The sequence below is a fragment of the Myiozetetes cayanensis genome, unplaced genomic scaffold (assembly GCF_022539395.1).
Source record: "Myiozetetes cayanensis isolate MyiCay16 unplaced genomic scaffold, myiCay2020 scf5-8, whole genome shotgun sequence".
NCBI classification, from domain to species: Eukaryota; Metazoa; Chordata; class Aves; order Passeriformes; family Tyrannidae; genus Myiozetetes; species Myiozetetes cayanensis.
Window position 1 is genome coordinate 82,574,061 of NW_026087742.1, and position 144,179 is coordinate 82,718,239.

The 144,179-nt window shown below is 38.9% G+C and overlaps 5 protein-coding genes across 5 annotated transcripts; 3 read left to right on the forward strand and 2 right to left on the reverse strand.

The window, feature by feature from the left end:
• The first annotated feature begins 3,106 nt into the window (after window positions 1-3,106).
• Window positions 3,107-6,677, forward strand: SLC25A6 (solute carrier family 25 member 6). Its single transcript, XM_050331385.1, has 4 exons — window positions 3,107-3,283; window positions 4,239-4,725; window positions 5,453-5,593; window positions 6,033-6,677. Exons 1-4 carry the CDS (start codon window positions 3,173-3,175, stop codon window positions 6,188-6,190), a joined length of 897 nt encoding a protein of 298 aa, XP_050187342.1. The 5' UTR covers window positions 3,107-3,172; the 3' UTR covers window positions 6,191-6,677.
• Window positions 6,678-8,649: 1,972 nt separating this feature from the next.
• Window positions 8,650-22,728, reverse strand: LOC126648446 (granulocyte-macrophage colony-stimulating factor receptor subunit alpha-like). Its single transcript, XM_050331387.1, has 12 exons — window positions 22,302-22,728; window positions 19,764-19,852; window positions 19,461-19,597; window positions 18,492-18,612; window positions 17,084-17,213; window positions 16,817-16,992; window positions 15,873-16,012; window positions 13,554-13,580; window positions 12,779-12,908; window positions 12,100-12,193; window positions 11,371-11,452; window positions 8,650-9,369 (listed from the first exon to the last, which is right to left on the reverse strand). The coding sequence occupies exons 1-12, from the start codon at window positions 22,562-22,564 to the stop codon at window positions 9,277-9,279; spliced, it is 1,482 nt and encodes a 493-aa protein (XP_050187344.1). The 5' UTR covers window positions 22,565-22,728; the 3' UTR covers window positions 8,650-9,276.
• Window positions 22,729-27,446: 4,718 nt separating this feature from the next.
• Window positions 27,447-55,419, reverse strand: LOC126648445 (granulocyte-macrophage colony-stimulating factor receptor subunit alpha-like). Its single transcript, XM_050331386.1, has 14 exons — window positions 55,246-55,419; window positions 50,600-50,729; window positions 50,332-50,507; window positions 49,447-49,586; window positions 48,241-48,279; window positions 47,372-47,495; window positions 38,696-38,825; window positions 38,429-38,604; window positions 36,989-37,128; window positions 32,096-32,134; window positions 30,976-31,105; window positions 29,707-29,803; window positions 29,518-29,599; window positions 27,447-28,083 (listed from the first exon to the last, which is right to left on the reverse strand). The coding sequence occupies exons 2-14, from the start codon at window positions 50,725-50,727 to the stop codon at window positions 28,009-28,011; spliced, it is 1,476 nt and encodes a 491-aa protein (XP_050187343.1). The 5' UTR covers window positions 50,728-50,729; window positions 55,246-55,419; the 3' UTR covers window positions 27,447-28,008.
• An 18,867-nt stretch (window positions 55,420-74,286) lies between these two features.
• Window positions 74,287-89,209, forward strand: LOC126648442 (interleukin-5 receptor subunit alpha-like). The gene is made up of 10 exons (XM_050331383.1): window positions 74,287-74,389; window positions 74,734-74,888; window positions 75,024-75,171; window positions 75,738-75,846; window positions 75,933-76,120; window positions 78,085-78,221; window positions 81,509-81,653; window positions 85,338-85,425; window positions 86,576-86,663; window positions 89,075-89,209. The coding sequence occupies exons 1-10, from the start codon at window positions 74,287-74,289 to the stop codon at window positions 89,195-89,197; spliced, it is 1,284 nt and encodes a 427-aa protein (XP_050187340.1). The 3' UTR covers window positions 89,198-89,209.
• Window positions 89,210-116,608: 27,399 nt separating this feature from the next.
• On the forward strand, window positions 116,609-131,691 carry CRLF2 (cytokine receptor like factor 2). Its single transcript, XM_050331384.1, has 8 exons — window positions 116,609-116,776; window positions 123,280-123,391; window positions 124,148-124,320; window positions 125,851-125,990; window positions 126,717-126,879; window positions 128,871-128,985; window positions 130,027-130,111; window positions 131,319-131,691. Exons 1-8 carry the CDS (start codon window positions 116,701-116,703, stop codon window positions 131,589-131,591), a joined length of 1,137 nt encoding a protein of 378 aa, XP_050187341.1. The 5' UTR covers window positions 116,609-116,700; the 3' UTR covers window positions 131,592-131,691.
• Window positions 131,692-144,179: the final 12,488 nt, after the last annotated feature.

Below are 144,179 nucleotides of genomic sequence, written 5' to 3' on the forward strand. Positions count from 1 at the left end.
TTGAACTCTTATCAGGCTTGGTGCTGTGACCACTTCCCTGGGGAGCCTGTTCCAGTGCCCAACCACCCTCTGGGTAAAGAACTTTTTCCTAATATCCAACCTAAACCTCCCCTGACACAACTTCAGGCCATTCCCTTGGGTTCTGTCACTGGTCACTGCAGAGAAGAGATCAGTGCCTGGCCCTCCTCTTCCCCTCATGAGGAAGTTGTAACTGCAGTGAGGTCTCCCTTCAGTCTCCTCCAGGCTGAACAGACCAAGTGACCTCAGACAGACCTCAGCTTCCCCTCAAGGCCCTTCACCATCTTTGTTGCCCTCCTTTGGACACTCTCTAATAGCTTAATGTCTTTTTATATTGTGCCACCCAAAACTGCACACAATATTCAAAGTGAGGCTGCCCCAGTGCAGAGCAGAGCGGGACAATCCCCTACCTTGATCAGCTGGTGATGCTTTTCCTGATGCCCCCCCAGGACACGGTTGGCCCTCCTGGCTGCCAGGACACTGCTGACTCATATTCAACTTGCCATCAGCCAGGACCCCCAAGCACAAGTTTCACCTGTGATTGTAACAAGATTATATGTGGGGACACCACATTTGATTCAAGAACATAATCCTACTCCTTATAAAAGTGGATAGCAGAATATGAGATTAGGTAAAGAGGAAAAATGGAAAATCATGGCAATAGAAAAGGATTTTCCCCAGTCAGATGCAGATGTGCTCCCAAGGTGAACAGGAGAGGGCAGCTATTGACCAAACAGTTTCCTGTCACAAGGTACGTGCATTTTACTTTTGTTTTTCACATTGACAATACTCAAGAGTATGAAGTTCTTTTTTAATCAATAGAAAATTTTGTGGGGAAAAAATCCTAGCCTTGAAGACATTGTGTTGTGCAAAAAACGGTACTAACATTCAGTCATAAGCTTTTTTAAAAGGAAAAATACCACTCTTAAGATGTGGGTGCCTCTCTGAATATTTTCACCACAGCCTTTCATGAAGTACGTCCAAAATATGGTCCTGTAAATCCATATGTGCCTATCCCTGTGTGAGCACAGGAGTCACTTCACTCTGCCTGTATTATGATGTAGAATATAGAACAGCACACAATTTACTTTGGATGTTTTGTTGTGCAAAAATAAAAAAAGTATAGTGACACACACAGTATACTGCAGTAGACAAAGGCTATGCCTGGCACATCCTGTTCTCACAACATGCCCTCTGAGAGAGATGCTCATTTTGAAATCCTGCAAAGTACATACATGTGTAAGCAGTGGTTTCTGGCACCTCAGCTACTGCAGCTTTGTAGTTCACCAGTCATCTGTTTAAAGAAAAGGTTTGGCTTTATTTACTTTGGTAGGGAACAGCCATTAAAAGTGAAAGCAGTAACAAAATGTGTGTGTGAACTAATGCCCTCCAGCTAGAACAATTTCAATATTTTTAGAAAGAATAGGTATAATTTCAGACATGTTTGACCATTAGGTACAAAATATCACTTTCAGCATACAATAAAATTAGCAAAGTTACTGATGACAATACTGTCTTGGTAGGGGCTGGGACCCTGCCATGGGTGCTTACACTGTGAAAACCTGGAGCTTTTCACAGCATCTAGATTTGAAGAAGCTGGAACCACACTTAACCACAGTTTCCTAGAGGGACAATGGGAAAGTTCTTTGGCATTTCATTGTCTTGGATCAGTTCAGTGATGAACAGAAAAGCCCCATCGTGTGACATTTGGCACTGCAGTGGTAAGGAGGAGGTGGGAACAGAACTTGGAAATAAGGATATGCCATTGATCAGCACTACCCAGAGGGTGGTGAGCATGAAGTGAAACCCACTGGTGCCCTGGCAGTGCCCCAGATCTGCTCCCCCACACCTGAGAGCTCCTGCTGTCCCCTGGGACCCCATGCAGGCAGCTATGCCTCCATCCTACACTGGCTTCCAGCAGTTGCCACTGAAGGAGCCTCCTGGTTCACGTGGTTGTCTCACTCATTGACTACTATCTGGGCTCACAGACCCACTCCCCAAACCCAGTGCTCCACTGCCTCACTCAGGTTAGAAAAGACCTCCAAGATCATCAAGTCCAACCTATGACCAAACACCACCATGTTAACCAGACCAAGGCACTAAGTGCCACATCCAAACACCTCCGGGGACAGTGACTCCACCACCTCCTTGGGCAGTCAATTCAAATGTCTAATCACTCTTTCTGTGAAGAAATTCTTCCGAATGTTCTACCTAAAGCTCCCCTGGCACACCTTAAGACTCTGTCCTCTTGTCCTGTCTACTGTTCCCTGGGAGGAGGCCAACCCCCACCTGGCTACAACCTCATTTCAGGTAGTAGAGAGCAACTAGGTCACCCCTGAGCCTCCCTTTCTTCAGGCTAAACCACCTCAGCTCCCTCAGTACCTTCCTCATCAGACTTGTGCTCCAAACCCTTCACCAGCTTTGTTGCCCTTCTCTGGACACACTCCAGCACCTCAGTGTCTTTCCAGAACTGAACACAGGATTTGAGATGTGGCCTCACCAATACTGGAGTACCGGGGGAGAATCACTTCCCTGGTCCTGCTGGCCACACTATTTCTGACATAAGCCAGGATACCACTGGCCTTCTTGTCCACTTGGACACACTGCTGGCTCCTGTTCAGCCGCTGTCGACCAGCAGCCCCAGGTCCTTCTACACTGGGCCGCTTTCCAGCCCCTCTTCTCCAGATCCGTAGCACTGCATGAGGTGGTCGTGACCGAAGTGTAGGACCCAGCACTCGGTCTTGTTGAACCTCAGACTGCTGGTCTCGGCTTATCGATTCTGCCCGTCCAGATCCCTCAGCAGGGCCTTCGTGCCGGGCGCTGCGGAGCAGCACACCAGATGGGAGCCGCTGGGCGATTGGGAAAGTGTGGGCAGGAGCGTGAGCAGCGCTATGACCGCAGCAGTGCCCGGGGGGCCGGGCGGGGGCGGTGCCGGGGCGGGCCCCGCGCCTGACGCGGCGCTGCGACACTGGCGCGGCGGAGCCGGGGGGCGCGGGGCGGGCCCGCCCGCCGCAGGCCCCGCCCCCGGGCCGGGCTGGCCAATGGGGCGGCGCGGGGCGTGGCCGGCGGGCCCGGCATTAAGGCCACGCGCGCGGCGCTCCCGCCCTTTCGGCGCGAGGGACAGCGGCACTGACTCGCGGCTGCGCGCGCGAACATGGCGGACCAGGCCGTCTCCTTCCTCAAGGACTTCCTGGCGGGCGGCGTCGCCGCCGCCATCAGCAAGACCGCGGTGGCGCCCATCGAGCGGGTCAAGCTTTTGCTCCAGGTCAGCGGCGCGGGCGAAAGCGGCGAGCGCGGGCAGAGCGCGTCACCGTCCCCCGCAGGCGCCGGGCCCGGTGGGGACGCAGGGTCGGGCGGAGGGAGGGCGGGGGCCGCGGCCGCCGCGGGACAAAGGGCGCGGGCGAGGCGGCGGCTGGCGGGAACGTCACGTGGTCGGCGGCGGGGAAGCCGGAGCCGGTTTCGCCGTGCGGGGCCCGGCGCGGCGGGCGGGCCCGGCCGGGAGGGGGCGGCGGCCCTGCTGTCACTTCCTGCCGCCCTCGCTGCCGGCGCCGACGGCACGGCGGGGAGGGCAGGGCGGCCTCTCCCGCCGCCATCTTGGCGGCGCTCACGTGACGCGCGCCCGCGCAGCGCATTGGCCGGCGGGCGGGGCGCGGCCGGCGCGCGGGGCCCGGCGTGACCCGTCGGCGCCCAAGGTGACTGCGGTGACCTTCGCGGCACCGCCGGCCCAGCGCGGCTCCCCTGTCAGTACGGGCTCTCGCCTCTGGGCAGGCCTGTTCTGAGTGCCACGTCCAGTCTGACCTTAAAACACCTCCAGGGACGGTGACTCCACCACTTCCCTGGGCAGCCCATTCCAATGTTTAATCACCCCTTCTATGAAGAAATTATTCCATATGTCCAACCTAAATCTCTCCTGGTCCAGCTGGAGCCTGTATGCTCTTGTCCTGTCGCTAGTTGTCTGGGATAAGAGGCCGATCCCCACCTGGCTACAGCCTCCTGTCAGGTAGTTGTATTGGAGTTGCTCACAGCTGTCCCTATTTTGGCAAGTCCTGAGGTTTGAGGAAGTTAGGAAGCAATTTTAAGCTGTTTTCTTAACAATAATAAAACCCTAACCCATTCAGAATTAGCAGCTTTTTTTTTTTTTATAGTAGAAGCAGGCATAAGCCCAGCTATAGGATAGGCCAGTCGAGGCATTTGGTCAATATACGTACTTTTATTTGCAGGTGCAACATGCAAGCAAACAGATTGCTGCTGATAAGCAGTACAAGGGTATCATCGACTGTGTAGTGCGTATTCCAAAGGAACAAGGAATACTGTCTTTCTGGCGAGGAAACTTGGCTAATGTCATCAGATACTTCCCGACTCAAGCTCTCAACTTTGCCTTCAAGGATAAGTATAAGCAGGTGTTCTTGGGAGGTGTAGACAAGCACACTCAGTTCTGGAGATATTTTGCTGGTAACCTGGCATCTGGTGGTGCAGCTGGAGCCACTTCCCTCTGCTTTGTCTACCCCTTGGATTTTGCAAGAACCCGTTTGGCTGCTGATGTTGGAAAAGCTGGTGCAGACAGAGAATTCTCTGGTCTCGGGGACTGTCTAGTCAAAATTACCAAGTCTGATGGTGTGCGAGGCTTGTACCAAGGGTTCAATGTCTCTGTCCAAGGCATCATCATCTATAGAGCTGCCTACTTCGGGATCTATGATACAGCAAAAGGTAATACTTAGAAGAGATCCAGTAAACCTGTTTTCACTATTGTGTTGCCTGTTCTGGGATGTTACACTCTGTGTGAAGGTAGAAGGGGATATCGGTGCCAGGATCAGTGACACTGCAGTGTTAAAGGCCAAACTTGGGCATGTGTTGATGGCAGCAGCCCACTTTCAAGTGTTGGTTTTGTAAGGAGTTGCTCCTGATGCCAGCAAACTATGTTGGTAATGATACACAGTTAGAATAAGTTCTTTTCTGTTCAATGCATTCCTGTAGTTACATTGGACCAGTTCAGGAGTGTTTAGCAGAATGGGATTGAGCAGTGCTTTTGCAAAGCACTTGTTAAGCTTGACATTTGGGCACGTAGACCATTGCTGCTAGTTCGTAATAACGTAATCCACAGGGACAGTGACTTCATTTAGTGACGTTTCTTTTTAAAAAGAGTAGTGAATAGTCAAGACTTTTTCATGCCAATCTAAAAAGAATCCTTGTTCTTAAACGTTAAACTGTTTTGATAACTGAAGAATATCCTCTGAGTTTGTTAAGATGTTTTTTAGATTGCTTCAATGTGTTTAAAGTTTATGAAGTTGCAATTTAAGTATGGCTCTGTAATGTTTTGTAACTAGGCCATCTAGTTTCATACTAACGTATCTAGGAAAGTGGCTGACATGCAGTGAGTGTGAACTGGAGGAGAATGTGCAAGTTAAAAAGCTAATTACCTCTTTTTTTATTGCAGGCATGCTCCCAGATCCCAGAAATACTCACATTGTTATCAGCTGGATGATTGCCCAGACGGTGACTGCTGTGGCCGGTGTGGTATCCTATCCTTTTGATACAGTGCGGCGTAGAATGATGATGCAGTCAGGACGCAAAGGAGGTAGGCTGTAAATCTGTGTAGCTGTTCAGGCAGCATTAACAGGATGGAGTTATTTTTTACAAATAACCTTGACACACACATGAAAATGAGAAAATGCAGTAAGGCTTAACTTGTGTTTTGCATGAATTATACTGGGGACTTCATTTTTAATATGAAATAGGCAAATGGACTACCTATTTGTGTTGACAAATTAAATTACAGTAATTGGGGGATAGCACAATTGCCAAAAAGAAAGCTTAACATTTTTACATTGTGACAGCTTTTATTAACTAGGCAAGCAGATATGAAGCTTTGCTCTTGCCTGTGCTAAGAATTGTGTTACAGTCTTAAAATGTGGTTTGGGACATCACAAAGTAGTTAAGTGAAACAGGACAGTTGTTAAAAACATCTGAGATAAAATTACAGGAGTTGAGAATCACTCTTTGCTCTTTTCCTGCAGCTGATATCATGTACTCTGGAACGATTGACTGCTGGCGGAAGATTGCAAGGGATGAGGGAGGAAAGGCCTTCTTCAAGGGTGCATGGTCCAATGTTCTCAGAGGCATGGGGGGTGCTTTTGTGCTTGTGCTGTACGATGAATTCAAGAAAGTCATTTAAACAACCTAACTAGAATTGGAAATCAAGTTGAGCAGATCATGTAGAATAACTACCATTATGGACCATTGACCTTCAAGAAATTCCTGTGAGTCTTATTTATCGGAGCCAGATGATACTTGTAGATGGGGCTAGAAACTGACATAGGGGACTGATCCATTTCTCTGTAACATGCATGAAGACACTGAATCTGGCAATTCAGTGTGCTGACTTTTCTTTTCAGCAACGAGGAATGAGTTGTGTTGGTTCTGGGTCCAAAGTGGCTAGGTCCAGTTTAGGCAGAGAAAAACAGTTTTCCTGTGGATCAGTCTCCAGTTTCAAGTCCTGTCTTCTAGGACCATAAAATTGTATTTGAAAGCATTTGCTAACAAATCATGTTCTTTTCCACTTGTACTGAAGCACTATGTACCATTTTGCACAGCTGAACATCTAGCAATTTTGTTCTTAAATTGGGGCATTTTGCTGTAAAACAATAAACATACTTACTCTGTCTGTGTTGAAATTATTACATAAAAGCTTTGGGAAAGCCTCTTTTGTTTGAAAACTTGTTTCAGATAATCGTTCCTCTGATACATTTCCACTGCATTCTGTAATAGAATTAAGCTTTAAAAAAAATGGAATGTGGGAATCTTATGGGGAGGGTTGGGGAAGCATGGGTTGTACTGATAGAGATCAGTCCCATTCTTTGTGCTTGATGGTCTACAATGGGCTACTTCAAGTGGCTTTTTGCATGATTCTTGAGAAATTATTTGCATGACAAATTGATCTGCAGCTTCTCATATGATTTAAAATGATGGGTGAGGGGGGTGTTTCAATTGTGCTAGCAGAACCCAAAGACCCAAGAACTGTCAAAAAGTAATGCTCTTGCCCTTGGTTAAACAGCTTAAAATAATTTTTTTTTTAATTAAATTGACAATGCAAAGCAACATGGCATTCATGCAAAAACCCAGGAACCCAGTAAATGCCTTCAACTTCTGAGTGACCTATGTATTGTATTGCTGCTGTTTGGAAATGTTGATTGTGCCATTCAAGATACTGTTTGGCCTCATCTGTAGCCGTGGTCAGCTAGTACCTCTCTGGAAGGTTGAATTTAATCTGAAATGAGGTTCATTCTAAGAGATGACATTGATGGGGTGTGTGGGAGGGAACGTATCTGCTTCTATATTGCTGTAAAATAATAGATCAAGGTAGGTCAGCCTTCAGTATTAACTGATTGATGTCTTGGGATGGTCAGAAGACCAAAACCAGACAGTAATTTCTCATACTGCTATTCGAGGTAGTGTAATACCTGTGTGCTGTTCTCCATATGTATATAAATAATCTTTTATACTTTGTAATCTGCCAAAACAATAGGGGGACTAGTAAAGGAAAACAAGGTATTAATCTTTGTGGTTTAAGAACTCTCCCTATATCTGGAAAAAGCGTGTCACTGTATGAATCACTGAAGGCTGACTGAGCTGTCTTGAGTTCTTTCTGTGCCTTCTGAGGTTGCTATTCAAGATGAAGTATTTAAATTAACTACTTGGCTTTGGCTGGTTATTACTTTCCTCTCAAGAAGTACTTTACCTTTTTCCTTTCACTGTTGCATAAGTGCTGCTTTCAACATGTATGTGAATGTAAGGACATTAGGCAGCTCCTCTGTTCACAAGCCTAGTGCCAAACTTTATGTACCTCCTGCAAGTGGCTTTTTCATCTCCTTTGGTAATTGCAGCTCCCTGTGGTGCAGGCAGGTCATTTGATGTTGACCTTGCCAATCAACTTGCTGTTTCACTTATAATCATATTGATGGCGGGGGCAGGGAAAGACATTCTGTCCATATAACACGTTGCTTAGGTTTATTTTCTGTATCAGTGGCTTGAAATGGCAGATAATGGTGAGATGCCATTCACGGTGAGTGTTTCCTGGCCCAGACTTTAAGAGAGGAACCAAACATGGCAGTTACTTGAGCAGCCCCTGAAAAGGATAGGACTTTTCCACTCCCTCTCCTCTCGAGAACTAGGTTTTAACCACAAAAAATAGAAAAATAAATGCAAGTGTAGGTGGTTTTAACATGGAACTGTAATTTCCCTATGCTGTGCATTCAGCATGTACTAATTTGTGCTGTTTTGGTTTTTTTTTTAATATATGGCTTCCCTCAGTCATGCAGCAGCAATTTCCAATGCACGATGAAGTTTAGGAACATGAGGTGAACAGTAAATGAGTCTTTTAAAAAAAGCATTTGTTTTCTGCCTTATGGAAACACTGCAATGCAATTCATTTTGAGAAATGTTAACAGGAAAACAGCCAGAATGTGTAAAAGTTCTGGCATCTAAAGCTTATATTATTTTTAAAAGATGTTGGAAACTGAATGTGCACCCTTTGAAGGGATTCTAAAACGTGGCTATTAAATCTTTATTACAGATTTTCAGTCCTCACAGCTGTTGAAACTAGATGCTTTTGAAGGCTTTAAATGTTGTCTGTTATTTAAGCACATACTAGGCCTGTGCAGAAGATCGGAGTGTTGCAGAGGTCTGTATTTGCAGTGGCCGTACTGAGCTCATGAAATGGCTGACTGGCAGACCAGTATTAATAGTTACATTTGACAAGTGTAATTTTATTTCCCATTTTTGTCTTTGGTATCGCTGGTTGTAAGATTAAAGGGCAATTTTAAACACGTTTTGAATGGTTTCTGCTATAAAAAACCCTGAGCATATAAAAATTATAAGGTGATAAAATTACTGTGCCATTCTTAAGCAGGCCTGTCATCTTATAGGAAACCCTTAGAGGAAAGAAGTTTCATAGCAATGAAGACAGGAAATGAGTTTCTTCTGGATAAGAGGCCTTGTCTCAATTTGAGAAGAACATCCTAGCAAGGTTTAAGCATGTCTTCAAAGTAGGCACTTGCAGAAAAAGTGTGGCTGCCAGGCATTTTTTTTTCAAACAAAGGGCAAAGAACAAATTTCACAGATTTCTCTCTGCTTTTTTCACCTGCTCCATTTAAGTGGATTTTTATGGGACCAACATAGGTGGGTATAGGCGATTATATTCATTTATAGGCTGGTGTGAAGTGCTTTTGAGCAGGATCCATGATTTTCTTTTGTGCTGGGAAATCAGCGTGTTTTCTTCTTGGAAAGCTGTGTGATCTCTTCAACTATAGTTACTTCCTCGGTATGACTTTTTGATGGTAGATTTACATATCCTGTCTAAAGAGAAAAAAAATTCTGTAACACGCAGTAAGCTAGAGAGTTGCTGTCGATAATCAGAGAACATTTAGATACACCAGTACCAAAGGTGCCTCACCTTGCTCTTTTCATTACTTGAAGAGATGCTTGCAAAGCATGAGAAAATGGTGTTAAGGATTGTTTTAATATGTACAGTCAGTACTAGCTGTTTGTCATCAGAAGAACAATCAAATTTTATTTAAATGCTGGACCGCCTTAACTGAGACAATAGAAGGAATTTATTCGGTGAGTATTGCCTGAATCTTCCATATGTAAGCAGTAGCTAGACTTCTAGAGAAAATATTTGTTGCTATTACACATTTTTACGTTGATTAACCTGGAGTTCTAGGAGAGTGAATGTTGCCAGGTAAGATCATGGTACTGATACAGCACTCAGAGCTGAAAGTATTGAAAGGAGACAAGTATGATTGAAAAAAAAAAAAAAAGGTAGGAGGGATAGTACTGGGGTGATAAGTTAAAAGTTAAAGGAAAAGCAAGCCGGTGGTATGTGACAAGATCAAGCTGGGATGTCTTAGGATTTTTCTTCTAGGAAATCTGAGGGATTGGTTAAGCATTGCGGGACTTCATGATCATGGTGTTCTGTGCTACTTGGCTATGCACAAGGAAAACACACAAAGAGTGTATTTCAAGTCCTTGGAATGCGTTTGATCTGGGAAAAGAGGAAAACTTAAGTGTTAGACTTCTGAGTGAGGGTGAAGAAAGTATCTGGGGAGGGTGACTAAAATGTCATCAGACTTTGGTAGTAAGATGAGTAAAATGGATTAGAGGGATGCAAGGTGTCTGATGCACTGAGTGATTTAGTTGGTAGGAACTTACAGTATTGGCATTTTCTAACATGAGCATTTTAAGAATGCAAGTGCAAATTCAGTGCAGAAAAGTTGGGATTTTGTAAATAGAGATATTTCAGTAATCTAGGGAAAAGTATAGTAAAACAGGAAAAAAACCAAGAAAATGTCATTGAGTAAGTAGGGGCAAAGCAAAGAAATGCAAGCTTTAAAGAGGTGTGATTAGCAAGTTACACGTTTCAAAATAACTCATAAATCCATTAGCACTAAATGTCGGGGAGAGAGTGTTCTGGTGTTCGGTAGAGGAGAGATCTTGAAAATACCCTTTTTGTACTTTATTGTCTGTTTTGAAGAGTTACAGCATTCAATCAGTGTTAAAAAGATAACTGAGCATGGAAGGAAGAAGTATAATAAAATTAAGACTAGATCAAAATGGGCAATGAGGAGTCCAGAAGCTGTTTAAACGTGTCGAAATTGTATGAATTACCTTCATGGTGCCTGTTGGCAGGTATGAAGCAACCTGAGGGCTTCACTTTAACTCTGGCAACTGCTGCTGTTAACATGTTGCCTGCATGGAAGAGCCTGTGCCAGCATTTAGAAACCACATCCACAAAGGCCTCTGGGCTGTAATGGAGTGATTTGGTTAAGTCTGGTACTATATGCACAGAAATTTGGAAGCCCCTCAAGTTTAGGAAAAGCAAGCAATCTGGAGAGTCTGCAATTTTTGAAAGACTGCTTGCTACTGTACTAGCTCTTATTATTTTAATATGATGGACTGTGGACGGCTGCTGCTCTGGAAGCCTGGTAAGAAGTGAGATACCAGGTGTTTATGATTTTAAGTGTATGAGGAAACCTATCCATGTCACATTCCTACCTGCCCTCTGTGAAGCCAAAGGTGGTAGCACCAAAACCAAATAAATTAGGACAATGTGCTGGTATATAGTTACCAAAACTAGAGAGTTTTAGTAGTCAGAGCTTTGAGGATTCTTTGTAAACAATTGAAGGAAAATTTCTGTGCCACTTTTGAAAGCCTTATTGGAAACTGTGGAATACCCTGCGTGACAGGAATTGGTCTTCATTGGACCAAATGTAACACTTACTTTATGTGTCAGTTCTAGTCTTTGGCCTATTGTGGATTAGAGTTTACAAATTTGACTGAATTGAAAAGAAACCGTACCTGGATATCTTCATTGGTTAGTGCGTTAAATTTGTCTCTCGGTTGTGGTATAGGAGGAAGTATGTTCCTGAGACTGCAATACCTTTGGATAGAAGATGGGATTGTGGAAAGATTTAAAACACTGGTAATATAACTTACACAAACATTGTGTGTTATAATTTAAGGATATTCTTTACTTTCAGGATTGAATAGCTATTGCTCTACAAAGTAAGTGAAAAGAAAATATTTTGAGTGGGTTAACTAGTGGGTAACTGTTAGTACACTTACCACTTGGGTAACAACAATTTATTTTGTGATGAGACTCACAGCAAATACTTAATGTATCAATGGCTTTTAATAAATCACATGACATAACTATCTTTAACCACTGAGTGAGAAATTTTATCAAAATAACGACACATTAATTTGTCTGCATTCCCTCTTGCCTGGTACTGTATGCAGCCAGTGGCTTCATAGCAACCTGGATGTTCAATGCTTAAAAATAAGAACACAAAAGCTTTTGTAGGATCTGGTGGAATCCAGGATCCACTTAGTAACTTCAATACCCTTTCTCCCTTTTTCACTTGTAGTGATTTTGTGGGTGAAAAGGCTATCCAAAACAATACTGGTGATAACACATTTTGACATCAGTAATCAGATTGAGTTTGCAGGTAGGAAAGTAGGAGATTGAAGGAATGTGTTTCATAGAGATAATCTATCAATGTATCTAGGAAAAAAAGGTTGATTTACCTTTTGAAAAGACAATGCAGGAGCAGTGTCACTGAGATTGTTCCAAGTGCTATCAGAAATAAAACCACAAAAATAAAGTAATCTTTCCCTTGACCTGAAACATCCAAGAGAGAGAAATATCTTAGCATACCAAAAATCTGCCTGTGAGACTGTCAGTAATGAATGCAAATTTCATAGTTTTTTCCTAAATATTCAAAGGACTTCAACTTGACTTTCTTACAGAATTTTGGCAAAAATTCAGATTGACTTGATGCATTTTAAACCATTTCAAATATTAAAAATTTACAGAAAAAAAAATCCAGAAAAGAAGAAAAATAACCAGAGTTGCAGAACAAATAAGTGAACAAAATTAGTGGAAAGGGTAAAAAGAAAGAAGCAGAAGGAAGGGGATAATATTTATTGTAAAAACTTAAAGAACTGAGAGGCATCCTCATCACTTCAGACCAAAAGCAAGAATGGGTCTGTTTCCTGGAGCTCTGGCATCTGAGTAACTCACAATCCCAGCTAACCAAAGGCTCTGCTGCCAGAGAACTGGAGCTTCTCTTCCGTATTAATAACTTCCACCCAGTTCCTTCCACGTAAGGGTAAGAATTAAGATTTTATTCATTTCTTTGACTGTGAGGGAGAAAGGGAAGCAAACAAGGTAATACTGAAAAAAAAAAAAATTTCGTAATCTTACCAAACTCAATGGGTTCACTCCATTCCCCCCACTTTGAGCTTACGAGACATTCTGCTCCACGTGCTCTGATTTTCAGAATGTATCTTTTTTTCTCATTGTAATTTTGGAATTCATATCTGGCATTTCTTACCTAGAGGCAAAGTAATCAGACTGTGCATTTCGCCTCATATTAACAAAACATTAACAAAATTTGGGGTTTAATTTCATTATACAGTTTCTAGAAAAAAGTAATTTGTATGATTTTTTAGTTATGTACTAATTAAATATTTATCCTACCATCAAAACTTTCTGTTTTTTTAAGGTTAGATCTAGATTTTTGAAGTTTATTGGGTCTTTGATTTATTTTATTATACTTTAAGGACACTTTTTCCCCCTGTTCTGGTTTATGGATCCTAAAAAAATCAGAAAGACACAAAGCAGAAACTGCAGAAGTACCCTGTAAACTCCCCTTGCAGCCTTCTTGGGGATAAAACATGCAAATATTCCCTGGATGGTGTCTGTTTGTGCTAAAGACACAATTTGAGACAGTACAACACAGATACGTATTATCTGGCCTCGTGATAAAGTCTGGAATCTGTCAAGCCTTTCCAAGGCTCAGAGGACCACTCATTTCCCTGGGAAAGACTGACGGTTTTGAAGACTGTTATGCTCCCTTTGACTAGCTGTCCTTAGCTACAGATGCAAACTTTAGAGTTCTAGAAGTATATTTTCTGTAATTGTATGTATATGCTTAAGTGAGCAAACCCACAAATTTGTATGTGGCAAGAATACTTACAACCTTTTTCTCTTCTTTGGGCTCATCCTGCAAAACAAAGACAAATCTTCATTTTTATTATTTTCCTGTCAAATAATAAAATATTTCTTTCTGGTTCTCTTTTTCTTGCCTTTAAAGAACGTAAGTAATTTTAAAGTGAAAAATTAGATAGTCTTCTCAGCAATGTCCTGAATAACAGTATTTTATTCAGAATTTTGGCTTCCTACATTTCCTCTTAGAAAAAGAAGGAAACATGAACCAGTTATCGGTAGATGTGAGAAGCTGTATTTGCCACTAAGGCCATATTTAGACTTTACATTGTCATCTAGCAGTAGTATATCCAAATTACACAAGCAACCACACCGTCCTACACACGCAGCAGGCCTGGAAGCTGTGATTTCACAAGAGTTTGATAACATGGGGCAGAAAAATTATGTGAATAGCAAATTTAACCTCCTTCCAGTCTATGTTATCTGTGTTCAAGGGCTTTACCCCAAGTACAGTGAAGAGGAACTTACACAGCCTATACAATCAAAATTTAATTAACTGGAATCAAACATTGACCTGGATCAAAGAACCTGAAAATTTTGGGGAAAAAAAGGATAGGTTCAAAAATGAGTGAACAGTTTCAACAGCGGTGATTGTTAGCAATGATCCCAGAAAACACTGAAAGGCTGAGGTCCTGGAAAAAACTGTCACATGTAATATCAGGAGGATAGCTAACATTATGGAAAAGTCAGAAAGGTGTAACTGGAAGGAATGTCTCATTACAGAATATACACTCACTGCATTTCTTGAATTATAATGTAGACTAGTATTTCCTCATCATTCATTGTCAGCTGAGCTCTTTCAGCTGAGGACATGATGGAAGTCAATCAGCCTGTGCTGTGAATGGGTGCAGTGTAAATGAGTTAATTAAACTTTAATTTAGTGCCATTTACCTCTATCGGCCCCTCCTGAGAGGTGTGTGAGTTCTGTCTGCCATCTCCATGTAGATACCTCTGGTACCTTCAGTACCTCTAGTCCCTCAAGGACAATGATCCCCTCCGCAGCAGGGAGCCCTAGAAATGCATTGTCTCCTAGGGGATATTTGTACTCCTTTGCAGACACCTACATTAAGGTGTCTCAGTCTGCAAGATGAATTTCACACCCAAATGTAGCAATCGACACTGAACCCCACCCTTTCTGACTGTGGCACGGGAAAGAAGAGGTAATATGTATTTCTTTCAAATAAATTTTTTTATAATATTGCTTTCATATGTTGTGACCTATATATTTATGTAAAAAATTATAAGTATTTCACACAAGATCTTCCTGTCAAATTATACCTACCAAGCTGGAAAGCTATGTGTACTGCAATTGCTCCCTGAAAAAGCTACAGCCTGCAAGCTGTAGGCCTTGTTTTGAATGAATGAGATTTAATGGTGTATTGCTTTATTTCAGTTGTATATTTATGTTTAACCCTTAGCTGATCTTTCCTGTAATGGTCTTGTGCCTGAGGAATTGCCACGGCTGTAAGCTTATGAGCTGCAGCTGGGAAGTGGGATAGGTAGGGAGCACTCATTTGTCCCAACACAGGTGTCATCCATGTGTGGAAATCACGTAATGGTAAAACATCCAGCCTGGAGAAAAGCAATCTCAGGGGAGACCTTCTCTCTCTCTCTACAGCTGCTTGTGGCAGAGGGGGGATTGGTCTCTTCTCCCTGGTAACAAACATTAGGAGGAGAAGAAATGGCCTCAAGTTGCGCCAGGGAAGGTTTAGGTTGGATATGAGGAAATAATTCTTCACTGAAAGGGTGGTCAGGCGTTGGAGCAGGCTGCCCAGGGAAGCGGTTGAGTCACCATCCCTGGAAGTGTTCAAAAGGCATTGGCACTTGGGGATATGGTGTGGTGGTGATTATGGTGCTGTGTTAGCAACTGATGATCTTGAAGGTCTTTTCCAACCTTAATAATGATTTTATGAACCCGGGTGAGCATGAGGAGCTCAGGCTGGAGGCTGCCACCAAACCAGTGACCTTGTTGCAGGTCACACAGTCGTTCCTCCTGTGACATCTGCTTATGCAGGAAAGCATCACAGGTATTCTCAAGTCTTTCTCAAGTATTCTCAAGACAGACAGCCCTCATAACATTTCCCTGCTCTCCTCTGCTTTTCTACTTTGCATCTCTGGGGAGTCTGAAAAAAGACTGTGAGAGACAGGATGTGAGACTAGCAGAGTTGGAGCAGGAGGACACCACAGGTCATGAGAAAGAAGGTAATAAATAAAGGAATCAGAAGTTTGCACATTATAGATACTCATGTGTAGGTACAGTGACGCGGACAAACAAAGAAATTGTTTTTACCTTATTTTGTATGCTAATTTCATACTGAAAACACTCTACTTTTTTCACATGACTTGTAAGGGGTGGATGCCATGTAATTATGCAGCCTGCTGAATCTCCAGTACAATGGGCAGTGATATTTAATGGAGCAGTGAGTATTTCTGGTGGGAGAAAAAATATAAAAATTAATTAGGCATGGTCAGTAATCTGTTACCATTCATACCTTCATAGCAAAATACATGTCAGGGTGAGGCAACTGATGTACAACTGTGTGCTAGTGATTCTAACAAAAGTTATATGGTAAACAGCAGCAAAATACCGTACCAAAACCTGGGAATATATCACTGCAGTTGCTGGATATCTGAAGTAACTGAAGTTCATGCAAAAAACAGACCACACAAGACACTCAGAAGGACCCTGGTATCTCATAGGTCCTGGGTCACATCTGCAAGCCTGGTGGATACCTCAAGTATCTGAGTGTGTCTCAAATGGCACTAGAGGCATGTTTCTAGGCAACTAAATCCCACCCCAGATCTCTATTAGAGCTTAAGCACCTAGTTTGCACATATTTATCGGACACAGTCTTAATTTGCAAATTGAACCCTCACTCTGGTTTTAGGACATGTAGCTCTTGTGGGTCTCAAGGAGGTGTGGGATTAAGGGATGGCAAAATAAGCCCATCAGAAAGGTGGTCTTGAAAGTGTAACCATTGTGTTTCATTAATTGGAATCCATGGATATGTTCACACCACTTCTCCGAGTAGTTGTTTCATGCTGCCTCTGCCTTTGCTTGTTTTACTTAATTTTTGGAACTATATTCTGTAAGCTGTTGGGAGCAAAGTCTGTCCTGCAGTACAGGATCCTGCAATGGCCCACAGACTTTGTTTTAATCTTATTTGCAGAGAAAAATTCACCACTTCCTTATTTTTTAAACCAGTGATAAAATAAAAATGTTCAGTTACTTACCAATTCTATACAGTGCAATGTACTCATCATAGAACTGGATCAGGGAGTCTTTACTAGACCCATTCACCACGAAGTAAGCTTTATCAATCTCTATCCTCACATTTTGGAATCTACATCCTACGTTTCGACCATTTTCATCCTTAATGTAAAACTCACATTCCATCTCCCCATCATCTCTGTATAAATCAAGGTATTTTAATGAAACATGGGCAGTGTGATGTGTTGAATGAGAATTCATATGTCCCTGACTCGAGCAGACCTACTTACCTTGAGTTCTGCCAGTAGAGAAAATACTGTGTATCTGCTGGAGCAGCCCTTCCTGCCTGCCAAGTGCAGTTCATGAGGCAAATGTTATAAATCACACAGGAGAAATTTTCAATGGCTGACCCATTCATGCCTGCAAACAGAGGAATATCTGTGATGAGGAAAAATCCTATGCCTTCTCCAAGCTGAAGGATCATGACACATGCTTAGATATGTTAGACGCCTGCAAGTGCAGTTAGTTATTACTTGAGTCAGGAATGAAAACTGAGAGAAACTATCACTCCATTTTAGCTGCCTCTTAACTGTGAAACTTGTCAGTAAGGAAAGCATTCAGGCACAGAAAGGAAGGCACATTGTCTTTTATCACCAACTGTGCTGCTACAGAGAGAAGCATTTTTCCTTTTGCAATTAATGCTCAGGAATCCACTCCTGAAAGTGTTTACACAGAGGACTAAAAAAGCTGAGACTTTTAAAAGCAAATTTGGACTTCTTCCTGCTCTCCGATCAAGCAACTTCCTCCTTAGATCTTTCCACCCTCGTGTGTGCGACTTATTGATTCTGTTCCTCTTCTGGAGCACATTGAAGTGGGAACGTGTCTTTGGATGCTCCCTTGTGGCCAGGCTGTGTGAGCATGCTCAGCCTCCTTTTCTCTTCTCCTTCAACCAGTTTTCTGCTTCTTTCTGTGGTATTCCCCAAATTCAGTGAAAGGGTGGAGACTTCCTCTGCTACTGACTCCAACCCCCTCTGGTTCCCATTACCTAGGGCACCCTTGTGGAAGCACGGGGAAATCCTGAGGAGCCCAAACACTTTGGAAGGTAGGGCCACAAGTTTTGTGTGTCCTGGCTTGTATTTTGAGAGTCACTATTGGTGTTTCCTCTGTCAAGTCTAGAGGAAGAGATGAGCAGGGAGTATTTTCTCTGTTTAGACATGAGCAAGCTGCTAATCTCATCACCTCTGTCATGGCTGAAATAGCCTGGGTACACATAGTGTCAGGAACACTGCTGACAAGGAAATTTTAGTGGAGAACTCTGAGCTGAGAAGGAGGGGCACAATGGGTTGCAACAAATTCACCAACAGCCCAGCAAGCATTTAATAAACAAATGAGCACTAATATCTTAATTTGTAACAGCCAGAACAGTTATCTGAATCCACCCTTAAACCCCTCTTATTTATTGGCCTTTTGAAGCCTTAGTCAAAAAAAGAATAGTGCAATTGTGGATACACTTGTGGTAATGCATCTCTTGAGGAATGTTTGAGACATTCATTACAGAGCAAATAATTTTAACAAATCTGAAAAAAAAAAAAAGAAGAAAGAAAATATAGCAGCTACCTAAAGTGTGAGGAACTGTTTTCTAAGGCAATGTTTACCTTTAAAAGATTGCAAATGGAGAAAACTTTAGCCAGACATTACCTCCAGGGAGAAAGGTGCATTTTTTTGAGATGTTTGTGTTTGGCACTTCAATGATAAATAGTACCCCTTTGTGCATAGGCATGTATAGTTCCACTGGAAATCTGCATAGTGGACTATTCACCTGAAAAAGAACATGTTGATGTTTTATTTCTCTGCTTCTCCTCTTTTGGTGCTAGGTGATGCTGGCTGTGGAAGTGCAACTCAGGAACTCAATTCCATGTATATGATGTACGTTTTAGGCTCAAGAGCTAACTCTCTCCTTTAGCACTCCAGGGTGATGTAGAAAGGAACGGAGGGATCAAAAACATAACAAAACAAAAAGCTTTGCAGCTCAGGAGTTGGATACTACACTAGTGTGCAACTCTTATTGAAGGCTAATAGTACCCCAGTGGCATAACAGAAGATGATTAATGAATAAGGGAGCCACAAAGGAATTTAATCAAAGGATTAAGCAAAATAGAAATCTTCTCTCTTATTCTGTCAAGCTTCCTGTTTTTCTCCTTGGGTAATGTGGGTTTATAACATAACCTATTCTACAAGCATGATCCAGTTTACTGGGAAACAAGTGAAGAACTTGAGGTAATGAGAATCCATGGCAGTGTTAGCAGAATTAATTTTTTATCTGAAAGGTCTCTCACTCTGTCTCTCTAAATTTGCTAGAAGTCTCACTTAGTCTGACAGCCCTTTTTTTTTCAGCAGCAAGATCCCTACTCATGATTCAGTGTAGACACAGTCCAGGCTATCACTTCCTTTTCACTTGGGTGCCAGAACTTCAGCTCTGTCGTGTGCATAGGATGCTCCTCTCGCAGTAAATGCACCCTGACATTGCTGATGGCTTTCCACAGCCCCTGATATATCAAGCTGTAGAGTGCAGAACCCCACAGATATTATCTGCGACTGTTTCAAGTGAAATTGATAAACAGTAAAGAAAAAGGTGCAATTGTTTATCCCAATGAATAGCAAGTTTACCTCTTCCTCTCTGTCTTCCATGTGCCAGTCCATGATGGTACATTTATACGTGGAGAAATTCTTGCTGCTCTCCCAGGACAGTTCCATTTTTCTCCAGTCCACATTCACATTTGTAATAGGTGATTTCTGTGCTTCTGCTGGAAGTGATACAGCATAAGTTCTGTAAGGATAAGCTATTTCTTTTGTTGAATGCAGAGGATAGTTTCTGTCAGGTTTGGAGATGATAATTGCCATTTAATTTCAAATATCTCCGATAAATAAAGAATTAAAACTTATTTATTATGTTTGCAAAAACATACTTACACTCCATACACTGGATGTCAGCATGCAAGGGATGAATGAGAATCACAATCATGCAGATGAGTCCAAAACTATCAAACATATTTTCTTCTCTGGAAAGAGATAATAAAAACCTCAGGAAAAAAAAGAAAGAAAAAAGAAAGAAAGAAAATAAAGAAAATAAAAGAGACAAAAAGAGTCGAAGAGGAAAGAAAAGAAAAGAATAGAATATTAAAAAAAAAAGAATAAGAAAAGAGAAGAGAAAAAAAGAAACAAGAAGAGTGGAAAATACAGGAAAAGAGGAGAAGAGAAAAGAGAGGGGAGGAGAGGGGAGGAGGAGGGAGGGGAGGGGAGGAGGAGGGAGGGGAAAGGAGGAGGGGAAGGGAAGGGAGGAGGGAGGGGAGGGAGGGGAGGGAGGGGGAGGTTAAAACTCTTTGGAGAAGGTTTCTCCATTGACAGCATTTATTTTTCTGGTTTTGTTTTTTTTTTTGCATGCAGAAGAAACTCTGCATGAGTTGGAAATCTTGAGTATTTCCAGGAGGCACATCACATTTCCTGGAAATTGGCTTGATAGGACATGTCCATCGTGGTTTCCAGGATTCAAGCCAGGCCAGGACATCATGTTGGGGTTTCAACAGAGATAGACTCTTCATAGTAACCTCATTCTTCTTTGCTTATCTTTTGTGACATCAATATTTGTAAATCATTATGCTACAGTAAGGATGTGGCCATGGCTGCTGGGAACTGATACTGAAGAATCTTAAGTACAAACAGTATGGAGGACTGGCTGTGAAATGCTATGTGAGGTATTGGTCTCAGTAGTTATTTCCACTTTTCCATTCTCTCAGGAATCTCCCCACTAATTCCCATGGGAAACTCAAGACCTGTTGTCCTCCTAGTCTGCCCCTTAAGCATATTTTTCTCCGTTTTGGCTCATCTGTCAAATCACTCAACCTTTACTTTACAAATCAGCCAGGATAGGATTAGTGTTGGTTTGTGCCTATGTTCTCTCTGTCACTCCACCTGAATACACCAACACATAGCCAGGTCCTCTGGCTTTTCTGTGCCTGCAGGCAGGATAAGAGATACAAGAGCTGTGGTGAGCCCTAAGCCATTTACCTGACCAGTGCCATACCTTCTGCACAATAGCCAAGCAAGTGGCTCCAGCACCATATCTGTAGGAACTTTCTACCTCCGGAACCTCCACCCTCTCCCAGACTGATCTTCTGCAGATAGGAGTGGTAAAATTCTCTCTGCTACTGAATAGACCTTGGTATTGAAGGTGCTGGAAGGAGCACACGCTTATTTCAAACTGTGAGTGTTACGTGAAGGGTCAGACTAGAAGGAACGTATGTATTCTTGTGTAAGCATAATTTCCTCATATTTCATTAAAATAGGATGTAACATAGAATCTATTAGGATGAAAGCCCACAAACTGTATGCTTTTTTCTGCTTTGCTTCTTTCCTTTTTCTACCCTGGCCAGCCTCACAAGCATGTGTCTAACCTGCTACATGGGGAAGGGCCCCAGAGGAGACTCAAACACCTGGTTTCTCTACTTCTCAACCCTTAGCTCACTGCCTAGCTGTCTCCAAGAGAGGGGTTTGCTATAAACCTAATTCATCCACCTAATCAGTATGTCAGAAGGAAAATACAGTCACATAGTCTATAGTACAGAAAGCACCCGCTAAATACTGACTTAGCATTATCCGTTCTAACTCTCTTAGTCTGTACAGTTTATTGTCTTTGCTCTTAGGCTGTGAGTGCAGAATGCTACTGGCAAATGTTACCTGAGACAGTGACTAATTTGCTTGAGTGACTCTGGGAAAATTACTACTGTATGTTATCCCTGTATACAAATACCCAACTGTGGGGAATGATGAAGATGAAGCCAGACTCTGCTCAGCTGTGCCAAATGACAGGACAAGAGGCAATGGGCAGAAACTTAAATAATGCAAATTTGACTTAAACAGAAGAAAGCACTTTTTACTGTGAGCGTAGTCAACCACTGGAACAGGTTTTCCTGGGAAGCTGTGGAGTCTCCAGCATTGGAGATACTGATTGAACAAAGCCCTAAGCAACCTGCTGTATCTGACCCTGCTCTGAGTAAGGGTTGGGACAATCTCCAGAAATGCCTTCCAGCCTCAAACATCGCAAGGTTCTGTGATCTACTTTAATTTTTTTCACCAGGAAATATAAATCCACATATTTCTACTTAGTTTGATTTATAGAAGCGGTTCAGAAAATAGCATTTCTTTCCATTATTGAAAAATAGATGTGAGATGAAAAATGTCAAATAGCGCAACAGGCACCATAGACATTTCATAGTCTTCCTTGAATCTTGAAGAAATCTTTAGAAATTTTTTATATAGACATTTATATTTTTAATCAAGTAGGCTAAAGCATCCCCAAAATTTTCCCTAGCCTTTCTTAAGCAGGAAGGAAGTTAATCCAGATTTTGTGCTTGGGCTAATATGATTGTACCTAACTTAATCCTTTCACGAACACTTGCATAAAATCTTCTGTGGCACAAGAAATTCAATAGACAACAAAGAGAGACATACCTCCTCTTGAAAAAACTCTCCTTGTTTATCTTGTTTGATTTTGGTTCGCAGCAACAAGGATGCTTGAACCTGTAGTTGTAGTCATATGCAGGAATCGCTGAGTGTTTTGCTCTACCAGGTAATTTTCTTTTACTGTCTGGCAGTATTAAATAACAAATGCTGCAAGTTAGAAAGTGACTCAGTTTGTCATTTCCCTTACTACTTTTGAGCTTCCTTAAATTTCCTGATTTGCAGATGTTAACAATTTCACATATACTGGTCATGCAACAAACTTCCTTCCTGTTGTGTCAGATGTACTGAGCATGAATAGTCACAATGTGTAAACTCATTATGCAAAAATACATAAATTCTCAACAGAATCATACTATATGAATATGCTAATAGAAATACCACTTCTACAAATAAAGACATTTTCATAAATAATATCTTCTGGAAACAACAGCAGTGTTGTGTGTCTAGTCTGTGTTGAAAATGTTTATAACACAATCACTTATTTCTGTCAGGACCTTACTGTCTGTATATGTTGATTCTGGCCCCTGCACCAGCCCAGGTTCTTCTCTGAGGATGACCAATCCTTAGCATGTATATACAAACAGCCAAGAAAGTTCTGTCTTGCTTATTTATAGGCAAAGACATGGCAAGGAAAATTGACAAATTGCTGAACTTTCTCACTGCACGATTATGGGTTGCTTTCATCTTAGGCTACAATATCATGAATTAGGTGCAAAAGTGTCTGACTACAGAAATTAAAAGAAAATATCCAAAGCATTTACTCAATAATGTAATGTCAAGTTCACCAAAGACTTTACAGTCATATAAATACAGGAGTCTAAGCCACATTGCTTTGCTTTAACTTCCAGCAAGTTTAGATGTGGCTCTGGGTCATGCTGAGAGTTAGCCACTTCCCCATTTGTTTTACATGATATCTGATATCCAGTTAAGTAATCTTCATGTAATAGATTCTTTTTACTTCTTGCTGTTCTCAGATGCTCTCAGACGCAAGAGTGGTTTTAGTTAACCCTTCCACTCCCAACATAGGCACAATAAAAGGAAGATAAAGAATTCCCTAGGCTTTTAGGAGTGAGGCAGGGTCCTTAGTAGTTAGTCTGTAACAGGAAGAACTATTCTTAACCCTGCTATCCTTGAAACTAAAACTGTAGGAGTGGGGCTTTTTGCTAGTGTATGTGCTCAGATCCACCAATAGCAAACTACTTCACAGACTTTTCAGATTATAAACGTCTTTGCTTTTCAGTCCACACTACTCAGTCTTACCCAGTTTTACCCACTGATTCCCTCCAGAAGGCCATGTTGCTATTATTTTCTATTTTAAAACCTTGAGGTTATGGATGAAAAAAACTAGATACGTGAAATGAGTAACACTTTAGGCAGACCACAAGTAAGGCAGGTCTCAGCTGCAGAATTTTGTCTCTAGAACCACATACTGTCATTGACTCAATCCTTCCCACCTATTTAGTACCTTGGGAACAGGAAAGGTATGTTTCAAACCTTCTACTCATTAAAGGATTTAATTTACTTATTTTGTGTAGCCTAAAAAGAACACAGTTAGTACATGTGTAGTCACACTTCAGTGTGGTCTGAAATGGCTTATTCATCAATGCTCTACTTGGGTACCACCAGCCACCTCAGTGACTACTACCACCTTCAGCAACTTTTCTAAAGAACCATCCTTCTGTGCCACATATATTTGTGATGTAAATATGTCTGTATGCCTGATTAATTTTTCAGGAAGGGTTTGCATGCTGTTGTGGTGACATGTTTGGTGAGATTCTAGGTAGCATGAGGATGATATTGCAGTATCATCTCACTAGTACCTTCAGGCTGCCCAAACAGGGACTGAGTCAGTTTTAACTAATACATTTGTAAACCATATGAGGAGCAGCTGAGGGAGCTGAAGTTGTTTAACCTGGAAAAGGCTTAGAGGAGATCTTATTGCTCTCTACAACTACCTGAAAGGAGGTTGTAGCAGGATGGGGGTCAGCCTCTTCTCCTAGGCAACTTCAGGACAGAGGACATAGCCTCAAGCTGCACCAGGAAGGTTCAGGTTGGACATCAGGAAGAATTTCTTCAACTGAAAGGGTTGTCAAGCATTGGAATGGGCTACCTGCAGAAGTGGTGGAGTCACTATCCCTGGAAGTGTTCAAGAAATGACTGGATGTGGCACTTAGTGCCATGGTTTGGTTGACAAGGTGGAGTTTGGCCAAGGGTTGGACTAAGTGATCTTGGAGGTTTTTTTCACCTTAATCATTCTGTGATTCTATGATTTTGAACTCTAGCCTGGATGAATTCATCAGGGCTCTGTGTGCACTGAGACCCACTCTTTCTTTTTCAGGGTTTGGCTGCCTGTTCTCTCCCCCATGGGGTGGTGTGGATGGGCCCTGGTCAGGGACAGCACAGCCCTGCTGGGCCCGTGGCTGCCTTCAGGTCTTGGCTCTGACAGTCCTGGACACCAGCTTCCTTTGGATGTATGAAGTCTTTTGTGTTTCCCTTTAATAGGTCTCACCTTCTTCTGGGAAGAGTCATTTCAGAAGGATGTGAATGGCCACAGTCTACAGCCTGGTGTTTACGATGAACCAGCAATTATTTGGTTTTGTTTAATATAATGTTCTGTGTTTTATTCCAGTTCAGCATTGTCAATGTGACTGGTTGAGACTCACACTAGAACAGTTTTTAAGGGACAGACACCTTTCCAGTTCTCCAAGACAGTCCCTTTGAACATCAGAGGTCTTGGTCCAACAGCACAGAGTGGTCTGCTGGGACCTCTTGCAGATGGTGCTCCATGCTGCTGATGTAGATGTCGCTAGCCGATAGCTTGTCATGAGTGAAAGACAAAACATTTGCTCTACAGGCTCTGAAAAATCTCAGTTTAGCATTAGCATTTGCAACATTCAGAGGAAGTCCGAGAAAAACACCAGGGTAACAAAATCTTCAGAAATGTTACCAACATTTCATAAGAAAGCAGTATTTTGTGTGCATATTGTGCATATCCTTCAAGAAGTTGCCAAATGTTGTGTGAATATAGAAACAAGGACTGCTGTAAAGCACAGAGTTGTAGGCAATGTACAATTTTTTCAAAACCCAGGGGTTTTTTTATGTTTATATAAAATAATTTTTAAAAATTATTTATAAAATATTTTTTTAAAATTGATTTTTTAAACTTTTCTTCTTCCAGACAATGTAATTCAAGTGAGCAGTGAATGATTTCAAGGTTCCTTTTGGACTATTCCTTCAGCCTGTCTGTGTCTGTCTGGATTGCAGCCCTCATCCTGAGCAAATCAGCTGGTCACTTCATTTCATGTTATCTGCAAACATGATGGCAATGCACTCCATCACCTCCTCCAGCTCACTGATAAAGACATTAAACTGGATAGGCCCCAGGATAGACCCCTGTGGTAACTCAGTTTTTACAGGCATTTACCCTTGATAAAATCATACTGACTATTCCCAGACACCATCTACTTCTTAATGTTACAGAAATGTGCTCCAGGAGGACTCAAGCCATGAGTTTTCCAGGTCTATAGGCTTGCAGTTCTTTGGATTGATCTTCTGGCCTTTTTTTTTGACCGTGGGTGTAACACTTTTCCAAAATCAGTTAGGTATGTTATCCTTCCCAGGAGAAAACAGGAAACAAGTGAGCAGTTTGTTTAGATTCTATTTAACAACTTCATAACTCCATCTCCTGAGTGCCTCAATATTGTCTTTATTGTACTTTACTGTTCCCTTCCTTACAGGGAGCCAATGAACGGTCGTTTGTAGCTCACAGCTAGGTTTTGGTGGACTGGAGTCAAACTATGCCACGTTCTGGCAATTTTGCCCATGAGGAAAGACACTGGGAAAGGTTATATAAACTAGTGCAGTCTATTACAAACCCACAACTCTTTTAGCAAGTTATTGTGAACATTTCAACTCTGACCATTGCTGCATACTGAGAGAAATACAAAGCTGGTTTACAAGCGTGTCCAGCATGAATTCAACCTCTTTAAGAAATTTGCTTTGTTGTTCTGATCTGCTGCAAAAAGCTTCTCAGGTGAGTCTGACGAAAAGGTAATCATTAACTGTGTCAAAGGCAGTAGGTGTGCCAAGAGCTGTTTGCATTCAGCTACAGTATAAGCTGGAGAGAGTGCAGTCCTGGCTGCACTGGTATCTGGAAGGCTCCCCAGCACTGGAACATGTCCAGGAACAACTGTTCCCAGCATTAGTTTGGCCAGGATTTACAAGCAATGTCCTGAACAACTCCTGGACATAGTCCAGAGGTTAGCTCAGGCCAGGGCTAATTTCTAAAGGTAGTTTGTAAGTGTCCACCTTATTTAAAGGTTTAATAAAATGTATCTGGACTCTTATACGGCAATTGGCTTGTGTGCAAGAAAGTAGTTCTGGGAGTATTTAGTCTAATAATCAAATGTCAAGGTTCAAATGTACAGTGTAAAAATCTAAGCCTTTGATTCTCAAAGCATTTATATATCAAACCATAAAAATGATTGTCAGTGATTTCTCACCCAGTTATGAAAACGATGAGTCAGACAGGTTTCAGCATTATTCAACACCCAGAGCAGCATGACACCCCCTTCTCCTTTCACCATTGATAGCTTTGTAAATTAGGTCTTGTTCAAGTTGTTTTGCCCCATTCCAGGAAGAGTATCCTGGTACCGACCCTCAAAATCTGAATTTCAGCCTGAAAAAAGCATCAAAACCAGTGAGGCTACTCAGAGGATAAAGTTCTTTTTCTTGTGAATGAAAGTGCTCAAAGGTTAATTCATTTAAGGAGGTAAATCGCTGAGCATTTTCTCTTTGCATCTTAAGACATCCTTAGAAGTCATGGTGAGCTTCCAGCATTACCTCCTCAGGTAGGAACAAGTAGATGGTTCACCGAGCAACCACCCAAACTTGGGAGTCAAGCAATAAGGACTCTTTTGGTATAGCTCCAGATCAAGGGTGAGCCTTGTATGGAATTAGACTAACTGAAGCAGGAAATTCTGTCTGTACTCTGCTATTACATGCTCAGATTCTGAGTTCTTTGCTGGGATATGCTTCTTTCTCCAACAAAGAAACCCAGAAATCAAATATACCCATAAAATAGTTTATTGCTGTGCTTCTGATCTCTCTCAAGGGTATCAGGAGACAACCCAGGAAGTGAGAATATCTGCTTCTTGTCTTCTGCGCTGTAAGTAACACACTTAAGTTCTAGGAATACTCAGGGTTTTAGACAAATTCCTGTCCCTTGAGACTCCCATTGATTGCAGGCCACTACTCAATGTCTCAGCTTGTTTTTGCATTTTTCTAGTTGTCCATAATTTAAGAGTTCCAAGGAAACTTCAAGTCTGAACTGGGACATTTTTGACAGTAGAACAATGGCATTCAGGCACCAGAATTTTTTAAAATAGTATCCATCTCAATAAATTAATTCTTAATGCTTTTAATATGAGATAAACCAATTATTTTTCATATTCACAAAATGGAAGATATCCAATAAGGACAACTTACTTAAACAATAAAAGTTAGCTAAAATTAAAAGCAAATACAATGGCATTTAAAAAGATTGCATGTGAAGTATCATTCTCTCATGGCTGCATCTCTGTTTTCTACAAGAAAAAAGAAGAGAGTGAAGAAAACCTATATATATTATTCCAGACCTTCTACAGGAATATACAGTTGTTTAAGAAATGCAGTTTTAGATTCCTCTTTTTCTTTGTTATCTTACTATGTCAGAAACTAATATTATCTCTTCATTTTCAGATGTTGTTGATTGCATTTTGTTCTCCATCAACTGAAAGGAAAATAAAAACTTCCATCAGTTTTATACATATATGTATTTATACATATGGTTCGGTTAGCATGTACAATTCTGGGAGTATTTCAACTGTTGTTGCATAATGTTATAAAATATTTAACTTCTTTGTTTCTTAGGTGAAAAGCTCTCCTTAGATGGTCATAACATTGAAATTTCAGCAATTTTGTAATGCTGACACATGTTTTTTTTTGCTGGCCTAGGAGTGTATAGGAGAACACGCTTTTCTATGGTGCACCATACAGATTATCAACCTCAAACAAATTTGCTTTCCACAACAACCTGAAAAGAGTAGTGGAGTGGTGGCTGGTTTCTTCTTCCAAGTAACAAATAACAAGAGAGAGGAAAAGAACAAATGGCCATAAATTCCAGCAGGAGAGGTTTTCAGTGGATATTAGGGAAAAAATTATTCACTGAAAGAGTTGTCAAGCATTGCAACAGGCTCTCCAGGGTATTGGTGGAGTCATCCTCCCTGGAGGTATTTACAAGACAGTTAGATAACAGTTGGACTTGATGATCTTAAAGGTCTTTTCCAAGCTAAATGATCCTATGAATTTAAACAAAAGGATTAACTTCACTGAGGTGTGAAAATAGATAGGCACCCATGGCCCAAAGTTTAGCTAATCGAACAGAGCATGAGTAACATGATAAAATACTGGACAAAAAAAGGCACAAATGAACTGTGTCATGTGAGTGTGCTGGTGTGGTCAAGTGCTGTGTGTGGCCACCACAGCCTGCTGTTCCCTTATGAAACCCTGTTTTGAACTGCCTTCTTTGTCACCTTGCTTTCTATCCTGCATGTGTAACTTACTAGTGGTAAGTAGGAGAGATTCACAGCAACACCTGTTGACCAGGGAGGGGGAACACAGGGCTCAGACCCAGGGATCAGATGCGAGGAACTTGCAAATGCATGGTGCTTGTAAATGAAGAGAGTGAGGATGTATGCTCATCTCACTGGCAAACTTCAGTCCTGCTCTGCTGGAGAGTGGCAGGAGGACTGTGGTGTCTGGGCTCCTATTTATGAGACTGCCAGTGGTTGATGTGATGCTGGCAGAGGCTCCTGTGCTGGTTTTTGTGGCTGGCTGCATCCCTGTGTTCTGTTACGTCATTGTACATGTGTGTCCCTCGTGTTGGGAAAACACACAGCCCTTCCTGCTGCCTGAATCTACCAGTGGAAGCATCAGTCTCTGCACCTGTAAGACTGGAATGGGAGAAACTCCATAGTTCTGGAAGGGTACAACATTTATCTTCCCTCAACAAACTTGCCTGCTGATTTTGTCTTGTAATTCTTCAGAATACGGCAAGAAGAAGAGTTATCCTCTGTAATAAGTCCCTTACAATTTAAAAATTCATCCAGTAGAGTTTTGTCTGTATTTCACACATTAAATATAAAAATGGAAAGAGAAAACATACCTCTGGATTTGTATCAGGCAGTCCAAAAAAAGCTTGTTTTGGACCTGGGATTTGTGGAAATGCTGCTTTCCAACAGCCAGTCCTGGAAATCAAAGAGTATTGAAAAGAAAAGTGAAATAACCATATTTGTTTAAGAACTTCGGATGTTACACACACACACAATAAAATAAATCCATAAATTAAATTTACCTTTTGAAGAACAAAATTGCAATGATTGCCACTAAGGGTGTTACAAATGCTACAACAAGTAAAATCCATACCGAAGAAGAAATAATTTCCTCATTTCCTGAAGAAGAAACAGTCATAAATTATTATTACTAATAAAGAGGATTAGATCATAGAATCACAGAATAGTTTGGATTGGAAATGACCTTTAGAGATCATCAAATTTCAACTTTCCTGCCATGGGCAGGAACACCTTTCACTATAACAAGTTACTTAGAGCCCCATCCTGACCTTGAACACTTCCAAAGCTTCTCTGGGCGACCTTCTCCAGTGCCTCATCACCCTCATAGTGAAGAATTTCTTCCTAATATCTAATCTAAATCTACTCTCTTTCAGTTTGAAGCCATTCCCCCTTGAGCTATTGATACATGTCCTTGCACAAAGTCCCTCCCCAGGTTTCTCGTAGGCCCTTTAGATACTGGAAGGCTGCAACAAGTTCTCCCTGGAGCCTTCTGTTTTCCAGGCTGAACAGCCAGAACTCCCTCAAACTATGAAAGATGCTCCAGCCCCTCTGATCCTTCTTGTGACCGCCCTCTAGACTCACTTCAACAAGTTCCCATACTTCTTATGCTGAGGCTGCCAGAGCTGGATGCAGTGCTCCTGATGGGATCTCATGAGAGCAGAATACAGGGGCAGAATCCACTCCCCGACCTGCTGGCCACACTGCTTTTGATGCAGCCCAGGATACAATTGGCTTTCTGGGCTGCAAGTGCCCATTGCTGGCTCACATCTGGCTTTTAACCCACCAGCATCCCCAAGTCCTTCTCAGCAGGGCTGCTATCAATTCCTTCATCACCTAGTCTGTACTGATAGCAGGAGTTGCCTCGATCCAGGTCCAGCAAGTTATACTTGGTCTTATTGAACTTCTTGTTAAACATGTACTGTGGTGACTGGTGAATATCAGTCAAAGGGTTTGGCTTGGTATACAAATGAACTCTGTAATTTAACACAGCAGAAATGTCTACTGGGAGGGATTTACACTGAGCCTGTTTGTCCATCCCCTGCAGTAAGCAGGTATGCACTTCAACTGCATGTAACTTTTTTATATTATTTCCTATGTTAGAATGTGAAGAGATCTATTAAGTCTCTTCCTACTCTTCTCTGTAGTGTGGATTGAAGCAAAATGTTAGCCAGTCCTTTCCATATCTGTGTGTCTGCAGGTGCACAGCAATGGGTGAGGTAGACAGGATATCACTGGGGGAAAAGTAGCTCGGGGCTTGGATTTGTTCTTACCAAACTCAACAGGTGCACTCCATTCCCCCCAGGCTGGGTTTACAAGGCAGGCGCTGCCAGCTGTTCTCATTTTCAAGAGATACTTCTTTCTTGTGTTGGATCTTGGAAATGTGTGACTATTTCCCCCTTCCTAAAAACAAAACAAAACTGAGTTGCTTTTCTTTGTTCCATGCCTAAGTGTTGACAGTATGCACTTGCCATTTACCAGTGAAACTTAAAAGACTATGAGAGCATTGCATGTTAAAGTAGACTGCTGTTCCAGAGTAAAAAATAAATGTATTAATGTTTATTAGGTATATAGGTATGCAACTGTGTATCTCCAAAACAGCCTGACACTCACTGAACTTTTTACATTTAGAACCTTTATATCTTTTACACTGTAAAAGTATATCCTGTGATTTCTTATGACACAGTTTGATTTATTGATAACTTCCCTGAGCACATAGACAGAGGCAGAAAAACATCTTGAACTGTCATTCAATACTGCAACAATTGAGTGATTTGAGGAATAAACTGTCTGTGTGTACCTCACCTGTCTTGGTCTTTGCATTATGACTTTTCAGGTAAAGCACAACTTTCTTGCCAAACTCATAAATAAGTAGAAGACTGCACTACTTAGTGTTACTAGAATTTACTGAAACACTCCTACTCTTGGAGGCTTTCAGCATAGAGGTGGGATGTTAAAGCTGCACTGGTTAGCAGGAGGCTCAGTATACCTGCAGGACAGCCTCCACCCAAAGGGCTTTTGTGGTCTATGCTTTTCATAAACAAAATTAAATTCCTAGGAGCTGTTTTCTGTTTTCTCTGCTGTCAGTGATGTGTAACTTCAAATTCTGTTCTGAATATTTGAGAGGGAGAGTAGATAATATAATGTATAATAGAAGGTTTTTTGAAAATATTTAGAGAAAAACAATAAAGTTCTGCCCATGAATGTACAATAAATTATGTATATCACGATGATTGAGAAATTTGACACATTCATGGAATCTATAAATAAGGATCCCATAAAGCATAGGGCAATGAAGACATACTGATTTAAAGGCATTTGCATACTATTTAATTTTCACAGTTGACTATGAAACAAACATGTATTACTGATTAATAGAACAGGCAGACTTACTTGTTTAAAAGCATATTTGGGTTTTCCTTCCGCATTATCCTGTAAATTCAGAAAAAAAGGAAAAACATTATCTTTGCTTGTTTTGTGTTTTGATGATAAGTAATTTTTTATCTATGTCCTGTTTTTCTGCATTCTCTTTCTTGTCTACTTGACAATTTGTTCAGAACTAGTAATTTATCCAGCATTTAGTATCTAATATCTAATTAATCTACAATGCCAAGTTTATATAGTGAGTAATTCTGCTATGAAAAAATATTAATTTTCCTTGCCACTGTAGTTGAGATACAAATTTTGTTTCAGATTGGTGATTGAACTCAAACATAAGCAAATCAGACCTGAATGAAAACTGTAACTTTATTCTTACACACACCAGGAAGATAAAAATCTCTGAAATAAACTTTTTAGTTTGCATCTAATTTTTTAATTTCACAGTAAATGTCACTATACGTAATTGCAACTACTATGTAAATATTGTTTTCTTTTCTTTTAGATGAAAATATTTGGGTACTGACATGGACTCAGTTATTTTAGGCTGCCCTCCAACTACATTTTTGATAGGTAGAATAAAATATGCTCATTTTTTTCTGAATAGCTATAATAACTACCATGTAATGTAGTGACCACACACAATATAATCTCCATTAGACTACCAGAGTTATGTATTTTCATAATTATTTTGAAATAGTCCATTTTACAACAAGACTAAATTTATCCAGACTTGTTTTATGCATATAATAATTGCATGTATGCTCATGTGGCATCTGAGCATGAGGCTATTCAGCCTGAAGAAGAGAAGGCTCCAGGGAGACCTTACAGCCCTTTCCTGTACCTAAAGGGTCCCTCAGGAATCTGGAGAAGGACTTTTCACAGGGGTATGTAGTGACAGCACATGGAGGTTTGGCCTTAAGCTGAAGGACCATAGGTTTAGATTACATATTAGAAAGAAAGTCTTTACTGTGAGGGTGGTGAGACAGAAACAGGTTGCCCACAGAAGTTGTGGATGCCCCATCCCTGGAAGTGTTCAAGGCCAGCCTGGATGGAGCTCTGAGCAATCTGATCTAGTGGAAGGTGCCTCTGACCATGGCAGGGGGTTGAAACTAGATGATATTTAATGTCCCTTCCAACCCAAACAATTCTAAGATTTCATAAGGCAAACTGCTGTCCATGACAGCTTCTAGTACCTGCAAGCAAGCTAGCTTATATGCTCAGGGATCAGTCTAGGTGAAAGTATAACAAAATGGAGTTCCAGAATGACAATTGGTCTTTTGCAAACTTTAGAAAGAGAGGCACCACAATTAAAAAAAATAAAGAAAATATGTACAATAGTTAAAAAGCACTCTGACAGGGAATGATGCCACTGATCAACCAACCTGACCTGATGGCGGTTTATTGCTTGCCAGGGGCAAGAGGCCAGGATGCTGCATAAGGACAGGTGGACTTGTTTGGCCATTGAAGCCCTTGCTTCTCTTCTGTGTGGGTGTCAATGACAGGCCTAGGGGGAACCTGGAAGGTTTCAAGGGTGATTGCAGATCACTGGGGGGATGGTGAAGAGCAGAAAGTCCAGATGGTGTCTCCTCATCTCATCAGTGAGATGAAAAGGCTTGAGCAGAACTGCAGTTACACAGCAGGTCAAGAGGTGGCTGAGTAATTGGTGTTACAGGCAGGGCTTTGTCTTCTACAAGCTTGGCACCCTTTTTGAGAAACAGGGGCTACTGAGCAGGCACGGGACGCATCTCACCAGAGGGGGTGATAGTGTCCTTGAAAACAAGCTTGGTGACCTGGTCCTTCTGCTGTGTATAAAGGAGTGCCTTGTATGCATAGAGCTCTGTCTTGAGATGAATGAAGAACCAGTAAGATAACTTGAGAGTAGGTATCGGAGCACAGACCAGCACAAATGTTAATGTAGTAGATGTTTGTTCCAGAACTCCCAATTAAGAAAAGGAAGCAGATGAGACCCTCTTCAGGCAGCTTGAGGAAAATACAGCCACAGACCTTGGTACTCAAGGGAAAGTGCCTTGTAGGGCAAAGCTACTGCTTGATCTACAAGGACAACCTCATCAGAGCACAAGAACCATAGAATCTTAGAATAGTTTAGTTCTAAGATCATTCAGTACAACCATTAACCCAGCACTGCCATGTTCACCTCTAAACCAAGTCTACAAGTGCCACACTGTGTGGTTAAATGGGTAAGAATGGAGTGGAGATAGGCAACAGAAGTCAGTACAACAACCCAGGTATTGCTTATAATGAAACCCTTTATGCTTTATTAAGATCACAATTCTACATTGCAATATATTGTTATTTATGTTGCTTTTGGTTGGGTTTTCCCAAACTCTGTTATTATGCACCCTACCCTAATCAGCCATGTACTTTTCACGTGATAGCTCACAGGGTTATTCATCATGCTTGGTGCTCACATGCTATCTCATAAACTCTCACCCCCAACCACTGCCATGGGCTGTCTCTCCATGTGCCTGCTCCTTACCTCACTCAGGAAACTACTGAGGAACGCCTGCTGGCATGCTGAGATAATAAAAGTCTTCTGACAATTGCTGTGTATTTTGGGCTGTGTGTATTTTGACCCTGTTCAAGTCTGGGAAGGCGCCACAACTGGCAGAGGTCAGTTCTATCCTGCCACCCAGACCAAACATACAGCCACATGTTTTTTGAACACTTCCAGGGATGGTGAGTCCATCACTCCCCTGAACAGCCTCCTCAACTGCCTGACCACCCTTTAAGCTGAGAAATTTCCCTAATATCCACTTTAAACCTCCTCTACTGCAACTTGAGGCTATTTCCTCTTGTCCTGTTGCTTGTTCCTTGGCAGAACAGATCAACACCCACCTCGCTATAACATCTTTGCAGGCAGATGTGGAAGGCATTAAGGTCTTCCTCCTGAGCCTCCTTTTCTCCAGGCTAAACAACCCCAGTTTCCTCAGCTGCTCCTCATAAGAGTTGTGATTCAGACTCTAAACCAGCTTCATTGCCCTACTCTGGACACACCTGAATGGTCCATTCAGGTGTGCAGAAAATCAATCAGGTGTTCCAGGTGAGCATGGCAGGACACGAAGCTTGAGTCTGAGCTCAGAGACAAAAAGGAATTACACAAAAGGGAGAAGAATGGATTTGGGAGGAATACAAAGATATCATCCGCACATATAGGAATGGAGTCAAGAAAGACAAAGCTCAGCTGGAGTTGAGAGTAGTGAGGGAGGTGAACACAAGGAAGTTTTTTATGAGTTCATTGACATCAAGAAAGATTAAGAAGAAAGCAGGCCTGTATCTTACAGAGTTGGGGGAACCTAGTGACAAAGAACACGGGGGAGGTATTTAGTGCCTTTTTAGCTCAGTTCACTGGTGAGGTTTTCCTTTGGGTTTCCTGGATATCCTGATCTATAAAGCCTTAAAAAAACCCCATACTTGAAGAAGAAACATTTTTTCAGACATGAAAAAACATGACTGAAATTATGTTACTTGTAAATAATCCTTTTTTTTTTTCTGTGTGTGTTTGCTCCCAATGCAAATAACTTCAATTGTGAAAAATAAAGTTTAAAGGCTGACTGTAACACAACATTTGTTGGTCATAGTATTTTGGCAAAGAAATACAAGTTTAGACCAGGCAGTGGTAAAGCAATAAATATTGCAGAAGAATTTTTTATGGATAAATCCTCCAAAGACATGATTATAGCTGCATCTTATGTAATAAGTCTTAAGGAAGCCTGTGCTGCTTAGTTGCTGGAGTAATTGCTGGACCTTGACATAATTAATAAAGTGAAAACTGCTACATATTATTAAAAAAAGCTTGGAAGTTCAGACAAGGTATGAAACTCAATATTCTTTATAAAATGAATATGAGTCATATTAAAAGATGTTAAAAAGTATGTATTGCTTTTTTGCAATCAACTTTTATTCCAGTGCCGCATGGAGTTTTCAATAAGGTTTCTTTGTTGCAATAGCCAAGCAATTCACAGCAGTTAGTTGGGCTTGCAAGAAAACTCATCGTGAAATAGCAAGCTCAATTCAGACTAAGAAATTCCAAATATCAGAAATGTAGAGAACACCTGCAATAAGCCACTAAGTGACCAAATCCGCCAGTAGTTCAGGAAGGTTTTTCCTTTGTAGTCCCTATCTGCCACCCTGTGGTCTTTTGACGCAATTATGCCACAGTTACAGCTGTTTACATATACCCTAGCAGCGGAGCACAGCAAGATCATTCCTTCCCTATTGTTGCAAAAAGACTTGTAAGGTCAAGATCTTGACTTTCTGTAACTTAAACCATTCCCCCAGTAACCTTTACTTAATCACACTGCCTCTCTTCTTTCTCTCCCATTTATTTTCCTTTTATTTAGTATTATGAATCTTCAGCTTTTGGACCAACAGGTGTGATGCTTATATGTGGATAGGCTATTTGCATTTCCTATATAGAGAGATTCACCTCCATCAACTCAAACTTGTTAAGTGAATGCATGTTTCTCTTTTCAATATTTAAAGCCCAGCTCTGCCCTTTCACAGCTATGCAATCACCACTGGAAAGGCTCCAATCCAGGGCAATTCCAACAGGCTTTACTGAAAGAAGTGTTTTTCTCAGTGTTGTCACAGACAAAGCTGTGACGTTCAAATCTTGATTAACTATGCTTCTCCTCTGGGACTGTCCCCCTTACCTAGTATATCTTCAGCACTATCTCACTCAAGAGAGCAGGAATAAAAAAAAGAATAAAATGTGGTAGTATGGCATAACAGGATCCCTGAAAGGTACAACCACCAGGGAATATGGTGCTGCGGATGAGGAAGACTGCACCATACAAGAGAGATTGATTTTCTTTTCATCCATGTCTACTTGTAAATGGAAACATATGAATTAATGTTAAACAGAGGTGAAGAAATTCCTCTTACCTTATACTTTATACTGATTTCATATTCAAAACACTTGTCTTTGTTAGAATGACTTATTTGGGGTCGTTGCCATTGAATTATGCAATCATTTTTAATTTCATCACAGTCGACAGTGATATTTGAGGGAGGCATGAGCTTTTCTGAAATGATATAATCAAGAATCCAAATAATTAAAATTGCTTGACCCCTTTTTGCTTTGATGAGAATACAATTGCAAGTAACACTTCTATGAAGAAAGATACGTATTTGTATCTAGTTTTCTTTGGACTTGTTAGAAATAGTTGGAAGATCAATGTTTTCTAAACCATGTCCCGAGGATAAGAAAAAAAACCAAAAGAGATTAAGCCAGGGAAGATGATATAGGAGCATACAAAAATACAAACCTGCTTCATTTACTTTTCTAGATGAATAAATTAAAGTACTGTCTTTTTTTTGAAATAATGTTTATTACTACAGATGAACTAGCCCCTGTTAACCTAGAGTAAGTAAGAAGTAAGACATTCAATACACTTTTTTTTCTTTAAACCTCCTCACAACAATGCTTCTGTGGCATAATGGTGTTGGTTTCTTGGTGTTGTGAACTATACAGTTTACTCCCCCCTTGCAAAAGAAATAGTCATTAAAATTTAAGAAAGACACTTCAGTTTTAATAATTTAGGCAACTTTTTTCATGTATCTCCCCTAACTTCATAGATGTAAGCAAAAATGTGAATACCTTTATATTTTGATCATTGACAAGGACTTGATTATTGGAAAAGCAAAAGACAGTCACTCACAGCAGAAAGGGTGACAAAAGGCTGGTGCAGGAAAGCTTAATTTCAGCTAGATTACTACTTCACATCAATCTTTAGGGACAGGCCTGGCCTATTTGTGATGGGCTACTTGGTCAAAAATCAGTCTTGTTTCATTGGCCATGAGTGACACTACATTTTGCAGACAATACCAAAACGAGTGTGACATTGCCAGTGAGACTTTACCACAGTAGAAGTAATTGCACAGGATACTTTCAAGTAGAGCCCTACATGTGAAAGCTCAGTTGTATGTGTGTTAATTCATTTAATCGGGGGTATGGTGTCAATGTTATCCCCACTGGCAATGAAAAGCAAAAATCAGTGCTCAGATAAACTTCTAAAACGTCTCCTCTGTTGAAAAGTATTTGACCATCACTGAACGGACATCAGGGAAAGTACAGTTTTTTAAGTGTTATGAACCTTCCTGAGAAAAGATTGCTAAAGAACCTGAGGCAGATTGCAGCTGTGGAGCTTCCTTGCTTAATTTCCCTCATTGCTCTTTTGCTTGGGAAATAGGTTTTCTTGAATATGCCACAGTCTCTTACTTTCACTTATGGGTGAGGCAGGGTACACGGTTCCTTGTCAGGGATAAATGCTCTACTCTTCTCATGCAATATTGAAAATAAAGCCAAAAAAATTATTTACTTACCAATTTTATACAGTTCAATATACTCATCATAGAACTGGATCAGGGAGTCTTTACTAGACCCATTCACCATGAAGTGAGCTTTTTCAATCTCTATCCTCACATTTTGGAATCTACATCCCACGTTTTGACCATTTTCATCCTTAATGTAAAGCTCACATTCCATCTCCCCATCATCTCTGTATAAAGCAAGGTATTTTCATGAAACATGGGCAGTGTGATGTGTTGAATGAGAATTCATACATCCCTGACTCAAGCAGGCCTACTTACCTTGAGTTCTGCCAGTAGAGAAAATACTGTGTATCTGCTGGAGCAGCCCTTCCTGCCTGCCAAGTGCAGTTCATGAGGCAAATGTTATAAATCACACAGGAGAAATTTTCGATGGCTGACCCATTCATGCCTGCAAACAGAGGAATATCTGTGATGAGGAAAAATCCTATGCCTTCTCCAAGCTGAAGGATCATGACACATGCTTAGGTGTGTTAGACGCCTGCAAGTCCAGGTAGTTATTGCTTGGGTCAGGAATGACATGTTGCATTCTGGATAGTAACACCGAAGGATGTTTGCACTGACAGACTCAATGAAAATCTTTTTATTGAAAAATCCTCCAAAGATATGATTATAGCTGCAACAAAACAATTTGTGTGCTGGTTTGTAAAGCTGGTGATCTCAGCAGCGCTGCATAAACCTTTGGTGGATAATATATTAAGGTCTAACTATTGTTTATCTCTCTGCTTTATACAAAATTTAGGACAAACAGATGTCAGGCAGGTGGGTAAACAGCTGCAAAGAGAGAACATCAAAATGGGTCACAGCAGTATCATCCAACTCAAGTTACCCAGTGTTGAGTAAGTTTTCTGACGGTGTTAGTTCTTTGCTTTCAAGCATGCAGATTAGATACAAGGAAGAAAACCTTCACTGTGAGGGCAGTGAGGCACTGGAACTGGTTGCATGGAGATCTTGTTGCACCATCCTTGGAAGCATTCAAGGCCAGGTTGGTTGGTCTAGTGGAAGGTGTCTCTACCCATGGTGGGATTGGAACTAGATGATCTTCAAGGTCCTTTCCAACACAAATCATTCTGTGATCATAATTCTGTGATCTAGGAGCAATGTCTAACTTCTGCAAATCCAGTAAAAAAATAAAAATCATGTCTAGGACCTTTCTTAACAGGTAGTAGGTACTTTATTTGCAAAAAAAAACCCCTTCATTTGACTTAACTCCATATATTCCTCTCACAGCTTTTTCCATTTTTGCCTGGGATATTCTCTCCAGTCCTGGACTTCCTAAACACTCAGTGAATACCTCAGGAAACAGAACAGTTGGAAAGAAAAAAGGTAGACCTACCTTCTATTTCAAAATGTCTTTATTTCGTTTATCTTTCTGTCATAATCTTCAGGTTCAGAGAAGATGGAAAGGCTATATTTTTAAAGGCTGTGTAGCTATAAACAGGGCTGTTGCCCTCCCTTGTGTTTGGGGAACTGTCTTAGCATCGGAAGTGTTGCAAAATACAATGTTCATCACTTCCCTCCTGATTCATAGCAAATTTATGTAAATGCTCAACTCCTGATTGCATATAACACCAACAAGCAGTTAAATTTCCCTTTCTGTTTTACGGAGTATGCTGCTCCTTGGGAATCCAGTGAGTGCATAAAAATATTTTCTTTTAAATGTATTTCTCTCTAGCTTTAAGCAATACTGAGAAGTACAAAGCATCTCTCAATAAGAGACATCTCTGCAGGGTGGAGGGTGGGGGATGGGGGTTCTCCATGGAGGGTTTTGTTTTTTTCCCTCTCCTCTGTCCAATTGCAGAGGGGAGTGAGAGAGTAGCTTTAGTGGGTACCTGGCACAAGTCTACTCATATATAGAAACTTTTTGACTTAAAAACTATTTTCTACACAAAAAAAAAAAGTACCTGCTCACATGCAGTACTAAAAGAGCAAGGCATGTGCTAATAGAGCCAGGCATGAATCAAAAATCAATTAAATCTATTAAATTACACCCTATGATTGTGTTTGTGCATTTGATCATGTCTGTTAATAACTCAGTGTTGATTTAGGAGATGAACAACTTACTTTGAGCATCTAGAACTTCAAAAACTCTAGTCATCCGTAGAATCAATAATCATGAGAGAATCAGCAGAGCCTGACCTGGTCTTTTGTGGTTTCAGAGGTAAAAGTCTAAGGCAATGGTGGCTTTATAAGCCACCAATTCATGGATGTTCAGTCTCTTTGTGTGCTAGTAGAGAGTAAAAATGTGCTAAAGTTTTTCTGAAGCACAGTTGTGAAGCAAAGAGTGGGAATTAAGAGCAAATAAATATAGGTGGGTATTCTACCAGAAAGTAGATTTAGTCAAAGAAACAACTCTTTTTGGTAAGAATCACTATGACTACCCCTATCACATTATAGATGTCAACAGAGAAAGCAATTGAAAGTTAAGCTATCAGGTCTGGGCCCATGACAGCAATTCAGAGGAAAAAGCAGTCCATTGTCAGAAGTTTCACTTTATTTGCAGATTAAAGAAAATCCATACTTATCCATGTAGGTGTTTTTTGAACACTTACTGTGCTGTAAAGACAGAAGAAAGGGCTTCTGATCACAAAGAATGAAAACCCCTACAGTTTACTGTGTTCTTCTCTTTGGAAGAAAGCGCTCAATTTTGTGGTGGTAGCATAGCATTTTGTGTGTTCTCTCAGATTTTATATCTCTGCAACACAATGAAGAAGACTGAGGTTTAAGGTTTTGGGATTGAATACTTTGTTTTTAAACTGGAATATACTGCAGTATAACAATCCAGACAGCCCATAAGGACAGCGGTATTACTGCAGAAAAGGGAACTGTTTTATTTAGGGGATTTCTTTACTTGTCTATATTTAGGGCAAGTCCTTACCTGCAGCTTTCAAAAATGCAAACTAATTAAGAAAAATTAAAAATTCCCAAACAAAGCTGGCGTTACTGCTGGTGTTACCTAAGTCTATTGTCTTTCAGATGCCAGAAAATTAGTGTTGAATGGCTTCTCTGTGATCCAGGAGCTGGAAGCGAAATGAGAAGATAAAAAGGAAGAAGAAGAGAGAGGAGAAACCTAGGTGGAGACACTAGGGCTGTTTACAGTCTTCTGGCCCTACTGGAAGTAAAATCACTGCAAAAGCAGGATTAAACCCAACCTTTCTTAAACGTCACAAAAGCTTGAAGAATAATTTATTGTTTCAACAAAAGTAGGAGTGTTCAAAAGAACTACCTGGGTATTTTGTTATGCTGGTTACAGCTTGTGCATGTGTCACAAAAACATGAATGGTAGACAAGAGCTTCAGTTTAGTCCTTGCAGCAAGAACTTTCTAGTTTTTAGCAAATGTCTTTTTCCACAGAACAGAGGAATAGCAATAGGAGACCAGGAAAAAAAAAGACTTCTATGTGGGTCAACATTCAAACCTCTTGATTAAAAGGTTGTAAAATCTGACCATCCTTTCCAGATTTTTATATTGGGTCTTTGCCCAGGGATGGGAAAATGACACTTTATTCCCACATCTACTCCCACCTGCACTGTTTCATGGACATGATTTATGGTTTTCCCAGCAGGGTGCTGGCAGTGAACAAGTTTTCTTAATGGCTTTGAAGTGTCAGCAGCTTTCATACTGAAAGCAATGGGGATGTAAGGGGTGCATCAATGGCCATGATTGACACTGAGTGAAGTAGGATGGAGAAGATCCAGTACACTATATCTGCTTAATTGCCCTTAGATTAAAGTAAGCTTTGGCTTTAGTTTTCCACTTCTGATGCAGATGCTTTTATCTTTAGGCAGTTATAGCTTAAGTAGAAGGATCCTACTCTGGTTCTTCTTCAAAAGGATATTCAAAAGAAATTTTTATTGAAAACTTATTTAGAAATACAAAACCATAGAAAAAATTAGTTTCAAAGATGATCCCTTGAAGGTAACCCTATCCAGTGGAATTTTATCACTCTGAGAGGACTTTATTTACCATGAAAGTACTTCAGCTACTTGACATGACTTTAACCATCCTGAAACTTGATGGAATTGAAGAATCACAGAATATTATACACTTGGAAGGGACCCACAAGGATCATCGAGTCCAGCTCTTGATCCTGAAGAGGACAGCCCCTGGAATCACATCATGTGTCTGAGAGTGTTGTCCAAATGCTCCTTGATCTCTGATAGACTTGGTGCTGTGACCACTTCCCTGTGGAGCCTTTTCCAGTGCCCAACCACCCTCTGGGTAAAGAACCTTTTCCTAATATCCAACCTAAGCCTCCCCTGAGAGCTTCATGCAGTTCTTTGGGTCCTATGGCCGGTCTCCACAGAGAAGAGATCAGTGCCTGCCCCTCTATTTCCCCTCACGAGGAAGTTGTAGACTGCAATGAGGTCTCCCCTCAGTCTCCTTTTCTCCAGTCTGAACAGACCAAGTGACCTCAGCTGCTCCCAGTATGGCTTCCCCTCTAAGCCCTTCTACATCTCCATAGCCCTCCTTTGTGTGCTTTATAATAGCTTTATGTCTTTTTTATATTGTGATGCCTCAAGCTGCACCAAGGTGAGGCCACACCTGTGCATGGCAGAGTGGGACAATCCCCTCCCTCAGCTGGCTGGTGATGCTTTGCCTGATGCCCCCAGGACACAGCTGGCCCTCCTGGTTACCAGGGCACTGCTGACTCATATTCAACCTCATTCAAATGGAAGGTCAAAATTGATGGGTTTTTCTCACATCTCCTTACTAACTGGAGGATTCAGGATGTGATGCTTCTATTTCATCCAGGTGTTATAAACCCACTCAACTAGCCTGTATTATTTACAGCTAGCAAGTAGCAGGCTTCTGCTGGAGAGTTTGGAAGTTTCATTTCCAACATTTCCCAATCCACACATATACACATAGTTATCTGCTACTTGTTAGCAATCACATATTAAGTAATTTTTTCACCTAACACAGATGTGAAGGGATCAGGAATGGAAGGAAATTTTTGGTTTTGTAAATGGCAGTGAGCGACATGCTGTGCTGAGGGTGTAGTAGCATAGATTAAATGCAACAAATAGACTTAGAAAACTGTATCATTAACTCTTTAATAATACTCATATTGTATGAACAAATGGTCTTTCTTAAGAGGTTTAATCTTGGCTAGCTTTCGGTGGGTTTTTGTACAGTTGACAATTTTTTATTCCTGATCAGAGTGTCAATACAGCTGTACCTTTTTCAAGACACTGAACCTCTGGGAGACCCTGAATAAACCCCTTAAGTTTGGTTGTTCTTATTTTATTCTTTTGAATGGTGTTGAAAAGCAGTATAATAACTTCCAAGGCAATACTGAAATGTTTTTGCTGAAACACTGCAGTATGCATCATAAGAAGAAACAGAAGCAGTCCAAACAACTCAAAATATTTATGGAAAATGCAATCAAATACAAAGAGGCTTTTAAAGATAGGTTCTTTGGGCATTGCCTCTACAGGCAATGCTATTCTCATTGCTTGCAAGACAAAGAGAATATGAAAAGCCAGTTAATTTCTGCCAACAAGATATATATGCTTGAAAAATATCAAGTTGCACGTTTCACTTGCATTCCATCACTTCTTCAATCTTTATTATTTCTTCAGTTTCATGGTTTATTAACAGATTCTCGTATTCTTTCTAGTAAAGGAAGAATAAAACATTTCATTAGTGTTTCAGGCATGAGGTTAGCCACAAAGTCACGATTTACGAATCTCCTGTCATTCAAAGAGTTGCTATTATATAAAAGCTGTAGTAGGACTGTCAATGAGAAGATTGAACTAGACATGTCTAGGTCTTCCCTCCACGCTGAGCTCCGTAAAGAGGAACAAAAGACTTTTCAACTCTGTATTGGTTTAGTATTTTATGTGGCCAGGTTTTGGTAGCAGGGGGTCTACAGGGGTGGCTTCTGTGAGAAGCTACTAGAAGCTTCCCCCATGTCCAGTAGAGCCAAAGCCAGCTGGCTCACAAATGGACCCGCTGCTGCCCATGGCCAGGACAATCTGGAATGATAGTAATGCCCCTGTGATAACATTTTTAAGAAGGGAAAAAAGTTATTGCACAAATGAAATTTCAGCAAAAGAAGAGCAGAATGAGAACATGTGAACAACAATGCAGACACCAAGGTCAGTGGAGAAGGAGGGGGAGGAGGTGTTCCAGGCGCTGGAGCTGAGGTTCCCCTGCAGGCCGTTGTGCAGACCATGGTGAGATGGGGCTGTTCCCTTGTAGCCCATGAAGGACCATGGGGTGCAGAGATCCACCTGCAGCCCACAGAGGAGCCCACACCATAGCGGGTGGATGCCCTAAGGAGGGAGGCTGTGACCTCATGGGAGGTCAGTGCTGGCACAGGATCCTAGCAGGGACCTTCTGACCCATGGGGAGAGGAACCCATACAGGAGCAGGTTTTCCTGGTAGGACTTGTGGCCTTGTGGGGGACCTACACTGGAGCAACCTGTGCCTGAAGGACTGCAGCCTATGGAAAAGTGACACATGTTGCAGCTGTTTGTGAAGAACTGTTGCCCCTGGAATGGACTCTTGTTGAAGAAATTCATGAAGGACTGTCTCCTGAGGGAGAGACCCCATGCTGGAGCAGGGGAAGGACTCCTTTCCCTGAGCAGCAGCAGGAACAATCTGTGATGAACTGACCATAAGCCCCATTACTCATCTCCCCCCACCACTGTGGGAGGAGAAGGTAGAAATTGGGAAGGAGGTAGGGGTGGGGGAAAGGACTTTTTAAGATTTATTTTATTTCTCATTCTCTTGCTTTGATTCTGTTAGTAATAAATTTAATTAATATCCCCACTTTGGGTCTGTTTTGCCCATAATGGTAATCAATGAGTGACCTCTCCTGATCCTTCTCTCAGCTCATGAACACTACATCCCATTTTCTCTCCTCTCTCCAGTTGCAGAGGGGAGTGAGAGAGAGTGGCATTGGTAGGTACCTGGCGTCCAGCCAGCGTAAACCCACTACAAACGCAAAAGCCAGAAAACTCCTATTTTAAAACATAGAAGAGTCAACAGGATGAAGGAAAATAACTTAAAAGGTTTTATAAAGGCTCATGAGTGCTCCAGTGTGTCCCTGCAGACAAACTTCAGTTTCCAGACCTGTCAACTTAAAGCCAACTGGAACATGCTGTCTAGATGGGCAGTTCCTGCAATGTTGGTGTGTTTGTTCCTTCTCGTGGGTCCTTCCAGCTTTCTACCTAAGTAAGAACCTCTGAACTCTCTGCTTTACTTTCTTGCTAACCATACCTGAGAAACTTTTCCTCCTCTACCATCATTACCAAATACTGACATGGGGCTCAACACCTGCTATGGCAAAACTGTTGTAGAATTCTTTGTCCCTTCTCTCCCTGTCTGATTGTGCATTATTATTGTGCTGAGAAGCCTAGGCTCAGCACTGTTGAAGTGATAGCATATGGTTTATAGAGAGGGAAAGGTGAAACTATGTATTTTCTCCAATGTTCCACATAGACGACTGACAATTTTTTCATACTGAAAAAGGTAAAACAGAATATTTATTTGCATATGGACCTTCTCTTTCCATACCACAGGAACAAGAAGAAGAAAGAAAAATGATTCTTGCTTGTGTGCATCTTTCTGACACTTGGATCATACCTTTGAGACTGATCTTGACCTAAATTTTTAAGTTTCAGGCAAATGGAAAGAAAACATACCTGGAAATCCACTGGACAGGCCTCGTGGAATGGGTCTCTTGGCTGTGGTACTGTAGCAGATGTTTTTTTCAAGTAAACGCTTCTGCAGTGACAAAAAGTGTTGGTGAAGAAAGACTTAGTGTGCAAACTTATGAACACATATAGTATAATAATGCTCCTGAGGTATTATTTTACTCCTCTAAGACAAAAGTGGTGTTCTTCTAAGTCAAAAGTAGCTAAACATTACATAGGCTAAATACAATGTTATAATTTCATTGTTCAGAATTTGGATGACAATAATTTATTTTATGACTTACTAAAGCCTTGTAGGAAGTTGGTTTTTTTAAGTATATGGAAGGGTTATATCGTCAAAGCATGAAAACAATTTCATGTACCACACATCTACATTGCAGGGTCTGATGTCAGGAAAGTGACACTGAGGTAAAGCTTTGTCCTAATATTGGAAAGCATTGTCTTATATTAATCAAGTGGATAAGAATGTTGGGAATCAGAAGGATAAAGCCCACTTGAGGAACATCCAGCTGGTCATGATTCCTAGTACAGTTCAGTGTTGATTTCCCCCCTCCCTTGTTTCCTTTATAAAGAAGCCAGAAATTTTCCACTGGGGGAAAAGGTGTTATTTCAACTATAGAATAAAAATTTTGCACAAGAAATGAGGCTTACACTGTGCAGACAAAAAGTGCAAGACTTGCTGCCAGTCCCGTTGTCAGAAATAACATATATGATGAAGTAGATGTAAATTGTTGTTTTCCTGAAAGTCAAACAATCATCAAAGTGTTGGTTAGCATCACAGGACAGGAATGACTGCACAGCTATTTGCAATCTGCTTTGCATGAGAGTGTCAAACACTGTATGAAGAGACGACTTTAGCACCTCACTGCTCTGTAGTATGTGAAGGAACAGGATGGTTGACAGTATGTGGGCTATCTGCAGTAACGAGACCTGAGGAGCTGAGCCCTACAAAGTAATGAAATATCCAAGGAGACAGAGAGTAACAGGCAGAAAAATGAGTTTTCCTTTTTCCAGGATAAGAGATGGAAGAAGAGGTGGCAACAGACCCCAAAAAGGTCTGCTTTATTCACTAACCCCTTGCAAGAAGCACTGTCACACCAGAACGCTTGGAGAACTCCCTTATGCTAAGAGACATGCCAGTTCTCCACCTCTATTTGTCCTAGCAAATTAATGAGCAATTACCAATGTGTTTCCACCTGTAAGGGTGAAGTAATAAATGAGGCAGACAAGGAATAACTGAACTTGGTAAAGGAAGTGATTTTCATTCTTACCAAACTCCACCGGTGTACTCCACTCTCCCCAGCTCGGGCTCACTAAACAAGTGCCTATGTCAGTTGCTCGGATTTTGACGCTGTACCTTTTTTCTGCACTGAAGCTCTCGTACAGGTAGGAGTGCTATAATGCAAAACAACTAGACTGAGAATTTTTTATTATGTTTATATCATGACGAGAAAATTTTACCTATGCCTCTGTGGACAGACTAGAGTGAAACAACAAATAGAAAAATACGCCTTAATAAATTAGATTGTTTCATCCTGTTGTTTAAACATTTTTGTTGTTGGTAATATGAAGATGAAATTTGCTATGTGCTTCCCTGGCTCCCTAGACTATGCTAAACAATAGGACTTTAGGGAAAAAAATTTTAGAGATCTGACATTCCCTTACTGTGGATGTTTTCAAAACTGAAGTAGAGTTTGAAATCCAGATTATACAGATGTGAGAACCTGATATTTTTTTAAGTCCATCTTTATACTGGCTTAATCTTTCAGGTGATTTTTTTTGCCTCTATCATCTCAACCCCTTTCAGATACCATTAATAAAGAAGAAATTCACCACATTTTGTGTGTCTGTTACACAGAATCATGATCCATATTTATACATATATATCTGAATTTTCTAGGAAGTACAAAAATTGTAAAATAGAAGATCTTGTGAAGTAATATCAAGTTCCACATTTGCAGGTGTTTTTGTACCATGTTTTATAAACAACAGTTTAAAATTTTGGTTTTAGAAAACTTATCAATAAAGAACATATGTAGTACATTGAAACTGATAGTGTGAAACCATAATTTGTTTGAAGGATGTTCTGATATAGAAGAAATTTCAATAAAGTATAAATGTTAGATTAATATAGACTTACTGTTTCAGATGTGGTGTTGAAGATTTTCTTAGGATCAGCCTAGCAACAAGAGAAAAGTTTAATTTTTAAGATTATTTTTTTTTTGCTACCATATAATAATGAGCCCTCTCTCATGAATGTTTGATTTTCAGGAAAAAACTGTATATCTAACATTTTAAATGCCTTCTTTTAAAGACTGTGAAGTTAAACTATTCTTCCACTAAATGATTTTTCCTCATCACTGTTGCTTTGAAATATGGTACCACTTAAATTTGATTACAGAATTGATTATCAAAGCACTAAACAAAAAAGGCTCAGGTTTAGGAGCAATTAAACTTTTCTGTTTTACTTGTACAGAACAAAGTATCTAAAACTTACTAGTAAACTGAGACAATATTATTGCCATTAGTTTTTTTATCTGTGTAGCTTTTGTACTCTTAAACATTTAGTTTAGCTATGTTATGTCTCCTTTTTTAAAAAAAAACAACTTTTTTTAAATTTTATTTTTTTATTGTTGGAACAACAAACTCACAAGTATTTCCACAAATATTATGAATTTTTTTTTAAAGGATGTAATACTACCTTCCATATTATTCCAAGCCTTTAAAATACTTGCAGTTACTGAAATTTATAATAACAACCATATGCAGCTGAGACGTGGAAAACCATTTTGAGTTAAAAACCAAAGGACTCAGAATTTAATAAAACCCCACAATGAACATATGCTCTGGGATTGCCCCCTCCATCTGATTATGACAGCTGTGGTGCAACCATCCTGATTGTGCACGCTGCAGGTCTTCTCTAGAGAAACATAAACTCCTAAACTCCTTCAGCAACACAGGCTGCTGTCATAAAGGGAGGCAACAGGAGAAGAAGGCAAGGCTGGATATACAAAAGACAGAATGAAAAGTACAGGCGTCCAGGTGGAGATATCTAAGACTCCATCCTCTTTTTATGTGCTAGAATAGGTCTCTCCCTCAGTGTAGGGAGTCCCTTGCCCAGTTTCTTGAAGCACCAGCTGTGCAGTGGATTGAAAGCATTCCTTCAGTTTGCTGCCCCTCTTTGTGAGTGATCGATAGCAGTCCTCAGCTCATGTGCAAAAGAGGCATACATATCAAAAGGAAGAGGCTAGTTAAGTAGGTGAAGAGAACCAAGTAGTGGTTGTATGGTTGTGTGTGTGGGAATACAGACATACAGAGTGCTATTAAAAGTCATAATTATTCTTACCTTGTTTTCTATGACAATTTCATATTTGAAACAGCTCTTTCTTTTCACATGGCTTGTGTGAGGTGGTTGCCACTGAATATTACACGTATGAGAAGCTTCTGTGCAGTTCACAGTGACATTTAATGGAGGGGTGAGTTTTTCTACAATTATACGATCAGAAATACAATTGGTTAATAATAGCTCTCTTCACTTTGCCTTTTTAAAAATGTAGGTAGACGTTCAAGCAACTGGTCTAAATAGATATAATGAAGCTTTAGCAGAATTATTGTATTTTTCCCCATATTTTGAAGCATGACTCCCTGGTTTAGCACTCTAGTTGAGGAGCCTGGAGTATCAGCAGCAACAGTAAGTAAAATTGAAAAACACAAGCCATTTATTAGATTTTATTGAATTCAACATATAATCTGTATGTGTTTATTTTTCTTAGTCTTTTTTAATACTGTGTTCATATAAAATAGAAATACTATTTTTTTATTAACAACATCCTTCCATTTAAAAAATGAAGGTTTTTGCTCACAGTGTTAAGGTAATCGGTTCTTTTTTACTTGTGGATGCACAGAATTATGGAATTATAAGACCAACATCTAGATAGTCCCACTAAGGCAACCTTAGCTAGTTAATACCAAAAGATGATGCCTTTCTTTAACAGAATAAATATTTGACTGAAATGTTCACGATTCTGCAACCTCTGATTGTCTCTATACTCATTACTTTTTGTTCATTCTTGTACTTCAGACTTTTCAAGCATCAGGGCTGGAGAAAAGGAAAAAAACCCACCTGTTATGAGGAGCAGTATTTTATAAATATATGATTTTTCCCAAGGATGAATTCTTCATTCCTTTAGCATAAAACTAGAAATATAATAACAATAAAAAAAATCCTTACCAATTTTGTATAGCCTAATCTTCTCCTCATATGACTGAATCTTTTGTCCACTTCTAGATCCATTTACCAGGAAATAAGCATATTTATATGCTATTGTCACATTTTGGAATAGACATCCTGTGTTCCTTCCCCAGTTATCTTTGATGTAATTCTGGCACTCTGTGATATCTTCTTTCCTTTACATGAAATATTATATCAGTTAAACATTGACAATGTAACATATCAGACCAGAAATGAAAATTCCCTAGATTCAAACAGACCTACTTACTCTGAGGGCCTCCAGTACAGAAAATACTGGGTATCTCTTGTAGCAGTCCTTCCCACATGCCACGTGCAGTTCATGAAGGACACATTAAAAATGACACAGACAAAATTTTCAATAGCTGTCCCATTCATTCCTGCAAACACAGAAAGAATATCCCATGTTCACTTTGCAGAAAGGCTGTGTAAGTGCTCAAGTCACCCAGATCTCTGCAAACTCGTTTAATAATTTTTACCTACCTGCTTAGTAAATCTGAATGCATATTGTTTGGGTCTTGCAGTTTTGTACTTATTTGAAGATGGCAATGATTTTATTTGTGTTGAGCCACGAGGATTATCTACCATTGTTCCAGATGTGACTGGGATTTAATCAAGTCTTTAATAAACTCAAGCATTGTGATTTAGTGGAAGCTAATAACAAAGACAGACACCATGGTGTCCTTTGTTTAGATCCCCTGTTTAACTAAGGCTAAGTCTACTACAGCCGTGAGCAAGGCAAGTTCTCTCTCCTGTGCTTAAGTTCTCTGACTCTTGTTTGACTTACAAAGCACTACTGATTTAAAAAAAGATGTCCACTGCTTTCTTCTGTGTGACAGCTGGCTGATTACAACCTAACCCTGGGACTGCTTCCTGAAGGTAGTCCCTGAAGAAGTGTCACAGTTTTGAAGACAGAATGGCATATTTTTCAATCATGAATTGTAAATGATTGCTAATCTGCTCCAGTAGTTTGGATTCAAGACTAGGGTAAATTTTGTTTGCACTGAATTTGATAGAAGAAGGCATGAATATCCATTTAATTAGTTTAGAATCAAGGCAAAATTGAAGCAGAAGTTGATAGCTTGCTTAAGTTAAAAGACTATTCAGGTTGTCTACTCAAAATCTGAATGAATTTCTTGTGTGTTTCTTCCCTACCGAAAGGTGAGATCTCCAACAGGAAATGAGAATCATTTGTTACCTCTTCTTAACAACTATCAGTGTGAACTAAAGGACTGGATCACAGCTTTCTGAGTCTAATCACTATTTATTGAGTTTAAATGTACCACCTTTACATGCAGCTCTCCAGTTAGCCCTAAAATTCCACATCCGATTTTTACACCTTTGGAAATAAAGAGGAATTTTTCAAGAGACAAGAAAACTACCAGAGTCCTCCTGGATTTCCAGAAAACTTTCTGTCTTCCAAGAGGAAGGTCGAAACTTGGTTCAGCAACATTTCTTTCAACAGCAATGTTGGCCTAAGCATCTCCTGTCCTTATCTATCCTCCATGACTCCTTCCTGATTCCGTCCTGCCTCCTTAGCTGTGCTAGTGCCACTCCTTGTGGAGCCTTGTAGTGAGTAGTATTGAATAAGTGATCATCATTAAAACTAATGCTCCTCCCAGTTCTTTTTTTTTAATCTGGTTTAACATCCTTTACCACAAACAGTGGAGCAAGCTCATCTGAGATGACAGAATGGGTTAGCAATAAAAACCCAGAGAAGAGCTATCTATGCTATTTCTGCTGCCGCAAGAAATATTGACCCTTATCTAGTCACTAAATGTATCAAAACTCTCAGCATAGAGTTGTTTATATCCAGTTAATATGTAAGTTCATATACATAAGAAACTACTTTTGAGAATATAGTTATTGCAGTACTGCGGTGAGGTGATGGAGAGCTTTGGTCAGTTCTCTAGTTTGCCACAGATTCACTTTATGACCCTGGGTCAATCAAATCTGTGTACTTGACTTCCTCATTTACAAAACAAACAAAGAATTTCCTTTATATCAAGAAATTGCCAGGCAAATGCAGCACTCTTAAGTATGATTGCAGGTGCTGTGCAAGGGTCTTAGAGAGATGGGCTTCCTTAAGCCTTTAGCAGTGCTGCAAATCTAAAGAAAAAAGGATTATTCTGATTTCAGATCAGTTCACAACCTGGTTCATGTGTGGCCCAATAAGCAGTTGAGTTGGCCAGCAACAAAGAAATAGGGTGAAAGGAACTCTTAAAATGGCATTGTAGTCAAGGAAAAAGCAAATAAAACTACATCCTTGGACTCTTCAGCGACCACCTCAGGCTTTTATATCCGAGAAAAGCATATAGAGATATTCTCAGAAGTTCTTTAATTAGTCCAAGTTCTACAGCAAGAACATTACTCTGCCTACAAAACAGTCCCAATCATCTGCACAGTGCCATGTTCATACCAACATCAGGCACATACTGTGAAGATCACTCAGATATGTATGAGTATCTCTATACCATTTGCTGACAGGACATTTTTTCCAACCTTTGAAGGTATTTATTTTTAATTTTTTATTTATTCACATTTCTGTGGTTATGCCAAATAAAGTCTAGCAGAATAGATAAGTATGATTACCCTTCATGTAATCTTTACTTTTGAGCCTACTGTATTCACTCGCAGTGTCAGCACTACAGTTTTATTTTTAGCAACACCTGGAATAGAACTAAGTCTTCATGAGACATTTCTCTTGCATTATTTCCAGGAGACACTAACATTTTTCTCTTTCCAGCTTATACCTGAGGATTAGCTTAATTTATTTAGTGTTCTTTTGCTTAAAGACTCCTATTTGACAAAACTCATGTTTGTCACTTATTTGGCAGGATTGTACTTTTATTATCCTTTTCTGTTAGATGTGGTGCAAAGAGCAGTTTAGTTTCTCTGCATTGTACTTTTCTTTCTAAACTGCCTTCTATACTATTTGATGATGATAATAATTACATATGGAAATATGTTAATATCCTCAGTAGCATAATTTGTTTCATACATGAATAAATTATTTTCCCATATTTTACTATCTTTAGCTATATTTGAAATGTTTCTTGACATTTTTTCCATGAAACAGGTAAGCTACTCAACTGAGTGAGATGTGATGATTGCACTCAACTGCATAACAATCCACTGTTTCAAGCACACAGAATGCTTTTATTTATTTACACCTCTTGAGTCAATTTAGATTATCTCCATCACTTGTGCGGTTGTTAGAAAAAATGTAGGAGTATTAGCTTCAGAAAAATATCAGAGAAAAGAAAATTTGGCTCTGCAATCCTTTGTGGGAAACAAGATTATTAATAGGGCCTGAGGACAGGATCACACCTTTGGGTCTTGAGCACAAGAGAATTTCTACTTTTATTCAGCAATTCTTAAATAAAAAATGCATAAACTGCTCTTCACTCTTGGACATAATGGGTCAGATAATTTGTTATGGATTGAAAATAATATGCTTGCTATTGGAAATTAATAAAAGCAAATTAAAATACTTCAAGCTTTTAACACAGGTGGAATGGGGTGGAGCTCATCTTAGATAAACTTACCCAAAAGCTGTATAGATACATTCATGGGGGAGCCAGTAATTCCATATGACCTTAACACTGTCTGAAAAAAACAGCTACTTAAGACACAGTTTATTCAGTCTAGTCTAGGACAAGAGAAATTAAGGGTTCACTATATTTATTTTCTACCATTCCCTGAAAAGATAGCCCAGGGCAGTCTGCCCAGAGGAATCACTCTAACACTGAGCCATCCACTTGGGTCAGGTAAATCCAAGATGATTAATTCCTTTTCTTCTTTACATCATCTGGAATCCATATTTCTATGGAAATTGGCTAATGCTAGGCTCTGTGCAATAAGTCACTCTGTTATTTCTCAGAGAAACTTGAATTCTGACACACGGCCACAGGAAATAGTTGTGTTAGAAATTCACAAGCTGAAATCCTATTGCAGTGACTATTCTTATCCAGGTTGATTACAGAGGTGAATAAGAATATGAATAAGAATAAAAACAGAAGTCTAACAGACTTCTGATTATGAGTAATATATAACCATGTATTTTATAACATTTTGATACTGCTACAATTTTTGTAACTAATGAAAAGGAAGGTGTGCAACTGAAAAACCCCACAAAACTTACCTTTTTTTTTATATCACTATTTTTTGTTAAGGGAAAAAAATAATTTGTGTTGGGTATACTGATTAAGACTAGACCTCTGAGATTTATTTCCCAGCTTTGCCTCTGAAAGACTTCGAAAACTATTTTTATCAGTGGGAATATATGAAGTGGAATTACTGCTTACATGTTGGTTGTTCTATGAAGGTAAAATTATGCCTCCATGCCCGTGACATTTTCGGAGAACTGTGCTTATGTGAAATCTTCTACTTCAGTATTAAAATCGTAAAGGAGAAAGGGCACTGCCATGTTCCCATTCTGCTCTTGCCTAAATACACTACCCCTAAAAGGGATTCACTCTTGATAGTAATTTTACTCTATGGATGTAAAGTTCCAAAATCCAAACTTTTCCAGTTTGACTGTTTTCAAGAAAAAGTCACTTAGGCATTCTTCAACGCTGTAATGCAGGTCTTAACATAAGAAAAATACTGCTATGTGGATGAGGCCAGTAACACTGGGAACTACTAATTTTAAAATATATTTATACAATTATTTTCAGACTAGAAAAAACACACCACCAAAATATTGTCTAAGACATTCATCAGACAAAAGCATGCATTTGCAGGTAGTGTCTGTTCACACCTCATGGTTATTTTAACATTAAAACTAGCAGAAATAACAAAATTAGGTGTTTCTTTGCCAAGCTTCTTTGGAGGAAAAGAAAAACAGGAAAGAAAATAGAAAAGAAAAACAGAAAAAGGCAGAAGTAAACCTACCTTCTCCTTGAAAGCTTCTTTCCCGTGGCTGTTACAGTAACAGAGCACAAAAAAGGCAGAAACTATCAATTTGCCTGGTGGTATATTTTTGCATGCTTTGACAGTGTGATTTCGTTATCGAGTTCTTCTGAACTCATGTTACAGAGTGCAAAAATGCCGCCTACATCTTACTCATTTCCCTTTCCACGTGGTGTTACTTCTGTAATGCAATGGGGAGAAGAGCAGCTACAGGGAGACAAATAGGTCAGAACAGAAGGACTTTTCATGACTTCATTCACATCATTTTCACTCATTTCTGTCACACATTTTTCGTATAGATGCTTGTACAGGGCACCACCTGAAAAGCAGATGAGTTTACGAGTCTCCCTTATGCCTCAAGCATAGGTCAGGTACCACTGCTTAAAGCCGTGCCACCGTTTTCTGCTCTTTGTTTTGGATCACTGCCCTGCACAGGAGTAGAAGCCCAGCGTTTTGGCCTTCAAAACAGCTGTCCCCAGTTTTGCACTAGCCAGCCTCATTTCCTGTAGATGGGTAACAAGCCAATGTCACCAGTCTCAACAACTCTCCTACTCGACACATGTACACATTTTCCTGGGCTGGGTGAATTCAGTGCGCAGAACAGGAAAAGTTTCTTGATATGCAAATACCCTGAGTGACCAAACAAAGAGTGTTACTTGCCTGTGCTAGTGTCCTGGAACTGAGAAACATTGCTTCTATCTTTTCATGTACAGTCTGAGCATGGAATCCTCTGCCTTCCTCACCTTTAAATATTGTGAACAGGAAAATGAAGTTATTAGAGTAGACAACAGCATTTAAATCTGATTACTTATAGTGTTCACTGAGTGTATTAGTCTTGCCATATGTATTTGTTATTTCTCGTTGGAGGACTGGTAAATCAAATTAAATCTGTCCGTCTGTCTGTATCTTGTACAGCTTCATTCCCATCAGCCTTTATTCTTTTTGCTCTTCTGGGCAGAGAAGGAATATGTGGGGGATGGTTCTTGAGACATTTCCTCTTCTTCGGATCTCAATTCCTCAATTTTATTCACAGAGTAAACAGCAGGACACTACTGTATTCCCTGCTAAGACACTTCATTTCAGGACCTACAGAAGTAAGGCCTTTTGTTCTCTTTCTCACTTTCTGATGCAGACACTTCTATAAAATTGGAGTGAATTATGGTTTTGGGATAGATTTATTTCAGTGAACATGAAACCTCATTTTCCATAAGGTGTGCTCAGCGTGCCCAGCTAGTTGACAATAATGCTGTGTAGGTTCAAAGCTAAACAACTGACTTTCATATGCATCCATAAATGTATCAGAATGAAATGGGTCTTCTGTGGAAAGGCCTAAGTATGCAACCACAAAGATTTCCAGTATGTCAGGAAATATGAGTTGCTGTGTAGTAGACACACTGTAACCCTGTGATTCTTATTTTCTAGTTTAATAGATGAGAACTTCTCAGAACACTTACCATTGTTAGAGGGATGAATCCAGGAAAACAATTGTATTGATCCAGTGATGTCTTGGATTTTTTAATTATGTTCTTCAGTACATTGGCAGGCTTCCTGCTTTACAAAGTGTCAGTTAACTCTGCATTCACTTTTAATTGAACTATTGACAAAACACATTGCCATGATGTCCTCAAACCTGTTAAGGGCGGATTTCCTAGGAAAAAGGACAAGAAAAAAAAAAAGAAAAAAGAAAAGATAAAAAAATGGCAGGATTTAGAAAGGCCAGAGCAGAAAAGGATCTAAATCCCACCAGTGGTACATGAAATCTCCCAACCAACTGGACACTTGATATGTACTCTCTATATGCCAGTCAGGAGGAAAAATATAGGACCTGATTCAGAACTGTAGGCATCACTAGGTAATCGAACATTAAACACATAAACCTTCTGGTGAAGTCACTCATGAAAACAAGATCATGCAGAATAACACTACGGATGTTTTCTTTGTCGGTAGTGACAGAAAAAGAACTTGTCCCAAAATTTGGTTCACACCTTGGTATTTAATTTAGTTCCAAGATGTGGTAACTGGTGAACTTTCACATAAGTTGCCCTCACCATGTGTCCCCCGAAAAGGCACAAGAATTGTTTGCAACTGAAGCCCAAAAATTATAACTTAACCTCAGGAAATAAGTTAAATTGCAAAAATACAAACAAAATGAAATAAGTTAAATTGCAAAAATACAAATAAAATAGCCTTAATGATGAGAGTTCTAGATAAGGAACAATCTGGTATGTCTTTCAGACTAATGAGTAGGTCTTGCAGAAACCGAAATCTTCAGCACTGTTTCTCTTTCAGTGTTCTATAGTATACAGAAAGGGAACAGTCAAGTTGTGAAATGTCATTCTATATCATTATGTTCAGTTAGAACAAAAGCTAATTGCTGATCTTGGGACTAGCATGCATATTCCATTTGGGTCCCAAGAAAATCTCATTACTTATGAGATATTGCAATGACTAGAGAAAATTCAGTTAAACCAACTCTTCCTCTGTAGCACCTGTGGCAAAATGCCAAGCTGGCACCAGATAAGCTTTAACACTTTGTAAGACAAGCACTCTCCTGACAATCCAGCATGCAAGTTACTCAAATTGTATTTGCTAACGAGATAAAGAAAAAAACCAGCATCAGTGGTAGTCTAGTGCTGCAAGGCATAGCACCAATTTTATTACCTTTCTCTTTGATATCAGCGTTTTTACATCCTGAGCATGTGCACTGGAAGGGAATGCTTTGGCAAGTAAGTTCCTGGAATGGCTTCCCTCAAAACCTCTTGGAGGGTTCACAGAACAACACTATATCTCAATGGATGCAGCTGCTACAGGTATGTCTCATGTTTCTAGTGTTTCTCCCACAAACTAAGGAAGGCTTAGGATATGCTCACCTGTGATTCCCTGGAGCTCAGCATGAAGAGTTGGTTGCGCCTGTCAGTCTTTCAGAGAACTGCTGGGTTATTTGCCTACTTCAGGGAAGAACTAACCTTCATTCTCTCTCTAGGTTTGCAATAATTTTCCAAGTGAAATGATTGAAATCTGTCTTCTGTAAGTTTGTAAGGAGATAAGAAGTTTTAAAAATGTACTCCTCCACCCCACAGTGATTGTAAAGCTGCCTTGGATGTGACACTTTCCCTTCAATAATGAATGGCAAAGTGGTGAAAGTTCACTGTAAAAGGGAAACTTGGTTGGTGAAACAGATCAAAAAGTTTAGAACAGAGAGAAATAAAGGAAACAGAGCAAATTTTATAATCAGTAGCTACTCTACAGAGGAATGAGACTTAACCTAAATTTTTTTTTTTTTTCCTGATTTGCTTCCTGTACAACAAACAGAAAAGAGAGGTAGATGGATGATGTTCAAGCACATATTGTCATTAACAACAGCTGAACTAATGCTGTTTGAGTATGCACAGTCAGTAGTTTCTTCTTAGTTAAGAGAAAGTGTTGCACCTTGTTTATTCCCTTCCTTCTAAAGACTACCAGTTTGCATAAAAGACTATGAAAGGGACATTTCATTGGAGGCTTGTGGGAACAGATGCAAAACCACACACATAATATATACATAACACACTGTGAAAATATAACAGTGGAAAGAAGCCAAAGACAAAATAAAATATAGGCTTCACTTTCAGAGGTGCAAAGAACCATTCAGCAAACTGATTTCTGTGAGATTTAACGTGAACTTGACAGAGCAAATCAGCACTTCAAGTGCATGTTTGTCTTTTTGTAAAAGGTTTCCCCTGAGATGGATATCAGAAGAGTTTTATGGTTTAGGTTTTGTTTCTCCCTCACTGGTGGCTTCATGTTAGAACTGAATTTTGCATAAACGTTTCACAGGATAAAAATACAAAGAAAGGTTAATGTGATTTCAGATAGAAAAACAAGAGAGTCTCATTGAGCCTGATAGAAAACTAATCGGCTAAGAAAGCCAAGGAGTGTCAGTAAGAGAACACAGAATTTGCTTAGTCCTTCAAAACTGATGCTTACTAAGTCTTTCAAAAAGTCCCTTCAGCAAGGGAAACATTGTCCCGAAGGAAGTGAGGGGCTGAAGCACACACATGTGGAAGAATTGTGGCACTAATCTGAGAACAGCTATGCTATCTGGCTGTTTATAGTTCATAAAAGAATATTTGCATCAAGCATGTCCATAAACAGCAGGCAAATAACAGAAGTCCACAATTATAATAAAAGTTTGTTTTGACAAATCACATTACAGTTGGGAGGCTGAGAGACTTTGTGAATTATGGGCCAATGTATTTCTTCAGTACAAAGATTTTCTTCATAAAACAGGAAATGGGAGAAAAAACCCGATTTTTTGTTCTAGATGCTGGTCTGTAGAGGAATTGAAAGAGCCCTGCTACAGTACGCAGACAGTGCTGAGACTTTTGTGACTACTCAACTTCTCTAATTCTTGAAACTGGACCCTGTTCTGTTCTAAGAACAGAATTATTTTTGGAACCCTGAGTCCCAGCATTAGTGATAACTGACACAGTGAATTAGGATACAGGAAACTGAGCTGGGATAAAAACCTTAGTTTATTTTCATGCGATTTTCATTAATTAATAAAAATTTTCATATAGATTGGAAAAGTTGAAATCTTCAGTATTTACACAGAGTAAACAATATGTTATCAATTTCAGTTCAGGCAATTTGACTAACTGTATGGAGTGTAAGATTTCATGATAATTCACAAAAGGCCCAAGATCACCTCAGGAGAGGTTTTGGGATACTATATATGCATCCCAGTCTTGTCAATTAGAGTCTCATAATCAGTGTTTGACCTCAACATGGATGTTTTCACCAAACCAGACAACCAGATGATAAAGCTCTCCCTAGATGCTGTGCAGTGAGAAGGATGATTTGGTTTACTTAATGAAAGGGAAGGGAGTTGCATGCCAGAGTAGTCTAAAGGCATCCAAGATCAGCACATTTTATCACAGACCTTTTGGGTCAATCTGTATTCTTCTTAAAACCAGAAAAATTGTATAACCTTTATATGACTAGTGTATTTAGTCTTCTTCATAGATAATGATGAGTGAACACTGCAGTTACAGTAATGAAAAGATTATTAATCAAAAGAGAATCTTTCATTCTTTCATTTTTATTTTTTGTTTCTCCAGCTTAGTCTACTTTAACTTAGTCATCTTTTATGTGAGATATCAGAAGCAGAAAGCAAGTGATATATGGTTTAGGACTGGCTTTGCCTTTTTTTCCTTGTAATTTTTTTTTTACCCCTTTTTATTTTTTTTTCTTTAGTTCCACCAATAAATACTCAGATCTGTGTAGTATTTAAGCAAGCCCCAAGCTGGCTTCAGGCCAATTATGTTTTCTGTAGAATACAAACTCTGTCTTCACCTTTTTACGTAACCCAGCATGCACGTTACTCAAGTTGTATTCACTGAGATTAAAAAAAAAACCAAACCGCATCAGGTGGTAGTCTAGTGCTGTTTTCTGTAGATGATATTTTCTGTAGAATGTTGATGTTTTCTGTAGAATACAAACTCTGTCTTCATATTTTTACACAACCAAGCTATGCTTCAAATCTTACAAGTAGAGTTTACGCCCTTAGAAGGAACAGGGCTAAGAATCTATTGACTGAATTTTCAAATACCACCCGATCTTCTCAAATTATGGAACCAGCTGATTTTGTCCAAAACACTTCTTTTCCTTAATTTATAGCATACAGTCAAAGCTGTTTGTTTTTCTCTGATGAATAAGACACACTGAGACTATAGCAAGGAGATTTGTTTAAACCTTCTGTTTTGTACTTTAGAAGAAAAGGGGAACTTGTAGGAGACTGCAGTTGATGAGATACTGACCTCGCATGGAAGGGAAAGTGTAAGCAGAATATTGCTAGATATAAACTTTTCTGAAAGAGTGGAGAGCTTATAACACGTAGCAAATCTCATTATAGGGCTATGCAGTAGGTACACAAGGCAGTCCTACCCTGAATATTACAATACCTGGAAGCTGAAATATAGCTCAGTTCCTCACTGTGTGGTGGTGACATATCCAGACATACATTTTTTCAGTTTACAAGAAGAAGCATTTTTTCTCTTTATTTCCTTTCTCTTCATGATTAACTTGCTTGTCTCTGATCCTAGGCTACCACCATGTGGCCACTTTGAGAATCTTCCCAAGTAACAGAAGCAAAGGCTGATTACTGAGCCTGGAAAGCAGCAAGGTACTGCCTGTGTACAAGATGAAGGCCACATGAAAGCTTTAGAGGGCTAAATTTTGCTTCTTGATGGCACTCAGTCATTCATTATTTAGTCACCTAGTTCTTTGGTTTATATCTCTTCTGTTCTGCTTTAATTCTCACCCTACTCCCTCCCCTGCCAAAGACTGACAAAACACACTAATTCAGAAGGAAAATTTTTCTCTAAGTAGCAGCATTGGGTAACTCCATGCATTGTACTCTAAAGTACGTTTTCTCTATGCTGGGCATTTCTGCCCATACATTTCAAATTCTGTTTCAAATAATCCCTTTGTAGATCTCCTCTGTAAGACCTTTTTTTTAACCTCTTCAGTAATGTCATGGACAGTGGGATGCACCCTCAGCGAGCTTGTGGGTGATCCCAGTCTGAGTGGTGCAGCTGACGCCCTAGAGAGAAGGGATGCCATCCAGAGAGAGCTTGAAAGAGTTGAGGAGCGGGCTCATGCAAACTTCCTGGAGTTCAAAAAGGCCAAGTGCAAGATCCTGCAGCTGTGCTGGGGCTATGCCCAATCTCTGTGAACAGGTTGCCCAGAGAAGCTGTGGACTCTCCTTCATTGGCAGTGTTCAAGGCCAGGTTGGGTGGAACTCTGAGCAACCTTACGGCAGGGATGTTGGACTAGTTGATGTTTAAAGGTCCTTCCAACCCAAACTGTTCTGTGCTTTTGTGGTTCTACAAAATATGATTGCAGTAAACTCTCTCCAAAGCTCATGCTTCTGAGATATTACTTCAGACTGTGACTCATATATGGAAATATCTGGTTCTATATATTTGCAGCTGTCAGGGTAGGAGGAGACATCTCCAGGTCACACAAACCTATACTGGGGAGCAAAACTTTGCACCAAGTAAAGGCACTTTACTGGATTAATTTTTATTCATGCAGTGACAGAAATAATATTTTAAAAGAAACAACACACTTAATAGATTTATTACAGAATGGACTTGGATTTTTTGTTGGAGTACTTCATCAGGAAATAACCTACATTGGAGTTGGAGTCTACTACAATCTGAAACTTAAATCCAGTCTCCAACCAACAATGGGACATTTATTGTGGTGTAAACATCTCACCTTGACATTTTTGCTGAGTCAGAATCACAGAATATTGAGCTGGAAGGGATCATTGAGTCCAATTCTTAAGTGAATGGCCTATGTGGGGATGAAACCCATGACCTTGGGGTTGTTAAAACCATGCTCTAACCAACTGAGCTAATCTCAGTGTTTACTCCATATACAAAAAATTGGTTAAAAAAGTGGAAAATTAGAAATAGTTTAGATAAAGGTTTTTAGCTACAGACATTATTAAGTCTTAATCCTAGAATTTTTTTACTGATTTATTTTAATTTAATAGTCAATAATTTAATTTTATTTTTTCTGGAATTAAAGCTCTTGAATCTTTTTACTGAAACATAAGTTCCGTGAACAGAGTTTATATACTTACAAGATCAACCTTGAATTTGTAAGTCCATTGACCAATTAGACTAAATTATGCTTTTATTTACAGTAATTTTATTCATTATCTCTCCATACAGTGAATGTTAAAATAAACTTCAAGAATAGAATTATTTTCTGAAGTGTAGATTAAAACTGCATATCAGAGTCACCTGTAACTTAGTTGCATGACTCTGTGCTCATTTCAGAAATTGTGAAGAGAAATAGATACTTTCTGAGTGAAAATGAACAGCATGAGGGGGGAGTTGTTTTGTCAGTGTATTTCTCTTCATTGAAAATAATGATACTTAAACCTGATTTGTGTACATAAAAATATCCGTACTGAAAAGACTGAAAATTCTTTATTTCAGAATTCCTTTACCTTTTAAGTTGCAATGACAATTACCTGATTATTCCTAGAAATTCCTAGAAAGGTGATACATGTCAGTCTGAAACTGTGATTATACAGCAGTAACATAAGTACTTAATTTCTTTCCCATGCACTCAACATTATGCTCTCACTCACATAGAATTTTGCCAAGACATTTCCAGTCTAAGTTACTCTGAGTATTGTGTGAGGAAATATTAGAGAAGTAAAGTAATGATGTGCTTCCTCTGCCTTTCAGTATTTCTTAGCAAACTTGGGCATATTGTGTTCTAATAGTGCCGTTTTGCATTCGAGTAATTTTATTCTTAGATGTACTTCATTCTTTGATCTGCTGTCCAAGTTTGTATCCAATTAAGTTCTGCTTTTTTTTTTCTTTCCCTTTCAAGCCTTTTTAACAACTATTTGCCTTGTATTTTTCAAGTTTGTGTAATTTTTCCTATCAGATATTCAAGAAGAACATGGTAATTTTTAAACTCTAAATATCAAATAGTTGTTAGTATGCTTTCTGCCCACATTGAGAATAATCACTCTGTTAAATCAACTCTGGTTTTAGCTGAAAAGAAAGCTGAAAAGATCACACGCCTAGCTGCAGTCATCTTTATCACACTGCTGTATCCTTCTCAGATTTAGCAGCCTTCTCTACTGACCTGTTGATCACAAACTTTCCTGGTTTGGCTAATCTTTTTGCTCAAAGGACATGTCTAAATCTCAGCCATGTTATCAGAGGTCTATTCTAATAGGAGTACTGGTAACTCCAATAGTTTATTGGTAAGAGATGAGATAGGGTATACATGAGATAAGGTAATGGCTTTAAATTGAAAGACAGTAGATTCAGATTGGAAGTATTTGAAGAAATTCTTTACTGTGATGGTAGTGAAGCACTGGAACAGGTTACCTAGAGGGACTGTGGATTCCCATCTCTGAAAGTGTTCAAAGCTATCTTGAATAGGGCCCTCAGCAATCTGATCAAGGTGGGTGGCATCCCTGCCCATGGCATGGCATTGGAACGAGATGATCTTTGAGGTCCCTTCCAGCCTTAACCATTTTATGGTTCTATGGTTCTTCAGAAATAAACCTTTGTTAAACTAAGGAACAGCTGCTTAAAAGAAGAAAAACATTTAGCCACATCCACTTACCAGACAAAATGAAATGGAAGTGGCTAAATTAATGTGACAGCCTAAGGCATGGAGCAGCCTAACAGAGTGATGACAACCCTGACTCAGTTTGGTAAACGTGTATTTGTGGGTCGAGAGAGCTGGTACTGATTGCATGATCCAGTGCACTAATAAGGATTCAAAAAAAAAGTATCTCCTGTCATCAAACACGTATCTGACGGATTTTCTGATCTGACTGGACTCAAGGAGGTGAATAAGCTGATCTACGGTAAAAGGGAAGTAACAATGGACAGCATGTGGGAAAGGACTTGAAAATGTTTCAAATTTTAAGTTTCAAATTTTTGTTTCAAAATTCAAAGGCAAGTTTGATCCATAGTGGAAGCCACAGCTTTGAGAAATCACCTCAGAATGAGGAGTATGTCTCACTGGGACTTCCCTGCATGCTAAATGGGGAATTATCTAAGCTTTGCAGTTGAAATAACACCATAGAGGGCTCTATTCTCTCATCTTCCATCATCAGAAAAGCATGCATTCTTGTTGTGGGACTGAGGAGTGAATGGACTGCAACAGCTGTGAACCTCTGCCAAAGGTAAATCCTAGCAACATTCCTTTTTAAACTTCAGGAAAGGTTCATTCCATTCTCTCAAATTCTTCCCAGAGGCAGGAACCCTCCCCTCCTCTGTCAAGAAGGACAGGGCTGAGCTAGAGAAGCCCTCCTTTGACTGACAGATTTAAACCCATCTTTTCCTCCACCTTCATTTTTTTCTATCAATTCTCAAGGAAAAAAAATATTTTTTAATCAGGAAAATCAAGTACCCTCCACTGGGAAACTGAAAAAAAACCTCACCCTGAACTCTCAAATTATTTTTAGGCAAAGTTGTAGAGTTCAGTAGGATCTTCTTACAAAACTTTCTGAAATTGATAACATATCAGTTTTATTAAATATCGAGCATTTTAAGATTTTATCAAAATATTTCCTGGTTTATTTTTTTTTAGCAATGAGAAATAACAATGTCTGTAATGTTTTCTTCATACCACTTGGGAAGGAAAATAAAATGCTCCATTCTGAGGGACATTCTTAAATCAATTGTATAGAGGAAAGATGGAGAGAAATTAAAAGTACCCCATGAAAGGAATGGAGTGGAAAAGAAGGTTTTTTATTTAGCACCCTTTTTTTCCCCCCCAGTTTGTTAATTTTTAGAGTTTTAAAGGTTTCATCCAAACAGAGGGAGCAGATACTTCATTTGTAACAATTTTAGGGGTCTGAAATTAATTTATGTGCGCATTTAATCAAAACAATTTACAGTGTGATTTATCAGATTTATTGTATGGGTCTAGCTGAAGGTGAGGTGAGTCTCCTCTCTTCCCTTTCTCCTTGTCTCTCTTTTTAGTTGATTGCTTGTTTTAGCTGGATCTCCATTAGCTGTAATGGAAAACTGAACAACAAACTCCTTGTAGATGTCAGTTTTCAGATATCTGAATCCTAGTCCTAGACTGCACAAACACAAACAGGATTAATCCTATTCCAAGACTTGTGACTGAGAAAAAACTGAGCATATATCTTAAAGTCTTTTCTGTTTGACTCCTCAGGGTTTGTTTGCTCGTTCTCTGACCATACACTATGCCCTCCAGTAGCTAAAGTGCTGCAAGTACAGGTCTAGTGGGAAGATGCTCTATAGACTAACGTGGTGCTTTAATAGCACTGTTTAATTCTGGTAACTGGGAAAACTGAGTTATAAGAAGACTTACACAGGTGTCATTGAGGTCTCTGCCTCCTTGAGATATACAATGAGATATACACAGCTTTTAGTAGTTCCAATACAGAAACAGACACATCACACACCTCTGACCAAGCAGAGTTGCTGTTTGCAGCACAACAGCCATCAAACTGGCTCTAAGAGCTAAGCATGAATTAAGGTGAACAGGACATGCTTTGTTAGTCTCCTATTTGATTCCAGGAGTTTTTAGCTGATGAAGTGTATATATATATATATAAAGTATTCTGTTGTCAGTGCTCGAATATCTGATCAGGAATAGTTGCAAAAGTTAACAATCAGATGTTGATACATATGCTCTTAAGTGTCTAGGAATTTTCTCTGTGTTAGGCTATGTTTCACCAGTTCCCTTCAAACAATAGAGAAGGATCTCTTCCTAGAAATAATTAGGATGCATATCTATTGTTTTCATGGTAAAAGATGAATCACTCTTTCAAGCCTTAGTCTCTTAGGCTGCTTATTGTCACAACTATTGTGATTCATCAGTAATCTCACCATCACCTCAGAGGGAATATGTGTGCACAATGAGACATCAGCTTCTGACCAGTGCTCTGAGTTTTTTTATGTAGTGTGTTAAGTTTAAAATGGAAAGTTCAGAATAGTAGCAATTAGCTATTTCAGATATTTCTGGTGATTTGGAAAACTTGTATAATGTCTCTGTGCCGCAATTCTTCACTCAGAAAATATTAGGGTTCTGGTTTATTCCATTCAACCCACCACCACTGTCCTTCTCTTCCTCATTAAAAGTAGTGTGTATCCTAAGGTGTTAAATGGGTCTGATTTAGTCTAACGGTGTTGTAATCATAATACTATCAACACTATTTTTATAATTGAAGCCTTTCACTGATTCCTCCCTATTAGGCGAGACCGAGTACACCTACATAGTATTGCACTCCTTTATAGGGCTCATTCCCACTCCTGATGCAAAGTCAGCATACCCTACAGTGTAGCCCAAACCTTCACATTACTGTCTCATAAATCTCTGCCTGTAGGATTTGACTGTAATTGATATTAACCTTTACAGGTGGAGCAAAACGGAGAAACTAGATCAGAGGCATTGTATCTAAAGTTGACTTTCACTGTCAAGAGATGTATATTTGCTGTAGCTGAAAAGTTTTGGAAAGCCAAGAGACATCATCTCCAAGAAATTACTTTCTCTGTCAAGCCTTGAACTAATGTATGTACATATACATCCATCTAGTTTGAAAAGTGTTACAATAGTAATTCACGACAAAAGGAATGTTACATTTTGAGGCTGCATATGTGGAGTAGAAGGTTGCATGGATATCTGCCATCCCTATTATGTGAAGCAGAAAAATTATCTGAGATCAATTTTAAAACAGGATTAACAGCCCCAAATGGTGGCAGTTTAGTTATAGCAGTAGAAAACTGTGATGTTAAAATTCGCTTCTGCTAACAAGCATATATCACTACCAGGAAACTTTCTTTACCTTACTGCTCTCCTTCAAGCCTGCCTCACTACCCTTTTGCAGTGAAACATTTCATTAACAGCCCAAATCTCTGAAACTTCATTTTCACATCAGTGCAAAGCAAAACATGAGATTTCCCCCTCTTCCTCTCTTGGTATAAACAGACCTGAAACTAAAGAGCACCCCAAATTCCCTCAGAAGATGATTACAAACACTAGTCTGTTAACACCACAAACTAGACTGTGAGGGCCTGTGGGAAGGGAAAGCCCATGCCCTTTAGTCATATGCATGGGACTTCACTGGAACTAGCTCCACACAGGGTTCAAACAATTGTGGAAAAAATGGCTGTCGAGTACTAAACATTGCTAACTCCATAAATCCTGCGCTCTAAGCACTCATTCCTTTTCACAGGCACCTAAACCCTGGGTGGAGTATTTGCAGAGTGCTCTGGCTTTATGGATATTCTTAATTATGTCACGCTGTTTTGATTAGCTCAGATCCACATGTGGTTCCAACACATCACTTTGATGGACTGGAACCATTAGTTCAGTGTGAGGGTCTATTAAGGATGGGAAAAGTGTCGGATTCCTACCATTCTTGCTTTTCTGAATAAATTAACAACATGGGAAAATTAAAAAAATCAAATAAAAACTCTGTAATTATTTTACATGATTATAAAACTCCAGAAAATATACTGCCAGGTATAAAATTGCTTTTCTCTGAAATCTGCAATGGCACTGTGCTATTGGTGTAAGAAAAGAGGAAGAAACATGCTGCAATTGCTAATGTGCTACCATCAATTCCATGTACAAACCACACCTTTACCAGAGAAAATTTACATGTTTTTCTAGTAAGCAGAAGATACAATGGGAAAATAAGTATTCTACATTTTAAAAATTAAGTACTGGGTTTGTGATCAGGTTTGCCACTATTACCATTGGATCTGAGATTCCAAGTCACACTCTTCTCACTTAAATACAACAGACTTCTATATACAGTCAAAGTTCTCAAGAAGCATTTACCTTCCTTTATTGAGTTCATTCTTAGAAAAGTGTGGTTTTGTACATCCCCACCTTAAGATCATGTCTGATAAACACCAGAACAAGGAAGCAATTGGATTCAAGATATCAGAGACAAAGGCTACTGGTTTAGCCTTGCCTTGATTAATTGTATTATTTAGTTTTAACAGAAACCCCCCCAAACCCACATGAACCTAAATGCATTCTCTTATGATCTCAAGTCAAGATTAACTTATTGAATCTATGTATAGGAGAAATCTAGATACAAAATAGTCACAGTAATCACAGCCAGAAATACTTTTTTGAAAGAAAGAGACACCCAAAAGATGAAGTTGTAGTTTTTAAGGCTTTAATATTAATAGGCTGAAACATTCTATTGAGCCTCTATATGACATTTCTTTGGTTGGATTTTTTTGTTTGTTTGTTTGTTTGTGTTTTTTAAAACCTGTATTTTTAACTTACGTACTGGAAGCATAAAGCTATTTCCGTACATAACTCTAACAACTGTTGCCTGGGATGCGAGTGAAGATCTTTAGGTCTCTACCAGTTCACTGAATGAGCCGTCAAAGCAAGGGGAGTGCATGGGATCCTTCCCTTGTCAGCATTTCTCTGCTGTGTGCCCAGTATTTAAAAACGGGGGAAAACAAAGCAGAAGAGCCAGGTTCTGTGCTCTGGAGAGGATCAAACCAGTTAGCAAATGATAGAAAATATAATCTTTGATCTCGTCAGCCCTGTATAGCAGTGCTTATGACACCTAAGAGGATAATATTTTGTCCTAATTTGGCAATATTTGAAAAGGTAGTAAATAATGTATTCTTGGCACCTTATGTTTCAGATGAGTCAGATTCTCAGTGATTAAACTTTTTAATATGAAAAAAGAGGTATATCTGTTCCAAACCACAGTACCAGAAATAAAAATGAACAATTTTTATCCATTATTGCCCATCCAAATTCCACTTAAGGTGGAAACCTGGAATGCAAAGTATAATTGTGTATGATTAAAGTGGTAAGTTGATTTCAAACCCACTTATTATCAAGTCAGTCAACTCTCTCCTGAATTACATTCATAACTTGCTGGTATGACTTGCAATCTGACATCTCATAGCTGCAAACTAACTTCATTTATAAGGCAAACCAGGTAGAAGGACAATTTCAGAGGTTAGGCTGGGCAAAGCTTCAGATATGAAGGGTTTAAGTCATACCTGTTCAAAACATGAGATTTATTTGTTCTTTTTCCTTATTAGTTCTGTAACTTTTGGTTTTCTTTCCATTTTGTGTTTGTTTGTTTTAATTTGATGTGCGCTGAAAGATGCATATTAGCCACTGAAAAATGAGGAGAGCAATGGTGACTAGGGTAGGACCTTTCTGGGATTTTAATTCCATAAGCACGCTAGAACTATGGGATTTTATTTCTTCTTTAATCTGACTTTTTCTTAGAAGATAAAAGCTCATTGCAATATGTAAAAAGTTTTTAAACCATTTCTCTTCCATATAGAAAAACAAAGAAAACATGAACATCTCTGACTTCTGAGTTAGTCAGGCAGAGGTGTGCCTCTTTCAAGGCATTTCAAAGAACTTGGGTGAGGTTCTAGTTAATGTTTGCATATTCAGAGGTGTGCTTCAGTCCCTCAGTGGGAAGTGGCCCTGGTAATGGGCTTTTCTGAGGCAGTGTCTTGTGAAAAGGGAAGTCTTTTGAATCAATTTCTCATTATACTCCAGAATCAAGACACGTTCCAGTGCTGATCTGTGATGCTTCTCAGCCCAAATGATGCACAGGTACACAGGATCCAAGGAACATTAAAATTAAGGTAAGTTTTGGAAAAAAAAAAAAAGTAAATGGTAGTCCTGCTTCAACTCTTCATCCACCCAGAGATTTAAAATTTCTTTGACCTTGAATTTATCATTCATTGATAAATTTCTACCTTTTCTACTATCAAATATGGGATAGGAGGGGTGGGGAGTGTTGAAAAATATGAATCAACAACCTTGAATGAAGCATAAGTTTTAGGTAGTCTTAATCAAACAAACAGTCTGAGTGATTCCCCTTATATCTAAGGCTGTGCATTAGAACCATGAATAAGAGATTTCTTTCTTTATTCTTTGAATTTAGTCTCCAAATTAGGAACAACATTATTTACAAGAGCACTTGAAATTGTCTTTTTTGAGAATTTTACTGGGTTTTTTTTTTTAATGAAAATATATGGATGTAAGAGATATTTCTTAAATCATTAACTTTTGTATTTAGGAAGATATAATAATCATCCCTGCAAAATTTTTCAAAAATAACCTTATTCAGACACAAAGGCAGTGTGGATTTACACTTCAGCAAACTCTCTGGTCTCCTGAGTTTTTAAAATTAAAGAGTTTATTTTTCTGCCACTCTAAGTAAGAGCTCTTAAATCTTGTGAAACCTGTTTCTGCGACTTTCATTTTTCTTTCTCTGACTGTCTGCTTCCCAGATTCACCAGGTGGACTTTGCACAGACAATTGCAATCTCTGCAGCTGCAGTGGTGGGGGGGCTGGCAGCTCCTCTTAGTTCTCTTCCCTTTCCCTTAATCCAACAATGCACTGCTGTAAACCAGACATTGCTGGTTTACAGCAATACCAACAGGTGTTGACTGCAGGTGAAGCTCAGAAATGAAAGAAGGGGGATAAACAAAAGAAAAAAGTAAAATATGTGTAGTACTTTTTAAAATCAAAAAAAAAAGGCATTTTGGACAGTGCACTGCTTGGAAAGTAAGTTTTTAATTTGTTTTTTTTTAATTTTTGCTTTATTTTTTTGTTTTTAGGTGATTTAGATTGTTGAGATAATTTCTATTCCATTAGGTTAACTGGACTGTCTGTAAGTTAATTTGCCTAGTGTGCATTTCTACAGAGACAAAAGAACCAGAGAGTCTTTAAAAAAAATTATCAGGCAGTGAATTTTATTTTGCACCTCATGGACTGAATTTCAGCACCATATACTAAGTCAAAGCTCTTTGTAGCAGAGGATGAGGACTCCAAAGCCCTGTCTGTAGTTGTCTGAGAGGAAATGTTCTGTTTTTCAGCTCATCTATGCTGGCATAAATGAAAATATGTATTCTTTGACAAGTTGTGAATTAAAGGTTTTTTTGTATGGACAACTTTTTGCTCCCTTGGTCATCTTGGGTGTTCTTACGCTTCAGTGCTTTCACTTTACTCTTTTCTGTGAACCAATTCACTTTAAATACCCATAAGAAATAGCCTTTGGGGTCAGCCTAGTCATCCTTTTGCTATTGTGCCTGCAGCAGTGGCATCAGACGTTACTCAGATATAATCCACAACTCTGGCAGCTCCTGCAGACCATTCTTCAAGTATTTCCCCAGCATCAAGAGCTGTTGAATTAGGGATATTAGAGGGTTCATCCATCTCCGATGCTTTTTAGTAGCTTTTCAGGTACCCGACTTCCACATATTTGCCTGGTCCTGTTCAGAGCCTGCAGACACTGCCCACCATCACAGCGCCCTTGGGAGAAAGTGCAAGAATTCATTGCACACTGAGTGGAGAAGTGCCTCTCAGTCCTGTACACAGGGTGCTTCTTGGAATAGCTCACCTCTGGGAAACAGCAATGGTCTCACATGAAATGTCTTTCTCTGACTCAAGTTGGTTAACTTTTTTCTAAGTTTATTCAGAATTACTTTAAAAATCTTCCTTCTCTGTTCCTGTGTGTCCTCTCTCCAAACGAATTAATTTATATTGCCTAGCAGATTATTTCCATTTTTGTTTCTAACACCAAAAGCTGTTGCTACTGTAAGATTTATTTTGTTCCTTTTCCTGTTCCACATCCTCTTTTGATTTTGTTTTCAAAAAAAGTAATGTTAATATTAGCCACAAATATTTTAACTTGCTTAGTGTTTTCCATCCTTATTTTTCATTTTCTTCTAATTTAAATAATGTGCATACATGCTCCTAGGACTGTTTTTGATTGCTTCATATCATGGGAAGTGATGAGCCAGTACATGTTGAAATAATAAACCCTTGAAAACTCTTTGTTTTCATTTTATATTGTTGGTGACTTTTTGTCTTACCACACACTATATTATTCCAGGAGCACCATTCATGGCCCAGATCACACCTTTCCTCACCAGACAATTGAACTGGTTTCTCACCCAGGTACACTAAGCAGGAGAATTTACTCTTTTTTTTGACCATATGCATACTGTGACATGCATACTATAGCTGCTGGTGGTGCTAGAGCTGAGATCACTCCCAGAATGAACCAGATGGGGAAAACTCTGCCTTAAAGCTTTTTGTTATGACTTTTTCCACTGCACTTCATAAACATCATTCATTAAGTGATCTCTTTTTCACTGCATTGTGCCAAAATTGCATTATAAATTAATCTGTATATGTATGTATGTGTATTTTTTTCCTGGAAATATCATTACAGATTTTTTTGGATATGCTGAACATTCACACATTTTTCTCTACAAGACCAGTGCCACTTGTCAGTCCTTGGTGAACATTTTGATATGGCTCCAGGTGCTGATCCCTGGATAGAATGTGTCTGAGGATTTAAAACTGAAAACAATCAGAGCCAAGACAAATTAGTTAGCGAGTGAAAGATTCTGAATACAGAGGCATATGAATTCTGTGGAGAACTCAGAAGATCTCAGAAGCTGTTTTGCATTAAAACAACCTTGGAATGAATATTCACCCATCAGAGGAACTGCAATGCTGTCTTCCTGAAACCAACTTTGATCAGTCTGGAATCTACTTGCTCACTGCATCTCGAATTTACCAAATACCTGAAGTACTCTTGCTTGCACTCACTTTTTCAAATGGCAGGATTCATCTCTCCTTATGGTTCATAACCTCCTGAAACAACTAACACGAATCACAGTCTAGAAATGACCACAGTCACTGGAGGCTAGATAACTGATACAAATAGAGCTACTGGGTTTGTATCTAGTCAGAATTATGTCAGTTGACTCCTACCTAAACTGTCTGTTTTCAGTATCAGTAGTGTCATATCTGTGATCTTGGCTTGCAATCTAAGCAGTGCTGTGATTCAAAAGCAGTGCAGTATGGCACACATCTCCTCCTTGGTCCTGGCACACAGTTAAAGAGTGGGCTTGAATACAAACACCCTGAGGACGGAAGACATCAATCAACAAGACCCCTTAAACATATGTTAGACATATGTTAAACATCCTCATGGGGTAAAGCTGAGGGGCAAGTACTGATCTCTTCACTCCTATAACCAGTAACAGGACTTGAGGAAATGTCAAGAAGTCGAGCCAGTGGAGGTTTAGGTTGGATATCACGAAAAGGTTTTACACCCAAAGGGTGGCTGAGCCCTGGAACAGGCTCCCCAGGGAAGTGGTCATAGCATCAAGGCTGTCTGATTTAAGAAGTGTTTCAACAATGCTCTCAGGCTCATGGTGTAATTCTTGGGGTGTCCTGTGCAGGTTCAAGAGTTGGACTTGATGATCCTGATGGGTCCCTTCCAACTCAGCATATTCTATGATTCTATGTTTCTATGTAATTTCATATTTACTTTATATAATTTAGACATCTCTTAAGTGGTTATGTGACCCTTGTATATTATTTCACAGATGCAAAATGGAAACGTCATGTTATAACTGCTTTTTCAACCAAACTCAGAACTAAAGAGTCTCCGTTTCTTCAGACCTGTGGCCCAAAGCACTAGCTATGGCACGTGTTACAGTTGTTCCTGTCATGCTGATATTAAGCTTTTACCAGTTTAAGACACAGTTTTCCACAACTCTGGCAAGTGGACAACACAAAGTAATGGGTAAGTAAAGTATTAAGTAACAGTCCATCCTGCACTGGCCATCCCAGGTGTCTCATCTGAACTTGTTGTCAAGGCACTTCCACAGCCCATGGAGAGAAACGAGGACCTGCAGTAGAAGAGGTGTCCAAGACAGGTAAAACTGAACAACTAATTTTGAGACCTGCAAGTAGGTAAACATGATTCTTACTGCTGAAAGTCATATTCAACAAAGCTCAGAAATCACCTACTCCAGGACCAGAGGTCCTGGTAGAGCTACTGGGTGTGCAAGCCTTGCTGAGAGCCAAATCCTTTGAGTACACAGGAGTGGGCCTCTCTTCCTCTATGTAATATCATTGTAATTGCAGATGTACTTGGGATACATAATGTTCTGTGGATTACCAAGCATGATTCAAGAGTCATTTTGTCCTGGAACAATAACCTGACAAAAGAAGAAACTGAGAAGTACATTGTGAAGTATATTTTGAGTTACAGATTCTTCAATACCACTCAGGAAAGGAAAGTAAGTTCTTCAGTGGTTACACATATTTTAAAGTGAAATAATGTATTGCTTCATTCAGTAGGTGAATTTGCATAATTTCCCCTACAAAACTTAGCATCACACTACCTTCATGCAATTTCTTCTTCCTCCTCTTAGGAAAGACTGCAGGAAAAGAAAAAGATAATACATCTTGAGTTACATTCTGGTTTTAAGGCTAAAGTTAAGACACAGGTTTTCACAAAGGAAACAGAAGATATAATTAAGGAGAGTGACTGGTCAGAATTTACTTACAAGGCACCTGCAGGTCAGCTATTTCCTATGTGTTGTTAAGACATCCAAGCATTTGTGATAATGTCCTGTCTTATTTGGAGACATATAATTTCTGAACTCCCATTATTATCTTCTGCTACTTTTTTTGGTATGGATTTGTTAAGAATATGATCCATAACACCAGAATGCAGAATTATTTCCTTTATTACATGTTCAGATTCAGAGGACTCCAGTTTTGGTGAGCTAAGATGGCAGAACAACCCAACCACTCTCTCCGTTTTCCTTATCAACTCATGTCTCATGAAGATTGGCTTCTGTATCACATGGTTTCAGAAAATCTTAAAAGATCAGAGCTTTTCAGCTTCTATTCTGGACATTTTTTTAAAGTATGTTAGCAAAGCTTTGGTGGTAGAAACAGATGTGCTTCTTGGTTGTCATTGTCTAAAAAGCCAAAAGACCTATTTGTTCTCACCTAGAACTTATTCGTGCTCCCAGAAATAAGGCTACATAATGAGTTTGTAAAGGAAACCTTCATATTGTTATTAGAAAAGCAATATAAAATAAACATAATTCTTTCTTTTTCCCCTTTCCTTGTTGCAGTCTATATTCAGAATCTTTCATGCATCATATATAATATTTCCTTTTTCAATTGTACCTGGGATATCAAAGCAGAAGCTCCTGAAGATATCCAGATCTTTTCTTCATACAGGCAAGTGTCTTGAGCAAAGTAAGTATGAAGCAATGTTTTTGTACCCAAGTGTTTGATTTACAAAACTCATACTTTCCTACTCACAGGCATGTAGGGAAATTGTTTGAATGTCAGCAATATATTAAAAATGCAAGAAAGAAAAATATTGGATGCCATATGAAGGAAATATATTTTCAACCATCAAGGAAAATCAATTTAAACATAACAGTAAGAGATTTCAGAAATAATTCAAGAGAACTGTCTTATTACAAAGCTTTTACACCTCAGGCAATAGGTAAGTATTGTCTATTATCACCTACTATGAAAAATTAATTTATTGGTTATTTCATGGAAAGCAAAAAAAGAAAATAGGCTGACGTGAAAGAATATTAATTCTAACTATTTAGGCATTCATCTCCATGGGAATTTTACACAAAGATGAAACAAAATGGATTATGGTTCAAAGTTCGAGGGTTTTTTTCTCTGATGTAATAACATCATTTATCTATAATTGTCATTTAAAAATAAGAAATAAGCTGGTGTGAGAAAATTATATTTAACACCATTATGCCCTTCTAATCCCTATTTTTTATCTTTCTTATCCTTTTCCTTATTTTTATAGTGCTGAGGAAGCATGTTTAAAAAAGAAAGAGCATAAATAGTCACTGACAAGTCTCATTTATAACCTGAATTTAAGAATATGAATGTTCTCAAACATTAGTAGCACTTTTATTTATTTTTAAGCTAAAAATATCTTGGTAGGTTTTTTTAATTATTGACAGTTTTGAATGATCATATAAAATTATTTTTCCTTACTTCTCTGGGAAGTTTGAATTAATCTCATGGGTAAAAATTCACTTGAATTTTAGCAGACACTGCAGATTCAAATGCCTTTTAAGTTATTAACATGTTGATCGCATTCCAGACCTGCGATGTGGGAATCCGTCATGACTCAAGGGATCGAAAAAATACAAATCAAAACTATCAAAATGTATTCTGAATTAGATCTTATTTATTCTGTTCTAAGACATTAGAATTATTTGTTTTACCTAGAGCTTTACACTACAATCAGAGCCAGTTATAAGCAACATATTATTTTTTTAGGAATTTTCAGAAAATTCAGATTTTCCTGAAAAGATAAAAAAAAGTGGTGGGGGGGGGAGTGAGAGGAGAAGTAATCCACAGGAAGGCTCTATTAGGCGTTTTCATAGTTGATTGGGAAGATGCTTATTTCTAGACTGTCTCCCCAGGGACCACAGGGCTAAGGTGGGCAGGAGTGAGCAGGGGCATAAGTAGGAGGCATCAGGTTGTCTGTTCCCTGCTTCTCTGTCCATCCACTCAGTCTCCTTCCCCCTGCTCAGAACAGCCATCACATCCTCTTCGAGGAGGCCAGGTTTCCAGTGTGTCCTTCCTACCCTTCTTCCCTTCCCACCTTTCCAAACTTTAGCCATCGTGAGGGCTGCACGTCAGCCACAGCTGTTTCAGCCAACAGCTCCTGCTCACCTCTCAGCTCCAGGCAGAAACCCTGTTAGCTCTCCTTGCCTCTTATCCCACTGCCAAGCCTTGGTAGGGCTCAGCAAAATCTGAATGTGCTTGCAGGGGATGTTCTTCACTGTGCAAGTGGTGGACTTGCTCTTGCAAGGCTTCCTTGTAAGTCAGGGCTGTCCTCTCCCTTCAGGGAAGAGTGTACCCTTCAGGTCACACACATGAGGAAGGGTCCTTTGTATTTGGTTCCCCTTATTTAGCAGTACCTGTTACGCTATGAGGAGGGGCAATGGTTTTAATCTGAAGGAGGATTGATTTAATGAGATATAAGAAAGAGGGGTTGGAAGTAGATGATCTTTAAGGTCCCTTCCAACCCAAACCATTCTATGATTTTATGAGGACTACCAAGTGCTAGTGCCCCTTCAGTAATCCTTCTGTGAGAGATGAAATTCCGGTTTTTTCAAAGTAATACTACCAGGCTTGTGGGTGCATTTGGGTTATCCCACAAGACATATGTATCCTACATGGCATGGAGCCTGTAGCAGATGGAGGTCTCCTCAACACCAACACAGACTCTGGAGAGGCCCTGCTCCTCCTGCCCACCCTTGCTACCTTCCCCGAAAAAACCCAGCTGAATGTCTCCTCTGGGTGTGGCAAACCTCAAAATACTCAGCTGTATATTTTAAGAAGTAATGTACTGTGTTAATTTTCCATCAGCATAAATATAAGAAAGAGTATGACGTACAGAAAGTCTCCTTGTGCTCTATTTTTCAGAGAAGCTGAACCCACCAATCAATGTCTCAGTTTCCCTTGAAAACAGAAGTATTAAAATTCACTGGAAACCTCCACCCACTATTGGTTCTGCAAATAACAAGTGCTTTTTGTATCAAGTGAAAATAACAGACCTTAAGGTAGTAAGTTTTTTTGTAATACATTTAGTATGTATAACATAACTTTCATAAAACTAGGCATCCCTTGAATTTAACAGGGATTAATGTCAAAAAAACTTTGAATATATCCCAAGGCCTTTAATAATTAATCCAAATTGTCTTTCTGGTAAAAAATGAAATATCAACACATTTAAAAAATCTTTCAGAGTCAGGCTTGCATTGAAGTGGATTGGATGTGTTTCTCTTCTCATCTTGAATTTTACTTCCACATTACTATTACATAGATTTTATTGACTTTTTTTTTTTTTTAGAAAAAGAAGTATTGATAAAAAGAAAGGTTTAGCAGTACTCTGTTTGTATCTGTAAAGAAAAAAAACCCCTCATATGTTATTTTGTTATTTCTAAATACATCACGAAAAGGATTATTCCTCTTTTTTGGGTACATTATAAGTATTTTAAAATCTTTCATGATGTTGTAACAGCATCTCTTAATCTAGCAGTAAGAAATAGAATAGTGTTGTAGTTTAGGTAATGCCATATGGTGACTAAATTACCCAGTGGCATTTTGAAATTACCTGGACATGAGAACAGAAATGTTTTCATGCATATTTTTATCTGAACTCCCAAAGAGTAGAAAGCAAAGCACTTAATTCAGCATATCGTTAAGTGTGAAGTTCAGATGTGTATTGGAATGTGAATTTTCTGAATCTTTGGTGGTTTTATTCAAGTTGTCATTAACAATGTTTCAAGTTGTCATTGACAATGTTTTTGTTTAAGAACCTAAATTTCGTCTAACACACACCTCAGTCAGTGCTCGGTACTCTAAAAATAAAAGCCTTATCTAAGCTAGTGGCAAACATTTAAAAGACAATAACACCCTGAAGGAATCTATGACTAAATTGATGTGTATCCATTCTTTGTTTGACAGAGTAGAAAGGAGAAGTGCAATGAGTAGACATTAACGATCACATAAAGTTATTGTCATAAATTATAGCAGGGTTCATTAATTCAGATGCAGTGCTAATACTGCTAATCAGCTTCCAGAACAGGGCTGGAAGCATCCAGAAAAAGAGCTCAGGTCTGGCATGGATATGCCAAATCTTCCCAGTTTCCTTCAGGGTTTTCCATCGCAGAGATTGATAGACACCTTTGGAAATAATTACAATTCCCTAAACCACTCGCAAGCCTAATACTTCAAAATCCCTGGCAGAGACTTCCAGGGGCTTGTCCCTGTCTACTCACAAAGCTCCTAATGGTAAAAGGCAAAGAGCAGAGGGAGTGAGGGTGGGTCATGCGGGCTCCTTAGTATTCCGTTCATCAGGGTGCTGGAGCTCTTCTGACTCCCTGTCCATACACACTGATTTACTTCCCCTTTCCAGACCCAGAGTAAGGAGGTGGAAGTAGAGAGGGGTGGGAGTAAGGGGTGCCTTTCCACTGCATGGCTGCGATATGCCCGAGGGGAGCAGAGGGATCCTGCAATAGCCCAGCAGCCTCACTTAAATGGAATAAACTGCTTTTATTTTCCTTCTCTCTCTCTTGCTCCTCTGCTTTGTGCATATCTGCAGGATACAAGCATAGGAGAGGAAAGAGAGGAAAATTCATTGAGGCACAGAAGTGAATAAACACCTACAGAAGTGGAAAATCACGGGGGCACATCAGACAGAAGGGAGGCAACTGCAGCAATAACAAAAAAAGACATACAACGGCACCGACCAAGTGAGAGAGGCTTTAAAGTAGATTTGAGGATAATCAGTTAGTAATGTTTGAAATGGTAGTTACTTAGGCAAGGAACACAAAATGCCTGGGGCTGGGGTGACAAAGTTAAAGAAGAAAACTGGAGCAGTATTACAGGAGACACAGGAGGGAGAAGACAGGAGCAAGCTTTATATTCTGTATCCTGACCAAACCAAGGTCTTAATCACTTCCACAGAGACCTAATGTGTTGAGACACTAGGGAATCCATAAGCAGGCTTGTAGATATTCGTTGAAGAACATGTAAGAGCATAATGATTAAAATATACAAATCTATATTTATTTATTCTGAATACCTGAAGACATGATTTACTGAGTACTTACAAGCACAAATAATAATACTGTGATACAGATTGGAGTTAAGTTTGCAGGTGTCTGGAAACTAGGAAGGCTTGGTAAGTATCATGGGAAACAAGATTAAAATCTGAAATGTTGGGTAAGTCTGAAGTCAACAAGCCAAAATTCAGTACTAAGGAAAATTCTATGATTAGGAAGTACAGGTCAAACATGTCAGTGCAAAATAAGGAATTAAAATATAGGCAGCAATGCAGAACACAAAAGGTCTGTGGATTGCAGAGAACCACAAACTGAGTCAATTATTCCATGTTCTTAGGCAAAGGTCAAATACTATTCAAGTATATATGACTTGCATGTCATATGTAAGATTTAGGCTGTGACTAATTTGCCCTTCCAGCTACTGAGTTTCGCCTTAAGTTTCATATTGTGCTTTGGACACTATAAAATATAAATAAGCACCAGATCTGGAAAAGTCTTAAAGAGAAGAGAAGAGAAAGAAGTGGCATGGTAGACAGGGTCTATGAGGAGAACAGGAGATCACGCTTTCCTAACACCAAAGAAGCAAAGATTCTGTGCCTCCCCATGTCTGAGATTCATACTTTCTACTTCTTTGCAACTTTCTAACATCACTTTTAATTTTTTTTTAAGCAAAAATTTCCTCTCCTGTTCTCTTTTTTTATTCCTTCTTAAATTCTTAACATTGTTTATTTACAGAAGTTTACTTCAATTTTCAAAAGTGATGGATAATTTAGAGACCCCTCTGCTTTAAACTCTACCACTCCATGTTTGACCTTGATCTTTTGAAGTAATATTCTTTCCTTTATAGGCACAATTAAAGATGCTTCAGGATAGTTACAAAAATAGTGAGAATCCTTCAGCTGAAAAACACAAGATTTTATTCTACCAGAGAAGAAAGTGTAGCACACTACCCACATCAAAATCTTAAAACTTTCAGTTTCATAGTTATTGTTTTTGTTCTACACATGGTGTCATAAAACATGAAAAGGGAATCAATGTTTTCAAATGCTTACTGTCCTACTATAAATGATACCTACTTCTATTTTACTAGTTCCAGTCTCCTTTTTCAGTTCTAACACATCAAATAAGAGTCAAATTTGTCTGGACATAAGAACTTGTTTTGAAAATATCTTCCTTCTAGTTAGAAATGCAAATAATAGTATTTGACATTCCTAGATTTATGTCTATATGAACTGCAATGCAAAATCATCCAAAATAACCCCCTAAACCTATCTTGGTAGATTGTAAATGTCACTGAAGAAAACTATAAGTATCCGTTTCATAAACCAGCAAAAAAATGTGCAGCACAAGTGAGGGCAAAGAAAGAGATATGCATAAGAAACAAGATGTGGAGTGAATGGAGTGAGCCAGTGTTTATTCATGGTGGTAAGTTATCATGTACTTGCTTTCGATGAGTTATCTTGTTATGTTATTACCATTCAACGTATTTACCTCATTACTGCCTCTATTCTTCTCCAGGTTGTGTTACTGGGCCTTAACAGTACCTAGGGGTCCATGGCACGCACCAGGCTCACACAGCTTTGCTGTAGGGAAGGAGAACCTTAAGTCTGAGTTCTAATTACATGATCCTAAGGCTGTTTAGCACAGGGCTGTTCTCCTGAGTTAAACTGCACCTGACTCTTGACAGCTGATAGAAAAAAATTATGGTCAGCAGCTGACAAGGTCCCAACACTCTCCTCACTGCCCTGCAAAGGACAGCCCAAGCATCTCTAAAAATCCTTTCAACTGTTGAAACCAAGAAATCTACGGAAGTTGTAACATTCATCAAATCACATAGTCTTTAAGGACTAAGTAAGATTTATTACACTGGGGGAATAATTTCTTATCTGACAGAGGTAGGAATATTTAAATATATGGGCCCTGTCCCCTTCAGCTCACAAGTAAACAACATCCTTGTAATACTTTTCCTTCACCTCCTATGACTAGATTTTAACACTGGTGTACTTGTGCTTTCCATGATGAGAAAAATGCCTCCACAAGTAGGAACTCCCTGATGTCAGTTTAGGTAAAGGGGAAGCAGCATAATTGTGTGATATTGTATTTATAGAGAGAAACTTGTGTCTATGTGTTAACATAAAAAAAAAAAAAAGTACAATGCTATTATCTTTATTTAATGCAATAGCCTGTGTATTTTGGAATATGTCTTTTTGATCTATTGATCTTCAAGTACATACTTACCTGAAGACAAGAAATGCAAAGCTAGATATTATTATTCTTGCAGTGGATTGAATATAAATTCAATTATGGGGTTTACTGGGTTTTGTCTGCCTAGTCTACCAGATGCTCTGCTGAAACCTTCATTGCCTGGATTCATTAATATCATTAATTTAATTTCTAAAGCATTTCACTTGTGAAATAGCAGGAGAGAGAAACCTAATTGTTCTTCATGCTCACTGTGGTTAAGAAGACAAGGCCATCAGTGTCTTGAGTTGCACTTGGGAGATTGTCCTTTCTTCTCGCTGAAGACAGAGAGCCTGGGAGGGGTGTGCCTGCTCTGTCTGCCTGGTGTCAGGCCAAACACATCTGATGTGTAGACAGGGGAAATCTGAAGGGTTTTTCTGGGTGGAGAAATGTAGATTAACTCACTCCCTGCCAGCCTCTCACTAGAAGAAGGAAATGGAGTTAGGAAGTCACCTGTCCTGGTTCCAGCCTGCCAAACCTTGCTCTCAGCAACTCTCCTTCAAATGTTTTCAGCACCATTGCTTTCTCAGCTTCTGATTCAGATGTTGTTGAGGTTCAATAATCACTGCATGTTCCCTCCACTTCAATAAAGTTTATTGTGGACAAGACCACCATTGCACATAAGCTGTAATATCTGCATGTGTTCGGTGCAGCATGATGATTTACCCTGGAGCATACTGCACATATGCATAAGTTCATGTGATGCAGAAATTTCCCTTCTTCCTACTCAGGGAGGATTGGTAGCTCTCATAAAAAGAATCTATCAGTGTATTGCATTGAAGGGTCATGTGCTCAGGGAAAACTCTTTTTCTCTTTTGATGCCTAAAGAAATTTTTTTGTCCATTTTATTTTGTATTCTGTTGAAATTATTTTGTCTGCTTCTAATGTAGAACATGTATAAGTGGATATTATGTGGAGTAACCTGAAAGGAAAAACATCCATTTAATATTTTTATTTCAAAATGTGTCAATTTTTCTGCTGTTGCAGGATCTGTTTCTACTGAAATTCTTGAAGAAGCATGCCGTGACCTGCTTTTTCTTTGCTTTTCCATGACATTCCAGTGTTTCATCCAGGAAATGTGCTACATTTCTTTAAGAATATGTTTTAAAAAGGAGTTTCAACCTCCATTTAAAAAAAAGCTGAAACATCAAAATGAAATAACATAATTCAAAACATAACTAAAATATTTGTTCTGAAATGTTCCTTTGACATGAAAAGAATTTGTTAATTTTCTCATGGGGAACACATTCATTCTCCATTGGAATTAGCATATGCCCTCAAAAAAACCCTCTCAATTTAAACTGAACTGAGATGTTTACTATAGAAACTTTCTGCTAAAAAAAGAAGTGTTGAATCAGCTTTATTAATATGTAAAAACTTTAAATAATTGGTCTAATTTTAAAAGTTGATGAGCATTCACAAATTGCTTTGAAGTTAATAGTAATTCAGAGTTGTTCTGCATTTTTGCAAACCAAGCCACTTGTTTTGGTTTCAAAGTACTGTTATTTGTGACAAAGTTTAAGCATTTGCATCTGAAAAAAAACCACCAGAAAATGAATATATATGCTTCTTTTTCTTGCTATGTTACAAAATGCATAAAGTAGGAAAGCAGGAGGAGCAAATCTCTTTGTGGTTCAGCCACTGCTAAGACCAGAGCTTCCTCTTCTCCCATGTGTGTGCGCAATAGTGGTGAGCAGAATGATGCACAGCAATTACCTCAAACAAAAGAATTTCCTTTACAGAGTCCAGAGATTGTTCAGAAAAAGTTTTCTGAGCCCTCAGCTGCAAAGGCAAGAAGGAAAGAACTCCCTTTTCGTCCTAGAGTGAAAAAGTTTATTCCTATACACAGTTCTGCCCACAAGTTTTTGAGTTTTTTCTTGTTTTCATATCAAATTTGTGGAAATCCGTAACGTCCTTGGTTTAAACTACAGATGGGGTCCAACTCAGAACTCTAGTTCCATTCATTTTCATATTGATTTTGATCTAGACTGATCCTAAACCCACTGTTTAACTGGCCTCAGACTGTTAGCATTTTAAGAGCTGTTCCTGTCTGTTTTTCTTCAAAGTAGTTAGCTCAAGCCAATCCAATCTAGTTGTGGTTCTAAGATTGGATATTAAACGAAAACCAAAATTTGCCAGAAATATCCTTTTGAGTCAACCAAAGACATTTGTATTTTGGCATTTGGGGTATTTTGGAGGAAGAAATTCAATGTATAGAGCAGTAGTATCTGTTGCACAGAATAAAGATGCATTGCTCCCTTTTCTTTAGGACTATGCCAAGCAGGTTTAAAAGAGGTAAGTATAATAGAAACCAAATGTTGCTTCTTGAATCAAAGAGAGTATTTTGTTTGACAAAATGTTTTTATTTTCATTTTTCCGTAAATCAGTTACAGCTGTGAAGGGTTGAGGAGGTAGCAGCAGGAGACTCAGTGTGTGTGGAGATGGGAGGTGGCAGCAGCAGGAATCCAACAGCAGTTGGAGCAGCAGCATGAGTGCCAACAGGAGACAGACAGAGGGGCTGATATCCAGAGAAATCAAGGCTGGATGGAAGTAGCCAGCAGCAAGACAGGCCATGCCCAGCCTATAAGAGCAGAATTTCAGGAAAAATGGGGGTGAAGACTACAGGAGAGGAATGAAGCAAGAAAGTGCTGGATCAAGACTGAGGGCTAAAAGGAGAAGGAAGGAACTGTGCTGAATTCAGATGCCCCTTTCCCCTAAAACGTCTCCAGGAAATGTTTCTTTGAATCTGACAGTTCTGGAATAGTGTAATATTTATGAGTCATCCAACTACTTATAGTTCACCCATTTATGAACTACCCTAGCCTCTGTCATATTATTGACATTATTTTTCCCTCTTCTTTTTTCAAGAAAAGACAGTGGATGTCCTGCTGCTAAGCCTCACATTGTTTTGTCTCCTGATTTTCCTTGGAGGTTTGCTGATGTGTGCATGTAGAAGGTAGTGTACATTTCTGGAAGACTGTATAAATTTCTGGTGGAAGGGACGTCAGGACCAGGGTAAACCATACAATGGATAAAAGTCAAACATGGATCTGCTCACATAAATTATGCTTGCAAGAATAGTTAATTGTGTACATTTCTGACGATTGTTCTAACAAAGGAATGCCAGGCATTATGACCTGCTGAACCTTATAATTCTTATCTCACTGCTCCCACTGCAGTCTCCTGCAGCTCCAGTCTCCCACCCTACTCTCAGATGTTTTTTTTGCCACAATAAGTGACATATCTTAATCTTTCACTGCTGCCTCTCCATCCTCAGTGTGACTTTACCCCATCCTTTTGCAGGTTCTGCATTTAAGACTATCAATGTTGATCATGCCAAAGTTGAACTGCACTTGTCATGTTGCCCAATTTCATTTCATAATCTGTAGGTGTAATGAAAGCAGTTTTTTACTCTAAGCTGGATGGTTTACAAGAAATAAATGAAAAAGGGAACTCAGGGTGACAGAAAGAATTTGCTTCGCTGTATGATAATTACTATTAGTAGAGCAAAGCAATAGTAGTGCTCCTACACCCACTAACAGTTAATGCAGCCAGCTTTCTCCATGTCACTACCTTTTTCTCTGGCTTCATAGCTTTCCTATTGACATGGCAGTGAAGGCTTTCTTGAACTGAAAAATAAACTTGTTCAGGATAGGAAGATAACTCAAGATATCTTATTATTTGGAAGGTGCAGTATGTAAATGGAACCTCTGTTAAAAGTAAATTGATTATTTAGTTAATGATTAAATATTATTCCTGATTCATATAAAAGAAGTTATCAATTTTTAATTATGAAGAGCACACACAGGGGTGACTTCTTAAACTACAGACGTTGTAGCATCCCACGAATTCTCACTTTGCTTGGAAATCATATATTTGTGTATATCCATCAGTTCTCTTAAAACTCTGGCAGGCTAAAAACCAGGCAGGCTGAAGAAGAGCTAAGGAAAATGTTGAGAAAAATGTCTGCAGTGAAATGAGAAAATTATGAAATAGCTTTAGAAGTGGTAGATGCCTGTCTAATTGGAATATGTATTACGAAGCATTATTGACTGATCTGTTCCTGTAGACAATAATAGTCATGAGCCTGTATCACTGTCTTTTAGGTATAGATGCCTGGAAGTTATAACTATGCCTGTTCCACATCCTTCAGATAATATCAAAACTTGGCTAACAGATGAGACTCGTCACCAGGTCTGTCTTTTTTATCTCACTGCATCAACACTCACGATATCACTTGCCATCAGAATGGCACATTACATTTGGAGCAGCCTGTAATTTTTAAGAAAAACTTGGAAAAAAGTATGCAGAACATTTATAGTGAAGCCAGCAGAGAACAGAAAACTTGTAGTGATTACAGGACAATTATCTCAGTAGACAGGATGGAGAAAATCCTCAGGGGACTATTATGTCTGGTGCACCTAAAAGTGCTTCCGTACTCTGAACCAACATTTTACAGAATCACAAAGTCACAGAATATGCTGAGTTGGAAGGAGTGATCACCCTGACTCCCTGAAAATAATCACTTATGGGATATTATTTATATAAGCATGTAGGCCTGCTATCAAAGGGAACTTTTTCCTGGAGATCTGCAAGTCATTGGCTATGTTGTAATAATCGTGCACGTTCTTATTGCAAATAAGAGGAGGGTCCATAATACATGCAATATAACCTACCCCAGCTGTGCCCCTGCTGTGGGACGAAGACATGTACAGAGGTGTGTACTTTGGAAGAGCTGATGTGCTGTGAGGTCAGATGTTTGCTTATCTGATGGCAAAGTATAGGTCAACTGGGCAAGATGGAAACAAAATATTCGCAATATTTTTTGTGACTATCATTAGTGGAGCTCCTTGGCTCTCACAATTCAATGTTTCTTATTGCTGTCTGTCACTGTGTGAATTACAGGAAAAAAAGTGTGTTAGTCAGGTAGTAGTTTAGATCCCTGGAACTCTGTAGAAGCTACACAGTGAACTGTGCTCTGGGAGGCATGGTAAGATGGTCTCTTACCTCATTATCCTACAACACACGAGGAGAAGGCACAGGTGTGCCGAAACTATGTGTTTTTTGGGGAAAACATCATTGAAATAGGAAAATGTAATGAGGATTTTCTCTGCCCTATATGCTCAAAATATTTTTCCAGAGCCTTTGTAGGATTTCTATTAATTTTACTGTATTCTACTGTATTAATGTATTTAAACTGCAATATCAAAATATCTCCTAGTAGCCCATTCAGCAGTGTAACTAACAATCGCCAAGGTGAGATGTTGTGCCATCTTCTTTCCCAAGGAGAAAATGTATGTCATGTAATACTGTGGTTTGGTTTCTAGTATAATACATCTACATGATTGCAAACTCTGACAGAAACCACAGATCATCTCAATTCACAAATCATAATTTGAATTGTGAGGCAAGAGGTACGGAATTTTTTTTTTAATTTTACTTTCTCGAAACAAATTTATTGGAAAAACAATGTGCATATGCTATATAATCATATTACAAATGACAAAATTGAAGTGTTTTGACTTGCACCTGAAGTTCATTCCCCAAGACTTGGGATGGCTCCCAAGAGCAGACTGTGCTCCTCTTATTCTCTGTAGTCATCTTCTCAGAAAAGCTCAAGAGCTACAGATCTAGCCAGAAGCCAAGTCTCCTATTTCTCTCATTTTCAAGATTCAGAGTGATTGCTGTGAAACTTCTGGTCAAAATAATTTGATCCAATTCAACACAAATGTGCCATCTTTATCACCCTTCCTGTGCAAAAATCCTTCTCATCCTTTTTACCAGTAATGGTGTGCAAATTAACTATAATACCTATTTTGGCTATCACATATGGGTTGGCAGAATGTAAAAACAAAATCATCACCATCAAGCTTATATTCTGTATCTCCCTCTCTGCTTGAATTTCATGCACTGCTATTTATGGATCTTAATATTCACTATATAAATAAAAAACTACCACAATTGATGATCACCACAAAAACTATATTTAATATCACTGACAGACAAAGAAGTGATTTCTGTCCCCAAACAGTGTTACCAACACTGAATAAACCAACACTTGACAGCCAGAGCGCAGCATAGCTGAGTCATTACTGTCTAGATGATTGCAACAAGTGACTGAGATGACACTGATCTTGTGACTCAAGTGACTGTAGATGGCACTTCTAGGAAAGATAAATAAAACATATGGAACATATCATTATCTCAAATATTGCTGGCACATGAAATAGCAAAGGACATACTGAAAGTCTTAGGACAACTGTGGGGAATGGCACTGAGATAGGTAATCTGTTTTATCCAACAATGAAATATAAACTCTGAATGTTAGACTGTGACTTTGACATAAACCTTAGGCACATAGTAATGTCATCCTGGAGGGTGTCAAGCAAGAAAATTAAGGCTTAGATCAACTAAGCAAATTTACCTGTGAGCAACTTGTAGATTGAGAGAGTAACTCATAAGATCTCTGTATTCCAGTGGTGACAGAGTAAGTAACCTTTACTAATTCTGGATACATTAATTAAGCAGTGTGCTTGTAATAATATTTTGAATTGGTGATACCATTGAATAAAAATGTTGTGCATTATGTAATTTTTATCCAACAGCAACACATGTCAATGCAAATGGAGATGCACTCAGAGGTTACTATGGGAATACCAAAAGACAATAGAGATGAGAACACTGAACAACAGAAATGTTTGAAGGACTCTGGATTTGAAGACCTATAGAGATGATACACCTTTTTTCTCTGCATGCAAGAGTATGTTTCTGTATGGTGGACAATAATCTAATGGATCTAAGAAAAACTGACATAGAAATTTGGCCTGAGCCAAATAATTTGAAGTGTTTTGTGCTCATGATATTATGTGACTCTTAAAATGAGCTTTGAACCACAAACACAAAGCAGTATATTGCAGTTTAACAACGACTAATCTTCAGCTCAGTAAAATTACAGCATATCAGACAACATGATCTAATTCTGAGGTCCAGTTGGGTTAAAATGAAATTAGAGTTACTGTTTCATAATGAGGCAGTAGCTTCCAAGTACTGTTTAAAATATCAATACTTTTGAAGACTGGTTGTTCATACAAATCTTTTCCTAGCTATTCAAGATCTGATTGAAGTGGTCATGAGAAATGGTGGAAGCAGTAAATGTTTCTGGAAACAGCAGCAGAGTCTCACAAGTGTTCTCTAAAGTTAAAAAAAAAACAAAAAAAAACCACTTTCTGAGCCCCTGCATCGTGTAAACAGACATCAGCAAGAAAGAAGAGATCTGTGTGAAGACATAAAGTCTTCTAATGTTGTGGACTTATTCCTTTGTAGTTAGTAAAAGATTTAAACTTTATAAGAGGTAAAGAAAACAAAGTTTTCTGCAGTATTGTAATTGTTTAAATAGGTTTAACTCAGAGAAGTTAAAGTTCAGAACTGACTAACTACTGCTATTTATTTTTCCCTGTCTTTTTAAAGAATTTTTTTCCTACTGTTTCCATGAGGTGACGAGACATACCAGTTCATTTTCAGGTACACAGCCAGGGCAGATTATTTTAACTCTTAGTCGGGACAGTGTTTATTTGATTAGAAGAGAAGGATTTGATTTTTCAAGGAAGACATTTCTATTTTGTACTTGGGAAATACAAATCAACGGTGGACATAATTTTCTGGAAGGTTTGGAAGATACCTAAAAATTACTTGCTTTCATTAGTGGTAACATTTCTCCATTTCTGAATAATATTGGTTGAAGAAAATAATTGATTACCTTGAAATTTTATATTTTATATTATTGTAGAGGACAATATAAAACTTTTTTCTGTGCTTTTGAAACATTCAGTTTGTAAGATACACTTCTGTGCTGAGTCTTGATTATTCTGAATGTGCTTTTTTTTTTGGTAAAATTTCTCTCTCACCATCTCTGTGGCTAGACAATGAAATTTATACCATTGGACATGGTTCAGACATTTTTTCTCAGGAAGAGGGGAAAGAGTTATTACTTTCAGATAAAAATCATGACAGGAGGTATTTAGAAAGCATCATGAACTTAAAGATTCCTTACTTGGTGAGGATACAGAATTAATCAAATGAAACAATCAGAACATAAGTGACCTAAGTAGGGCAGGGGAGTACCACATATTGGCCACTCACATCTGGAACCCAGATTTTATAGAGTGAAATCAGGCCCCAGGGAATATTATGTTGTTCCTTAAAATACATTTTATATACATATATTTTGTATAGTTTTCGCTTGCAGAGCTTGAAGCCCAAAATCAGTGCCAGAATTTAAAATAAAACAGAGAACACACGCACTAAAATAACTTTATTATTTTGCCTGGAAATAGAAGAATTTTTTCAGAACAAAATTTTCAGATTGAAATTACTTTTCTTGCAATGGGCCTCAGTTTTGGCCAATACACAGAATTTGCCCACATGCACATGACAACCTGAGGAGACACATCACATAAAACAATACTATAATGTGAGTTGTATTGAAAATTAATTCTAAAGTACAAATTTGATAATGCACAACTCAGTATCTGGGCCCTTCCAAGGAACACTTGACTGATGTATTTATAAAATGATATCATTTTTCCTTAAAATAAAATATTATTCTAAACCTATCCAAGACCTGTTGTTCATCAATAGCGTGTTTATGTGCAATATATACATAAAGAAATATAACCTGAAAGCAAAGCTATACTACTCTCAGTATGGCACTACACACTGTAGTATGTACAAAATATTCAGGTAGTTTGCCACCAAGCTAAGTGGTACAGTTGACATGCCTGAGGGACAGGATGTCATCCGGAAGGACAAGCTTTAGGAACTGGCCCATGGGAATCTCGCGAGGTTCAAAAAGGCCAAGTGCAAGGTGCTGCACCTGGGTCAGGACAACTCCTGGTATCAACACAGGCTGGGGGATGAACAGCTCAAGAGAAGCCCTGCTGAGAAGGACTTGGGGATGCTGGTGGGTGAGAGGTTGGACATGACCTGTCAATGTGCACTTGCAGCCCAGAAAGCCAATTGTATCCTGGGCTGCATCAAAAGCAGCATGACCAGCAGCTCAAGGGAGCTGATTCTGCCCCTCTTCTCTGCTCTGCTGAGACCCCACTTGGAGTGCTGTGTACGCCTCTGGAGTCCTCAGCACAGGAAAGGCACGGAACTGTTGGATTGGGTCCAGAGGAGGGCCACAAGAGTGACCGGAGGTCTGAAGCACCTCTCCTATGAAGTCAGGCTGAGAGAGTTAAAGTTGTTCAGCCTGGAGAAGAGAAGGCTTCAAGGGAGACCTTACAACACCTTCCAGTACCAAAAGGGGACTCACAGGAGAGCTGAGGAGGGACTTTTTACTAGAGCAGGCAGTGATAGGACTAGGGGGAATCGCTTTAAACTGAAAGAGGGTAGATTTAGATTAGATATTAGGAAGCAATTCTTTAATGTGAGGGTGGCGAACCACTGGAACAACTTGCTCAGAGAGACTGTGGTTGCTCCATCCCTAGAGGTGTTCAAGGCCAGCTTGGATGGGCCTTTGAGCAACCTGATCTAGTGGAAAGTAAGTCCCTGTCCATGGGGATTGGAACTAGATGGTCTTTAAAGGCCCCTTCCAACCAAATAATTCTCTGATTCTGTGAAAATCTTACTCAGTTCAGCTTGCTTGTCCCTGTGAATGAAATGCTTGCCTGCCTCTACCTGATCTGTGAGTGAAACTCCTGTATATAAGATTTCACCTTCTGGTATTGAAGTAGCACAGCTGACTCTGGAAGTGCATTGCACACACAGGGATTGCTCATCCTCTCCCCTTTTAGCATTTCCAGAGGACTCTGGAGTCAAAATCTTTTTATTTTTTTGGGTCGTAAAACTTTGTGATGAATCAAGACTATAGGTTTTATGCTTTCAACTCCAGGTCCCTACTTCTGTCAAGTCACAGAGACTGAGGGCTAGGAGCCTTATTTAGTGTTTGTGTTTCTTCCTGAACATCAGTGACTATGTAGATATCAGACAGATCTTGCTGAAGCTTCTGAAGGAATAATAGCCCCTTTCCCTTGCTTTTAAAGGAGAATAACTGCAAGAGGATGACGGGAATCAGAAAAGCAGCCGTCAGGCCTGGGGCTCTGTACGAAGGCTGGTCGGTGTCCCAATGCTGCCACCTACCGTACAAACAACCTACCTGCAACGAGAAATGTTGCTCACGTTTTCAAACTCGCTTGACGCGGGGCAAGTCTGCCGCTCTGACTGCACTGATGTGATCAAAGAAGTACGCCTCCCTCTCCAACCTGAAGGCCTAGAGAGAAAACACATCTCTCCTAGTTTTAGCTTCCTCAGGTTCGGCTGGCTAATCAGAGCTGCCCAGGGCCCTGGATATGGAGAGATGTCCAGCAATCTCAACCTACATGTTCAAGACAGGATGATGATTTCTTTCTGGTTAGACACTAGATGATCAGATTCAGACCCAGATGCCCACATTTTCTTGACCTGGTTATTCTGGCTCTCCCTGCCCAGTTGAAAGGAGATACTTTGGCTTAAGAGTAACTTGGCTGGTAAAGCATTTGATTTGCGAGTCTTCCCAGCACCGTTAAAGCAGTCACAATTCATATCTCATCATGTCTCAGACCAACATTATTAAGCCAGAAACAGCAGTTTTGATGAGAAACAGCATTTATCAAGAGCAAGGGCAGAGAAACTTGGGCACAGTGTTTAGGCTGAAGTCTGAGTTCACAGTATTTTTCTTCTCACTATCAAGTAGAGGGGCAAGCATCTAACTTACACATAAGTGAATACCATCAGAATTTTCACCAAAGTGAAGTGTATCACACAGATAAAGAAAGCATAGGAGTTGGGGTGTGTGTGTGTGTGTGTAGCATGCATGTAGAAGGACCATGGTCAGGGAAACGCTGTCTGCATGGAAATAGGCATCAGTATTCCCCAGGGCCAAGGATATGATGCACGTTGTGTTCGTAACACACTTTCTGTATGTCTCCATTGCAGATGTACATGTTATCTGCTGTCATTTGATTAGCCAACGCTGACTGACTGGTATAACTCAGTCTACTTATATCTAAAGGAACCAGATGGCTCTTACAAAGATAAAGATAAAGATGACATTGAGAGATAAAAATGCTTTGGTGACTGATGCAGCACAGAGTTGTGCTTAGAGTTATATTACTGGATCTCGTCAGTATATTTTTGATAATCTCAGAAAAAATTCCAGGTCACAGTTTTGAATGCTAATTACATATAAAGACTGTCACCATGTCCTGGTTCTCCTGAAACCTGGCAGGTGATCAAACCCTTACCCTTTGGACAAATAGTTAGAGAATATAGATTTGGTCTTTAGATCAGGAAAAAAATTTGAGTGACACAGAAACAGCAAAGCAATTGATACCTTTGAGTCTAAACTACCATAGCTTTACTCAGCTTTCCTCTTAATATCCTCAAATTTTGTAAAAGCTTCTAAAGAAACCACAGTCATATGTATCTAGCTGTAGTGATTTCAAAACATGTAAGCCTTAAAAAATACAAGTACAATAGATAGGCAAAGCAAGCCATTAAGAAGGAAAGAAGAGATGACAGTGGAGGTAAAGAATTAAAACAGTTATTATTCTAGATCGAGCAACAATATTATTATATTTTCTTTATGTCATACAATTAGTTTGGATTCAGCAAGCTGTCATTTTGCATTCATAGAGATGAAAAATAATTGTATTTTAAAGCTTGTTTTGGCTTCTGACTGGCATTTAGTTTTTTAACCAACGTAGAGGCCTTGTGTGTGTTTCCCAAAGGAGGGATTAACGAGCTAATATTGAAACCAAGTGTGTGACCTCTGTCTTCAGGAGAACAGCAAGATGTACTGCTCAGCTAACACCTAAACCTAAAAAAATCAGAAACGTGTGGCTTCATAGGGTCATCCAGTTCATCTTCACTGATGAACTTTACCATCTAAGTAAACGTTATTCGCCTAGATTTTCAGTGGTAGTTTGAAAAGGGATTTTATCCACTTACATAATTTTAGTAGCATCTTGATTCACAGGGTGTTTTTTATAGCACAAAATGCTTTATTTAGAACACAAAGGATGAGAAAGCTTTATCCCTGATCCCTTTTGGACATTTAATAAAAAGAAATAGTGATACATATACCATGGACTGTTCTAACATCTGGCAATAATAGAAGGGGATGGACAGAAGTAAAATTGTGCCCACTTTTTGCAGGCTGGGGAGAATTTACAGTAACATATAATCATTATATTGTGAATATAGTCAGCTTTGATTCATTGTAAACCTACCCTGCTTGACTGAAGTCTGTAAAGTATGAGGTATTCGGGGTTATATAAAAACTGTAAATTATTGACATCCTTACATCTTTCAATTTATTTCTTCATGAAAACCAATAAAGAATAAAATAGCAGAATACCTATCTCATATGTAGCATATATTTTGGGTTCCTGAAGATTGAAGATAGTGTATGTTATAGGGAAAGGCTGAGCATGGTGAGAAGGTTTGTCTTGGTAATTTGAAACTAAGGTAACCTGTTTGGGGAATTTATCTTGTTCATCTCCTGCCATATTCCTGTCTCAGGGATTTGTGCTAAAATTGTCGAGGAAGCCACTTTCCAGCAGTGGAAAGTGGGGCACTGTTGAGCTTTGTGAGAGCACAGAGTTGCCAGGGCCACTCCACTGGTGAGAGATATGTTGCTTCCTTCCTAGTTGTAGAATGTGTCAGTTGTACCGGCACAGGAAGATTTGGGGTAGAGGCAGCACACTTCAGATGACTGTGTTAGTAGAAACACAGTGATTATCAGGCCACCACAGTTATTGACTTAGTAAGCCAGTATATCCTGTGATCTCTTTAAATGATGCTTTCCTGTGGCACCTCAGCCCTGGACTTGGAGCACTACTGATGAGGTGGTACTTTGAAACATCTGTGAGTTCTTCTTGCCAGAAATTACCCTTTTTAAGATGTTTTTATGTACCTTTTTATAAAAAAAAGATTGTGAGTGGATTTTAAACACTAGGTGTCAGTCAGTCACCTCACAAAAGCATGCTCTCAAGCGCTAGCAGATTTATCTTTGACAGCAAAAACTTTTAAAGAGAGCATGTACAATAATGTACTCATTATATAATAATTGCAATCATGCCAAAGCCAGGTGAGGCAATAGGGCTGTTTAGCAGCCACACAAATCCCAGAACCAGAAAATGTCAAGAAAAACCTTTCGTAGAAAGACACTTGCACACACTGTGGTGAGTATTCACACTGTTGGTTAATCTGTTGTCTAGTGTTACAGGTGACTGGTAAATTCCTCTTTCTTTCACCCATTCTACGCCAGCTTCTGGAGCATTTGTAAAACACTTATGTTTCAAAAGAAAGGACACCCATCCTAACCTTTGGAAGTTGCTCCCCACAGGGCAACATCGGCATAGAAAAACTTATGCTTTCATGCAGGCTGTTGTGACAGCTGAGGACTGTTTAAGCAAAATGCTTGTGTTGACAATAGTTTGAGTTTCTTCTGTTTGAGTTTCTTTTGCCAGTTCTCCAAACAGACCAGTTGCCTGGTGGGGAACTGCAACAAGAGTCACTGGACTCAATGGGTCAGGCCCCTCAGGCAACCTGCACTGAAGATCTTAGTTTTTGTGGGTCCAGCTTTTAGTGATCTGGTATCTCAAGAGATTCAGATAATGGAGCTGTCTATGTATAATAATGATATACAAGAGGAGCTGTTTGCTTAAGCACTGCTGCAGGACTACAGATACACTGTCTCAGGACCCAAACTCATGTCCTCACTGAGCTCCCAACATAGACATGTAGGATATCATCCTGCCATCTCTCTGTTGCTTGACTTGGGGGCCTGGTTTTCCCTTTGGATTGCGTCATGGACCTATCCCAAATGCTCACAGCTCTGCTAGATGTCAGAGGACAAACATCCTCTGGGTCACTTAGACAGTTTCTGTAATTTGGCTTTGTAGTTACTGAGGTTTTATTCTTATTCTCTTCAGCTACAATTTGATTAAGTAATCTCAATAATCCTCAAAAAATTGATGCATTCTTGAAAGACATTCGGATTGTCCTTCTCTTCTGGAATCATACATGTGTATAATTTCAAATACTGAACTACTACTAAGGCAATGCCACTGTGTAGCTTGAATGGAAGCTTATTTTACAGTGCATGAAGAAAAGTATTTTACAATTCTGATCTCTATTCTTTTAAATATATATTTACAATTATTGCATCTCTGCTGTGAGGCTCTGAGGAGAAATGTCTTTTATGACATGGTGACCCCATATCATACAAAATATTTTCATCCAGCCTGTGAGATCCCAGGTTGATTGTCTGATCTTGGGGTACCAAAGATTTTGTTAGTGCAGCTCTGTCCATGTGTCAGTTCACAGGATGAAGGCCCACTGAAGACAAATCATTAGAGGAGGCAGGTAACAGCTTTCAGGTTACAAGAACAGAGCTGAATTCTTCAGTGCTGTGTACTTTGTGAAACAGAATACAGCCATGTGCAGGGCTGCCCCACGAGATCAGATGCATTTCCACCCACTCTTCACTCACCCTGCCTGATCATAGGTCACTGCAGAAGGTGAGGGAACTGGAGAACCAGTCCTTTTGATGTCTAGATGATCACTACCTTTGGGTCTTTTTAATATCATTTGGTTTGTTTGATCTCACATAAGGGCTTTAGTACTTTTTTTATTTCCCTGGTGATGAAGAGAAACAACAATGAATGTGTTCCTCATCTATGTGCCTGTGTTCCTGCTGTGATCACTTGGCCATACTTTTGTGTTCCCTTTACTTTAGGGTACTTTTGCAGCTGCACATCATCATAACAGACATGACAGCTTCTCAAATCAAAAAAATAGACATATTTGTACAACAAGCTTCTACCAAGACAGCAGCTGTCCTCTGCAGAGTAACACGCAAACAACTATACCCAGATTCATCCCACTTAGGTAAGGTGCCTCTGTTAGAAAACCAGAACCCCTCCATATCCCATAGAGAAAGACAGACACCACCAAAGGATGGTTTGTATCACATAAAGGTGACTGTTTTGCTTCTACTCTTCTCCCTGGACTTACAAGAACTCTCTCATACTCTCACTCTTACTAGTGAGCAAAAGCTTTAGTTTAGCACGTAAAGTCAGTTGAAAATAAGTAAGGGAAAATATTAGTTTTATCAAACAGCGCAAATAGAAAACAAGTTAAAATGTAGAAAATGGAAAGATGGGAAAAGCATTATAGTGATGAAAAAGAAAATGGCTCTCAGGTAGCTCTTTGTCTTCTGACCTGTCTTCTGACCATATATACTTGCTAATTTAAAAGTTCGGTCATTTTTATAGTTATTCTTCTGAGCACTTGCAAGGCTGATAACCAACACCAAAAATGTCCTCCTGATTGCTTGAAATAACCTTTTATGACTCGGTCAAAAAAAAAAAAAAATGGACACAAAAAGGGGGATGAATTTTGAACTCATTATCTGCTTGAAGCCGAAGATTGACCTGGTGTCACGAGTATTGTCTTTGCCTCAGAGCAGGAGCTTGGAACATGAAGCATGTGATACTAAACTGGTTTGATCTGTTAGATACAGTCATAAGCAAAAATTATATCCTTCCAGATTATCATGTGACTCTTTTGTTCCAAACTGGCTATACAAAGCTGAATTTGGTGTTTTACTGCTGAAGTAGAACGAATGAGCACCGTAACAAAAGAACTCTACATCCTTCACTTTGGGGATCTTTTCATGGCTGTGAAGGTTGAATGAATTGGCCCAACACAGAATCTGCCCTATTCCTTGATGACTATTTCTAAATGTGAACACTGAATATTTAACAGTCCTTTACCTTCAGTCAAACTCTAGCTGAATCTGGCTAGCAGGATTAAGAGGAAAAAAGAGGTGACTAAGAGATATAGGTCCAGAGACACACACAGAAGGATCAGTCCAACTTCATTTACCTAATTCAGGTTGGAAGTTCTTGAAAACACACTACTACTCTGAAAATGAAATGATCGAAATACTAATATACCTTGCATAAGATCTGACTTTTAATAAAGTTGGATATATTTATTTAACTCAAATCAGCCTCACACATATTAAGAGAACTTCAGCTAATGCGTTCATTGGTATTTTCATGCTTAATAAAGTCCAGTGTCATCCACAGAAGGAGGTAGATGCCACCTGAATATTACATTAGGATGAAGATATATTTTTCTTAACATAAAAAGCCGGTATCATTGTGCAAGCAGGAACTATTTCATAACAAATCTGAAGCTCCTGAAGCAAAAGTTATTTCAATATTGGAGAATCACATAGGAGAAAAGATTTAAGTATATTAGTTTTGGTTTGCTGGCAGGTGTTGGTTGCCTGGGGTTTTGTTTTGTTTCTATTTTGCTTCTTTCTTTTTTTTTTTTCCAAAGCCAGATGATACATGATATGAAGCAGCATTTTGATCTGCTGGATCATAACACAAACATCCTGTCAAGACAAACTGATGTTCTATCTAGTTTTTTTCCTGTGCAGTGTGTGGGTATGCCTTATTTTATTATGGTTTCAAGAATTTTTGGAATTACTAACAAGGTGAAAAAGAACAAACCAGAATATATTATAATGACATTGTAAATATTCAGGGTGTATCAATGGTTCAAAAATTGCCTGCAGGTCTCTTTGTTGAGCCTAAAAAGAATACAGTGCATCTAGAAAGGGAAAAGGCAACAGAGGTAAAGGTGTAATGCAGCTTGCATCTGAGAAGGAACCAGGTGGTCTAGGATTCTTCAGCCTGGAACAGAGGTAGTTAAGAGAAGGATGGTCATACGGGCTAAAACTAAGCAAATCAGATACTTCTTGTCCAACAATATGCATTGTTAATCATTAAAAATCTTTGCCAAGAAGTGCTATGACTGCTGATGGTCAACATGTGTTCAAAAGGTGATTAAAAAGTCTCATACAGTAACTCTTAATTCCTCAAGCACTATCAAGCACACTTCCGTGACTCAAGAAGCCATGGAGCTACCATCCTGTTTTGAGCTGGAATAGATTTAATTTTCTTCTTAACCAACCAGTGCAGGAGGCTGTATGCTGCACTTGTCCCCTTTTACATCTTTCCTTTGGCCATTTAAGGTATGCAAGATGGAGGATTGGATGGTTTGGCAATGCCAGGTACCCTCCTCACCTGACCTGGGGCCTCGTCCTTGGTGTGGGTCCTCCAGATTGGATATTGAGGGGCAAAGAGGCTACCCTGTCTACCTGGGAAGGAGTGGGATTTTTGGAGATAAAACCATGCTTTCCCTGAGAGGGAATACAGAGGAGATTTAGACATGATCTCCTACCTTTTTCCTTCTGCACCTTTTAGCAAGGGGAAGAAGATATATAGTTTTTAAAGTATAGATAAGCTCATCACCTTTGAAAGGAGTATGTGTAGGTGTGGCCCAGATCTTCTTCCTGGAATCTGTTTGCTGAAAGGCTATAGAAAACCCCTAAGAATGAAGATCAAGGTTAAAATATGACCTATCACAGTAACAATGTCCTACAGTACAGACATCCATGATTTTGAGCAGGGACATATGACCCTCTCTGTCCCTTTTTAATGGCAACACTGGCAGGGCTGGGTTGTGGGTACTCTTGGGTTGTGGGTGCAGGCACAGCGCTGGCTACAGCAGCTCCCATCTCTGCATGAGACATGTACCATGTACAGGTGCATCAGCTACAACTGGTGGGCACATTTCATCTTTTGACTGCCTCCTCCATCTTCTTCCCTTCCCCTTGTAAATAAAATTGCTCCTTCAAAGGTGCTGTCTGCATGGATATGGAACAGAGAGAATCCATTTTGTTCAAAACATAGCTTTAAACTTGCTAAATGTGTTCTGCTTTTTCTGCTTTGCTGCTTGATAAAGGAGATAATGAAATTGGAGATAAGAGAAAAAAGAAAAAAAAGTCAATCTTGATCTGTTTGTTTTTCCCCTGTAAGTACTGTGTATTAGCTGTCACTAAACTTTGTTTCTCTTTCTTAATGTGACATTGATTTCAGCAGAATTTATTAGTCGCTTTTGTTATTTGTCCAGTTTATCAGCCCTACTAATCTGAATTTATTCATCCCTAATTTATCTGTATTTCAACACAGCACTGGGACAGACCACAAGCCAGACTGACACTATATTTGCCCATGGTGAGAGGGGTGACAGAGACAGGCTGCAGTGTCCCACAGCTCTCCTTACAGAACAAGGTAGGTTTGTTCCTTCAGCAAAAGGGTGAGGAAAATCTTGTCTTTCATAATCTCATAGCTGATGAGTGAAGGATGGGGAGAAAAAAAGAAAAATTCCACTTTACAAGCTCGCACTGAAGGCCACAATTTATACAGGGGAAAGTAAAATAAAACCAAGACAATCCCATTATAACGTTGTTTCCCACTCATGCAGAAAAGCAGTGAATCAATGCCTGTGCTGAAAGGCACTGGGCATTTACCCTGACCCTTCCTTAGCTGTGAGCTTTGGTCCTCTTGTCACATAAGGGAAACAAGAAAGCTTCTGCTCTGAAAGACACTCAAGTAAAACAACATAAATGGGTTTATATAAGAGAGAGGAAGAGGAGCAGTGGAGGTGGAAGCTTGTGTTTATTCCTTTTAAGTCACTTAAAGATAGGATTTGCTAGCTTTAGAAGTGCTTTTCATCAGCAATGGAGATTGATAGAGATGTGACATTCCAGCCTCTTGTGAATGTGTGATCCCAGGAAGCCCTTTTTAGGTAGAATCTCCACAACTAATTTTTATTACTACTCCACATCTCTGAAACAAATTCAGCAGTATGTATGGAACTGGGAAAGGGCAAGGGGTTGGCGCAAACAGTATTTCCTTGCAGTTATCCATGGATTGCTGAAATTCTCTGCCGCTGAGTGGATTTCAGAAAAGCAAAGCATAGAATATAACTATCTAGTTATGAAATATCAATGCATCATAAAAACTACTTTGTTTCCTTTCATATGCACAGGGACTCAATCATACCCAAACACCAAATCAAAGGAGGAAATTTTCAGGAAGAGCAGATACAAATTTTCAGCCTGATTTTCCATACCACATTTTAAACAGATGTAAATAAAAAATATAATCTTGAAAAGATGTTCTTTAACAAAAGCAGAATGCTTCTTTCCAGCCCCTAAACATGATCTTTCCATGAGCCCTCCCAACCTCTACTTACCCTTTTCAGATTGTTTTCTAAAAAGTACTAAGGAAAAAAAGTGCCCCTAAATACATGTTCTTCCTCTTTAGATCTAATTTGATAAAGACTGCCACCCTCCATTCTCCATATGCCTGCTGGTCATGACCATCACAAAGTTAATATTGTTACCAGAAATGAGCTCAACTTAACGCAAAACATGTGTTTGCCTGTACAACAGCATTTTAGAAAACTTTGCTTATATTTCCTCATCCTCAACTTTTCTATGGTTTGTTTGTTTGAAAACAACATTTGAAATTCAATTACATTTGCTGCAATTCTGAGAAGGGCCCCTGCTTCCTTTTTAAAACAGCTCACAGAGAAAATAAAGTGGGGGCTGTTGAGTAAAAAATCAAGCTGCTGCTAGTGAAGCAGTAGAGGCTGGCTTTCCCTTTCCTCCTTTAAGCAGGTTTATCTCTTTAAGAATATTTTCTCATGCTCACTTCCAATTAATCTTGTAGTGGAGGGTCCTCTCAGCAGTCAGCAGTAACTGCAGCTGGATCAGAAGATAAGAAAGCAAGAAAATATCCTGGCTGAAGAGACCCCCTCCAGCCTAAAAATAACTGGTATTTGTGTGTGAAAATATGGACCAAGAACCAAGCTCTACCTAGACATGGTCACTTGAGATATCACATTGCTTTGAGTATTTTTGCATTCTTGTTCTTCTAGACACAGACAATCCTCCTTGTAATCAGCCATTAAAAGGCAGAAGAACATTTTTATTGGTATTATTAGTTCAGATAGAAAGATATAAACACTATGTACCACATTTCTTGATAAAAAATTGTCTTCCCTGAAGGCAGAGGTTTGCCAGATCTCCAGTGGTTAGAACTGGAGTCTCCACCCTCTTTACTGTAGGATCATCTATGGAGTATATAAATAGGTCGCTTGACTCTCACCTCCCCACATGAGCAGCTCTTCCCTCAAGACCTGCTTTAAATCTTCAGTACTACCTGGGGCACAAATAACCTAAGAGTAACAGAACAAATACCTTTTGAAATTTGAGATTCTGATACAATTTTCCAGAAATACAGACAAACTGGGACCTGAGGAAGCAGAAACTTATTTAGCTAGTTGTATGACAGACAGCCATTTGTTCAGTCCAAGGGAATATCATTAAATGTTCACTTATCTCCCTGCTTTCTTTACCAATAAGAAGTCTTCCACAGCTGCAAAGAGCACAAGCCCTCCCTAGACCGTTCTGGATACTGGACTAAGATAACGATAGGCAGGATAGAAAGCTCTTGCAAAGTGTCTAGCACCATCTGTCGATTATTGAGACAGCATCACTTTTAGGAAGACCCCAAAATTTGGATGAACCTGACATGGGACTTCTTAGTAAGGCTTGGCATGTAGATGTGAAAAGTTTACTATATACTAGAAATTTACCTCTAATCTACATGAGAAAGAAAACAAAGAACTTAAATTATGTGAAAAAAGACATAATTAAAACTATAGGCATACAATTGAATATTGAATATTGAATTCCAGTGTAGAGTTAAAAAAATTTTACTGTCACTCTTTATGACAATGATAAGAAAAAATATGTATAAGAAAATTCTGGTGTTGAATTTTCATCGCAGTTTTCATCTGCTGAAAAAGTTGAATTTGCTATCATGGGCAGCAAACAGGCTGATTACAGGTTCAGATTACAGGTTCAGATTACATTTAGTTGGGACTTTTTGTTTAAAAATCAAACTGCAAGAAAGATGGAATGTGTAAAGTTAACTTTCCAATTTTATGTTCATAAACTTTTGCATATATGGGTTCACTTGAGAACAGATGAAAGTTGTAAAATACCACAAGACTGACATGAGTCAACATAATTCTGCATCAAGCAGTAGTATGTAAAACATAAGTCTGTGGTTTGTGAACCTCAAGACACTACAAAATGTGTTTCACTAAGCATTTCAATTTTTGCTACCTTATTACTCTAAATAGTACTTTTTGACAATATAGAACTAATTAAAATATATGACTATAAATAAAGACGCAGCACTAATCATAGCTCTTCATCAAACAAAACACAGATGTTTACATGTTATTCTTGCATATTTTTATGAAGGCAGCACTGCTGGGTAAATATAGATGCCTGAACTTCTCCGATTAAAACCTAGTCTGGAAAAGCTGCCAAATGACAAAACCAAACATAATGTACTGCATACACACACTTACCAAAAAGGCACTTTGAAAATGTTCAGAAGACTTATTTGAATCCAGATCTTCCACATTTGAAACAACTCTTTGTGAAAACCACAACAATGCAAAATGTTTTCAAAAAAAGAAAGAAAAAAAATTTAGATTTCATTTGTCATTTTTCTGCAAGAAAAGTAAGAAAATGGTAGTTACCCCTAACATATAATTCCTGTCATAACTCCACTTTTAATACTAAAATCTTTGTCAAGTCTATGCAGGAATATGTAGTGACACAAGATTTGTCAGGAAAGACATTTAGTCTTTCCTTAAAGTCCTTTAAGAAAGCAACTTGCAGTCCTGGAAAAAATCACAGAGAAGCTTTGAAGCACTCAAACCTTTTACAACCCTGAAGTGGACACAGATATCCTGAGGCTGCACAGAGGTTGCAAACAATTGCTATGGGTTTAATGTAAGTATGTTCATCAGAAAATTGTAGTGAACAGACAGAAGGAAGTGATAAGGTTCAAATCTTACCCTAAAGACAGGGAACTGATGTTAAATATGAACTTGAATGAATAAAACGACTGTTAAAGAAAGTCACAATAGATGATTATCATTTTTTAAACCAGTTGTAAGTTGTAAGGGTGACTTGTTGTTTCCTTCAATTTGCATACAGATGAAATTAAAATTTGGGCTAATCAGACCTATCATGTTTTTCTTGGAGGATACAGGAAAGGAGAGGAGGGGAACGAAGAGGGGAAGATAGGGTGTTTTAGGATGTTGTTTTGGTTTGGTTTGATTTGTTTTTAAAGAGAGAACTAGGTTGTGTTCAAACTATAATTATGCAACAGGAATTTCAAGTGCAGACATGATAGAGTTTATGCTCTCAACACCTGGAACAAGAAGAAGGACAGTTTAGGTGATAGACTTCAGGTGTCTGCTGAGCTTTCTGTGGGGGCTAAAGGACTGATCCCAAATCCTTTCACTTTGTTAGATATTCCAGGGACTCGGTTTTGCCAACATATTCTCCTGGTTTTATAAACACACAAAATATAAACTTTCAATGGCTGAAATAATTTAGCTATAACCAGGACATCCAGGCAATTTCCTAAATAGCCTGACACGTGCAAACAACTTAATTGAAATGAATTATATACCCACAGCGGGTAAATATAAATTTGTAATATTAGATCTAGAGGAGGTATCTCACCAGTTCTGTGGCCTCCATTTGAGGGTTTTTTACAGAGTACTAAATTATTGCTTTTATCATTTGGAATAGATAGAAATGTTTATAAAATCCGTAGTTTGTAATTTGAAACAAATATTACAAAAATTATAGTTTATCTATATAATGAAATTATATAGATATAGATTATAAAGTATAAAAGAAGTTGTTCGGAGTCTTCCCTTTATAGTGACATCTCTGGTTTAGAATAATCAATGCCTAATTAGCATTGGGATGAAAGACAAAACCACCTCCAGAAAAAATTAAATACAAGCTTTTGTTTTTCAGTTTAACAAATGCATATTATGGCTTCATTTTCAGCAAATGCTAAAACAGAATTGAGTTTTTATATATGCATGATATTTTGAGACTTAGAAATCACCAATGAATCGACCTGGACAAGCCAATGGTCATAGCAGTCTGAAAGACTCTGGATGATCCAGGAGTTATCACCACTCTGTGTGCGTTGTCATGGCACTGGCTGAAAACACTTCTCACACTGGGCACAAAAATGGCAGTCTAAGGATGCCAAGCATACAAAAGCATGGCTCTGCCTAAAATTTCATTTTTGGTGTGTTGGCTCTTCACTCCCTCCTCCACCTTGCAATATGTGGGACTATTTAATCTGCCAGTGGTGTAACCATAGTTCAGTAAAAAAGTGAAGAGCTCTCTGCAGATAACTCTGCTTCCACAAGATTTGCTCTAAAACTTGAAGAGTACCAAAGTAGTTAAAATGACCATTCATATGCTTAGCTAGGCACGTGTCTGATTTTATTGAGCTTATTTAATTTTCTAAATCACTTTGGGGCATAAGCTGGTAAAAAATGCAAGAAATTCATATAATGAAACTAAAATTTTATGCCTAGGAAAAATGCCAAGATTCATAACCATTCCCCCAGCTAAATTCTAGTTTGCCTGATTTTCTGAATTAAGTGGTGGTAATTATGTGCCTAATATGCATTCCTAGTTAACATGCTTGTCTCTATAAATTCAGTAATTGCTTATTCAAACAAGGCAACAGGCATGTAACACATAATTGGCGTGCACAATTACCTCATTTGCATCAGCAGTCACTGTAATTTCATGTCACACTGATTATGTGTGAAATCATGAGAGTATTTTGGAAGGCATTTGAAACCCAAATGCAAAACAGAAGCACAACATAAGTTTCTAAGTCAATAATCTTTTCCTTCCACCTTTAAAAAAATATTCTCCTTCCATGGTGTTATTCTACCTTGTTGTGCATTTACTTGTGTTTTTCTCTTTATTTTTACTTTCCTTAACTCACTGTCTTTTAATCAGGTCTGTAGAAGACTGTAAACAATTATTCTCATGACAGGGATGAAGCTTCTGTGTCCTCCTATGTCAGTTAAAGGGTGTTTATGTTCTTCCATGTGTGTTCAAAGAGGCCTAACATTTTCAGTAAGCAATGACTGAACTATTTTCACCCAGACATGACTACCTTCTGAAAATATTTTTCTAAACAAAATTGATATTCTTGAGGATTGTGTATTTGGCCCTTCCAATTACTGTCATTCTTATTGCTATTTTTTATTAAAACAAATTTAAATATTTTATTTTATTGATTTAATTTAAAATATGTAAATATTTTAAATTATTTAATTTAAATTGCAATTTAATTTTTTCATTCAATGAAATCAGGACTTAGGAGAAAAAGCTTCCAAAAGCTTTAGAGTTGGTTATTTAAATACTTTAATAATTTCTGTAGATATATGTTTAAATATTCTTTTTCACATTAAGTTTGTTTGCTAAATGAATAAATACATTAACATAGAAAACCAAACTAAACCAAACCAAAACAAAACTGAACCCCTTATAGATGGAAGGAATTAAAGGAAACTGTGTTTCATTTTCATTGTAGATGCAACACAATGAAACCAGAGCACTAGAGTAATTTAAAAGGTGAAACACAGGGAACTGTAGCTTTGCTGGTGTTGCTAGGAAGGGAGAGCTGGAGTGAATTCTGCTTTTTCAATGCCTGTACCTGGCTACATCACACTTTTCAGCTCAAGTCTGCATGAATTCAAATGTTAATTTTTAAAATTTAGCTGGTTTTGAACCTTTCAGTTACTCAGGTATTCAAAGTTATTTTCTTTCCCTTTATTCCTCAGAGAGTCCACACTTGAGACCCGCAACATTGCTACTCATTAGTCCAACATCATAACTAGTGACAGCAGGGTATTAACTGAAGTGGATGCTATTTTCTCTTAAGGAGTTTGTGGGGGGCTTCATCCCCAGACAGTTCATCCCTTATCTCACACTCAAAGCTAAGTGCTCAAATGGCTGTGTTCTCCTGTGGAAGACCCTGTTTGAAGTGCAAAACTAGAGCTCTCACCCTCTTAGAGTTGCTCCTGACCCCACATGGGATGGGGTCTTAAGGAGCACTGGGCAGAAGCTCGTGTCAGCAGACAGCACTGCCTCCCTGAGACCTCCCTTGGCACAGGCAGTAAGACAGGACACTTGCGAGCTAGTGCTTAACATCTGGTCAAATCTCAGAAAAAAGTACCAGTTTCATGTCCAATTTTATGAAGTCCATCACTTGAAGGCACTTCTGTGTAGACAAAGACTGCACCTTCTACGTGAGTTTTTTCACTTTCTGCGCATGTATATAATTCACATGTATAAAAAAAAGTATTAAAAAGTACGTCATTTACATATACATAAAAAAGTATAAAAAAACTCTAACAAGTGTCAGTGAGCAACGAAGTCAGACTAATTGCTATATCAGACTTCCAAGATAGTGGAAGTACTAATTCACTACTTTGAGGTGTACACTGAAATCACATTTGAAATCTGATCTCATTGGGCCCAGAAATATGAATAATAAGTGTATGGTTCATCCCAGAGTAAAATAATAAAATACATTAGTGTTTGTATGTGTTCATATGTCCGTACAGCAATAATCTGTCATGGACTATGATTATACATGTCTTTATTTATGTCTCTGTTTATTTAGAAGGCATACATACCTATGTGCATGTGTGCGCACACACACACACGCTCAAAAACATCAAAAGAACATGGAAAGAACTCTGTCTTTAATAGTAAAACTTAAGGAGTAACATCCCCTGAGCTGGAAGACAGAGATAGGGAGCAGAACGAAGCCCCCATAATCCAGGAAAAAGTGGCCATGAGCAACAGAGCCCAAAGCCAGGTGACACCGTTGGCTTGTTTTCCTCTTGTGCTGCCTGCAAAACACAAATAACTTTATTATGTGTGTTTGTAAATTAAAAAGTACCTTGTCCCTGACACAAGATGGAGAGATGGAAAGATGGGTGTGTAGTTCAGGATGCCTTAAAAGATCTGATTTTTCATATATAGGGGACACAATTTCTTGCATAAGTTATAAAAAGTGGTCATTTTACATATTTCTTTTGTGAATATTAGAAAATCTTACTTTTGATATTTCAGTTAATTTATATCAAGCCTGGTTGGTTTATGAACCAAATTTTCAGGAGTTCTCACTCACTAAAATCCCATTGAGACCGATCAGAGTCCAAACCTGCTTACACTTAGCTTGCCAAATGCTGAAGGCTTTCCCAGCTATTGCTTGTTGTTGGAGCATGATTTCTCTTGATCCCCCCAGCAATGACAGCTCTCACACCAACCTGCTGCTATAGAAGAAGCTCTGCTCCATCTTGGACAGCCTCAAGCAATGTTTCAGAGAGCTGGGCACTTGATAGGGTGCCTCGTCTGCTCTGTTTTAAGAATCACAGCAGGCTTTCATGAAAAGTACTTACTATTAGTCAGATTGAAATCACCCTTCATAAAACACATGCAAACTTAATGCGGAAATATGCCTGTTCTGGGTGATACATTCAAAATAGATGATGCTAAAAGAATTGGGTGAAGAAGTGAAGCAAATAAGCAATACAATCTTCCTAGAGCAAGAACAGTATTTAAAGGCCTTGTTTCTCTCCCTTTTCAGATGACATGCTGTAGGTGACTCCTTGGGCTGAGAGATCAGGGATCTCTGCTTCCTGCTTGCCGCTCAGTGCAGATAAAAATCTTCAGAGCAAACCTTTTCTAGATAAACTGTAACAGCAAATCTATAGCTCTTCTCAGGGTCCTCCAAAGTTTTAGTATGATTCAAAATCCCTTTCCAAGGTTTATACTCTAGCAAAGCCCATTAGTGTTCAACATCCTGGAGAAGTAAGGACATTTGCCATCTGTAGCTACTTGGGCAGTGCATTGTGCTATTTGCCCAAAAGTATGTTTGTATTTCCTTGACTCAATAAGGGGTCCAAATCCACCACTGTGACTGAGGCGTACCTTGCTCCTGATAGCAACATCAGCATAAGGAGATTCTCCTTCACAGTCCATTGCTCCCATATTCTGATTCCTGCACTGACCTGTAATTGGCCTAAAATACTTGTTGATCTTAATCTTTATCTAAATTAACTCAATACTTGATTTCAAGATCAGGGGAATGTTGTTCAAAATATCTTTGATGTTATATGATTTTGTGCAAAATATAAACCTGAGCACTAAAATATATTCAAATAGTGATTGCAGTCTGTAACATCTTTAGGGCAGTGTCAACAACAGTGGTGGAATGTGGGAGTTTTCAGGAACAGAAAGTTCAGTTGATTCATGAGAGATTTAATCTGCTATGAAAATTAGAATAAACTGTTTGGTGTATCACAGGTTCTCAGGGCTCAGTTCCAAGTACCAGATTTGCAGATATTTCTGGGATTGAATTTAGGCATGTTAGAGGTAAAAAGAGATGATTCTCCATTAAAGTCCATGTGGGAAAAAAATGTAATGATATGAGAAAGCAAATAAAAATTCTCAATAAGAAAATACCAACAGAGATCAACTCCAGTTCAAAAATAAAATCCTATGTTCCTGGAATGCCCTGTTCAGTAGTTTCAGAAGAATGGAATTGCTAGTATGCTTTAATTTTTGAACAGTTTATTCTTGTGAAGATTCATTCTTACCTAAAAAAATTGTAGAAGTAAATGCAATAATCTGGCAAATGAAATCAGTGTGGTACCTGCATATTTCAAAACAAATACCTGAAACAAAGATTAAAATGCTTTCCAAAGATAAGAATCTGCAGCCATCTGAGTCCATCTGAGATTATTGACTGCTGAATCTAGCATTATTTTACACTGATATGTTATTTTTCTTTTTCTAAATATGTTTTTTTCTAGATGCCACAAATATTTGGTGTTAATTTAAGCACAGACAGTATGTGTGGAAAGCACCTAGCCTGTTTCGACACACCCTCCACTTGGCAAGCTGCTGAAAAAAACAACAGCATTTAATATCATCAATAAGTAAAATGTGGTGGTTTTAGTTTTTTCAACGTCAGTCAGTGCACATTGGAACTGGATCCCAATTTCTTGAAATGAACTGCTTGCTGGAAGGTTATGAACATTCATTTGGTATTGCTGTAGCTTGCACCATTGCCACACAAGAGGCTACAGAAACACTCTGTCACTTGGCCTTTTCCAATGGAAAGCCCAAACAGCGGTAAACAAGAAAATAGACATATTTCAATAATCTAATTTGACTCAGAATATCAAATTTGGCACCCATCAGCAGAAAAATTCAAGAACTGCATTTAGTCATAATACTGAAAGCAATTGCATTCATATAAAACTAGAAGTAGTATGGAAAAACATAATTCTTAATGTTCTTATCTCATTTTCAGTATCTCCTATATTACTGCATGTGCAGATGCTTCTCCGGAAGAGCTCTTAAACTGAATCCTTATCTCCTCCCCATCACTGTCTGCAGCAGTCAGGGGAGGAGGGGGAGGGAAGCCAGCTGGAAATCCCAGGGTGCACTTCATGGAGTTTCCTGACCCTCTGGCACTCACCAGTACATGCAGGATCCTTCAACACCTTACAAGAACACCAACATAAAATCAGTGTCTGCCTGGTGCCCTGTCTTTTTTGTGCCCTCGAGATAACCCACATGTTGCAGGCGAAACCTTTTTGGCTGTCACCTGTTTCCTTTGCAGGCTCATCCCTCGCATATCACCCTTGGGGATGAGTAACTATTCTCAGCAAACACAGAAGCAAATCAAGATCAAATCTTATTCTTTCTCTCCCTTACACTTTCTAATATTTTAACTTCCACTCAAGTTAAGTTTCATGTGAGCTCACTAAATGAGAACTGAATGCCATTATGGGCTCCAAAAGCTGAAGTTATGACAGTGATAGCCATGAATCTCTGCAATAAATTGGTCAATACACAGTTGCCTTATGTGTGGGACATGAAAGGTTTGTTTCAGAAACAATGCTATTTCTCTCACAACTTGAAAGGTAGGCCAGAATTTTGGTAAAGCAGCCCCAGGTGTTGAGTAACTTATGATCCAATCTTGAAATAGTCCATTCATGCTGTGGTTTCTAAGAGGTGTTTTATTACATTACCTTGCCTGTTCCAAAATAGTTCAATCACGAAAAGATAAAATAATACCCTGACTTATTCCTGATGTGGTCTTCTGTCCACTGCACTCAGCAGGTGAGGGCTTGGGGAGAAATGAGATACCATGGGATGAAATAGGTTTGCAGTGGGAGAAGGAAAGATTACTGGGTTTGTATTGGCTCCATGACTTGTTCTTTCTTTTTAGCAATATAAACACCAGTAACTAGTTTGAGGATTCTTATTGTCTCCCCTGTTTTACTTTATTTTTAAAATGGGGGGAAGATACACAGACAGAAGGATGTACTCACTTTAGTAAAACATGTTTTCTTCTAGAAATTAATTCCTAAATGAATATTTAGATTTTTTCTTCTCCCATGTAATGTGTCACAGTTTCCTACCTATTATTGCTTATGCCTTCTTTAATAAGTCAGACCTTTTACCCATACATATGTTCACGGTCATTTCAGGTTGCATTCCTCTCAGTTTCTTTATCATTTTAGGATATGGGAATAAAGTCCCTTGCCTATAGTGCAAGATTGTTCCTGGATGATAGAGTTCCACCTTTTACCATGAAAGAACAAGGCTGTGTTGGGTATTTCTCAAAGATGTGCCAGAGTATTGGAAATTTCAAAAATAGGTCAAAATATGGGAGATGGAAGCAGCAGACTTCTCCTTTGAAGACTTCTTCAAAGGAAAGTAACTGAAAGTCACAGAAGTTATTTTTACCCTCTAATCTGTCCTAACATTACAGGACTGTAGTAATGTAATTATGTATTTTATTGATTATTGTATATCATTAAATCTTGAGGTTCCTAATCTTACATAATCTTAAGGGATATGTTGTTCAATAAAGTGCTCACTAACCTGGTCTTTGTCTGCAAAGGTTGAGTGTTCTTGGCTCCAGACTTTTCTACTGGTGTCAAAGCCTAGTTTGGTCTTGTTAGTAAAGACTGAAGCATAGAAGGCACTGAGTACCTCAGCATTTTCTGTGTCTTTCCCATCATCAAGCTCCCTACCTCATTCAGCAGCAAGTCCATGTCTTCCTTAGTTTTCCTTTTACTGTTTTAGGTACTCATGGATCCTTTCTTATTGCCTTTCATGTCCCTTAACAGACTCAACTCCATGTTGGCCTTGATTTTCCTAATCTTGTCCCTGCAAGGTCAACCAGATGCCACCTCTTATGTTCTTCCTTTTCATGTCTGATTTCTGATAGGAGCTCCTTGCCCATCCATGCAGGCCACCTGCCATCTTTGCTTGTTTTTTCCCCTTCATTGCTTTCCTGTTATTCACAAAAAATGCTAGGAAAGGCCAAGTCACGATGATAAAAGGAAAGACCAACAAGTGACACTTTTTGAAGTGATTAAACAAGAGTGTGAATTTAGGAATGATAGGGATGCTTGAGAATTACTCCCCATAGCTTTTCCCATGGGTAGAAGAAGAGTCCAGTAGAGATCTTTACACATGCACTTTGCAGCTAATTAAAACAGAGTCAGGTTCTTCAGTCAAAACAATGGGCTACACTGTGTCAAGTTGACTAAACTGATTTGTCATGGGGTGATGAGACTCACTATTTTAGACAAATGGGTCACTCTTCCCTTTATCCCACTCATTCAAAGCACACTGATATTGCTCCTGTCAATGCTAAAAATTACAAGGGATCATCACTGCAAAAAAAAAGAAAATAGGTAATCCCTATTATTTTAATGGGCTTTATGTGGAGTCTGTTACCAAGGCCATGAGTAAGTAAGCAACATTAAATGAAAGTTATTCACAGGCTATTAATTGTTTTGGTTCTACGTGAAGGAAAAAGTAAACTGAGACAATTTGCTTTGCTGAACTATTCCGTGATCAAAGACCCATTTAACACCACCAATGAAATAATAGAAAGGGGAATAAAAAGAGAGGAAGGAAGCTGAGGAAAGTCAGTGAGGGTGCTGGAGGTTGCAGCTGGTAAGTGCAACCACCAAAGAGCTGCTGTTATGGGTGGAGGAGCTGGCAGAGGGCCAAGAGCTGTTTGTGCAGTTTTGATGCAAAATGAAGTCAAAAGGGTTTCTTTTAATTCACTTGCATTACTTGCATTGTCCTCATCATCTGTATGTCTTGCTAAGAATTTTCTCTACTGTCAGTCATCATCAGAAGCCCTGGGTGATGATTTTCAGCTCATCCTCATCCTTTACTTTCCCTGTTCCTGCATGAAGTTGCACTGTTAGGATGGATCTTATTTGCTCAGGCCAAACATGCCAACATTGCACTGTGTATGAGCCCTGAAGAGGGGACACAATGTGATAGTGCTCTGTCCTTGTCCTCTTGGGAGCAATGACCAACAGGATATGGGCAAGTTAATCAACCACACTCCTGCAGGCAGAAAAAATCCTGGAGAACGGATCCCGTGGCTCACAGGCAGCTTTCCAGTTCTTGGACTGGGCTCATGACAAAAATCAAACCAGGTAACCAGGGATGGCTTTCAGTAAGCAGAACCTGAGGCAGGTGACTGGGCCTGTGTCTGCCTGCAAGGGGGGAGGTGAGAAGTGCCTAGGTCCTCTGTCCTTCAAGTGCCAAATCTAATGTTTCTCTCAGTAGCAGCAAAAATAGATTGACAGTTCCTCAGCTTTACGCAAGTAGTTTGTTTAACCCAGCTGTTACTTCTTTTTGTATTCCCCAAGACCTAAGGCCTAGGTTTGGATTCAAAAGTCATAAAAAAGAAAAATTTTGTTTGACTTCAAGAGGTCTTCAGTATCTGAAAAAGAAGTTGAGACTGGTGGGAGGGATGATTACTTGTGTTTCCAAAATCCTTCCAACATGGTAGAAGGAAATGATGAGTGAAAATGCACTGTTGTCACTTGAGAATTAGACCTTGTTTTAGATGAAGTGTCTCAAAATCAGAGTAATTGTAATCCAGAGGGTATTTTAGATATCTTTTCTTTTTTTATATTATCTTCCCATACACCTTTCCTCCAAAGAATAAACTGCCTTAGAAAGTCTGCAGTCCAGGGTGTTTTATCTGTATGAAAAGCAAACAGGGACAAATTCAGCTCCACCACACTCACATGCTCTGTAAGGAAAGGTGAGACACATTTTTTGGAAGGAAAATATGTTTTTAACCTAAACAGGGACATAGGGGAGTTGCCATGTCCTGGGGAACCAAAGGATTTGGGATCTTTGCCTTTGTTTGTTTGTCTCACTGGCTTTTGTGATTCTGACTGTGGAAACTGTTGAGCAACTTCAGCTTTCCATTATCCATTATCTATCACCTATGACCTAGTTTAGTATTTCACTTGTGTTGCTTGTTATTCTAGTTCCAGGAATTAATGTCTCCCTGGAGGAACTTGATCAAAGCAGGGGCTAGACAGTTAACAGAATGCTGTATATGTGTCACACAGTCGCACTGGGGTTTCCAAGAATCACTGAGGTTTGAGTGGGTCTTCCTGGGACATGTAATGGATAAGAGAGTGAAAGTAGCCAACCAAAGAAAAATAAATAGCTAGATACAAAACTGATATCACGTTACCTAGCTGGAGACTTTGAGTATGTGAAAAGCTGAAAAGGGTCGCATCTGACAAACAGTACTCTTGGGTAAAAAGGACAGTCAACATTTTAGGAAAAGCTCTGAGAGGAATGAAAACAAGCCTAAAAAGAAATTCTGGCAGCAAATCTGGGTATATTCCCAGTCATGATCCAGCTTCCTACATAGTACCATGTGTTGCAGACAAAGCTTCTACTCTCCCTCCCTACTTGAGACATCAGAAGCAAAATGTAGTCCAGGGGTCTCTGGCAGACAGTATGGTGTGTGTGGCCATTGCACTTTGCATGTAGTATGACTGAGCTGTTCTGCCCAAGACTTCCCCTGCATGAGAAGGTTGCTGTGATTTTTCTGATGCAAGCACAGAAAAAGTTTGATACCTGCTGGGAAAAAGAGACGGAACTGAACTGAAAAGCAGATCCCAGAGCATTATAATCAATGCCATAGGGTCTAGTTGGAGGCCTGTCATTAGTGGTGTCCCCCAAGGTTCAATACTGGGCCCAATACTGTGTAACTTATTCATCAATGACTTAGATGAAGGGGCAGATGCCTCCTCAGCAAGTTCACTGATGACACAAACCTGGGAGGAGTGACTGATAACTTAGAGGGTTGTGCAGCCCTTCAGAAGGACCCTGGAGAGATGGAAAGAGAACTCTCTGAAACTTAACAAAGGCAAATACCATGTCCTGCACCTGGGGAGGTGAGTAATCCTGAGCACCTGTACAGGACAGGGGCCCACCTGCTGGAAAACAGCTCTGTGGAGAAGGACGTGGGGGTCCTGCTGGACTACCTGCTGTCCATGAGCCAACAGTGTGCCCTTGGAGCCAAGGCTGATGGTATTCTGGGGTGCATCAGGATGAGCATGGCCAGCAGGTCGAGTGAGGTGATCCCACCACTGTCTTCAGCCCTAGTGAGGCCCATCTGGAGTGCTGTGTCCAGTTCTGGGCTCCTCAGTAGAAGAGAAAAACGGAGCTCCTGGGGCAGGTGCAGTGGAGGGTGACAAAGGTGATTAAGGGACTGGAGCACCTCTCATATGAGGAAAGGTTGAGAGAGTTGCTCTTGTTCAGTCTCGAGAAGAGACAACTGAGAGAGGACCTCATCAATGTCTATAAGTATCTGAAGGGAGTGTGTCAAGAAGATGGTGGCAGACTCTTCTTGGTGGTGCCAAGCAATAGGACAAGGGAGAACAGTCAGAAACTGATGCACCATAAGTTCCACCTGAATATGAGGAAGAACATCTTTACTGTGCAGGTGACTGAGTGCTGGAACAGATTGCTCAGAGAGGTTGTGGAGTCTTCCTCACTGGAGATATTCAAGAACCCTCTGGATGGAATCCTGTACCATGTGCTCTAGGATGGCCCTCCTTGAGCAGGAAGGTTGGACCAGATGCCCCACTGTGGTTCCTTCCAACCCTTTAGACACATTCTGTGATTTTATGTGGTCACAACTATGCACAGCAACCTGGTCCTTGTTTGGATCAGGTCTGTGGTCACTCCTGATTGATATAGCTTTGAGAAGATAAAGCTAACAAGGTTAATACTCATATTCTGAGGAATTAATTTTTTGTAAGGTTTATTTGTTTTGTTTTGTTACATAGTATAAAGAAGGTCCTGCACTTCTGATTTATCTGTAGTTAGATATCTGTGAATTTTTTATTTCCTGTAGTCATTTCCTCCAGTTCCCTCCAGCCTCTGGTGTAAAGTGATCAAACAGTAAATCCAGAAATTACAATTACTCATCTCTTCATAGTCTGTGGTGTCACTCCAACCATGAGACTCATCTTTCAAGCCTGTTCAGTGATCATCACACTGGGCAACCTTGTGGCTTCTCAGTCACAATCTTCTGGTAAGTTTAAATCCCAGATATTTATTTAAGAAATTGATATATTAACTAGCAGTATTTCTGTGTGTACTTTACCTCATGTGTTACAATATCCAGTACTTTTTTGATGAAAACAGTGTACAAAAAAAAAAAATCATATCCAGCAGAAATGAAAGTGGACTCTTAAGAAAAAAATGAATGTAATAACATATTTCTATGAAGGTTTTCTAATTAAAAATGAAGGCAGATCTTGCTAAACTTGTGTCTGTTCTTTAAGCATGACTACTTACTTTCTAAGGCATATATTATAAGAGTGCAGATTTCATCCAAGAAAGATTAGCCTTCACATTCAACAAACATTGGATAGAACACAGTCCAGGTAAGACTTCCATGCTTAGTACCCTGAAAGAATGAACACTATGGGAAAATATCAATAATAACTTCTTCCTGAGAAAGTATCCAGATAAAAATATTATTAACAAGTGACTCAGTTTGATGGATTCTAAGATTATGTCTGCAAATTTACATAAAGAACTCTCCCTTTCTGTTTTGTTACTGTTCCTGAAAAGAGGTTTTCTATTCAGTCTCTGTCCTGTGCATTCAATTCAGTAGCCATGTGCATGATGAGTTGCACTTTTGCATAAATTTGTTCCTGTTAAAAAAATGAAACTGTTCTTCATAGATCAGTAGTATTTAGGGTAAATAAAAACTATAGGTTCAGATCTGGGTCTTGTTTTCCAGTAGTTTCTGTACAGTTTGCTGCAGTATGTGGAAGTTCAACATGTGGTTACTTATCAGGTTTCGTCAGTGTAAGGAAATCAAAAGTGGTTTTTCTTCTTTGTTATGTATCAATGAGGTTGCAACTGTTCCAATACATGCATGTTCCATTCTGTTATCTTTGCAGATTGACATTCTGCCTTTCCTTTTTCTTTTTTTTTTTTTTTTTTAAACTCTTCCGTGACTTTAAGCCTTTTCACATGTTCCGCTTCAATAGTATTTTTTCTCAGCAATAAACTTTGAAAAGTAGCTTGGAGGTGGAATATACTTGCTCATACTCTTGCTTGTGGTTGTATCTGCATAATTTGTTGCTCAAGGAAATTTTTTTTCCCCTGTAGAAGTACTTTCTTCCCACACCACAGTGGTATTTTCCATGCTTTCTGTCCTGAGACAAATTAGGGGCCCAGCAGTGCCAGTGAGGTTAAAGTCTTGTAGAGCCTTACCAATCCCTCTGGTTTTATGGAAGATGTAGATTTGGATAATTCTCTCTGAAGCTCTTGCTCAAAGGCACCAGTGTGTATCCTACAGCACTGCAGCATATTGCATATCAATTAGACCAGGGGGTCAAGCTCAGACAGAAAGTTACTGCCACCCTATTTTAACCTAGTGACTGCTTATTTATAATATTTTTGACCTTTTAATCTATCCATTATCATAATAGAAAAAATAATTATAAATGTGTTGCTTTGGTGTATTTTGTGCCTCTAGGATCATACTTAGGAGAAGGCCTTAAATAATTGCAATTACTGTGGAAGATCTGGCACATTAGCTGAGAATGATCCATTATGTTGTAGCTGAATTCATAAAAATTCCATGATAAATAAAGGCAGAGAAATGGTCCCCTCTATTCTCTTTCCATTAACAGAAGATAGGAATGATTTTACCTGCAGGAGTATAGGTGTGTAGTTGTTGAAAAGGAAACATCATCAGAAGGAAAACCCATGCATATCCTCAGAGGATTGGATGTCCATTTAACCCAAACTTTAAAAGTCTCACTTAGACTACACATCTTTTCGTGTTGAAATGTGAATTATGCAACATATGCACATTATAATTTGAAAGTATGCAAAAAACAATGCATGTAAATATTTACTGTAAATTTGTACAAACCACAACCAATACTATATTCAAAAAGGCTACAAAACTCATGAAATTAGGATACACAGCAGAAAACTGGGACTAGAGCTCTAGAAACAAAGTCTTTAATAATAAAAAATTGGTAAGATTCTGTCCTACATACCTAATTAATTATTTTAAGACTGATTCCTTATGAAGTCCTTTAAAACTAGAGCACAGAAAAGAATACGCATATATCACCAGATAGTTTGTTACAGTTTCTCTTCTATTTCAATTAATTGTTTCTGATTATTATATTGTATTGCCTTCTATTTTAGTACATAAATAAGTGCAGTCATTGGAGTTTATATTTATATATTAAAATCCCAACATTTTAATTCATAATATGTAGGCATTTTTGGAAGAGAAATATTCTAATCCTAGAAAGATTTATATATGTTGTGAAGTTGATGCACACTGGCTAATTCTACTGAAGTCAAGTGGACTACTCAGAGGGTATAAAGTAAAGTCCATGAATAAATCACTTCAGGACTGGACTCAAACTGATATTCTTTGTCATCCAAAAAATGTTCATTGCCAAACCCAAGGTTTAGTCTTCATATCTGAATTGCAGCCTCTAATAAATAGTGCAGATTTATACTACAGATGAAAAAAATGGAGAATAATGAGTGTTATTTAAGGTTCAGAATTAAATCATGTCTTCTGTTGAACAAGCTAGTCAGATCAGACCCTCAGTTTTTACTTAGTGTACACATTGTAAATGTGTGGAAATCCCAGGTGGTTCCTCTGGTTTCTTTATTATTATCCATCTCTAGAGCCTATCTCAACTAACCCACACAGAGTTTGAAGAGACTGAACACCCCATTAAAGGAACTTTATGGGAATCAAAGTTTTAATGTTGGTGTCCTTTTTGCATTTTATTGAGGAAAAATATGGTGCCCTGAAAAAGGATTTCAGGAATTGGCCTGCACAGAGATGGAAGAGTCGCTTACAACCAAAATCTCTTCTTTTACTTCTCTGCTGGCAGGTTGCGGGATAGTCACAGGTTCAAGGAGATTCACAACAACACGTCACGTATTTGAGAAGCAAATTCAGTCTAAATATTGTCACCATAGTTATTGTGAGGTGTGTGAAAAAAAATTTGCATAAACAATTTAAGTGTGTTCTCTCTCACAGTTAATGAACCAGTGCTATCTCTCTTAATTCCAACAATTTCCCTAAAACATAATTACAAAAAAAAGTTACACTGCCCAGTAAAATAAAAATTAAGATAAAAATAAACAGTATAATATTATTTTAACATTTTGAACTTGGAGGGATAAAACTCATAGCATTGCAGTTTTTTTCCGCTTTGAGATCTCTAAAACTATCTTTTCCTCTCCTTTCTTCTCTTCTGTTAATGGTATTTTGTATTTAGGCTATAAATTCCTTTTTCCCTCTTCCTTCCTTTTTTCTACACCTGTATAGCCTGTGTGAACCAATTGGCTGAATACCTCAGAGTGATTATGATGGAAAGAGACTTTTTACAAGGGCATGTAGAGACAGGACAAGGGGGAATGGCTTTAAACCAAAAGAGAGTAGGTTTAGATTAGATATTAGGAGAAAATTCTTTACTGTGAGGGTGGTGAGGCAGTGGAACAGTTTGCCTAGAGAGGTTGTAGATGCCCCATCCCTGGAAATGTTCAAGGAGGAGTTGGATGAAGCTCTCAGCAACCTCATCTAGTGGAAGGTGTCCCTGTCCATGGCAGGGGGGTTGAAACTAGATGATCTTTAAGGTCCTTTCCAACCCAGGGTATTCTATGATTCTATGGTTAGAGCCGCTTTTCTTAAAAAAATTGTACATGTTCCCCAAAACCTTTACTGATATTAGATGTCTTCGAGCACCTACTTTTTGCCAGCGAAGTAGCCTCTTTGCTTTACAGTTGCCTTCAGTCTACAGATGCTAGCAGCTCCACGCTAGATATTAGCAGCTTGACACCACTGAGCAACCTGACAGCAGTCATATATAAACCCAGCTTTCATCATTTGCTGACCACTAGAAATCAATGCAAGATGATTTTTCACATCCTGGACCAACAGCTGCAACCTCACAGCTGGAGAGCAATAGGATAAACACTGGTTGTTGAGCTCACTCTCCAAATAATGAAAAATTCACTGCTGTGTTTTTCAGCAGGACTGCCCAAGTCCAAGTCATGGTTTGGAACTGGCACTGTTCATCTGGTGAGAGTCCTGGCAAATCCTGAATTAGTTGGCTACATCCAAGACGAGACTCTCAGACACCCACACTTTGAGCTGTCCTATGGGTGAGACAGCCTTCCTCTTGGTTTAGCACATAGCCCATTTCAATTATTTTCACAAAGTGTAGGAAGACAGGTGTGCACAGCTGTCTGCAGAGATGTTTAGTCACCTTCTGAGAATAAACTGAAGAATATTGCTTATTTTTTACTTGAAAAATTCTTCAAAACCTTGCCCTACAAACAGTATTTTGTTTTCTGTCATTATGCCAAACTATTATACACATAAAAAAAGCATCGGAATTAATTTTGAAATTAATTATCCTAGAAAAGACGTGATTAAGAAAGCAAGTACTCTTCCTGGTTTTATTTTCATAATTGAAGAAGGATCGTTAGCAATTCTTTCTCAAAGCGAAAATATCTGCAATCAGACTAATTACCAAAAAGTAGAAAGTATATATTTGGTTGCTAGTAAAGGGAATTGAAAGGATTGAGTTTAAATTCATAAAAATTATCTCAGGATGGTACAATATTCTCCATTCACTAACAGTGAATAAATTTATATTTATATTTGAGTTTATAATGTCAATTTTATTTAGAGTTGGAGAACATGTAATTATACTCTCAAATATATATTAAGTATATGTTTATCTACCTTTATAGAAAATATAAGTCCAAGAAGTCATATGGATTTCAATTACACTGTGTATTTTGCACAGCACAAACAGGTAGTCCATAAAAATTAGTGGGTTAGTGTAATTGCAGACCAAGAATCCACTGTTAGACACTCTGTCATCATATTTCTTCGTACCTTAATTAAAGACAAAATCATCTCTTAGACCTGTAGAGGGACTTACAAAGAGCTTGAGAACTTGGGAAACAGGAGGTACATTGGTAGTCTGTTGTAACAAAGGTAGAACTGGCTGAATAAACTCCATTTTACTATAGCTTTTGAAGGTTTTAACTTGTATTTTTGTCTCTTCTTATAACAGTACTGACACACAAGATTTTCTGTTTGAGAACAATACAGAACAAGCCTGCAGGCATTAGTTAGGAGCTGGAGGAGTTAGTTTCTAGTCTTTCTTTTGAAGAAGAGGAGAATATTTTTTTTACCAGAGCTCCATGAATCACATAGCAGAAACCTGCAGCTACATCTACCCAGTATCTCCTGGATTTCTGCTGTAACTGTCCTGAATGGTTTTGACAAAACAATGTATTACAATGTAAATACCCCTATATAAAATGTTCTAACTCTAATTAGAGTAGTCATAAAATATCTAGACACAGAGATATAGGCATGAAAATAGGCAAAATGCTGACTTGAACTCACATGCCTTTCTCACATTCTTAATATTGATTATGGAGTAAAAGATGCAGCCATGAGGATACTTATGTCTGATTCCCATGAAACAATCACGACGACTGGATGTGATGAAAAGCTCATAAGAAATTATTTAAAATTTTTCCACTGCAAACCTCTTCAAAATCCAGAATGGCATAAAATGTAAGGAGCAATCAAAACTAAAATCCTCTATTTTCCTCCTAGGCAGGAATATTCCAGTAAACGTTTTTAGTGATAGACACTTCATGGTTAGAGACAGTGGTCTGCAAATTTTTCCTTCAAGTGGTTTCTTGCTGATATTCAAGACAAATTTTCTCCATCTTTTTCATTTCACATATTCTAGAATGTAAAATAAATAATTTGTCCTTCTCCTTAGTATAGAATGGATTTCTAATCCTTCTACCTTCTTAGTTTCTCCATTTCTTCGATGCCAGGTTTTATCTTCGGTGAAATCATGATGGACATGGAATTAAAATATCTGTTTCACTAGCAAGAACTGTAACAAGGAAATGATCAGAAGAGGAAATAATATCTGTACAGTCAAAAGATCACGCTAGTATTTAGGGTGGAATTGGCCAGAACCACATAGATCAAATATGTAATACCCCTACTTCTGCTGAGCTGTTCTGGACTCCTACGGTTCTTGACTGGTTTGGACCGATGGTGTCAGTTCCTTATTTCTTACAGTAAACATTTGAGAGTTTACACAGAGCATTAGTTCCCAAATAGTATAGCATTAGTTCCTAAATAGCTTTTCTTAGTAGGTATTATGGGGGAAACTTGCTTTAAGGTATAGGCCCTCTGCATTGCATACACATGGCCCAGTATATATTTTTTGGCCAAGGGAGCATGTGGCCAAATCTTTCCCTGGTGTTGCTGCACATGCTTTCATTTTGCTATTTTGAAATTCTAATTTCTATCTCTCTAGCTTACTTTACTCTGTTTCCTTGTATTTTAAAAATTCTTATGACTTCTTATTTTATGATCACCTGAGACTACTGCATACATATCTTTGAAATACTGGTTGTCTATAAATATCAAGGGATGCTTTTCATACTTACTCCTGAAACCATATTCTCTGTCATTGTTCTGGGCAGGTTGGAAAGACGCCATCAACACCACAATAATCAATTTCAATAATGAGAAGATGCAGATCACATGGGCAGCAAGAGAGGTTTTTCACAATGAGAATGTGTCATTTTCTTACACGTGAGTATTGTCAATGCCTATTCTTCTCTTTTTAAGGGTTTACTTTGGGAGGATGAAATATCTAAGTCCATTTGAGTCTTCTGTGAACTGAAAATGCTTTTAACATTCGTTAATATCCAGCATGAAACCTGTTTATACTCCCACACTGCTACAGAAGTATACAAATCAACAAGCCTGGTGAGTAGCTTGTCACCACAGATATCATGTGAAAGATTTGTCCCTCTTCTGCCATTGTGCTAAATGGCTAATGCTAATTAAAGTACCGAAAAGGGGATTTCCACATACATGTTTATATTTTCTTTATTAACTGACATCATTAATGACTAACAGAAATTTAATATTTTTAATATTTGTAATATTTTGGTTAAAGTCAGCCATAATGATTGATCTTTTCCTATTGAGTAGTACATGTGAAAGAACTTTTTGCAGTATATTCTTGGAAACAGAATCATAAAAGTATCTGTTTGATCAAGTAATTCTCTTATTAGAAAACAACAGCATGAAGGAAACTTATGTCAGATTGCATCAAAACCTAGGGCTGGAAAATTAGAGAGGTTTGAGTGATGAATTCCCTCACACTGCTATGAAATTTGTCATTTCAAGAAATTCCGTGCTCAGACTTTGCTTGATAGGCACACTTGTGGGGAAAAAAAAAAAAAAAAAAAAGAAGGATGAGAAAAATAGTAACAAAAATTAATTGAATTGACAAGTGCTATTTGTTAAGTTGTCCATTTACCAATATTATTTCATTTATAGATTTGATGAAGGCAAGCACAAAGTTTGGAAGCCATGTCCCACATATTTATTGGATCACAATTATAATACTGGATGCCTTTTTAAGACAGAAGGACCCACCCTTGCCATCTCTATCAGGAACAGCAACGGAAGTGAAGAGCTTTTTTATAAAAAACTAAAATCTGATTTTTATAGTAAGTATGTAAAGTCACAACTAATTTGGTAGTCCCAGTATCCTCACTGATTCTCCAGTTGTCTGAGTTTGAGAATAAATTAGTTCTATCAGCAGATAAAATGTTATTTGTGTGCGTGCCAAAACTAAACTATACTTTTCCCTTGCTGTCAGCAGTGTGCAGCTGCAGCTAAGCAAGATAGCACAGGACAGTCAGATTTGTCACAAAATACAATTTCAAAATCAGAATGAAAATACACAAAAAAAAAAAAGTAGGTGTACTTTGTCTAGTGCAGGCCTGCTTGGTATTTGCATCAGGAAAATTAACAAAAGTTGATTGTTTTAGTGCCAACTGTGTATCTTTCTCATATTTTCAACCTTCCATTATTTTGTCATCTTCCATACAATGTGGGGCAGCAAACTGCTTCTTATCAAAGATGCTGTCACAAAAGCATCATCAGATATCAACAGAAATTAGTTGAGGAGCTCTGGTACAGAGTAAAAGGGACATCCTACTACTAGTAGAAAGACCATATTCCTGTTTCTGTTAAATCCTTCCTGTCCCCAAATACATATTTCACATCGAGTATGCGATTAGTTTATCAAAATCTTCTGGAATTTCACATGGTTACAACATTTCAAGTGGAAGGATTTTTCCCTAATACAAATCTCATAGAAAATATACAACTGAGAATTTTCTGGAAAGAGAATGTATTCCAAATTGATTATAATGTTTCAGCAACAGGGATTAAACAAAAGTCTGTCAAGGCATTGAATTTTGAGAATACTTTTATATATCATAATTCTTACAATATCTGTTAAATTATGGAAAACTGCAGCCTCATCCTCAAATTTTGGCTATTAAACACCAACTGATAATAAAATGAATGTTATCTAACGAGGGTTAGATAACAAAGCAAAAATACCAAGCATCAGACTAAAGTCTTTAAATTAGGAGGGCAGCGTTTTCATAATATGAAAAGGGAACTAGGACTGAGAAAGCGGGTAGCAATCTCCTCACCCCTTCATTTCCCACTACTGAAGACTAACTACCTGTGTTGTTCAAACCATGACATTGTCTTCCAACCACCCGAGAACAGTGATGGGCAGATTCAGTTGTGCACAGGTAGGAACCCAGTGCTTTTTGCAGTTGCCCCACCACGTCCCATATGGCCTCCAACAGCTGCACACCTGCGTCTTGGAGTCCTTATGTCACCGAATTTGTCACTTTGTTTCCAATGAAGAAGCCTTTTTCTTTCTCTTGATTACAGGGAGTATGAGGAGACTGGAGTCCTTCCTTAAGTATGTTCCTGACGTGAGATAGTAACTACCTTTAATGTGGCACCTTGAATGGTGAGAGGTGTTGTGGTGTCAGGCTCCACCCTGATGGTCAACAGGGAGATCAGTTACAAAAGCAAATCCAACAAGAAGAAAGTCCACCTTCTTCCGCTACTCAGGGAAACACTGAGACGAGGAAGGAACAATAATAATTTTAACTGGGAGGTGCTTGTTTTTCAGAGTCAATAGCAAAATTTGTTTCTATTCTTCTTAGTAAAGCCCAATCCACCAGAAAATGTGACCTTCTTCTGGAAAGAGGACACAGTTACTGTGAGCTGTAATAAACCAGAGAGAGCTGTGAAGTGCTTGAATCTTGAGCTTCAATACAAAAGCACGTTTGACAAAGAGTGGCAAGTGAGTTGAATGCCCCATTTTTAATCAACATTGGAAGGAACTGGAAATAGCATCTCCGTAGAATGTAAAATAGAGTTGTTTTCAAATTGTTCTCCTGCCCTGTATTTTCAAATAAGGCTGATAGCAGAAAACATCTAGATTTTTAGGAGCCTGGATACCTGCAATGCAAGAAATAATTTACTTTATGAGTTATATCCAGTTGCTATCCAAAGTGCTAAGGACGGTCTAAGGGAAAGGTCTCACATTCAGAAGAGTATGGAAAGACAAAAGAAGAAAGCAGAGTAAAGAGAGAAAAATAAGAAAAACTAATCAAAGAGTGGGGAAAAAAAAAAAACCAAAATGACATGGTTTTTTTAATTTATTTTAAAATTAGTTGCTATTTCAAAATACTACTTCATCAACCTAAATCTTTCCATTTTCAAATACAACATGTAGAAATTTTGTGGATAGGAGTTTCTTTGTATTTTGTAAATATGCAGATGTAACACAGTGCACGACGTAATGGTTGTTATGGCCTTCAACTCAATATCTTACAGTGTGGAATAGATATGAATAATAAAATGTCAATGAAGAAACAGAATTCCTTGGAAAGTAGAGAAGCCAGCATTCAGTTCTGGGTCTCTGGGTTGATCTATCGCTTGTCCTACTTGTGACCATGACTGAGTGAAGCATTCTGAAGCACTGCCTTGAAAATCCGAATTAACGACAATACACCTTCCTTCTCAGTCCAGAACTTCCAGATGTTGCCGTGTTGGAGATCAAGGCTTTGATTCAAGGAAGTGCTATTCTTTCCGGGTCAGACTGAAGAGGCTAGCACCCCACTGCAATGTAGTTGATTACAGCAGTGACTGGGAAGCAGAAACATTTTGGATGAATGGCACATTATTAGGTAACAGCTTTTATATATATATGTGTGTGTATATGTAGTCTAACTGCAAAAGGGGAAGGGATGACTGCAGAAGAGGCTGGGAACACACAACAAATGAATGTTGCACTATTGTGCTTCATCTTCTGTTATCAAGGAAAGTTCATGTGGACTTCTAATTGCCCATGTTTAACTCTGTCCATTTTGTTCCTGATGATCCATAATGCAATCAATTTATGTCATAATCAGCAAAGTTAAGAATATTCTTATTATTTGTGTTACAAGTGTGCCTAGGGTCCTTCAGTAATAGTGATGTGATACATGGTGGTTCTGTGGATGTGGGTGTTGGGGGGGTGCCCTCATAGGATATTTGGACAATAAACCAAAACTCTAAGAAAACCCTCGATGCCCCATTTTTGAAGGCAGTTTATTTTGAAAGTATATCCAGTTGGACTACTGGAGCAGAGGTCACAGAAGTCTGATGTTCATAGGTGCTGGATGGATGGAAACAGGGATGACGGGGATAAAGAGATTAAATGGAAGCAAACCCAGTATCAGAACTGCTTTCCCACCAGACAGATACATTAGAATGTGAATGATTTCGATTAGATCTTTGGTGAAACAGTTTTTCTACTATCAAAACCAAAAACTAGATTTACTGTAGTAAAGGAAAGACCATACACCATACTAACACATTTTTATTATATCAGCTAGGCACAAAATGCAACCCACTAGGCTTTATCAAAATTATGAGACACTCAGATGTCCAACACACCAAGATCTGAGTTCTCTAAAGTGCAGTGGGCTATTAGATTACTTGAAGAAAATCTATATATGCAAAGCTGGGATGAAATCCTGGAACATAGGTATGTGTACCCTGTGCAGTAGTGACCACAGTGCTGACCTCCACCACGTAAATTGTGAGCCTACAAGCATGTCCTCAGGTGTGTCTGGCAAATGCCCGCAAGGAAACACAGAGGAATATGTCTTCCTATGCACTTTGGAGAGGTGACCACATATTAGCCCTTTCTGAACCATTTGACCAGAGGCTACCAGTAGATGCCTGCAAGGAAGGAAAGCACAGAGGAGACAGACTAATGGTGCAGGGAAGTGACACTGACATAGCCCGTTCACTGGGAAAGTCCTTTGCTTTAGGACTTTAATGAGTTATTATTGACTCCAAATCTAACATCACAGCAAACCACGAGCAGAGATGGGCTCAAGAAATTTCATAAGCTCTGAAAACCTTACTTAGGGGTCACAACCTGACTTGTGGGCTTCCTGGCATGCTGAACAGAGCAGGCAGGTAGATGTAACAAGCTAAACAGTTGCTTCTGTATGAATAATCACTTAGTTTTTATAGTATTTATGTGGAGACCAGAAGGTTAGTAGTAGGAGGCAGAGTCTTGAGGTTGCATTGCAAAAGCTCCAAGAATAATTGGAATGCAGAAAAATGCAAAAATGCCTTTTTTTTTTTTTTGGTACCTGCATGTTAGATATTATCCTGCCACTAGTTACTTTCTCGGTATAAACTCTTGCTTGTGGTTTGCTAGCTCTTTGTTTGCTGGAGTTGTTTATTTGGTTTCTGCTGGGAGATAAGACATTCAGGCTGCATGCAAAATAGCATTTGCAGCTTTAATGATAGTAAGTAGGGGTATGTAATACAGATCTTAGCACTGAGGTGCTTTGTCGCTGTCAATGCATATGATGAAGATGAGATGAAATACTTGATTCATTCATAATGCATCTGCCCTTCCTGTAAGCCCTATTTGTCCTGAACCAGGACAATTTAGATAAATAAAAGCACAGTTTTCTTCTGTTGAAAGGTTTGGGGAAGTATAGGTTTTCTTTTCAGTATCAATTGACCAAGTAAATTTCTTTTATTTGTTCTTAAAAACTTTTCTGAGCTTTTTTTTTCTTTTTAAAGAAAAGTCAACATTCCAGCATGATTGGAAACATTTACTGTTAAAGCAAAAAATAATTTTTTGACTTAATATTTTTGTGATTATTCTTAGATTCATGTGATGATGATAGAACCTCTCAGTCAAACACAGTAATTGTTTTAAGTTCTTTGCTGGCAGTGCTTCTAATGATGCTTGTCCTCCTGATTCTTCTGTGTAAACAGCAGAGGTAAATATAGTTTTATTGGTTACTACTAACTAACATGTCACGAAAATGCAGCTATTATTCATGATCAAGTCTTAGCAATCAAAATTCCCATCAGATAAATAAAGTCATTGTGAAGATGTAAAAGTCAGTAGCTTAATTACTTTTTGAGGAATAATGCATCCTGGCCTTCCAAACACCAAGGCCATTAATTTTCAAAACCAAAACAATTCTGGTAAAAGACAATGTTTCAGGTCAAAATTCTGTCTCTTCCACTTAAATTATTTTCTTTTTTTTTCCAGAGAAGTCTATCATTTTACTTACTTCTTCTGAAAGGACATTCTTTTGTCTATCTTCATCAAACTCAATGTCTTTTTGAAACAGGATAAAGTAAGATTGAGTGCATTTAACCTTAATAGGACAATATCAATATTTGGATTTGCAACTGAATGATGCTGCTCATGTTTAGAATTTGCAACTGAAAAAAAACCAACCAAAAACCAACTACCAAGCAACAAGCAAAACTTGTGAAGGCTTCAGATTTTGGTTTTTTAGTGGGGGAGAAAAAGGCAAAAAATGCAGTATTTTTGGAGGTGAAAGTATTTGGGATTTTGATCACCTTTTTAGATCATAAATTGAGTTTATCCTCCTGTGCTTATGTGTTTCAAATTTACACTTGTGTTCACTAAGTCAACCAAATTGCTGTCATGAAGTTGCTGCACCATTTTCCCTGTCTGGGGATATGTGGCCAGAAAATGCAAAGCTCTTACTAGTGCATAGAGCAGAATTGCACTTGCTGACTAGCTGGAAGTTTGTAGAAATTCCAGATTTTACTAGAGTGGAGCTGGGTCAAAAATTTATCAGAAAAACTATCATTAGCCCAATGGTGTTATCATACTGCTGTAAGTGCTTTTTCGACTTTAGAACACATTTTAAAGAAATCAAGACTAGAGTACTGTCATATAAAATGTATCTGTGGGTACAGAACTGTGCTGAAGTGGATTTTTGTATGACTGGCTATGTTATAATGAAACATCGATTTGTATTTTTCTTTACTTTTTGCAGGGTGCAGATGTCAGTAATGCCGGCTATACCAGATCCAAAATACATATTTGCTGATCTCTTAAATGATCATAATGGAAACTTTCAGGTAAGCGTCGCCTTCTTAGCAGGGCTGTAAACTCTACAGTGTTGAGAATAATTTGAAAGTAGCTACTGATTCTTGCTCTGTCACAGGCACAAGCACAAAAAGACCCAAGACAAAAGCCCCAAAGTCCTTGCTGTTGAGCAGCATCACCAAGAGGATCCACAGAGCAAATACCAGGGCTTATACAATCAGTGCAGTGCTGCTTTGGCACTATGAAAAGACACTTGCAATGAGAGACAGAGAATCTGCCAGAGAAGAATTTAAGGATGCCCAGAGGCACAATATCCGCTGAGATGACATTGTAGTGTTTGCATCCATTCCTGCACATGATAAGTCAGGGAGTTTGCTTCTGCCTGGTCTTGTGCTTTATCTTTATGAAGTGAGAGCAGTGAATGCTGAGCCAGTGGTGGCACTCGTGCTTTTGGAGGTGTCAGTCACAGTAAGAAGCATCCTTTCTTAGCCATAGAGGTGCATAGTCACTAAACCATTGGACACGGAATGGCTAACAAATGAATAGATTACAGTTTTTACTTTTGCTTTCTTAATGTTTCTCATAAGTCCCTGACATCACATATGTGGTGTAGTTTTCTGTATTAGATGTTTTAGTGTTTACCTTAATTACTACTAGGTTTCCTCTGAGGGGAAACAAGTCATTGTCATTTACATTGACAAATCCAATGATAATATCAAAGAGCAGTAATAATTTTTCCATAACAAGCTGAAAAGTTTTTGTATATGATAGCTTTAAACTCAAATGGAAGAAAAAAACATATAAATTCAGATTAATATTGAAGCTTTAATACAGATATGCTATGTTGCCTAAATCTCCATGTAAACTCAGTCTTAATTTAGTTTAAGTCAGGGCTTGGGTCAAAGAATGCATAAGTATGTCAAGGAAGTAGCACCAGATATTTCACACATTCAGGTTTTCAAAAGGCCCTGACTAAATACAAAGATGTATTTAATGCGGTCTTGAGATTAAGTGGAGTGTTTATGCTGTTCTGGAATCCTGTTTGTTTTATTTCGATTCTGTCTTTCTTCCATCGTAGTATCTGATGTCCTACTTGTCTATATTGCTTCCTCATCATCTTCTCCATTGTGGCTTATCCTGGAAAGATACCATTATGAAAGGAAAATCAGAGTCTGTACAACCAGGTTTATTTTAATTGATATCTCATCTCTGCCAACACCAATATTTTAATTTTCCTAGGAATGGCTAGACAAAACTGATCATGTGGTGCTGCAAACCAAGCTAGAATATGAAGAACCAGAGTGCATCACTGAGGCAGAAAGCCAACAAGAAGATGAAAAGAACAGTGACAAACAGGGGCCCTTGGAAAAAATCTTTGCTTCTTCAGGAACGGCTGAAAATAGTGACCCCAAAGCAGCTCAGATTGCCTGCCTGATACCAGCACCCAACACTATAGCTTCTTTTGCTGGCTTCCATATTTTAATGAATGACGACATGTATGTGACTTTGTAAAATCTGCAAAATGCAGAAGGTGTTAAGAAATTACATAAAAGATCCTGATGAGTTTAGGGGAGTGGCTGAAAAGATCATTATGATAAGATTCACTTCAACAAAGGCACTGAGCTGTATTATCTCTTTTTGGATCTGTACTTTCCCAACAGTTATGATAACTTGGGTAGACTCAATGTCTGAAACAAAATCTTGATCCTTTATAGACCTAGGATTGTTCTTCTAATTGGAGTTTATCTCTTAGAATAAACTGAGCCCTATTTTCCTCTATGGACAGGAGAGGACAAGAGGTCCTCCTTAATTAATATCAGTAGAGCTGAGACTTAGTCCTTATGCTTATGGAGTGTAGAGCAGTGCAAACTACGCTGTTGCTCTTCCCAAATGAAGAGGGAAAAAGAAGAGATTTTGCTGTCTTACAAAGACCAGACCATATACTGTGCTTTTTCAAGTGACAGGATACTGCTTTGCAAGCCTTCCTTAAGCTAGGGATTCTTGCTCTTGCAAACTACTTCTCCCAGTGTCTAACTTTGCACTGCATGGCATGCCTTAAAGGTTTTAAGGGAAGCAATAAGCCCCATGTCTAAGAACAAAAGAGCGAGGATGTACAGGATTGAATAATATTTTATCCTGCAAGTAGTGCTGCAAGTAGCTTCCCACAGAACAGGACAGGGCTTCAAGTGCCTCATCTGAAGGTCAGGTCCTCCGTATCCTACAGTCTTTGTACAGTCAATGTCTTATAGTCTTTATTCTAGAGATGAGGTTCATTTTTAACAGTATTTATGTTTGAATGAGTAGTTTTTGTTTCAAACTGGGGTTTGGTGCAAGCAGCAGCTGTAGATCTAAATTAGGATTTACTCATGCTGTGTATACTAGTTTCTTGGTTTTCTTTAGAAAATGTTTGCTTTGTTTTGGTTTTGGTTTTTGTTTTGGTTTTTTGTGTGTGTTTTTTAACAACAACAAAAAAGTTTTAAAAAACAAACTTATAACAGTGTTCTAAAATTTTCTAAACATACCATAGTTTAAACTTGGAAATTTCACATATCAGAAAACTACAGTGATTAGTAAAGAGTTTTGAATTCAGGGCTTTAAAAAGTTAAATTTCAGATCTTTTTGAGAATAGGAAATAATAATCTGGATGATTAAGTTTTGAAATCTGTTTCTAGGTGCCCCAGTTTCTGTACAAGGAAAAATATAGACAATTTCTGGCCAATAACTGGAAAACTTATTTGAAAGGATAGTTAGTCACATTGTCCAATATTTTCTTGACATTGCCTCAGATTTGACTCTTCACTTACAATATTAACATGGTGACAGAGGATTTCCCATAATTACAAGAACAATTTGGCCTTGTCCTCTCTAAAACAGATGTATGCAAATTTTTGATGTTTTTTGTACGCCCTGCACTTTGAATTTTTTTCTGAAAGGTAAGTGTGCAAATTTTCATGAGGAGTGTAAGAATGCATGAATTTTAAGCTAATTCAAGCTAAATAAAATTTGATAAGCAGAATCTATCTCAGCTCAGTTCTTATATGATATAAATTGGTATTATTGCATAAGAACCAGATACTGTGAATTACAACAGACAAGAACCTGCTCCAGTAATGATTATATGAATAAAGAAGTAAAACCAAAATATATTGCTTAGTTGCTTCCTCTTCAAACCATGCATAATATATGGTTGTCTGCAGAGTTGGCTAGATACCTTAACTGAACCACTTTCATTTGAGCAAATACTTGTCTGCCTGAATTCAAAACGTTGTAGTATATTTTCCTGAAATCTTATTGTGTAAAAAAAAAAAAAAAAAAAAAAAGAAGAAGAAGAAGAAAGTAATGTTGAATTGTACTGTTTAAGCAGCATTCCTGAACTGAAATGCTATAGTCATGTAAGTTTTTAATATAGACTATTATGATTTATAAATAAAAATGTTCTTTTTGTGCATGTATATAACCATATTTACATTGTATATACAAAAGGAAATAAAACAAATGAAACAGCCAAATATCTCAAACATTTATTTAAAAAAATGTCCCCTCTGAAGAAAACAAAAGGAATTACTTACATTTAAAACAAAACACTTTTTTTCTCCACCCAAAAAAATGAGAAGGAGGCTACACAGTAACTTTCACATCTTCCTTCTTATTTATTAAAAAATTGTCATGTTCTTCAAAGGCATGAGTCGCTCAGATGCTACATCTTGGTCCCTAATTACAGGAAATCATGTTTTTGTTAAAACAAGTAACAGAACTTACTAAAACCAGTCTTGTACCTTCTACTTTCCTTCCTTTTTTTTTTTTTTTTGCTTGAGTGCATTGGTTAGTTTTTGTCTGATTTTGAAAATTAAAATAGTGGTAATGAATTTTCTTACAGTGTACTTACAAAAGCTTTCAAAACCATTTCTGCCTTTTTTTTTTTGTGACTTACATTTTAACAGTTACTAAAGTCAAACAAACAAAACACAGTTTATTTTACTTTTTCCTTTTTCTGCTAACAACGTGAGCTGCAAAGATGAAACTGGAGGGCCATACTTATTGAATGCTTAAAAAACTGTACTAGATAAAATGTTTTGGGTTTTTTTTTGGAAAAGACACGCAGGTCTAAATTTTTCAAAATACCAAATAGTCAGCATTTTCCATGGGAAAAGATGATGTGACCCCTACTGACCTTTTGTGACTATCTAAGTAGAGATCTGTCACTGACTAATCTAGTGGTCGAAAAAACAGTATTGTGCAATAAGAGAAGAAATGTAGCAATAACTCCCCCTTTCCTGGAAATTTTTTGTAACCCTCATGATTTGAGAGTTGGTTTAGTGTCATCTGCAGGTCTTGCTCCTGCTTGGTTTCTTGCTGGCAACTACTGGCACAAGGTTTTGTGGGTGGGAAATAGCAAGTGTACACTCACCCTGAGCAATAACAGGTTCCTGCATCCACTTTCACCATATGACAAGCTTGGAGAGCAGGCCCTAACTTGCAATGTGAGAAGTTGCATCTCTTTGGGGTTCCCCTCTTCTCCTTCCTGTATGTGTCAGGGCTAGGGAAGCAGGTGAAGGCTGAGCAGTCCAACAGACTAGCAGTAAAAACTCTGTCACAGGCTGTAGATAAAAGGAGCCTGTGTCCCTTTCCCTTATTGTGAAATAACACAATTTCTTTTTCAAATCAAAATCCCTTGGATTAGTGATGGGTTTCATGTTTACCTACTCTGTGTCTGGGGCTTCTAATTTCCTAGTTTTAGAGAATAACTGTGAGAAAGAAACAATACACACCATGTTAAAAAAACCTCCCTGTATATATATAGACAGGCTGAAAATGTTAACAGAAGATGGACCAAAGAATATCTTTACATTTATGAATGTAAAGATATTATGTAATATTATAATTATACAGAATAAAGGAGGTACAGATATTAGCTCATGACTATTTTGCTTTGTTCCTCTCTGTTTTCTTTCTATCAGTATGCCCAGGTATCACCATTTTTTGATAAATGTTTTCCTGTGGTATATTGATCTGCAAAAGTTAAAAAGTACCAGTTATCACTGTGTTCCCGGAAGGTTGTTAAAGGGAAGAAGAACAGACTCAGTTTTTACTTTTTGATAAGAAAACAAGATGGGTAGATAAACTGTAGGCAGTAGGTCTTGTAAGGTCTACAGACAGAATGAACTATATTCTAACACTAACTCTCTGCACCTCTACAAAATTATACAAATAAGAGGAAGCATTTCAGAACAATCCCTTTAAAGTATGAGATATTCCTAAAATGATTAAGAAGTGCTGTAGTATACCTCTTAACTAGGAAGGAGTTAAAGTCATCAATACTAAGACGGAGAGGGACGTGTATCACCTATGCCGCTGTATCTCAGCACAAACAGCTCCGCTTTGTCCTGTGAATCTTTAGTGTAATGAGCTTGATGGGAAAAGCATCAGTTCCTTTTTTGGTGGGCATCTGCATCTTTGAGCTGCAAAGTCATACATCCTCTTACCACTCTGACCCAACCAGCCTGGAAGAGGGATTTTTACGTGAAAGAGCTGAGCTTCCAAAGAAGGATGAGAACAGCATACAGAAGTGCACCATGGTTTTTAACGAGCATAGGAGGTCCTTCTAACTAAAAAGAAGAGGAGAGTGGGGAGGGAGGAGGCTGAATTCTGCATATCCTGCAAGTTCTCTGACTGCAGAACTATAACCTTAAGCAGGGAGAGGGAGAGGGGAGGTTACCCTCCGCCTGGTACGATGAAGGGATTTAAAGATATTTTTGGTCAACAATAACAGCAAACAATGTTTCCACATGAAATTCCTAAAGGGTGGATTTTCAAGTATTCTAGCTCAATCTAAATGCATTCATAGAGGCAGTGGGACAACACAGCCACTTACCAGGTCATACAGGCATTGATCAACATCTCTAAGATATCCGAAAGAAACAGACCAGGACAGCAGAAGCAGGCACACTGCTCTACTAGGCAAACAACCACATTTCCAATGCATTAAATTGTCATAGACCAGATGAAACTAATAGATACAGACAAAAGTCTACCTCTACTTTACAGTAAATCTTGCCATAAGCAGTGATTTTACCATTAGAAAATGAACATATTTTGGGATTTCTCTCTCTTTAGGTAGCCAATACCTCAGTTCCCATTTCCATATGAAAGATTCTTCATCTGGAATTTGTGAAGTTAACTCAGCCTTACTGTGGGCCTACTAATAACTGCTCCATCTCTGAGTATGTTACCTTTGTTTAAGTTTTCCTAGGGTTTTTACATAATAAACAAGGAAAGAACGACCCAAACAGGTTGGTATCAGGTTTACATATGAATCACTATAAGCAGAATACAGCAAAGCCACTGGAAACAGATGTTTTATTTCCTATCATATTCTGCAGTTGTCGTTGATAAAGAAACTAAAGCTGATTTAGGGGGCTTCTTGTGCAATTCCCTTCCTCACTCCCCCCATTCATTCCAAAATATTTGAATTTTAGTACAAAGAACAGCAGCAAACAAAGGGTCTAGCAGATGGTTCAGAGTGGAGTTATCGCTCATGGTATCTCAATGCGTGCAAATGTCTCATGTTTCTTGCAAGTTATTTTGCAGAAGGTGTTAGATCTCAATCAACAACACAAAGGATTTAAACACCCAGACAACTGGAGAAGATCTCCACATCAAAAAAGTCTCAGCGGGCTGCCACCCCCCAGACTAAAACAGGTAGCACAACTAATATGGTGTAGATTGAAAAACAGGAGGTAAAAGAGGCAGTCAGATGGGAGCCTGTACTTGCTCTTGATTTTGATTGTACTCAGAACTGTGAAGTATTCCACGTCTTGTGTTGAAATCAGTAAAATCAGAATTGTTTCAGTTAGAACTCTGGATGAGGTACTGCTTCTGCTACCATGGCACTCAGTGGGGAGGACTGTTCTCAGCTGTGAACTCAAAGGAACGGGAGAAAGTGGGAGCATCTAACTGACAAAACTCGGACAACTGAATGATGTGTTTCTACAGTACAATTTTACCTCCAGTATTATATATCAACCTTTACAGTACCATTTGGTTTGATGTGAATGTGTGGTTAAAGAACCCATGCAAAATATTTTGCAACACACTCATAAATCTACATCAGTATTAATGGGCTCTGTTGTATGTCAAGGAGGAATTTGTCAGCGTTCATCCATATTCTGCTGGGCAGTTGGCAGAATCTGATATCTGTTGAATGCTGAAAGAAAATCCTGTTTGTGTTTATTCTGTGGCAAGATATTTTGATTTGGTTCTTTGAAGCTGAGGAACCAAATGAGTTGGAAGACAAAGAACTTACGGAACCTTTTATTCCAGTCCTGCTTATGCAGCAACAGGGAAGTTCATATAAAAATTAAATTACTCTTTTAAGAAAAGGAAAAGCAATTTGACAGGAAGAACACTTGAAAGTAATGGTTCTTTATGGAGTAGATCATCCTAAGTGCAATCACACGGCACCTACAGGATGGACAAGGGATCAGACCCAGCCAGCATGGATTTAGGAGGGGCAGGTCCTGTCTGACCAACCTGATCTCCTTTTATGATTAGATGACCCGCCTGGTGGATGAGGGGAAGGCTGTGGATGTGTCTATCTGGACTCCAGCAAAGCCTTTGACACTGTCTCCCACAGCACACACCCTGGAAAATCTGCAGCCCACGGCTTGGACAGGGGCACTCTGTGCTGGGTTAAGAACTGGCTGGAGGGCCGGGCCCAGAGAGTGCTGGTGAACGGGGCTGCATCCAGCTGGTGGCCGGTCACCAGTGGTGTCCCCCAGGGATCAGTGCTGGGCCCAGTCCTGTTTAACATCTTTACTGATGATTTAGATGAGGGGATTGAGTCCATTATTAGCAAATTTGCTGATGACACCAAGTTGGGAGGGAGTGGCAAACTGTTGGAAGGCAGGAGGGCTCTGCAGAGGGATCTGGATAGGCTGGAGAGTTGGGCTGATTCCAGTGGGATGAGGTTCAACAAGGCCAAGTGCCGGGTCCTGCACTTTGGCCACAACAACCCCTGCAGCGCTACAGGCTGGGCACAGAGTGGCTGGAGAGCAGCCAGATGGAAAGGGACCTGGGAGTTTGGATCGACAGGAGGCTGAACATGAGCCAGCAGTGTGCCCAGGTGGCCAAGAAGGCCAATGGCATCCTGGCCTGCATCAGGAACAGTGTGGCCAGCAGGAGCAGGGAAGTGATCCTTCCCCTGTACTCAGCACTGGTGAGGCCACACCTGGAGTGCTGTGTCCATTTCTGGGCCCCTCAGTTCAGGAAGGATATTGAGGTGCTGGAGCAGGTCCAGAGAAGAGCAACCAGGCTGGTGAAGGGACTCGAGCACAGGTCCTATGAGGAGAGGCTGAGGGAGCTGGGGTTGCTTAGCCTGGAGAAGGCTCAGGGGTGACCTCATCACTCTCTACAAATATCTGAAAGGAGGTTGTAGCCAGGTGGGGTTTGGTCTCTTTTCCCAGGCAGCTCTCAGTAAGACAAGAGAGCATGGTCTCAAGTTCTGTCAGGGGAGGTTTAGGTTAGATATTAGAAAGAAATTCTTTACAGAGAGGGTAATCAGGCATTGGAATGGGCTGCCCAGGGAGGTGGTGGATTCTCCATCCCTGGAGGTATTTAGGAAGAGGCTGGATGTGGCACTTAGTGCCGTATACTGCTGGCTGTGGTGGTGGTACATCAAGGGTTGGACTTGATGATCTCAGAGGTCCTTTCCAACCCATCTGATTCTGTGATTCTGTGATTCTGTAATGACTGAACGTCTTGCTTATATAAAGCTTTATGTATTTTGTACTGCAAGTACGTTAACTGTACCAGAGTCAGAAAATTTATAACCAGTGCAATATAGACATCCTCCACTAGCTGTTAAAATCTTAATTTATTCCAGATATTGTTTAAGAATATTGTGGTTTAACCCCAGCCAGCAACTAAATACCACACAGCCACTCACACCTTCATCCCATGCCCCCTAGTGGCATGGGGAGGGGAATTCAGAAAAAAGGGTATAACCTGTAGTTTGAGACAAGAGCAATTTAATAATAGAAGTTAAATATGTTAACAACAAGAAGAATGGAATGGAGACAACAAAAAGAGAGAGGGGGCAATAAAACTCAGGAAAGACAAGTGATACAAAATGCAACTGCTCAGCACTCACTGAGCGATGCCCAGTCCGTCCCTTAACAACAATCTGTCCCTACCAGCCAAGTCTCCCCAGTTCACGATGTTCTGAGCATGATTTTCTATAGTATGGAATATCTCTTTGGTCAGTTCAAGTCAGGCTGTCCTGGCCACACTCCCTTATGGCTTCCTGTGCATCACCTCACTGGCAGAACATGGGAAACTGAAAAGTCCTGGTCTTAAGGTAAACACTCCGTAGTGACAACTAAAACATTGGTACGTTATCAACATAATTCTCATACTAAATCCAAAACACAGCACTGTACCAGCTACGAGGGGGAAAATTAACTCTATCCCATCCGAAAACAGGACAAGAAAAGACACTTAGGCAGTCATACCTAGAGTTGAGCAGAGGGGAAGGATCTACATGCTGGCAAAACTCTGTCTAATGCAGCTCAACATGCCATTGGCCTTCTTTCCTGCAAAACTGAATTGCTAGCTCATGGTTAGCTTGTTGTATGCTGCAAAGCTGCTTTCCAACTGGTGATCCCCATGTGCAGGACTTTGCACTTCTCTTTGCAGAACTTCCTTAAGTTCCTGTCACCTTTTTTCTTCTAGCCTTTCAAGATCACTGTCTAAAGATAAGCATTTTATTTTGCACAGGTGACACTTCTGTGTCAATGCAAAATGCATGGTTCACCCACTCTTTTGACCTGCACTGGTGTAAGAAATAAAACATTGTGGAGGGTGGCAGTGGACAATACCCACTGTTATAACAACAGAATCATAAATTGCTGTTTATCATGTTTAGTAAGGTAGTATTTAAGAGAAAACTGAATCTGGGACACTGTTGTACTATAAAACTCACAAAGAATAGACAGAATAATAGGCAACATCTACAGAGAGCAAAAAGCTGAACTGAAAAAAGAAACAGGCAAGTGAGGCAAGGATAGCACACATGTTGTAGTAAACAGCTTTCAAACAGTAGAAAACAAATCTTTTTGATGTCTTGATGTGATTTTATGGTTTTAAAAGAAACAAGAGTTGAAGATGAAATACAAATGTTCTGACATCATTCACACATTCTGTCAGTGTTTACTTTGGTGTTTGCAGCTGAGCCTTTGAAGAAAAGAAAGATATTTTACAAACAAAGCCAGCCTGAGGGGTAAAATGATTTAGCAAATCTAATAAAAATATGTCTTCTAAGACACAGATAAGCTATTGGGCCACACACCAATGTAGAATGCATCTTAGTAGTATCAGTTGTATTTCTGTTCTTGTAGTACTCTGACAATACAGTCAGCTGCCTCTGGGTATTTTGGAAAAATATCGTTACCATATTTTGCATAGAAGTTCAGTTTAATCCATCAGTATATTAACTTTTTAAGTGCAAGAAGCCTTAAGGATCCTTATAGACTAGATGATGATGCAGATCATACCAAGGAAGACCATAAAAAGTGTTAGACAGCCGGAGACAAAGAATAGCCTTGCTGGTCGGAAAAACTGATCTTGCAAGTTACTATGTTTGATGACAATAAAGGGGTTCTTTGATTTCTGTGGGTTTTTGATTTAAACATCAACTCAGTAACCAACATGCACATCATAATTTCTCAAAATAAGATATTATTTTCTCTCTGGTTACATGAGAATATCTTGAAGCAGTCAGTGTTTCTTCCATCAAACCCAACCTGTAAAATCACTCAAGACACTTCCCTTTAGAAGCAGGTGGTTCTTCATGGTTCAACAGTCTCGCCAAGTGCAATGAAATCTTCAGGGACAAAACCTTTCATGATGCTTATGTTGACTGTCCAGTGGGACATATGCACAAGACTATTATCTTTCCATTTCTGCCTGGCATAATACTATATACAAGTTATTTAATCATGCTTTACAAGATGTCAAGTACAAAAGTCATCACAATGATTTCCCTAGGCAAATACTGAAAAAATAAGGTCAAAATACTCTTTCAAGTGTCTACAAAGAAAATAAAATGAGTTCTCAATTGTGTACAACGTTACTTCTGACTTTTCAGAAAGTGAGAACTTTGTTTGCATTGCTATTTTAAGTACAATATAAGGGGTTATATTGCATTCCCAGAGAATTTTTATTCTACTTCTGGATCCCTAATACTTATCTTTTTTTCAAAATCTCCAGTAAAGAGATCTTACTGATCTCATCACAGTATCTGGAAATAGAATGATTAGTTTAAGAAGATGGAGAAGTGTATAAACTAATTTCCCACTGCCTCTTCTAAATTCAGATTAAAGCATGAGTGCTAACAGTAACAGAGAACCCCTTTAGCCTACTTGGAAGACTTTTTTCCACCTATTTGTTTGAAGTATATTCTAGTAATGGTGGAAGTCACTGGTAAAATTTTATGAGTCAGCATGATAATTCCTATATTCTTGTTTGCCTTTAACTCTGAAGTTTGAAGGTTGTTTTCCATACACTATGGAGAGGCTCAAATATCCCTGTGGATATGGATCAGTCTCACAGGACCTCATACAGTGAAAATCAGCTTCCTGATTCATTGGAAACTACCATCATCTGAACACAAGATAAAAAAATCTTATTGAGGAAAATTACATAAAGATTCACTGGGATTCTCTTACTCATACTGGCGAGCCCACACGCAGACAAGGCAGAGAGAGAATAAGTAGTGACAAAATGTAACAATTACCACTTGAAATAGGCCCTACCACTTGCTCCGTGAAGAGGTTAAGGGCTGGGCAAATACAGCAAACTCAGCTTTTTTGCTGAGCCAATATTGTAACTTTAGGCTGCAGAGGGAGGGCAGTTCTCATAGGCTCCCCCACTACTTTCAGGATTAGAAATGCCTCTGTAAAGTAGGCTCTGTGTCAGAATCTCTTTGCAAAGTGCTGCTGTCTGGGTGGTGGTCAGAGCTCAGTGTGGTTCATACCATCAGATGGAGCCAGCTTTAATACAGACACTGCCTCAGAGCCAGTCCCCCTGCGTTGCCTTCATAGTCAGTACAGAAAACCCACTGCTTTTAGGGAACTATTCATACTATTCATTTCATTCTAAAGAAAATATAAAAAGTAAGTTGGGTGAATTATAGCCCAGAGTTCTCTCCCCCTCTCTGTTGATGTTAATATAGGCTCAGGACAATTATTCCTTATAAACAAGGAGGTTATCAGGGGCTTTTAAGAAATATGTACAGTGAATACAATGAATGTCAATAACCATTGCACAAATCTTTCAAAAAAGACACACCTATATACAACAGCTACTCAGTAAAGAGCCTTTGTCCATAGGCAAAACAGCATATGGAAATGTCAGATTTCCCCAGGTCTGTCATCAGGTTTGTCTATTAGAAAAAAACTTCCAAGTAGTCATATGAAAGAAGTTCCTAAATAATCATTCGCACATAGTGTATGTTTTGCCTTCATCCCATCTTCAAAACCTCCCTTGGTGGTCCATTTATAGGTATGAAAGAGACTTTTTCTCCTCCCCCCACTTAAAAGACAGTCCTCAGTCTCAACCAATAGTTTCCATGTGAAGATGGGATTTGACCAGAGGGGTACTAGCAGAAATCTAAAACAAGTTTTGATGTTCCAATAAGATAATATGAGACCACATGGACAACTGCCCCTATGCAATATTAAACACAGATTGTTTCGCTCTCAAGAAATAAGGTACTATAATAATTCAATAAAATTCTCTGCAAGATGAAAATAAATAATAGTAAATGGAAACATAAAAAATATGAATATTTTTAGTGTGGGTGGAGACATTCCACATTATTTTTACTTGTGTTCTTTTGAGGCAGAACTTTTCTGGTCTGGGTTATTAAAAATATTTTTATCTGAATAATTTATTCTTTCAAAGCTTTTATAACCATTTAGAAAATTTTAAAAGCCAAACATCTTCTTTTATGGGTCTGTCTCCATTTATGGACATCTAAAACCAGGTCCATGACATCAGAGCTGTAATATAATTCAAGCTTCTTAAAAGCATTGCTGACAAAAATTATATAAAATTTCACTTGTGTAACAGATTTCGCAGAAGCATAGCATAGTTATAAGTGACATCGTCATATGTTGATTATATGTTGTTGGGACAGAGGAACCGGCATAGTTTATTATGATGAGGACATGGAACATTTTACCAAACCCAGTTTTAAACACAGGAATCAAGAACATGCCATCAATGGACGTTCAGTTCACTTAGGCAAATATCTGTCACTGATATTATTTCATTATTTGCGATAACCATGCAAAATATAATTGAAAATTCTTCTTCAGTTTCTAGTGAAGCTCTGATAACGTTTACAGGGGAGGAGTGCAGGAGGTATGCAACAGAAATTATGTAAGTTAAAATTCACGTCACTACACATTAAAAGCTCAACAGCTTTTTATAGCTTGGCAAACTTCAACTATAAAGGTGAAAAATTTCATGCCACAAAACCACTGAAGAAAGTTGTTTTTCTTTTAAGCTTTCTGGGTTAGGGGTTTTGGGTAATGAAGTTTACATTGTTGTTCAGCATAAATGGTGTAACTACTTCTGAGAATGATGCTGCACAAAATATTCTTTAGATCACATTATAGAAAAAAAAAAGGAAAAGAGAAAATTGTGTCTTAGATGTGTTCTGCCTTCTACAAGATTTGGTATAAAGTTCATATTCATATAAGGACTGCACCTCATACTGTCCAAATTTGCCCAAACCTGGGCAATTATAAACTTGTGAAAAATCATACACCTCATACCTCTCTGAAACCTCATATACACTTTGCAAAGTCTTGTCAGTCTTGCAATTAAATGGGATGCTGTTTGATCATAGAATCACAGAATCATAAAATCATAGAATCACTTAGTTGGAAAAGACCTCTAAAATCATCAAGTCCAACTCTTAATCCAGCACTATCACGTCTACTACTAAACCATTTCCCCAGGTGCCACATCTACGCATTTTTGAACACCTTCAGAGTTGAACTTTGCTTCAGAGTTTGAATCACATCCCCAGGCAGC

Coding starts and splice junctions, on each gene's coding strand:
- LOC126648445 (XM_050331386.1), bottom strand. CDS start 50,727: ATGAATGGGACAGCTATTGAAAATTTTGTCTGTGTCATTTTTAATGTG. Junction 38,605..38,695: donor CTCTACTGGCAGAACTCAAG/GTAAGTAGGCCT, acceptor TGCTTTATACAG/AGATGATGGGGAGATGGAAT. Junction 37,129..38,428: donor TATTGAACTGTATAAAATTG/GTAAGTAAATAA, acceptor ATATCATTTCAG/AAAAGCTCATGCCTCCCTCA.
- CRLF2 (XM_050331384.1), top strand. CDS start 116,701: ATGAGACTCATCTTTCAAGCCTGTTCAGTGATCATCACACTGGGCAAC. Junction 126,880..128,870: donor GATGAATGGCACATTATTAG/GTAACAGCTTTT, acceptor GATTATTCTTAG/ATTCATGTGATGATGATAGA. Junction 130,112..131,318: donor ATCATAATGGAAACTTTCAG/GTAAGCGTCGCC, acceptor TAATTTTCCTAG/GAATGGCTAGACAAAACTGA.
- LOC126648446 (XM_050331387.1), bottom strand. CDS start 22,564: ATGACCAGTATATGTGAAATTGTTAACATCTGCAAATCAGGAAATTTA. Junction 19,598..19,763: donor TGACATCCAGTGTATGGAGT/GTAAGTATGTTT, acceptor TATCACTTCCAG/CAGAAGCACAGAAATCACCT. Junction 12,909..13,553: donor CCAAAGAAGAGAAAAAGGTT/GTAAGTATTCTT, acceptor CTTTGCCTCTAG/GTAAGAAATGCCAGATATGA.
- SLC25A6 (XM_050331385.1), top strand. CDS start 3,173: ATGGCGGACCAGGCCGTCTCCTTCCTCAAGGACTTCCTGGCGGGCGGC. Junction 3,284..4,238: donor GGGTCAAGCTTTTGCTCCAG/GTCAGCGGCGCG, acceptor TTTTATTTGCAG/GTGCAACATGCAAGCAAACA. Junction 4,726..5,452: donor GATCTATGATACAGCAAAAG/GTAATACTTAGA, acceptor TTTTTATTGCAG/GCATGCTCCCAGATCCCAGA.
- LOC126648442 (XM_050331383.1), top strand. CDS start 74,287: ATGGCACGTGTTACAGTTGTTCCTGTCATGCTGATATTAAGCTTTTAC. Junction 78,222..81,508: donor TGAAAATAACAGACCTTAAG/GTAGTAAGTTTT, acceptor CTATCTTGGTAG/ATTGTAAATGTCACTGAAGA. Junction 85,426..86,575: donor CTGATGTGTGCATGTAGAAG/GTAGTGTACATT, acceptor ACTGTCTTTTAG/GTATAGATGCCTGGAAGTTA.